At 35.4% G+C, this 144179-nt stretch overlaps 3 protein-coding genes and 2 non-coding genes across 10 annotated transcripts; 3 read left to right on the forward strand and 2 right to left on the reverse strand.

Moving 5' to 3' along the window:
• Positions 1-3153: 3153 nt before the first annotated feature.
• On the forward strand, positions 3154-26022 carry LOC149085597 (regucalcin-like). Of its 3 annotated transcripts, none has more exons than XM_089233734.1 (6): positions 3154-3394; positions 4361-4573; positions 13051-13239; positions 16800-17000; positions 23564-23710; positions 25586-26022. In XM_089233734.1, the coding sequence occupies exons 2-6, from the start codon at positions 4420-4422 to the stop codon at positions 25795-25797; spliced, it is 903 nt and encodes a 300-aa protein (XP_089089860.1). In that variant the 5' UTR covers positions 3154-3394; positions 4361-4419; the 3' UTR covers positions 25798-26022. The 3 variants fall into 3 exon arrangements, with proteins under 3 accessions (XP_089089860.1, XP_089089859.1, XP_089089861.1); XM_089233733.1 differs by having other exon boundaries at positions 3388-3424; XM_089233735.1 differs by having other exon boundaries at positions 3392-3902.
• Positions 26014-65258, reverse strand: LOC149085598 (reticulocalbin-2). Of its 2 annotated transcripts, XR_016192869.1 has the most exons (8): positions 65007-65258; positions 57316-57463; positions 54018-54174; positions 49344-49460; positions 46114-46328; positions 43789-44361; positions 30235-30336; positions 26014-26265 (listed from the first exon to the last, which is right to left on the reverse strand). XR_016192869.1 is itself a non-coding variant. In XM_089233732.1 (6 exons), exons 1-6 carry the CDS (start codon positions 65188-65190, stop codon positions 44190-44192), a joined length of 993 nt encoding a protein of 330 aa, XP_089089858.1. In that variant the 5' UTR covers positions 65191-65258; the 3' UTR covers positions 42541-44189. The 2 variants fall into 2 exon arrangements, 1 of the variants encoding a protein (XP_089089858.1); XM_089233732.1 differs by lacking the exons at positions 26014-26265; positions 30235-30336 and having other exon boundaries at positions 42541-44361.
• A 6525-nt stretch (positions 65259-71783) lies between these two features.
• LOC149085599 (translin-like) lies at positions 71784-101218 on the forward strand. Of its 3 annotated transcripts, none has more exons than XM_089233738.1 (7): positions 71784-72505; positions 76644-76706; positions 87065-87158; positions 88456-88552; positions 90781-90896; positions 91846-91971; positions 100139-101218. In XM_089233738.1, exons 1-6 carry the CDS (start codon positions 72473-72475, stop codon positions 91929-91931), a joined length of 489 nt encoding a protein of 162 aa, XP_089089864.1. In that variant the 5' UTR covers positions 71784-72472; the 3' UTR covers positions 91932-91971; positions 100139-101218. The 3 variants fall into 3 exon arrangements, with proteins under 3 accessions (XP_089089864.1, XP_089089862.1, XP_089089863.1); XM_089233736.1 differs by lacking the exon at positions 91846-91971 and adding an exon at positions 91720-91796 and having other exon boundaries at positions 71908-72505; positions 100139-101212; XM_089233737.1 differs by having other exon boundaries at positions 72208-72505; positions 91720-91971.
• A 19307-nt stretch (positions 101219-120525) lies between these two features.
• Positions 120526-120599, reverse strand: TRNAT-GGU (transfer RNA threonine (anticodon GGU)). Its single transcript has one exon. It is a non-coding gene; the product is annotated as a tRNA-Thr (tRNA).
• A 95-nt stretch (positions 120600-120694) lies between these two features.
• TRNAT-GGU (transfer RNA threonine (anticodon GGU)) lies at positions 120695-120768 on the forward strand. The gene has a single exon. It is a non-coding gene; the product is annotated as a tRNA-Thr (tRNA).
• Positions 120769-144179: the final 23411 nt, after the last annotated feature.

Raw genomic sequence — 144179 nt, forward strand, 5'->3', positions numbered from 1 at the left:
ATGGTATGTATATGAAGGCAAGGTGGTGACATATCAAGCACGAAAATTGAGGCCTTTGTGGCAACCCTATGGGCTGACAAGTAAGCCCAAACAAACCGCTCTTTTCCCTATACTTAACATGTGTTTTGCCGGATCGAATTCTCTTAAAATATTAATTACTAAATAAATTTAATCACCATGACTATTTAATGTGTCTTCAGGTAATCCGATAATGGGGAAAGATAAAACCTTATCCTTATATATAAGGGGTTGTTATATTTTTAATTTATTTTTGAAAGGGGAGAGAGAGAGAGAGAGAGATCATTTTTCCCTCTCAACTCATAAGTTTTTAGTTCAGTGCCTTCAATTTATTTCAAAAATATCCCATTAATGTCTATGGGAATAATGATTAATTAAAATAACATGAAGCTCCAATAAAATTGCAATTTTCATAATTTTTTCTTTTAACTGTTCATTTTGCCTTTTTGTTTCGTTCATTATGACTGATCCGGGGCATTTTGAAAGAGTTTCAGGCCCATGGGCGCTCGTCTTAAGCATAACATGAGGAATTTTGATTTCTGAATCAATTCTGAGGTGCTCGAGCACCTTCTGACTGGACCGTAGCTAGAGTTTTGCCGCCACCGTGCCTCAAAGTACTGGAAGTGCTCGAGCGTCCTTTGTCACTGTGTATTTACGGTTTTGTTGCCTGTAGGCTGTACAAATTTCGGCACTCTTCTTCCATTCCACTCTCATATGGCACCCATTCGAACCTTCCGCTACGTGGATGTATTGAGAAAAAAAAAAATAAATAAATAAACAACTTTTTTTACGAGCCGCAATGAGTCATCTCTTTGGCCTATAGTATTTAGGGAAATAATCACTTGGGCTGTTTTTTTTCCTCTTCATTTTGTGCGTATTATTTTGCTTTTAAAGGGGTATGTATACGAAAATTTGACAAAAAACAGTTTCGAATTGAATTTGAAATTTAAAATTGTCTGTGTTCGAGTTTTTGTTCTAGCTGGACTGGACGTATTTCTACAATATTTTAATATAAACAGCTGAAAGGCATTATATATGCTTATGTTTTCCATTAAAATGCTCTTTTCGCAAAAAAGTCAGATTTTTTAAAACACCGCTTGTTCAAGTGTCGCAAAACATTGTATCTCTCTCAGCACTGAGGTGTTACATGCTTTGGCAGAATTTTTTTAAAAATTAAAATGCTGAAAAGAAATTTTGTGACACAAGATATGGATAAATTTCGGTCATTTTTGCAAAAGGTTCCATGTTGTTGAAGTTTATATTGGAAAACAAACAACTAAAATTATAAAAGCTATCGCTCAATTGTGTAAATATATACACAAAATTTGAGAAAAAAAAAATTTAGTTCCTGAAGTGAACAGAAAATTATTAAATGTTTTTTAAAAACGGGGATGTTTCTCAGGAAAACATGGGAAGCCACGGTTTGTTTGGGCTTACTTGGTCCCTTTAATAGAGCGATCACTGGCTTCATCTAGCAACCCTGTTTCACCATGCTTTCTCAAAGGACGCGCTGGTCCACGACCTCCTATATAACCAGGACCGTCTTAAGAGCATCATGGGCCCCCGGGCCAAGTGCTTTTTTTGAGGCCCTACCTTAAAAATTCTTGAAAAATTCAACTACTTCTCGTTTTTCTGAGGCCCCTCTTCTCTTGGGGGCCCCCGGGCAGGCCCATGCGTTAAGACGGCACTGTATATAACCTAGATATATGGTTATCCAGATGGTCACGCAATCTCCTGTTATTCTTTCCTCCATGATATGAAGGCGTCTCACATCAGGGTGCCACAGCGCAGTCAGGTATGAATAGGCTGACCATATTTCCTCGAGAGAAATACGGGACATTGAGATTCCAAATACGGGAAAATACGGGACATCGCCAATTATCGCCAAAAATGACGCCAAAACCGAGAAAAATTGCCAAATATTGTTAAAATTACGGTAAAATAACAATGGCGGGGAATGAAACGTTACTGCAAATTGCAGTGGATTAAAATGAATTTCACGAAAAAAACGTTCACCAAGACAAATGTGGAAGATAAATATTCTCATTTATAGTTGTAATTATCATAATATAGTTTATTAGTTGAAAAATAATTTCAATCTTTGACTTCAATAAAGAATAAAAATTCAAGTAAGCGTCGTGTAAAATACGGGAAAAACCGGGACACTTTTGCGAAAAAGTCGGGACGACCAAAAATACAGAAAATACCGGGACTGTCCCGGGAAATACGGGACGTATGGTCACCCTAGGTATGAAGCTTTTTTGATCACGTGATATTTCCCTTTTTTTTTAGGGACATACAAGGTAACCAATATGGCGACTTCCTGTGCGATTCATGAAAGAAACATAGAAATGAATCTTTTTTCCCTTTTTAATGGGAGCTAGAAATTTCGGATTTTTTTTTAACTTCAAGTTATCGATCTGCCTGTTTTTCCTTCAAAAAATGCTTGATTAAAGCTGCGGAATTTCTTCGATGTAATTTATATGGACCCATAATTAATTTAAAAACATCCTAAATTATATGGATTGATGCAATTGGATAATATAAAACAATGCGGAGACATTAATTCTCATTTTCGTGCTTAAGATATAAATAAAAAGTTGAAATCAATGTTATTGCATTGATATTCAATTCAAAAGTAGGCCTGGCTCATTATTTTATATTTAATTTTCTAGGCTTCGTATCCCTAAGCGAGTTTAATATTTCAAAAACCAAAGATTCAATACAATTTCTAAAATTATTGATGTGGCGGAAAACCCCACTAAATTTCCGCATTTCTACGCTAAAATCGGCAATTTTAATATTGATCTCTATGGGGATCATCTAGTGCATCGGTTCTCAACTGGGGTTCCTTGTTCACTCTCCAGGGGCTCCGCGGCCGCTTGAGGAATATAAAAAAAACAGTAAAATTAAAAAATATAATCATAAATATTTTCAAATAGTAAAAATAAATCAGTAACTGTGATGAATCATTCAGAAATGGGCCTACGGGGCTCCGCCATATAATTTCTTTACTAAAAAGGGTTCCGCGAGTCAAAAAAAATTAAGAATCGCTGATCTAGTGTATGTCTCTCAAGAGTGATGCTGATGATGATTATGTCTATTCGAAAAGCCTCATTGGGAGTTGGCATCCAGTCAAAAAAGGTTGGTCGCCGTGAACAGAACAAATATCCATTCAGATACAACGGGAAATTTGCCCAACACGGTTTAAGTGCAGATTAGAAATTCAAGAAAGCGTTAAAAGAAAACGGGAAAAGTAGAAAAAAAAAACAAAATATAATGTACAGGTTAAAAAAAAGAAACCTGTAATAAATTCATTGAGCGCCAAACCAGTTTATTCATTGGTTAAAGCCGTCCGTATCAAACCAGTTCAAAGGTCAGTGAGACACCAAAACTTTTTGTCAAGGTTTTTGCTTGTTTCATTTACTGTTCAATAACATTCATGCGTAATTAAAAACGAAAAATGAATTTCTGCTTTTAAAACCCTATCAATTATTGATTCTTTTCATGAATGTACATCCTTTCCTCTGAAAAACAAGAAGTTTTCGTTTGCGTAAACATGTGATTCTACACTGTCTAGTTCTTTGGATTAAATTTTTTCAAAAATATTTTAATTTCACCAATTGTTTAGAGTTTCACAAACTTTTTTGTTTCACCGCCATCTCCCCAACTCATAGAGTCCCATGTTGTTCCCATAGCGCTTCTACCGTCCTCATCTCCGGGCGACATTTCCCACTTTAGGAAACACAGGCTTAGAATATTTTTCTGTTCAAAAAAAGGAAACACAGGGCAAAGAAATATTGCACATTCATGCTTCTAGCATGAGAGGGACGATATGTGTTCATAACATGCACCATCCTGGAATCGTGTTGCTGCAGATGGAGGTTCTAATTGTTTTTTCTTATCCACTCTTGCACTCAAGGAAGCTGTAGTTTTAGTCATTACATCTTTCCAGTTGAACCCCAATTTAACAAATTTCCTAGATTCAAATAAGATATTTAAGTCTCTGTGTGGTAATTTGTGTTCATCACAACTTTGATTTAAGAATGAATATATGTCTCATCTGATTCGTTTTCATTTTTGGAAAGAAGGGTTTCTTTGAGATATTTCCAGAAATACAAGATACGAATGCTATAATGATTTATTTTGAAAGACAACCCTAAAACAATTTTTTTATTTCAGTCTAAATTTTCAGAAAATTTGGAATGTGTAAATTGAAATCTGGAAATGTCGATGTGATTACATTTCCTAAATCTGTTACTTTATTGAAATTTTTTCAAATAATTTAATGATTTTTTCCCTTTGTTTTCATGTATCAATTATCTTGATACCGGATCTGCAGGTGGTAGTAGTCTTCAGTCGGGACTTGCAATAACGCAGAATAATTTGGTTTCTATCGAGATGTCTGTCAATAAAGTATCCAAAAGATTATCAAATCTTGGGGAAGGACCATTCTGGGATGATATCAACCAGAAGCTATACCATGTTGATGCCTTTGTAGGTGATATATGCTGCTTGGATCCTATCACACAGGAAACAGAGACAGTTAATTTCTGTGAGTTCAAAGTAGTTTGAGCATATTAAAAGATACTGAATATTGTAACGTGACTTTTAATGCGACACTTTTCTGGTTTATTCTTTGCTAATGAGTTATTGAATCAGAATGATTAGGGGCCGTTCAAGTATTACGTCATCATCGATGGGGGGGGGGGGTTCAGATTTGCTGACTTTTGATGACACGGGGGGGGGGGGATTTGGATAATGCTTACGTCATCAACTATACCCTTTATGAAAATATGAGTTAGGATTCAGAGGGGTAGAGCTGATGACGAAATTTTGCTGGGGAGGGGGGGGGGGGGGTCAAAAATGGCTAAAAATTTGCTTACGTAATACTTGAACGGCCCCTTATGAAAAATTCAGTGAAAGTAATACAAAAAAGATTTAAAAGGATTTTGTGCTGTAGAAAATTGATTTGAAAAAAAAGTATATAGGTCTGACTTATATACATAAAGAATAAATGGATAGGGACGGGAGTGCCCATGGCCCTCACAAGGCGCCCAAGCAATTACTATCATTTTTTGTTTTTTCATGCTATAAATTCGCTATAGAAGGGCTCATTAAAATTCCTGATTTCGGGCCCTGTTCAAGGATGTGGAGGTCATGGGAGTGCCAAAATATGTGCTCGTATCAGCTAACCAAATAGTTGCTGCCAAACATCTTCAGTGAAGATGGGAGCAGAATTAGTGTGATCTTGGCTGTTCAGGGATGATTGAGACCAAGGTTACACAACACTACATTACACTTATGAAAATACTGTATATGGCCAAAACCTACATTCATTTTTTACATGCAGTGAAATAATAAGTTCACTTACCTGTACATTCTTCCATTGAGAAATTAAGTAAAATTTCACACTGAAATTAAGATAAAAGAATAAGAAAAATTAACCATATGGGAATGAGCGACCCTGTGAGAAAAAGAAAGAAAACAGAACGGTAAGCAGAGATAGACTTTAACCAGTCAAGTGGTTACGATGGCATTTGCCGTCACTGCCATACGTAATGTTGGTGCCTACGACGGCATTTGCAGACTTTTTTCAGTCTTTTTCAATAGTCAAGTGGTTAAGACGGCATTTGCCATCACTGATATACGTAATGGTGTTGCCTACGACGCATTTGCTGACACACAGACTTTTCGGTCTTTTTCACATAGATATGAAGAAATAATTTGTCATACATGTGCTGCCATCTCTGTACAGTCATCCTTCTACTTTATTATCTCATCACTAGATGGAGTTGACAATTATATTTCAAGATCTGAGATTATTATTACTATTATCTTTGTCATGTTTTGCAAAGCTGCATCCCCATCGCTTTTGTTTCAATTTCCAACTCTCTTGCGAAGATGCATCTGTTTTATTACTCACATATCTTTTAGCAAAGGTTCAACTACTATGGTTCGACATAAATCCATCAACAGCATTTCTTTTAGTCAGAGGACATTATGACCGCCCCTCCCCATTTTTGGGGTGTCATATTATGTCTGGACACATTCGAGCTATAAAAAAACATGCTATAAAAAAAATATTTTAATATTTCAAACTTCCAAGAAAAGGAAAAAAAAAGGAAAAGCGCGCGCATCTTCAAAAAAAAGTGGGCACTGCGGGTAGCGCTCTGAAAAACTAATTGGACAGTTCACTGGTTAAAAGCTGGGGACGGCACGATGATGATGTCAATTCATATATAAGTATGCCAGAGGTAAAGAGCACCATGTCCACAAAATGGGAATTTTACAATAGAGCCATTTAAATATTTTTTTTTTTGGTATGTCTTGCTATGGAGCTTGCTTGTTTTATAAAGTGAATGCCTCTGTTATTTATCAAAATAGGACTTAGTGTCATTACCCCTCCCCCCATGTGTAGTGTAATGAAAGTACAGTAGACTCTTGATAATCCAGCCCATACAGTAATCTGCCATTTTTAGACAGGTTTTCTTCAAGCATTTGAGAGAAAAACATGTCATTGTGCAGAAGTTTATATTATTTAAATTCAGTTTTTCAACTGACTTCTAGTAATCCATCATACCCTGGTCTGATATGCGCCAGATTAGAGAGAGTTTACTGTACTGCAAATTAATAATGTAACCCTAATATTGATGAAAATGGACATAGTGCCCTTTGTCTCTGGCACACAAATACATGTATATAAATCTGATCAATCGGCTCTGTCCTTGATGTTGGGAGGGGCATTACCCCCATGTCTCCCATATTCTGTCCATGGAGGTTGGGAAGAAACACTAACACCATTAAGTCGACTCACGTGAGCACCTTGCTATGGTTTGCCCCATTTTCAGCGATGGTACTAGTTGACCACCAGGCTTTCCATAAAACACTACATCTTATCTTTAAACCATCTGTTTCATACCCTTTCTTCTCCAAGTATCAAAGGTCAAACACACTCAATGACGGATTTTGTCCATTTCTTTGAAAAACCAAAAAACGGGGGGGGGGGGATGGAGAGAGCCGAGTTTGGTCCTTGTTATGAACTGAATTATATTTATCAGTCGTTATATTGGATAAAAAATAGCATGGCAGAAATAGAAAAATATTTGGGACCTTTCATACCATCATTATGAGGCTTTTTGGATCATGTGATATCTCCCTCTTTCTTTGAGGGACATACAAATTGTATCCAAGGTAACCAATGCGTCAACTCATGAAAGAAACAAATCTAGATTAAAGAAACGTAGAAATGAATATTTTTTCCCCTTTTATTGATGGACACTAGGTATTTAAAAAATTTTCTTATTGATCTGCCTGCTTTTGCTTCGAAAAATGTTTAATTAAAGCTGCAGAATTTCTTCAATGTACTTTATGGGCCCATAATTAATTTTAAAACATCCTAAACCATATGGATTGATGCAGTTGGATAATTAAAAGACAATATGGAAACATTTTCATTTTCATGCTTGAGAAGATATAAATAAAAAGTTCAAATCAATGCCATTGCATGGATATTCAACTCAAGTAGGTCCAGCTAATTACTTTATATTCAATTTTCTGGGCTTTGTATCTCTAAGGGAACCCAATATTTTGAAACCTGAGAATTCAATTCAATTTTTAAAATTATTGATGTGGCAGAAAACCTCATTAAATTTCCACATTTCTACACTTAAAATCAACAATTTTAACATTGATTTCTATGGCGATCATCCTTGTGCCTGTCCCTCAAAGTGATTATGCTGTCTATTCAAAAAGCCTTATAATGTAACAGTCATTATAACAAGCTTCAACTGTATTAATACCAAATTATCATAAATGTAAACTTGTATCTCTTGTCCATGAGCCAGAGAGTCCCCCCCCCTCAATATTTTTTTTTGCCACCCCATCTCCATAATACCTATAGATATAATGGGTTTGAGCCCTCATCCCCAATATTTTCAATAATTCTATGCCTCTGACTATTATATTTTATATTAGTGAAATCTCACTACAACAATATTCAATATAACAATAAATCAATCCCTCTACAATGAGAATTTTTTTAGTTTTGTTTGGAAAAGGCCTATTGTCTAATGCTAAACTACTGCCTCTTGATATAATGATAATCCTTCTACAATGATGTTTTTCTTGGCCTGCAGAGTATCGTCAAATCAAAATTTCACTGTATTTATGATTTGGTAATGCACTAATCAGTTTCAAATCTTCTGTCAACGAAATTATTCTAATATACATCCCCTCAGATAAACACGAGTAGAGAAAAACAATTTTGTAGGAAAAACATGGTTTTATTCACTCACTTCATAGAGTTACTTAGTTATCTCAAATCGGCACACACTCAGTATAACAACCACAGCGAAGGAATGTTTTAGATTTCTTTCATATAACTTTAACGTAATATTACATCAAAAACATTGAACGGGTTGAAAGTCTCTTATTTTACAAATGAAAAACCAAATATTTTTGTTAATTTGATTTTGCCATAGAAGTTTTTTCTCTATACCCCTTCCTTTGCACCTGCTGAAAATCAGAAGAAAGCTTTCCTCATTAAAAATGATATGACATTTTACAGGAGATTTTTTAATTTCTACTATGCCATTGGAAAGGGTTAAGCAAAAAATAATTTAAAGTATATTTATTGACGAATCATTATCTTAGTTTGAGATGCAGTAAATAATTTTTTCAAGAAGTCATTTAGTTTGTTTTTTGAAACTTTTATTGAGCATTACAATACTGTGTTGATTACTCACAGACGATTGAGCAATTCAACGGTTTAAGAATCTAATACAACAATTGATCACACAGAATCTTAATCTTTGTAGTCATTTTAAATTAACTTTCAGTATTGCAAATATTTGGCAATTTAGCTCGTCCCAGGTTCGAAATATATATATTTAAAAAAACCCATATCACTGACTGTTTTTAGTGAAAAATAATTGAAAAATTATTCACGCTGTAAGGCTATTTTTATTAGCACTACTTACATGTATAGTCAAACTTGGTTAACTCAAAGTCACTGGAGAAAAGTTTGAATTAGCCAATTAATCTATCTGGATCCGTAAAATGACTACAAATTGTAACTTGAGCATCAATATTCACATAGAATAATAATTATCAATTATTAAAATTTGACCATCAGTTATGAAACTGTTTCCCAAATTTTAGTGATTGATAACTCACTTGAACTGTGAAATTTGTACTTTCCAATACTTTCCTTACTCTTAAAATGACGATAAAAGTTTCAGATTTTGAATGGTAAACCTTGATCCATAGGTTGAATAATGTAATTTTCATATAAAGTGGTAAACATTCTCAATGCACTTCAGCTGAACAATGTTGAAATGGGAAATGGACATTAAATTATCAAAGAAAAAACACTTTTTCTAAAATTTACAAATTAGCATTTTGGTATTTTCCTATACTGACAATATTCAAATTAGCTCAATCATCATTCAAGCGCTTTCATTGGATTCACTCAGCACGTAAAAGTTTTTTATGAAATTGGATCACAGAGTTTTGCCAGTTTATGATCAACAACTGTAATTTTTTTGTTGGCCTGAGTTGATGAAAAAATGAATCTAACGTGAAAAGCAAATTAAATTCTGATGTACGTTTTACCATACAAAAAAGGTCATTTTAAAAGAATTACTTGTTTTTTAATCAAAATTCTATCATAAAACTCAGCTATATCTTCAAGACAAGCTCCATGTTCCTTTTCACATTACTCAGCAGATGAAATGTTAGCACAGTAGTTCAAACCAGAAGTTGATTGAAGAAACAACATCCATAGAGTGCTGAAATTAAGTCTGAATTTTCAAATTATGTATTTTTAGTCTATAAAGATTTGTGTAACAACTTGGTAGAAAAAAACAAATTCTGAATGGTTATAGAATTTTAAAATTAAACAAGAAATTTTAACATTAAATTGGATAGAAAACTCAAAGAGCTCGTAAAAGTTTGAGTCATCTAAAATTTGAATTAACCAAGTACCACTGCATTAGTACATAGTTTTCTGCCAATCGTTTATAAACAGGGTTACCAGATGTCCATATTTTCAAGGTTTTGTATATAGGCCTATACTATACTCTTATAAACAAGCAAAATGTCTGTTTTAAATATAATTTATGATGGAAAGTTTATATCAGGGGACGTTCAAGTATTACGTAAATAGATTTTTAGCCATTTTTGACCCCCTCCCCCCTTGTCAGCAAAATTTCGTCATCACTGCCCCCCACCTCCTCAGGCATAATGATAGGATCAAAAACGTACGCGGGAGGGAGGCATAGGGGCTTGTGCGCTTTCCCCCTCCCCCTGCCGAAATTTTTTTTTTTAATGCAAAAAAAATTAAAATTTCGAAAGAAAATATCTTTATATGTTATTATAATTGATTTCTGTTAATTTCATTGCTATTTGAAGGGTAAGAACTCAAAATTTTTCTTTCGAAAATTCATTGGGACCCACGCTTTAAGCCATGTATGGTAAATTATTATCTGATGTGGCTTGCCCCATTCAAATCTAACTTTGCAAAAATGAACTTAGCGGCACATTTAAAAATCGCTTAAATGACCCGTGGCACATTTTCAGATCACTGAAGTAGGCCTCAAAGATCACCTAAGTAACCCGCGACACAGTTACAGAAACTTAAACGATCCATGGCACATTTAGAGATCCCTTCAGTGACATGTGGCACAGTTTTAGAGCACTTATGCGGTCTCCAGTGCGGTTCTACTCGCTCAAGTTACACACGGAACATTCCCAGGTTACTTAAGTGATCCATGGCATAATTACGAATCACTTGAGTGATGTGTGGCACAGTTCTAGAGCACTTAAGCGGCCCAGAAACATTTTCAGAGCACTTGAAGGATCCATGAAATATTTAAAGATCACTAAAGTGGCTCTGTAGGGCACTTATCAATAGGGGGGTGTCACTGTGCCCACAAACTATCGAAAGCTTTTTCTCGTTTTTGGCGCACAGAATAAGATGCCATTAAGAATATTTCATATATTCATAAAGAGTGGTTGATGACGTAAGCATCATTCAAGCTCCCCCCCCCCTGTCATCAAAAGTCAGCAAATCAGAAACCCCCTCCCCCCATCGATGCTGACGTAATACTAGAATGACCCCTTAATAGCTTATAAATACATAAAAATAAGAACAGTAAGTAGCTAAGCAGACCAAATGAAAAGATAAATCTTTTAAATGATTAAATTATTTTACGGTTTGCAGAAAAAACCACATCCCATTTATGAAAATTTTACATGCTGTATACACCAGTGTTGCTCAACTGCTGGGCCGTCACATCAATAATACCATAACAAAGGGGTCTTCAACCTTTCAGAAATTGTGGGCCAAATTAAAACTTTCCATGGAGCCTATGGGTCATCAATTTATACCGTGGTATCCCCCGATGTTAAACAGGGTTCTCCAAAAATTATTGAACACTTATTTACTCTGAAACTATTTCATTAAATTTGAATTTATAATTATTTTGAAATAATTTCTTTCACCAAGATTCCGATATTTTTTATTATTTCTTTCATTAATTCTGAATTTGCCCCCATAAAGATGTCTAATTATATTTTCATTAATTCCAAAATTTGTGCCAATAACTCTGAAATTATTTTTTATTAATTATGAAATTATTTCTTTCACAAATTCTTAATTTTTTTCAGGAACTAGTATTACTCTCAATAATTCTGAAATTATTGCAATCAGTAGTTCTGTAGATACTTTTTCATAAATTTTTATCAATTACGAAATTATTTTTTTTAATAATTTTAAAATTATTTTTCATTAAGGTTTTTTTAGCATTTCTGTAAATTCTATAAAAATGTATACCTTTTGGATGCTAAATTTTGCCTCTCAAAATATATGAAATCATGTCTCAAAAAATTGTTTTGGCTCTGGGTCCCCAAATTCGTTTTGACGGTCCTTTCAATGCACCAAATGCATAGCATCAATATTGAACCTGGAAAGCGTATCACCATTATAAATGCAGCAGTACATATTTCAGTGACCAAAGTTCTTTGACAATTATTTTTTGTAATTTAATCAGTCTTCTATCTTAAATAGCTATTTTTTCAAAATTGTTGGTGGGCCACAGCAAAAAGCTCTGAGAGCCACGGGTTGAAGATACCTGCTATAAGATAATAGTCTACATGATAATAAATCTCACAGACTAAGGTTTTTGTAACAATTAGTCAGCTGTTTTTAATTAGTTAATTTATTCGATGCAACTTAAATAATTATATAAATAGTGTGCAATAAATTTAGAAATTAATTGTCTTTATTTTAATTCACCAGGCCGCAGTCCCAAAAAGGTTGAGAACCACTCTGCTACACACACACCAATATTTATATAATCATACTGCTAGTATACTTGCATACTGAACGCTTTAAAAATTGCAGTTTTCTGCCGGAGGATAGGAAAGCTTTGGCATTCATTAACAATTAGGTAAAATGGTATTGATTTATTTGCATCAGGGCTGGACAAATTGCAAAGAAATCTAAGCGTCAGAAAAATTTTTTAGGGGCCAAAAAAAATTTCACCCGGAAGGCGAAATAATGCAGAAGAAGCAAAATAATGCTTCTTTTGAATTTTTCAGAGCATACTGACCCTCTTTCATGTTGGCAGATATGCTGCTATAAATTACAAACATTTTGTGCTGCTAATCCCAGCCTGCAATTTAGTAACTACACAAAAAAATTTTAATCGCCAATACCTATTTTTTAATTACCATGGCGACCTGATGCACCAGCCCTGCTTTACATTTCGATGGAAAAAGGGGGGACAAAAAGATGAAATTTGAAGAAAAATCTTGTGTGAAAGTAGACCAATCTTATTTTTTTTAAGATTTCAACTGGAATATTGTATGTCCAAACAAATATAATACTTTCATGTTTTTTGTAATTTTTTCAATACAACATTAGAATATTCTTTCATTATGCTTGCTTTAATGAGATAAGTAAATATTTTAATATAGTTATATTGTTTATCATCTTGTTCTTTCATGGTTTTTTTTTGTAATTTTCAGGTGGTACAGTCACAGTTGCCATTCCATTTGTTCAAAATAACAATAATTTGTTAGTTACCTGTAATAAAGATATATTTTCTTTGGAATTTCATTCAAAAAATACTGTTTTACTTGGAACTGTTGATAGAGAAAATCCCAAGTCTAGATTTAATGATGGAAAATGTGATTCTAAAGGACGATTTTGGGGAGGTAAACTTTTAAAGTGAATTTTTTGCCTTGGAAAAATACTGATAATCATATATATATTTTTTTATATCAGAAATTCATAAAAATGTTTTCATTCATTATTGAAAAGTTATACAGTGATATCTCGGCTTACAAATGTTTCATCAACAAAGATTTTTGTTGACATGGACACACGTGTTAACATGACAGAGGAGTGTTGTGAGCTGAATTCGTATGCAATCATCATAAGAATTACTGTCACTTGAGCTCTATTAGTGTCTGCCTCAGAATCACTTTCCAGATACAGTAAAACCTGTCTTCAACGGAATTGCAAGGGACCAAGATTTTTTTCCATTGAACACAGGTTTCCGCTTCATAGAGATTCAATTGATATGTATAAAATATCAATAAATGATAATAAATAAATCTCATGTATGATTGAATTAAAATAAAACTAAATTGAATATAAAGTTAATAATTTAGATAATTTAATAATAGATAAAATAAATAAATGAATAGTCTATAATTATTAAATACTGTATTTAGGTTTTGACAGCATCTGTATAAAATTCCAACCTACACTGTTTTTCTTGTAAAATAACGTTCTTTTTATATAACTTCTTCAAAAATTTTTAATTAGGGTGTCAATATCTGTCGTGTCAGGCTAAGTTTGTACATTGTCTATGTTTATGTAATCCTCAGCATCAGGGACGTAACCAGGAATTTGTGAGGGAAAGAGCAACATGATATTACCGCCCCTAACACTGTAAAATTTGATTACTTTAACATAAGTGTTTTTGTTCCCACTTAATTTGAAAACTCTTAAATTTTTCCACCAGGGTTGTTGCGCCCCCCTTTGCTAGTCTCTAATTAATTCCGGTCCTCCACAGCCTTGCGATTAAGAAATGCACACAGCTTACATACAATTTTGTAAGTCTTCAATATCATTTAGAAATCCAACCCTTTAACTGATTTCTAATGTGGAAAAGCCTGCTTTTAAGAAAAATTGTTAAAATTTCAGAATGCAACTGCTTTACTACGTATGATGTCAAGTACAGAAACGATTTTTGCTAATCTAAGGGTGGATGATGAACTCACATTTGCAAACATAGATTGCGTAAAAAATTTTGGTTGAGCACTCTTAACATTTTGTATGATCCTTCGATCTATTGGTCGGCAAAAACTCAGTATTTTGTTTGTGCAAACACAGTAAGACTGAGCATAAAACTGAACTGTCTGGTTATTCTAGAGCTCATTTTTTCCATCTGCATATATGAGAGAGAAATGAGCTAATCATATCACATAAGGGGACACCCACGAAAAACACTGGGTGGTTTACAGTAGTGTAAAATAAAATATCTTCATCTTTAAATAAGAATCTCATCTCTATTTAAATTCTCCATTCAATTGCTAAGTTGTTTATCTCAGCCTTTGGTCAGTTTAAAATTTTTTTTATAGTGCCTCTTAGATTTATAAAATTAACTTTAAATTCTGGGTTGTGTGTACCTGGAACGAATGAAATTATATTTCATAGAAACCTATGGGAAATTGCATTTCGGCTAGCAAATGTTATTCTGGAACAAATTATCTTCGTTAACCGAGGTATCACAGATGTAGATTTCTAATAATTTTTTTTTTGCTATTAAAGATTCCGTCTGTTCAAAGATGCGAGTATATGTCTGTATATATTAACTTTCTTTTGATGAAAAAAAGCTAAAAAAATTTTTTTTTGTCAGTGAGTAAACCAATATGAAGGTATCATGCATTTGAAAGTCACTTGTAAACTAATAAGAAAAATTTGTCTTTGTTAATAAGAAAACTATCTCAAGCAATAGTCTACTTAACCATTTAAGAAATTTTAAAAATTTCCCTGATCTGCTTTATAACTGCCACAGTGGAAATCACTAAATCCTCCACAAAAAATGCCACCTCTTTTCAAAAAGAATATTTTTTCCAATTTTGTGCTGCTGATAAAAGTGCTTCCCCCCCCCCAACACTGAGAATAATAATAAAAAAGACAAGGAACAGAGAAATACTCTATCTTTTTCTGTTATTTATATTGTACGCATATTCCTATACTACCTCAAAGGGGAAAGGAAAAACACTGTCTCTCTCCATTTACTATCAAACTTTGAACAAAAGCTGACTCAGCACGCTGGCAGTTGATCTGACAGGTCAGGGGATGGAAAACATGTTTGACTTTGAAACAACTACAATGCAGTAGCTGGTCTTGTCATTGCCAAAACAAGAGGGTTTTAAAGAGGTGAGATATTTCATGATTGCTGAAATAAAAGCCATCAAGTAAGGCAAGATATCTTATCGTTGCCACTGTAAGGGTTAATTAAGTATTATGTCATGCATTTCATTTAACCTCCAATTGAAACTTTAAATTGATTCATATTTATGAAAGTAATTTTTCATAATACCTCTCTTTGCCCATTGTCTTTTTCATTAGAAACACCTGAATGTCATTAATGTGAAAATTGTTTTTACTTCCAGAGTATCACACAAATCAATTGACAAGCACAGAAGAATGGTCTCAATCAACTAAATTATCTGTAATTTTGAAAACTGTATTTCAGAGCACCATGCTTATGTCAAGCTAATAAAGCTGTTTCCAGCTAATAAAGGAAAAATCTGAGACTGCTATAAACAATTTAAAAGAGACATTTAATTCCAGCAAATTATATTAATGACGGTATTAAAGATATAAGGGGGGGGGGGGAAGAAAGGAGAAACAGGAAAACACTTAAAATAACAAAATTTTTTTTGTTCTCTTCCCTGGAATTACACAATGGATGGTTCATCCATGAGATACCTACTATTTGTTAAAAACAAATTTGCACTTCATACTATTTGTGTGATCAATCCACAGATTATACTTTAAGCTTATAGATATGGCTTCTGTAGCAAAACCTTTTTTTTCATCAGTAATGTTGTTTTTTTTATCGCAGCTTATACGTTCATACGTCAGGACTGGATTCAGTTTTCAAAGTCTTACATATGTCAATGCAGCTCATTTACTACAAATTTAGTTTTTAAAACCTTTGCTGTTTCATTTTTCTTTCCTTCACTCAACTTCTTTTCAGCTTTCCACTTTTAAGGAAGTCAAGAAAAATAGAATCTTAGCTTGAATTTAACAGGGCAAAGAAATAAAAAACTTGATATACATATTTTTTCATCATTTTCAGATCGGTATATATGGAAGACACCAACATAATTTTATTTACACAGAGAGGTGTGGAAAAAGAGAAGTGGTGGCTTTATGAAAGCAATTTTTTTCCCGCCTATAAAGGTTTGTACAGTTACAGTATCATCACAAAATCAGGCAGCACGAAAGTACTGATAGGGATGTTATTTCCACATAACTGCAGATGTAACATTAAATAGTTAAAGTAGTCAAAAACAGTTGCAAAATTTAACTTGCATGAACTATTTGATAACAGTATTTTGGGAAAACATTATTTAGATAGAAGTGTACATTGTTGGTAAACATGACTTCAATGCTTTGCAAAATAATTCACTCCATTTTTTTTATACTTACATGTATTTTATTTATTTTTTTTTTGTATATTTAATTTTAGGTACATTACTAGAAAAACAAGAAGGTTGTGGAAAACTGTGGATGTTAAAACCTAACTCTTTACAGTTCCAACCATTTGCTGAAAATATAATGTTATCTAATGGACTTGATTGGTCCTCAAATGATAAAAATTTCTACTATGTCGATTCTGGGAAAAAAGTCATCTATAACTTTGATTTCGATTCTGAAGCTCCTAAAACAGGTACTAACATGTACATTTATATTATATAATTTTATAGTTTCTTAGCATTTATATCATAGGATGCTAAATTATATCAGGTTGCAAAGGTCTCTAGCAAAAATTGTCATTGGCATAAACAAATAGGGGAACATTACAGGACTGTGATGACACAAACATCCAATGATGTAGTCCTTCAAAGGTCATAATGAAGGAAAGTAAAGTGTTTTGGTGAAGATCACTTCTACACATTTCCAGCACAATGGCCGTGTCTATGGAAAGTCTGTAATCAATATTGCTTTACAAATATTGGAATAGCATGAAAGTTAGAGATACAGGAAAAACCACCTAATAATAAATTTATACAAGTCCAACAATGATTTTGGTACTCGTGGATGCCATTTTCAAGGCGAAAATTGAAATTGTAATTGAAAAAAAAAGCTCCTGTATACCAGGCAGAAAATGTGGTTATCATTATGTGGTCAAAGTTTTTAAAGAACTTTGTAGAGTATAAAAGTATTTGGTGCTAATATTATTAGATAGAGTACATGGTATAGCTGGTACAAAAAAATTGACATCAGTGTTTGAGATTTATTGTTGCACTAAGAAGTGAAAGGCAGAGTGCTGCCAATGATTCTAATTAAGCATTCCATAATGTTTAAGTGTGACAAAATGTTATGGAAGACGGAAGAGGAACTTAAGACTGCCCATATAATCCTAAAAATGTGACTTTAGAACATGAAAATATTTATCTAAATCGTTGAAATGAGTATCTTATGCTATTCTTACCTACAGCATACTCTACTGCTCTGACTTTGAATAAAAAGGGAAATGTAAAGTATTTTTATATTGTTAGGTCACTGGAGTTAATCTTTTTTTCTTTTTTGCTTCACTCTTTTTATATTCCCAAGATATTTTTCTATCAGACCTTTTTTTTTTTTTTTTTTTCAATTTCATGTCAAATTTCTTACCGAGATAAACTTGACTACTGATTATAAAGTGAAACACTGTCTAGAAGAATTCCCCATGTCCTGTTTTTCAATTCCATCATTATGGAATTTATAAACTCAGAAATTGATAAAAGAGAGTCAAAATCTTCCATGGTAAATGTCTGGAGCATTAACCAGTCATCTGGACAATGAATCTCCCATTTTTCCTTTTTTAAAAGTTTGAAGCTAATGAAATATATTTTCCTGATTAAAATTTTTTATGAATATATTGAAAATGATTTTTTATCATGTTCTGTGTTTCTAAATCATCAACAAAAAATATATTAATTGAAATAACTTAATTGTTTTTCAAAAATTGAAATAATTAAACTGAAAATCATTATGAAGGCATAGCCAGATGAACTGGTTAAGAAAGAAATTTTGTTGACTTCCTGCATGAAGCTCTGGTAATTGAAACTAGTAATACACTGCCAAAAAAAAAAAATCACGCACCAAATTGAATGTTGTTGCTTTGTTGCAAACTCAACATGCAGTTTTGTTCTAAGCAGATATGGTATAATCAGCGATGGGATGAACAAGCTTGCCACCAGATAAAGTAGAAGTGTTTCCTTTGTTGCTTAATTTAACCCTCTCATGGGTTTCTCTCCCTTTCGAATTTCTCAATTTTTTTTTGATTTATTATTGTTTTGAGAATACCATTAAAGAAAATGAGTTTTATTTATTGAATATAATTAGGGGAATGTCTTTACCCCTGAAAATTCGCGATCTTTAGGTGGCAACTAGTGATCCCAATTATATAATGACTATTATCGTCTGATGTGCACTTCTCAAAAAAGTTTTTAAGAAGTAGTAGGTGAGAAGTATAGATCCCATGAAGGGGTTAAAAGCTCTCAGAGGGTACTTGTCTGTAGTTTACTAGTTATGGAGATTTAATCAACAGACGTGCTTTACAACATAGTCAACAAGAATTCATCTAATCAATGAAGTTTAAAAGAGGGTGAATTATTGAAATGAAAAGCTAGATGAACTCCCATTTACCTGCAAATTCTTCTCTGCAGGGGATGCAGTAGTTCGCAAGAGAAAGCGGTTTCTTCTTTTGTCTGTACAAAGTGGTGATAGACACATATCCTACTGCACAACGATACACACATATACAAGTGGCAATATGAAAATACACAAATATCCAAATTGCTTCAGTAAGAGAGAGGAAACCATTAAGCCATGTTGGGTTTGAATCCCTACATTGAGGAGCACAAAAAATTTAACTCTATCAGTTCAAAAGCCAAGAGCAAAATTACAAAATTAGCCAATCAGATAATTCCATCGCAGCTGATCCATGGTAGTGTTCCTGAAGACAGTGAATTCTATCAGCCAGCCACATTCAATGAACAGAGCAGTTCCATCCAAGCCAAGCCAATGCATAATTATGAGCTGAGATCTTAGTTGCCCACGCTAAGATCTAGAAACATCTCCTGATATTGTCAATCACTAGAGTTAGGGAAACTGAGTGTAAACTCTGATCTAGGAAAGCCTAGAAGCCAAAAAAACTTTATTAATTAGAGCTGGCTTCTCCAAGTCAGAATAGAAAAAAATATATATTTTGATCAAACAGGATTGTTCAATGGTTTGATAGAGGGGAGAAAAGAATTATTTTTCACACAAAGGTAACGGTATATCAAGGTAAAATATGAATTTATAGTAATAGTATATTAACCCTTTCAGTACCACATTATGAACAAATGAAATGATTATCATGTCCATTTTTTGTCTAAGAAACTTATAAATTTTGTTCTAACAAAGTCATTTTAGTTCTAATTAAGGCCCAAAAAATAAAAATGTAAAAAATTACTTAGTACACAAGTTTTTTTTCAGCACATGCGATTACATAAAAAGATAAAACATAAATATACTAATTCAAATATGTTGAATAATTATAATAATGAGTATTTATTTTACCACAAAAGAAATCCAGAATTTGTTGTATATGTTACTGCCAAAGCCCGAAATTGGCCAATTCGCAATGGGGCTGGCTGTCCCTAAAGGACAAAAACCAGTGTGCTAGTAGTTACATTACCTCACAGACATTTTCATTTTCTTTCTCATAGAAGTAGCACATAGTTTTGATTCAAAAACTTTACAATAAGTACTGGTCAGAATGACTTGAAAATTTTCATGGATACTCCTGAAGCAATGGAAGTTTCTTTCACAAAAGAAAAAGTGCAAGTAATGCAAAATGTGCAAGTAGATAATGCTGTACTTGGTCAGCAGTATAATCTATTTTGTGCAGCCACATCATTTTGACACTTCCACAGCATGAGTGTGTGGATAGAACAACTTCTATCAAGGTGCACATTGCAATACCAGCAAAGCAGCTGCTGAAGACCCATTTTGACAATAACAGGATGCAACTTAACCTTTGCAACTTCTGGCTGTGGGGGGAGGGGGGGGGGTACCTCAAAATGTTATGAACAGTGGTCGGATTGCAAACTTTGGTGAATTGCAAGCTTCAGCGCATCCCCTATATGTTAGAAGTTCCTCAGAAATATTAACGTGGGGGCGCGTTTGGTTTAATAAAGGTGAATTGCAAGTGCATCCACATTATGACCATGGCATACTCTGATCTGTTGTTAAACAAAAAATTTTGTGCTTTCACCTCATAGCCAGACACGGTGGACAACATATTTAACATTTCTTGAGTAAGTTGTAGTTATTTGTTGAATTACTTCACTCTCTTTTTGTGATGTTTCCATGAATTATGAAATTGTGCAATGCTATAATTAAGTTATCATTTTGCCATGACTGGCAATTGTTTCCAGTCGGCGAGCAAATTTCCCACGTGTTGGATGCCATTAATTTTACATTTTTAAGTATTTTTTTCCCTTTACCAAATAAAATTGCATTTTTTCAAGAATATTCATGTCAATTTTCCAAGTCATTCTGACAATCTTTCTTTTTTTACAGTTTTTTAAAAAAAAATCAGAATCTTAGTTATAATAACCCTGTATATTGTAAATCCTAGCTAATTAATCTGCATTATTTATATACTTCATTATATTCACCTAATTTTTATTATAGTTTTTGCAAAATAACTTGCTAATTAAGCATACTATAAAATATATATAAATTAAAGTATAAGTATTATATATAAATAAGTATTATATTTATATATATATATATATATATATATACATTATATATGTTAATACTTATTTAAAACAAAAAACGGTTTTTTGGTTTTAAAAAAAAACGTTTTTTTACCAACCCTGCTAAATACAGCTCTGCACATGACATGCTTTGAGCCATATCTTGCTGACCAAGATGTTAAAAAAACTTGACGGAGACAGCTTTGGAACAAAGATACAAGAATGTACCCTATCACAAGGGGCAAGTGTGCATTTTGATGCCCTCATCTAGTAATTTTTCTGGAACGGTCAAATAAGGGCAAATTAAGAATTCAGTTTCTTACTTGTCTGATATCTGGTGCACCAGAAACGACTTTAAAAATAATTTTTTTAATAAAAGTCACCTCTATATTTTTTTTACAGGGTAAGTGTCAGTACTTATGACTCATCAACAAGAACTGAAATGTTAATTGAGTTATCTGGTGTAATTAAGAATGGCAAAATGAACCAAAAAAACAAAAACAGAATATCTTTTTAAAAGCGGGATGTATGGTCACGCACACTTTATTTATACAAATACAACGCCACAACAGACAAAATGCCCAACGAGGTGGCTGATAAAAAGATGCCTATAAAAATATGGATGTCATATATTTCAAAAATACATCAACCCAATTAAAAATGCAATTAGAGGTAAAAGTAAGGTATTGTGTGTTTTCTTTTCACTCACTATCTTTACCAGGGTCCCCAATAGTAAAGCACTATCGGCCTCCCATCCCGTAAGAGTCTTCTTCAGGTACGGCACATCAGGCTTTGCACATGGGCGGCAGTTAAGCTTAAGCCATCTCTGTGGCGACCCATCAAACCGCAGTCACGATGCCATAATCATTTTTTCCCTCTAAATTTGGCAGAAAAAATTGTCTATATAATTATTTTTTATAGTTTTTTCTCCCAAATTTCACATTTTTTCTCTTGTCGCATGGAGCTAATCCAATACAGCTGCTGTATATAGACATGTATCACACATTGGGGATTAAAAAAAATGTATTTGGCTTGTACTGGGCCATTTTACATCAGCACATCAAGCTTTGGCCAGGGATTCTGGCCACTTCGTGAAATGGCTAGCCAAGTCTGAATCATTTCTGCAATTCAGATTTTGGCCAAAACTCTTGGCTAATTTATGAAGTTGCTGGCCCTGTCACGAACTGGCCACACTTCGGGTTTTGGCCGTAACATATTTATTTGTTAGGGATCATTTTGTAAAAGCAGTGTTTTACTGGTGTAATGCAGTAAACACTTTTACAGGGGCAAAGCATCCAACTGAATTCCATTAACTAACATATTTAAAAAGCTATTGGTCCCACACTTATTGTGTCATTTGGTAATTGTAAAAAGTAGTTATACAACAATTATACTTCAAAATGCCAACACTCAAAAACGTTTGCAAGGGATGTTAAAAGAGTTAAAAAGTTGGTAGTCAGTAGTGAAAAGGTCGAGGTAAAGCATGAATTTATTAATGGTATATTAAGGTAACACATGAATTTAGTAATTTTATGCAGTGATACTACAGCTAACGAAGATAATTTGTTTCAGAACCACATTTGTTAGCTGAAACATGATTTTCTATAGGTTTCTACTGGAAATCCTTTAATTCGTTCCAGGAACAGTCAAATATTTGAAGATAAGTTAATAAAAAGTACATACTGATTGAAGGCTGAAATAAACAACTTCATGTTTGGATGAAAGAGAATTCAAAGGAAGATGAAAAATCGAACACATCTTTTAATTCACACTATGTACAGCTATATAGTCAGGTTTGTGAGCTATAGTGAAAAAAAAAGTGTGTGAGGTGGTGTGCTATGTGTGATAGTCAGCTTATTTCTCTCTTTTCACACACACATGCAGATGGAAAAGATAAGTTTTTAAAATGTCCAGACTGTACAGTTTGGTATTAAGTGTCTTACTATATCCATTGAAATTATTATGAGTCAAGTCTGAGACTCTTTTTAAAAATACATTCTCTATGAGCTTAATTTTAATTGTTTATTTCACATGAAATGGCTCAAAATCTTTCTGAAAGAGAGGTAAATCTGGAAAGCAACTCCGAGGTGGAAATATTAATCTTGCTCAAGTAACAATTACTCATTGAATTCATTTTGATTAGCATGAAAATTTAGCTGACATCTGTTTTATGTTAGCTTATGTATCAAGGTCTACCAAAACATTCATTAGCCAAGGTAAAAAAGACATCTTAAAAAATCTTTATTAGCCGAAAAATTCTTAAGCCAAAGTATCACTGTATTCAGGTGAAGCATGAATTTAGCGACACCATATCCAGGAGCACACACACACACAGTTAACATTATCCTATTCTTCAGTCAGGACCATCAAAAACTGGTGATAGAAATAAGATGAGAGTTTAAGAGGTTCTAATGGTGTTGCTATATGTATTGATTGATAAATCAACTGAAAAAATTCCTTATAATCAATGAACAATTTTTTATTTCTTCCACAGAAAATCAAAAAGTTCTTGTAGATTTTGAAAAAAGTGAAGATTATTTTGGTTTAGGAGTGCCAGATGGTATGACAGTAGATATGGAAGGAAAATTGTGGGTAGCTTGTTTTGGAGGTGGCTGTGTTGCTCGAATAGATCCTGAAAATGGTAACTGTTGTTCTTCCTGTAAAATTGTGGTACTTATTTATTTCTAACACTGAATGTTTTGCACATAAATAATCAAAATTGAATACCTTTGTTTTAAATACAATGTTTTCTTACACATAAATTTGCATACCTTTTATTTATATGTGCATTGTGAAGTTTGAAAATGTCAGTCTTAGATTTGTCAACACTTCATTTAGCCCAGTTTGATTTTTAAATGGATTACCATTCATTTATTCAAAGCATTTATTGGATCCCAAAGCATTCAATCCTTTTTGTTCTATGAAAAGAATATCTTTGTTCTGCAGCAAAAAGACTCATCAGATTTATGCTGCAGATATATATCAGTGTCATTTTATGTACTTTCAATGACTGATTGGACCACAACCTAATGTTTAAAAGAAAACTTTTAATGGCTAGATGAGAAAATCCATGCCCTCAAATAGGATAGGAATCTGACCTTCACTACTGAAAGTTAGTATGCCAACTATGGCTACTACTATTTAGCCATGTACACATGTTGTGAATCTAATGTAAATCTAAAGTTTGTTTCTGTGTAATGCTTGTTATGTGTAGTGCTGCCATAAATTTTTCTAACTGTGAGTGAAGTGTAATGACTGAATAATTGTGCCGTTGTAGGCCTGTTGCTCTCTGTGGCAAGACTTTCTAACAGGGAGATTGACTCCCATTTGTGCCTCGAAGTTGGGAACCACAGAAAACCAACTTTAGCCGGCCATCACTATGCTCGAGCCCGGGTCCTCACGATGCGAGTCCATCACTGTGACCACTTGACCACCACAGTGGCATCAACTATGACTTTCTTTCAAACTGAGCGCAACTTAGGTCTATCGCCAAGGGCAATTTACTACCTAGTGAGTTGTGCCGGAAGTGTAAGTGTAGTTTCTGATTTTCCCCCAGTGCTGTCATCTATATTTCAAAAGTGAAGTGTAATAATTGAATGTTTGTATATTATATATATCGCAGCATCTAAAGTTTGCCAACTATGACTACTCTACTAAACCACACATTCACCTCATCTATATTCCTCTGCGGAACTTTTAACGAATTGGTATATCTTGGAATGTGCATGTATGTGTTTGAACCTAACTGAATTTGTTTCTGTGTAATGCTTGTTATGTGCAGTGCTGCCATCTGCCACCAATTTTTCTAACTATGGCTGAAGTGTGATGATCGAATAACTGTATCAGTGTAGGCCTGTTGCCCTCTGTGGCGAAACTTTATTAGGGAGATCGGCCCCGCATTTGCGCCTTGAAATTGGGAACCACAGAAAACCACCAACTATGACTGCCAGACAGCATAAAGCTATGTCATGAAATATGTTTCACATTTGGGGGCAATGCTGTAAAGAGAGAGAGAGATTTTTTAAATTTTTTAGCTTCAGTAAAAAATCTTTTAAAGAGCTGAATATTAAATCATGCCTTTTAAAATGAACTTTTCAAGCTTCTATGCTGTGTTCAAGAATCAGAGAATGCTTGCAGGGGTCTGTTCAGAATTTTTTATAGAATCTTGTCATACGCACTGCAACCTAGGGGCTGAGGCCGTTTGAGCCCCTATAATAAATTTTGTGAGGGGGCTGAGCTTCCTCCCAATAATTAATGGATATGCAATGCACCTTCCCTCTGCTGGGTACATACTCAAGCCCCATAATATGGGACGACCAACAACTTTCAGCCCCTTCAATGTTCTTTTCATGTTTGATCGTCTGGGTTGCATTATTGTGAAAATGATCCATAAAATTTTGTGGGGGGGAAAACCCTAAATTTTTCTGTGCGACAGACTTCTGGTTTGAGTGGATTGTATTACAGTACCAATATTTTTGCATTTTGAGATACTTTATTAATTGTAACCATTTTTCAGGAAAACTCTTACAGAAAGTAAAAATACCTGCAAAAGAAACAACTTCGTGCTGCTTTGGAGGACCTAACTTTGATATTTTGTATGTTACTACCTCATACAGGAGTTTGAATGAAGCAGAAAGAAATTTAGAACCCGATTCAGGAGCTATTTTTGCTGTAACAAATCTTGGAGTCAAAGGCAGTCCTGCTCATCGCTTTGACTTGAAAATTTGAAATTGCATGCCACAAAATATTTTTGCATACAATTCTGATAGAAATTTACATTTATATTTTTACATAGAACTGTATACTTCTGAAATAATTTTTGCAATTTTTTAAAATTTTAAAAAGATGTGAATGGTAATATTTGATGCAATTTCAACTTTTAAACTTTTTATACATATTTTATATTTTAAAATATATTAATTGTAATGAAAAAATTAAAAAGTTCTGTTAAGCATTTGGTTTTTTTAATATCATATGACATCAAATTAACAAAACTTCCAAAAATCCTATAAGGTTTTTTGTTACTTCAGTGTTTGATCAAGTATGAATACATTAAAAAAAAAAAAAAAACTTCACAAGAGATTAGCATGAAAATCACCTTTTCTAAGATCATAAACGTTTCCAAATGGTACCAAGCACTAGAGTTTGAGAAACATATGAGTGAAAATTCAAACCTCCATGATGACATTTTTTTACCTGAAAAATAATATTTCACTCATATAATAAGAATTCAGAGATATCAGTAATAAGACAAATAATAAATTCATTTCTCATCAACCCTCTTTACATCTCAAGGAAGTGTCTTGAAAGTGGTATGTTATGATCACCAGAAAATGCACTTGTAACTGTTTTGCTGCAAATAAATTATTGATTAGTCAATAAAATTCAGGTGTTTCACCCTGTAAAGGAGTTTATTACACTTAATATTTCACACAGAAAGTGGCAACACAACAACTTCATTCACACTTTCAGTGATCAAGTTGTGCAAAATAATGATGCTATTACACACTCTCAGAAGAGCAAAAGCAGTTGACAAGTTTAAACATATATTGAAGACAATTTCGAGTGAGATGTGAAAATATCATTTCATAATTATATTATATCGTAGTAAAGGATATTCTTTTATCAAGAGATGTTTAACATTAGACCAGTGTTTCTCAAAGTGGGCATCGCCAGCCTCTTTCCAGGGTATCGTGGCGAGTCATCAATAATCAATGGTGCATATTCAGTGCTTTGAAAGTTCTTATCAGGACTATTCTGGGGAGTAGCGGATAAATGATGACTAGGGAAGGGGTATCGCAGGTGACAAAAATTTAAAAACCACTGCATCAGATCATCAGCAAACAAAATTAAGAAAAAAATTACTGTAGAGGAATGTATGAATTATTTTTTATGCTTGAATTCTAGACTGGTTTTTGTGATGCTATACGTATATTTATTTATTTCATATTGCTTGGCCGAGGCCTATACAAGGGGATGAGGAGGTTAAGTATGACAAAAATGACGATTAATGTTACAAGTAAATTTGGAAATTGTAGTACAATCTCCATATATGCTATAACAAAAAATGATGCAGTACTCGGAAATGCTTACAAGTGAAAATTCATCAGAGTATAAAAGCTTGATGAGCTATCTCCACCAATAGTATAGGGTTTTTTTCCTTTTGGTTATTTGTAATTATATCACCTGCACCCATTCATGTCCATTGTGCATTCCGACGGACTTGGACAATTTCAGCAGGACAATGCGACACCCCACACGTCCAGAATTGCTACAAAGTGGCTCCAGGAACACTCTTCTGACTTTAGACACTTCCGCTGGCCACCTAAATCCTCAGACATGAACATTATTGAACATATCTGGGATGCCTTGCAACGTGCTGTTCAGAAGAGATCTCCATCCCCTCTTACTCCTACAGATTTATGGACAGCCCTGCAGGATTCATGGTGTCAATTACCTCCAGCACTACTTCAGACATAAGTCGAGTCCATGCCACATCGTGTTGCGGCACTTCTGCGGGCTCGCGGGGCCCTACACGATATTAGGCAGGTGTACCAGTTTTTTTGGCTCTTCAGTGTATATGTGTATATAGGTATTGATATCATCATCATACCCCCTTCTATTTCTTCAAGTCAATCTCCACTTATTAGAAGTGCAAATGACATTTTGAGGTCATGCCAATTGGGGAGAGGCAGATTAAAACCAAATTTCAAATAACTGCTGTTGTATTCACGAGTAAACATAAATTTTTTTGCATGCTGTTTTAAGAATGGTCATTCTGCAGGTTTGTGTTGGAGAAATCAATATTTCTGGCTTTAACAACTTTGATTTAGGATTTTTTAATACTTAAATTGAACAAAGTTCCTTGGCTCGCATTCATAATAAAATTAAAATTGACACACATCAATCTAAAAATAAACACACTTACCAAAAATAAGATAAAAATGAAAAGAGAAAAAAAATTGTAATAACAACTTGAACATTGCACCACTTTCTTGGGAAGAAACGGTATTACAAGTTCTGAGATCTCACTACTGAACGTCTTATGCTCAATTTCATTTTATGATCAGAACATAGGGAGCAATTGTCCCCCCCCCCCCCAGTCAGTAAAAAAATAGTATTTTTCACATAGGCAGGAGAGCAGAGGTGGTCTTTCTGCTCCCCGTTCACTGTGTAGACTTTCTGTGATTACTCTGCTTCTATTCGGAGGGCCTGTATCTGCTTATGGTTCAGAGAATATGGTATTTTTTGTATACTTCACTGATTGGTAGCAGACATCTGTAACACAGGCTTTACCCCAGCCATTAATATAATTGAATTGCTAGTATTTTTTAAAAGTGGCCATAAACAGTGGTATTTTTATATTTCATATTTTTTTCCCAACCACTCCCAATGTAATATTAAGTTGAAAATGTTCGAGAGATTAAAGAAAGGCATCTTTGCCAAGGATATATTCAGTAAATTTCTGGAGAGCATCCAGAATGATATAATTTCTAGACTACTATGATAGTTAAATTGAAATTACAGTGGAACCTATATGAAATGAAACGTCAAAAGACCAATATAACTTTCCATTTAAGACAGGTTTTCATTTCATAAAGGTACACATCAAGGCATTAATCACTGACAGGATTATCTTTTAATTCCATTCAAGATGGTTTTCACTGTATCTGTACTATTTTCAATAAAACAGTCGCTGCTAGATTTACAAATCAATAGTTTTTGCTAAGCAATTCTCTCATTCCAAACCAATATACATTTATTTCCCCATTGACACACTTTCAATTTTGCAAACTAATTGTTCAAGTTCGTTTGAGTTCATAAAAATGAGCATCAGCTGCATTTCCTTGCTACTGCAATAGGTTATTTTAAAGAGACAATTTTCACATTTTTTTTTTTAAAGATGCTCTTTTACGAAGATAGAAAGTTAATCATTTTAAGATAAGTCAGTATATTATAGGATGAGTGTGGTGGTACCTCACAAAGCAACTGGTGAATAATTGCTTCAGTTTTGTTGGCCACATGGAATTTACATTTATATACCAGTCAGTGATAAATGGTAATTTCCTTTTACCACTGGATGCACACACACAGGCCATTTTCATAGTTGGTTAAAAGTATGTGAAGGTTCATTATCACAGGACTTTTTGTGGGAGGGGGGGTTTCAAAAAAAGTAACTTTAATTCAGCAATAAAAAAATCAGAATCATTGATTAAAAAGTTATACATTAAAAAAATATATATATATACATATATATTTTTTTTTTCTTAAGGCAAACAAAGATAAAAATACCCTTAACACGGCAAAATAACCGAAGCTTTGTAAATTGTTTTGCAATCAATTTTCATTACTGAACAACATATCAAAAATCAGAAAAAATCGAAAAACGGTAACATTCCTAAACACAGATTTCAAACTACTGTTTACGCGTGTAAGATTGAGGATACCAAGCCAACTTTTTCCCCCTCGTAGGGAAGAAAGATTTGCACCCTATTGGATGAATTTTCACGGTTCCTTGCTCCTTTCCCATAATCCTTTGCAATTTTTCCCTATTTCCAAGTAGAAGAAACCAATTTTTTCATTTCCCATATAAATGGAGCTAAAATTGCAGGCAGTGATGCATCCTGTTAAGCAGGGCCGTCTTAACAGCATCATAGGCCCCCGGGCCAAGTGGTTTTTCTGAGACCCTACCTGGTAAATTCTAGAAAATTTCAAACGGATCTCATTTTTGTGAGGCCTCTTCTTCTCTAGAGGTGCCCGGGTGGGCCCATGCGTTAAGACGGCACTGCTGTTAAGTTGTGTTTTTCAATACTCTTGTGAATATTTCTATTTTCTAATATTATTTCTAATCTAATTCTATTTTGTGAATATTTCTAATTTTTTTTATGCATTTATAGTCTTAAAACTACTAATTTCCGGTATAAAAATGGGCAGTACTGATATTTGTGAACAAAAATTAGACAATGGAACAGACGTAGTTAGTTTCGCAAAATGAAGTGGATGGTATAAATTAAGCCAGCCAAGAGCCGTAAAAGCGATGTAGTTGCAACTGCTGGAATAAGGATTCATGTTTTGTGTCGGAAGACATTTACTGATAAAAAGAGCATTAAATTACGAAATGGAAGGCTAGCCCAGAAAAAATACGAAGGAAAAGTGTTTGCTTACCGTATTTACTCATGCAAGACAAGGTTTTCGTTAAATTTTCACTGCTTCAAAAACCTAGGTTGTGCTATAATGCACGAACGAATGTCTAACCAAAAAATGTCACTAAAGGGTAAAAAAAATGAAAAATGAGAATTAATTCAAGAAATAACTCCAGAACTAATGATAATTTTGACTTATTGAAAATGATAATTTGGGATTTATTAAAAATTCAATATTGTTAAAAAAATTATTAGAAAATGGTAGTAAAATAATCAAAAATTTATGAATACAACGATCAAAAGCTGATGAGAGAAATAGTTCTAGAATTAATCAAAATTCAGAATTTATGAAAGACAATTTTTCAGCGAATGAGACGTAATTTCAGATAATTTGTGAAAGTTTTCAATACTTTCGGGGCCCCCTTTTTGATCAGAGCCCTAAGCCAGACACAGTGACATTAAATCCGGGGGTGTAGTGGGTGCATTAGCACCCACAGCATTTTGTCATACCATTTTCTGAACAAACCCATCCCCAGAATTTATTTAGAAATCCCCTATATAATTAGTCACTCACATCATTCTGTATTTACGTCATCTTGCCCTAAAAATATTATGCTATTATTTGTGAATAAACGAAACAATGAGTTGAATTAATAAATCTACTTTACTTTATTTTGATCTCTAAAATCATACCTCGTCTTATATGCGAGATTGTCCTATATGCAAGTAAATACAGTAATTGAGGGTCCAGTTTCCAGTTCTACTCACTGTTTATTTTGTGAAAAATTTGTTGACCTTTCTTCTAAACATAAACCTAAATCAGAACATGTGAAAGTAAGAACTGCACAGTAATTATTAGTGCAAACATTTGTACAATGAAGAATGTGACCACATGGAAAGCACAGAAAGGTACATTTTTAGATGGAGGATCTCTGTTAAATTGCATTTTGTTATGTAACAGTGACACATGAAAACATTACAATGTCTTACATTGATTTAATTCTTAAAATATATTAAAAACCAATCATTATTTTTGATGGCTAAATTAGGTCCCAGACAATCAAGGATTTGACTCCCAGATTACACTACACAAAGACCAGTAGAGGTATTAATTTTAGCATGAGCTTACAGTTTGCCGGGGAAAAAAAAAAGAAAAAGAGTTCTTGGTCAACAAAAAAAAAAAAAAACAATCAAGTGATGATTTCCCTCGTAGGTGAATTTCTGAAGAAACAAAGATGTATTACTCACAATGCAGCCGGCGATGCCAATGTGGACACTGTTTGTGCAGCAGTCTCATCTTCAGAACATGTGTAATGGAGGAAGACACAGATTTGCTGATTCTGCGTATTTACCATGCAAAGAATAATGCGTTCAAGCTGTACTATCGCAGTGATATAAGACAAGAATCAACTTCCAATCAAGTATATGATATCCTCAATATGCAATCTCTATTAGGTCGTGAAAACTGCAACTTGCTTCTGCATGCTTTCACCAGCTGCAATGCCACATACAGAATTTTTTCGATTTGGAAATCCTTAGTATTTGTCGAACTAATGATGGAGACAGAGCTCTGTTCTGTTGCGAAGAAATTTTGCTCTAATTCATGCCTACATTCTGATATCGCTGTGGCTGGGCGAAAAGCAATGCTTTTGTATTATGACTGCCAGTCACTGAAATGCACAGACAAACTATCTCACCATATGTTGGTAGAGAAAGTAGCCACAGCTAAATCATTTGTTATACCTGCACATCTCTCCTGACAGATTCTTCCACAAAATATCATAGATATCAAACTTACAAATAAATATCTGGAAAGCTACTGAAGAAAGAATCAAGCCAGAAAAATGGGGGTTGGTATATATATACAGGGTGATTATAAAAAAACTATCCCAACATATAGGCCCCTAACTATCATACCATTCACAGAAACTGAATGAAATTTTGGTATAAGGTATTTTGATGTATGCGCTCAAGAATGATATGGAAAACAACAGTGTCACTCTAACAGTTACGGTTACAGTGAGAAAATTTCGAAAATATCAAATGGCACCACCAAGTTTTTTGTATTGGAATGTGATCTCCATTGTGAAAAACCCCAAATAGCGTTCGAACGGCAACTGTAGCATGAAAATCACCGGCGGTAGATAGGCTAAAAGTGAGGACAACCAATAAGGACAGAGAAGCAGCATAAAATAAAGCATTTTATTGTGTTTCACAAATTTTCCACATGACCTTGTGGAGGACTAATCAGGCTGGGATCTCAGCCGAAGAAACAGTGTGACAAATGAAACAAACATTAATGCTCTGGTGCACGGCAAAGTCCTTTTTACTTTTTCCTTGCCTAGCTCCGGGGATTTTCGTGCTACAGGTGCCATTCCAATGCTATTTAGTGTTTTTCAGTATGGAGATCCCATTCCAATACAAAAAACTTGGTGTTGCGATTTGATATTTTCTCACTGTAACCGTAACTGTTAGAGTGACACTGTTGTTTTCCATATCATTCTTGAGCACATACCTCAAAATACCTTATGCCAAAATTTCATTCAGTTTCTGTGAATGGTATGATAGTTAGGGGCACATATATCGGGATAGTTTTTTTGTAATCACCCCGTATATGCTACCCAATACACTGCAACTTACCACCAGTTGGTGCTCACTCAGGCACGGCCTTGGGGCCTCAAGAAAAGTGAGAACTGGCTGAAATTTTCTGGAATTTGCTAGGTTTAGGGCCTCAGAAAATTCACTTGGCCTGGGGTCCATGATTCTCTTAAGACAGCACTGTCACCAGCTTCAGATTATCTACTCAATATGATTCAATATTCCTGCAAGACAAACTGCGCTACTTTACTATGCGGATGCAAGCATAATGGACTGCCCTGTTCAACAGTTTGTGGAATGTGCCAAATCGATGGATGTAAAAACAACTTCACTTCCAAACTACGAATCTAATGAAAGTGATGAAAATGATTAATTGAAGTTGTTTTGCTTCACTGAAACATTTCTGTAACTATCTTTCTTTTGTTCAGTCATCTTTCTCAAGAGACCCCTTGGTAATTTTTCTTCTTTCTTTTCTCATATTCTGTATTTGTACAGTAATCATTTTTTTAAATTTAATTTTTTAAAATTCATACATACATCTCAGAGAACAAATAAAATCATCAAGGGATCATACGATCCATACTGATGACAACCCCTTGCAACATAAATGACATATATGAGTACTACATGTTATTTCGAAACTTTTTCTAATTGGAAGTATACCTCTAGGATCAATGGTATGCCAGTAAATTGCCATACCCCCTCTTTGCTATGCACCCTATATAAATGCAATTAATCATGTATGAATGAAATGGTTTTCATTAATATTGTTAGAATTACTAAATTTATGCTGAAAATTTTTTGAAAAGAAACAAAGCAATTTGGCGTAAAATATTAATATCATTATGTGGCTAACAGGAATGTCAGTTTTATTAAAATATAATATCAGTCATTATAGTGTTACGAAGTTTTTTAACAACTGGCTGTTGCAAAGATGAATTTTTGGAAAGCGAGAAAATTCAACTGCCTTTGCTGGGAATCGAACCCATGTCTTTTCATTTTCCGGGTGAACACCCTAGACCACTAGACTACAAAGGCAACAAATCTCTCAATCTTTCCTTGGAACTCGTGTACACTGAAAGGGACCGCACATGGACGGCCAGAACTGACTCAGGCCAAGCTCACAACTGCTGACGCTGTTACCAGATTTTGACTTATGAAAGGATGACGTCACTCTCCACTATCATACGAAGGTTTTTAACAATTGGCTGTTGCGAAGTAGTCTAGTGGTCTAGGGTGTTCACCCGGAAAGTGAAAAGACGTGGGTTCGATTCCCAGCAAAGGCAGTTGAATTTTCTCGCTTTCCAAAAATTCATCTTTGCAACAGCCAGTTGTTAAAAATCTTTGTATGATAGCAGAGAGTGACATCTTCCTTTCATAAGTCCAAATCTGGTGACAGTGTCAGCAGTTGTGAGCTTGGCCTGAGTCATGTCCGGCCGTCCATGTGCGGTGCCTTTCAGTGTACATGAGTTCCAAAGAAAGATTGAGAGATTCGTTGCCTTTGTAGTCAAGTGGTCTAGGGAGTTCACTCGGAAAGTGAAAAGACATGGGTTCGATTCCCCGCAAAGGCAGTTGAATTTTATCGCTTTCCAAAAATTCATCTTTGCAACAGTCAGTTGTTAAAAACCTTCATATGATAGCGGAGAGTGACGCCATCCTTTCGTTACAATGTTTTTTCAGAATTAGAGTGAAAATACGTTTGATACTATATTTAAAAAATATTGCTCAACTAGCTGATACCCGGTGACGTTGCCCACCCCATAAAAAATTTGTATATGTATAGCTCAATTTGCCATTATTTTCCAGGCTTATCTGAAAGAAAGTAATTCAATAATATTAAAAGTGACAATAAGATTTAATAATTTAAAGTTTAAATAAATAACGTGATCTTCACGTATTCCCAAGGGATCAGTATGATCCATCCAGGAAATTTGTTAGTGTTAGGTTAGTAGACATTCATGCCCGAACCGGGATTCAAACCCAGACCTGGACGGTGAGAAGTTAGTTCCCTAACCACTCGACTGCCAGGTGGCCAAGTGGTTTGTTTTTAGTTCAAAAATTGATTTGTTTTTATTATTTTGTAAATATAACTACATTTGTAAAAAAAATACCCTGATCGCAGCAACACTTGTACAGACACCGGAAAAAAAATACATTGATCAAATTAACATTTGTTTTCATAAATTAAGATCTGGTGTGGAACAAAAACCTATTTGACTCGGTTATTTGTTAAACAATTTTTAAAATTCAAATTGCAATGGAAAACCCATTAAAATGTGTATCTTTTGTGTGGAGAAAATTTGGGAAAAAACTGTTGCATCTGATTGATAACATAAAAAATAAGCGAAAAAAAGGGGTTTTTTTAGAAATTTCTGCAATAAAAAAAATTTGATAAAAATATTTTTTGGCGGGAATATGGTTACGGCTTCTTCCACACATTAGCAAAGAGGCCTAAATAAATTTAAAGTGATATGATCAACAGTGTGGATTTGTATAAAGAACAAACATATGTATATACATACATACTTACACATTTATATATAAGATATTAGTAATGGAAAGTATGAATTCTTTCAACAATTTTTTGAAGTAGTATGCATTTTTTCATTCTGAATATTGATGGGTAGCCTATTGTATTGCTTTGGGGCTAAGTAAATAAAGTATTTACATAAAATATTTTTATTCAGTTTAGGAATAACTAAAATTTGATTTGATCTTAATAACATTGCATCTGGGATTAATAACATTATATTTATACTGCACTGTACTTGAACTGTATTTGGGAAGGGCAATGCAGATTTTATAAAAATACAAATGTCTGATGGATAAGATGTTAAGGTAGTCAAAGTTATACTTCCATTAAAATTAAAAGAAATTTTGATGAATTTATTTTGCATTTGTAAAACTTTGTTAATGTCAGTGATATAGACTCCTCCCTATGCTATGAGACCATAATTTATTTGAGATTGAATCCAGGTATTGTACAGTGTTAGTAAAAAAATTATTGTTTACTTCGAATTTTAGATTTAAAAAATTGCTTAGAGAAAAAACATAATTTATTTGAAACATTTTTTATATGCATTTTTCATTTCAGGTTAGAGTCTATGTAAATTCCAAGATATTTAATAGATGACACTTCTTCTAAGTGTTGGCAGTTACAATTTATTAGTACTTGACAAGAATTATTGTGATATGCTAGAGAGAACTTAGGAGTTACAATATTGTCAGACTCTTTTAATTTGAAATTCATATATTTAGTTTGTTAACATTAATATTCGTATCGTTTACCAGAAACCAGTTACATATTCTTAATAAGTTTTCATTTATATTATTATTTAGAGTATTTAAATTCTTTGATGAATATAGAAGCACTAGTTGATACCCGGTGATGTTGCCCGCCCCGTAAAAAATTTATATATGTATAGCTTAATGAATGAAATTTCCGCATCAAGTAAGAAAAAATTACTTTTATTTTTAAATATTTTAATTAAAAACTTTAGGCAATCGCTTGTGGATACACAATATTTTTTGTTTTTCCATCTGGTGTGTAGATGTACAAATTTTTGGGATTACCAACACGCGAACAGGCGACGTAAGGCTGTCCGTGTGAAAAACAGGGCTCAAGTAATATTGACTTCAGAAATTCTGCAGGATACAGAACTGTCTGCGCTGAGTCTGTGAAAGTGCCAACCGATTTGTAAGATGTGGTCTCCAGGAATAATTTTTATGATTTTTTCGTTGATCTTGTTCACACTGTCATTTTTCGATGCCAGAATCGCTCTCTCACAAAGCCACTCATGGTTTCGGTGATTTTGTTGAATGTTTGGGAAGACTGTCTGAGTAAATTCTTGAACTGAGTTTAACAATTGGCAAAATCCATTTGGGAATGTAATCAGTCCAGTGCTTGGGTCTACGGGAATTCTTCCATTGCCAAGTTTGATCAACTGATGCGAAAATGATAGCAGTGCTGAGTCATTTTGCTCGCATGTTGGTGGATAATGATAATTTTTTAACTTCGTGCCAGAGTGTTGATGATTTGAGGCAAGCATTGAGTTCATCAGCTGGTGTTGAACATTTTTATTCCCAGTTTTGTCGTCGTAGTTGTTGTTCTCTGTTGTTAGCGACATAATACGTCCAGCTTGTGCAGCGAATATTATTCAAACGCCTTTTAAGCATTTTTTAAATTGAAACTATACCTCTACGATGGGCGGTTGATGAGATAAAGGCCCCATTAGCACTTACAGAACACCCTGTATATAGGCTAGCAGAAATACCCGGCGCTTCCCGGGTTTTCTTGAATTACTGGTAGGATTGGAAAAGTGACAAACCGTTATAAAGGAATAAACTGTTATAACAACAGAATTAAAGGTGTGACAAACCATTGTAAAGGCATATATTCACGTCTGAAATGCATTGTTGGAAACCACGGTAACCAAAGTAAACGTTCCGAAAGTAATTGTTGAGGCCCCAAAACTATTGTTGCCCGACAGTTTTTTGCCCATTTCGGGCATTTGCCCAGCTCTGACGAATTTTTAAAGTAGCCTATGGTTCAATCCCGGACCTGTTTGGTATATATGCAAAATCTAGCGACGATCGGTCTAAAACTGTAGATTTGTATAAAGAACATACATACATACATACATACTTTCACATTTATATATAAGATAGTGCCATCCACAAAGCTATATAACTATTTGAATTTCAAGGAAAAAACAGATTTTAAGCAGAAATTTGAAAGGAATAGATGACTTTTGTGTGCTGTTTGAAGATACTTAAATTTTAAGTTGTGAAAATAAAGCAATATATTTGCATTCAAAGTGTACATCAAGTTAAATCGGGAAAACTACTCCGTTATTTTGAAATTTGTTTTTAGGAATGTTCCTGTAATCTAATTTTGGATGTTGTTCAGTAATCATTACTGATTAAAATGCAATTTAAAACGCTTCTGTCACAATTTTGCCAAGGTTCATTCACAAATTGCCTGGACTATCTGTTGCATGTGCCAATGTGTAGGATCTGATGAGAAACATGACTTCAGTGACTGTAGTAAGATGACAGCTCCCATGGGGACACTCATGAGAAAGAAGAAACACAGTTTTTGGTGAATGAAAATGAGAAACAGATATTCACTGAGGGTGAAGAAACATTATGGGGAATACCTATCACACAAAAGGTGCAATGCTAGGTACCTTGGAACTGCTCATCCCTATGTCTAACTTGATCTCAACACAGAATCAACCTGCAGCACACATGCAGCAGTTGTGTGCAAAGACTTTTCAAAAATTAAAGAATCATTCATTTATTTCATTCTTCAATCAAAGAAATGCTCTCAAACTTTTGAACTATACTTTTCTTATGAATATGATAGATGAGAATAAAATATAATATATAGTAGAATATGATGAGAGATAGAATATGCCTTATAGGCTACCAAACTTATATTTAGTATCGTGCTCATTCTGAATTTGTGATGACTTTTTAATTAATTAGTTTGTTTAGTTTAGCATCTATAGTAAGAGGGTTGTTGGACGTCCCATGTGTAAGGGATTCAAAAATATTTGCATTGCATATCCACTAATTCTTGGAGGGCTCAGCCCTCTTACATTTATTGGAGAAGGGGGCCCAAGAAACTTTAACCCCCTTAGGTTCCAGTGCCTAACATGGTGTAGGCAAGATGAACTTCTGTTGAAAAACATACATGCACAATCTGCATTGCAATAATCAAATTTACGGCTCAAAAATAAAAACAATTTCAAACTAAACAAAGTGACAAAATGAACATTTTTACGAAAATAAGAGGACAGCCAAATAATATTTCGTGGAAATGGGAGAAATGGTCTGCATGTTAAAATCTTAATTGTGGCACGACTTGAGAAAAGGTTGACCAGCCCTACTACTTTTACTGCACAACTCTGGTCATATCGCTATACAGCAACTTCCTACTGATAGAGTTGGGTGAGAGATGAAGGCGCCATTTATCATGGTTGCCCCAGGCTTGGTAGGTAAAAACTTGTTTCCTATGTTCTTCCCCCGGATCAGACCCTGATGGAGGTTGATGGGCAGACCATGAATCCAGGGGTTGACCACCCCTGGAATAAACTCATTATAATGGAACCAGTGTTTACCAACTGTGTGCACAATTTTCTGTGAAATTTTCTTGAACACTTAAGCTGCACAAATAGTTGGAAATATACCTCACCTCTCTATCTGCACAATCCAAGAAATATTTACCTTTTCAGTATTGGAAATCATCAGTGAGCTATTGGAGCTACTAAGCGTAGAGCTCCTTGAAACTCTAAGCTAACTAGTATATAAATGAGACAATTTGTATACTACTTTCTTGAATTTCATTTATAGGCACCAGAACCTCCTACCCTTAAAAAAACTGAAGAGCTAAGCACCCCCCCCCCCAATTAAATGATGAATATACTATCTATCACATGTTCTACCAGCCCCTCCTTGGCACATGCATCTGAATCTTGCACCCTGAGGGTTCATTATTTTTCCTTCAAAATTTCTTGATGATTGGCCCTCAGCTTGCAACTGTAGGTAAACTTTAAAATACTCAAATTATCTGATCCATAATTCTTTTCTTAGTTTCTTTTCACTCTATGATGTTTCTCTCAGAGGGGGAAAAAAGAGGTGGATTTAAGGACTTGATGCATAATTGATCATTCACATTACACCACCATCATTTTATGCACACAAGAAGAAATAGACAATTTTACGCCGATTCTAAATGCATTTCCTTTTATGTCTCTGAGAGGTTGGCAAGTTAACCACTATGAATGGGGACTTTTTGTAGTTGCCATATCTTTGTGCAATTTTGGAAGAAATATAGCCTCAGGTCCTCTTGGGATCATATCTTTTCCAAAAGTGGAATTGATATCTTCCTGTCAGGAACGATAAGACAACGACTGAACGTGTTTCAAACTCATGAAACCTTTAAGCGTTTTTTCGTAGATTATGTGTATGTGTCATCAACTTGGGCTACCGCATCCAATGCATAATTGAAACAGTAAATTCAAAATTAATGTGACCACAGAAATAAAAACGTTGTCCTTCTACATACACACATTCCAATTCAGGAAGAAAAAAGTATAAATGATTGCAAACTTTTTTTTTCTCGTGAGATTTGAAATTTAATAGTGTTAATACTCTGATATACAAATGCAAAAAAAAGTAAATGAATGTATCATGTTTTTCATTACAATGCCAAAGCTTGTCACTTAAACCATGATTCTGACATGACTTTCAGAAGAAAAAATTTCGTATGCACTAAAATAGTAATGAATAAAACACTGTATACATAATATTTTGGCACATATAATGGTTCACAAAACACTAGTGGCATCGCAAATTAGTTAAAACTCTCAATTTCATTCGTTCTTCTATTAGTACTAGGTATTGAATCAGTTTTACCACACTAGCTTGAGTTCAATATAATATTATTGTGTTTGGAATTGTGAAAAATCATTACATAAAACTTATACATACATGGAAGCAATCATTGTATCCATGGTTGGTAATTACTAGGGCTAGGATTTTTATGTGTTAAAAATGCAAGATTGTTGCTGTGATTGCTTAAAACTAAAAATACAGGTATTTTTAACCAATCAGCAACATTTCATTTTTAGCGCATAAAAATCCTAGCTCTGGTAATGACCATCTGAAAATTCCCAATTGTAATTGTAAACTAAGCATATAATCATCATTTTTATTCTTTATAAATGCTTGGAAAAAATGTTCTGATAAAACACTGAATTTCTACCATACTACATCTCAAACTCTTTTCAATCACTACTTTTCTTAATTCATCATATTCATTTTTTTTGCTTCCACCATAATTCAAAATATAATATATTCCTGTTGCTGATTTTGTTTTAAAGAGACAAAAAAAAATTGTTTAATTTCCTTTGTCAAAGTGCAAAAAAAAACAACAAAAAAACAATAAATGGCTGCTGCTTTTTTATGAGCTGCAAAACATGGTATATCCTCATACACACATATTTTATCCTTATTATAATCACACAAGAAAATAATTGAAAACTCGAAAAGCAAAGTTAATGTGCCAAAAAACAATAAAACAGCCCACAATTTTTTTTTCACTAAAAATAGTGATAAAAAAGTATAACTAAGCACTGTACAAAATATTTACCAGTTGAAAAATGGCATTACATGAATAATGATAATGAATAATTAAAACAAAAGAGGCTTCCATGGCCATCATGTAAATTAGAATTAAATTTAAAAGTTTTCGGGTTTTTGTCTTCTGACGTTTCGTTCACACAAGTGGTGAACATTTTCAAGAATTGCGTAACGCAGGCAAAAGCTACTACTTACGCTTCCCTCTGATCGAGTCGTATTGCCTCGTCGGGATTGGTCTGTTGAGCCAGTCTGTTTTCCCCATTGGCTGAGGTTGTTCGTAAGGAAATAACTTAGTAATTAATTGAATGCTACAAACCCAGAATAGGTCTATGTATCCAACTGCTTTGTAATGCAAACTGTTGATTCACCTATACACAAAATGTGGACCATAATTTTGAATGATGAATGTTAGTTAGGCTGAATTACACTATAAAAGTTATTTTATAAAACTTGAAATCTACAACCAATAAGATCATCAGTTGCATTTTCTTGAATGTACCCGATATGCTTATTGGATGGATTCCTCAGTTTTATAAAAGAGCTTTTATCAAACTTTTATAGATATATTGGCCGAAGTTGTTCCTAAGGAAACAATGTAGGAACAACTTCGGCCAATAGGGAAAAACAGACTGACTCAACAGACCAATCCCGACGAGGCAGTGCAACTCAATCAGGGAGAAGGCGTACGTAGTAGCCTTTTGCCTGCATTACACAATTCTTGAAAATGTTCACCACTCGTGCGAACGAAACGTCGGAAGACAAAAACTATATTTCACGTCGGCCAAAAAACCCGAAAACTCTTAAATTTAATTCTAATTAATGAATAATTGATTTGCATATATATTGAAACACACTGCTAATAAATTTAGTTTTTTTTACATTTCCCTACAAGACTTTTTATTGATATCTAAAGTACTATCATCCAAATTCATTGCCATAAATCCATCAGTAATGGAGATAACTAAAAAAAGGTTTTTTTTTAAACATTGGAAAAAAAGACTAGTTTTGAGGAGCAGAGATGTTTTATATCAAAGTAAAATAGTGCATTTTCAATGTCAAAATTCAGTTTCCTAACTATTTGCCTACAATAGCTCTCTGTTGTGAACCCTAGTGATTTGGTGTTATTTTAAAAATACATTAAAAAGTTATGTAAATGATGATATACCAATTGTAGAATAAAGACAGTAGAACCCAATTTAACATTAAAAAAATCTGTGCATATTCATGATCATCTGGACTTCGATTTATTGATTTCCCTAATTTAAAAACTTAAATTAGATGAATCAATCCTCATTAAATCAAAGTTCAACTGTATGTGTACCATATTTTCCCACATTATCCGTCATGCTGGGAAATTAGTCACAGATTCTGGAAAATTCTTAAATATCTGAACTCTAAAAACTGACTGAAATGGTTGATTTATATGTTCTAAGCATTTCAGGATACTTTGTGTTTTACGAGCTATGCAATAGAGTTTGAATTTGACGTTTGCTACCATATATAAATCTTAGTTTATTGCAAATGTCGGATACTAAGTATATATATATATATATATATATATATATATATATTTTTTTTTTTTGGATGACGAGGCATTTAGCTACAACATTTATATACTAAGTGTATTGGTCCTCATAGATTACACAAGCTAAATGGAAAAATTAGTAGATTGCAAAGTATTTTTATATTCTTTAATTATGTGTTTAAAGTTTGAATAAGCAGAGCAAAATATTAAGAAGAATTGCACTGCAAAACATGATATTGTGATATAAAAGGGACAGCATACTTTTTCTATTTTTGAACATGCAAAAAAAAAAATAAATAAAAAATAAATAAATAAAACACGTCTGTATTTTGTATTAAGCTAATGATAATTAGGTTACAGTGATAAGTAAATATTTAATTTTCATTATCCTTATGAAATTCCTGGACAAAACACATTTGCTGTAGTGAAATACCATTTTATCAATACCCAATTTATTTCGATTCACATATTTATTCAGTATTTGCTATAGATTTATATCGCTTTTTTGAATGTATTCTGTGATCCTTATTGAACCTCACTTTTCCATGGACCAGACTTCTTAAAAAAAAGCTGGTAAAAAAGCTCCCAGGTCACCATGGCGACTATGACTCACCATGCATTCTGGGGGCATGGTTTCTCTCACGTGATTTTGAGTACTTGCTGTTAAGATTGCTTATCAGGGCTGGACAAATCCCAGGTCACCATGGAGACTAAAAATTGCAATATAGGCCTAATATTTTTTATTCATGATAACTTAATTGAAGTCAAATGGCACCACAAAATTATTGGATATTATGCCAGTGTGTCAACTAGCAATATAAAGAGGTTCCCAAGTCCCGGACAAGCCAAAAACAAATTAATTTGGACCAATTTTGTCAGGAAAAAATTGCTTGGCACCTATGAAATTTTGCTGGTGCCTAAATCCTTTTGATTTGTCAAGCCCTGTATTAAAGTGCTTACTCGCTGAAAGAGTATTTTAGCAAATATGTATTTCTACTGCAGCAATCATCACATCGTGTGCAAAGCAAATCAAGTTTATGTTACATTCAGTGTTGCATCTGATTAGGCAAAGTCACTTCACTATACAGTTGATCTATTTTGCATAGTTGTAGCTCTCTTGATACATAAATTATATCAGGTCAAAGAGTCATTTATATGCACTCTGTATACATGTGATCATAAACTTACAATTAAATTACGCATGCATGTAGAACTCTCACAAAAATATTTGATGTTCTATTGTTTTTTATATTTTTTACTTTTAAATGAAAAAAAAAAATGTCACTATGTAACTATAGCACTTACTGGTTATTTGGGATGAGCTATTGTAATACTTCTTCTTAACCAAGTTTTCCATCTTTATCCACGTCATATATACTTATTCAGTATTTGCTATAGATTTATATCGGTTTTTTGAATGTAGTCTGTGATCCTTATTGAACCTCACTTTTCCCGGCATATCGGGAATGGACCAGACTTCTTAAAAAAAGCTGGTTTCCTTGATTTTTATAGCATTGAGGCTAATGCGAGGAAATATGGTATACATATTAAGGTCTATATATAAAGTTTGGCATTTTTGCAAAATAGCCAGAACTAATCAGTTACTTCCCAAAGTAGGCAGTGTCTGAAGTCTGGGCAATGTGGTAACCCTCTATTTTGCAAAGATGCTAGACGTCAGACTTGGACCCGTAATATATTATTTCAAATCACAGCTCATCACTAAACTTGTGAGCATTTTGCAAATGCTCTCCAAAGTCTGTTGCCTCACTTCCGACAAATACTTCATGATGATTTATAATTTCATTAATTGATAATCTGTCATCTTTGTCTTCATCAGAACTTTCAATAAGGTGGTCTGCTTCTACTTCAGCAGCATCTCTGTGAAATAAAACATACTTCAGCAGGATGATCAAAATCGATTAAATAGTGGAATGAAGTGGTACAATGCTCATGAATATAAAGTGTACAATGCATAAAAGCGTAACATACATTGATATCCTTCTACATAGACTATGTTTATGAGGATAAGATATATGTTTTAGATTATTTCTTGATGAGCAATATATTAGATTAGCAGTACATGACAATTTTTCATTTTTGAAGTTTAGTATAAGATTTCAGACAAGCCGAAACTAAAGGAATGTGCATTTACAGCCCAATTTGCTTCTGGGGGCATGGTTTCTCTCACATGATTTTGAGTACTTGCTGTTAAGATTGCTTATCAGGGCTGGACAAATCTCAGGTCACCATGGTGACTAAAAATTGCAATATAGGCCTAATATATTTTATTCATGATAACTTAATTGAAGTCAAATACAAATACAATGCCACAACAGGCAAAATGCCCAACGAGGTGGCTGATAAAAAGATGCCCATAAAAATATGGATGTCATATGTTTCAAAAATACAGCAACCCAATTAAAAATACAATTAACAAAAATTATAAACAATATATACACATGATAAAATATTATACAATGCCCATAAAGAATACTTATGGTTGTCTTATTCTAAGTATGGATAGCTTCTCGATTTACCCCAACATGTTTATCATATTTATTTTTGAACGTGTCAATTGTATTACAATTTACTACCTCCGGGGGTAAGCTATTCCATTTATTAACAACCCTATTAGAGAAAAATTCCCTGCAACACCATAACCTTGCATTGTCCCTCACCAATCGATACTGGTGTCCCCTTGTAAAAGCAGTCGATTGGCGGTGTACTTAAAGTTCATGGTCCATCCTATCCATCCCATTGAACATTTTGAACACTTCGATCATATCTCCTCGACACTTGCGTTCATCATGTGTCAACATATTCAAAAAATGAAGTCTCTCTTCCATAGGCGGAGATTGACTTGGAAGTCTTGGGGGGGGCAAGGTCATTATTGCTGGGGGGGGGGGGCACAATGATGATGATGTCAATTCATCTATACATATATACATTAGATCAGTCGACTCCACGTTTGACTCTGGGAGGGGGCAATGCTCCCCCCCCCCGTATCTCCGCCCAGGCTCTCTTCATAACTCAAGCCCTGTATGCCAATAAGGACACGCGTAGCTCTTCTCTGAACCCCTTCAACCAAGTCTATGTCCCTCTGTAGGTAAATGGCAGCACAAAATTATTGTATCATACTAGCAATATAAAGAGGTTCCTAAGTCCCGGACAAGCCAAAAATAAATTAATTTGGACCAATTTTGTCAGGAAAAAATTGCTTGGCACCTATGAAATTTTGCTGGTGCCTAAATCTTTTTGATTTGTCAAGCCCTGTATTAGAGTGCTTATTCGCTGAAAGAGTATTTTAGCAAATATGTATTTCTGCTGCAGCAATCATCACATCGTATGCAAAGCAAATAAAGTTTATGTTATATTCAGTGTTGCATCTGATTAGGCAAAGTCACTTCACTATACAGTTGATCTATTTTGCATAGCTGTAGCTCTCTTGATACATAAATTATATCAGGTCAAAGGGTCATTTATATGCACTCTGTATACATGTGATCATAAACTTACAATTAAATTACGCACACATGTAGAACTCTCACAAAAATATTTGATGTTCTATTGTTTTTTATATTTTTTACTTTTAAATGAAAAAAAATGTCACTATGTAACTATAGCACTTACTGGTTATTTGGGATGAGCCATTGTAATACTTCTTCTTGATCAAGTTTTCCATCTTTATCCACGTCATATACATTTTCAAAATTATGTTTCTCAATAGCATATCGTTCACTTGCAGGCGTCAAAGTACCACCATGCCCATCATCAATAAACTCATCAAAGCTAAGAAAGCCATTGTGATTTTTATCCCGTTTTTCCATTGCATGCTTGTATAAAACCTGGAGATAAAACTTGATGATTTACACAGCTGTCAGAAACTCCAAAAAGCAAGTAAAATCGAAAACAAAAAAAATTTCATCATTAGAATAAAATCAACATATGGAACATGTAACATTCTTGGGAAAAATAATGGAAAGGATTTTGAGAAAGAAATTCAAAACTTAACAGAGCCTTGAGTTATACAGGGTGCATAGGAAAACCCGTTTGTCTTGGAATAACTTGCAAATCATTGATCCTAGAAGCATACTTCCAATTGGAAAAAGTATCCAAATAACATATAGACCTCAGATATGTCATCCATATTGCAAGGGGTTGCATCATCATCAACCATTTTCTATCCACTACTGGATGAAGGTCGCCTCTAAATTTTTCCATTTTACTCTGAAGCTTTTGCCACCCAGTTGAAAACCCCTTTGTCCTGGAATAACTTGCAAATCATTGATCCTAGAAGCATACTTCCAATTGGAAAAAGTATCCAAATAACATATAGACCTCAGATATGTCATCCATATTGCACGGGGTTGCATCATCATCAACCATTTTCTATCCACTACTGGATGAAGGTCACCTCTAAATTTTTCCATTTTACTCTGAAGCTTTTGCCACCCAGTTGACTCCAGTCACTTTTCAGATGTTGTCGATTCATCTTGCATTCTGTCGCAAATTTTTTGATTCTGTGTTCCTGGGCGAGATCAATATACAGTCAGATCCAGTTATAATGAACTCCAAGAGACCAGAGAAATCACTTCATTATAACAAAATTTAATTATAATGGAATTCCAGGTTTTCACATTGTTTCTATGTAAACTTATCTGGGGGATTAGAAAAGTGTTCGTTAAAATGAGATTTTTTTTTTTTTGCTATAACGGTATTCATTAAAATGGGATTCAACTGTACTTCAATTTTTTCATAATTTTTTGAGAATGACATCTTTGGACCCTTTCTTTGTAAGGAAGATTGCACTTAAAATCATGGAATTTTTTTGTTGGGTTCAGGAGAGACAGGGTAACAACTTTCTAATTGGGTTTTTTGGGACATGGTGACCAAATAAAAAGCTAATTTATTATTTTATTTTAATAACTATACAATTCTTTGCAATATGAACGACATATCTGAGGTATAGATGTTACTGGATACTTTTTCCAATTAGAAATATGCTTTTAGGATCAACGACTTATAAGTTATTCCAGGATAAAGGGACACCACTGCGCACCATCTATGCACCCTGTATATTTAGAACTTTGACCTTTCAAGACTTTACTATGTATATATATGCATATACACACATATATACAGGGTGCGTACAGTGCGAGACAATTATAAGACACTATGAACGAATACTCACAGAAAAAAAACTAAAAGAATATTTTCACAATAATGAAAGTTAATTACATGTATCAGTCATGTTGTTTACAATTGTGAGTGCAATTACATGGACGTCTGAGAAATAGTTTTTAAATTTTAATATTTTTGTGAATTACAGTAAGAAATTAGGACAAATATAAGACATTTTCATTTTCACCATTTTACAGTAGTGTAGCACAGTGTTACTTTATGCAAATTATTTTTTTACGTCACTGGATAACAAAACCAATAAAAATATATATATTCCCCCTTTATAACTACCTTATAAGTAGAAATAATGCCATGGGGTACATGAAATTTGGTTATTGCATGGCACCGGCATTTCTATAACGTATATAGAAATAAAATTGGACATTATTGATGTGCCGTCACAAATGTTTTAAACCATGAAATACGTGGCTTTGTAAAAAAAATCTGGACACACGCCATGCTTGTCTGCCTGATCAAAGAACAATGTTTGTGCTCTAGCAGTACGAAGCAAAATGTCATCCAGAAATATAAAATCTTCCTTGCAATGCTTACAGCAAACAATTTCAAGAATTTTAAGTTTTACAAGTAACATCAAATTCATGAAAATATGAAGAAAAAAGACCAATGTTAACTTTGAAACACAAACAGGATTGTTTGACCCTCGCAAAATGCACCACGCCCTGGACTTATCAGTGGTATTCTGTTATGTTATCAGATGAAAAGAAATTCAATATTGATGGTCTAGATGGTTTCTATTTATATTGGCATGATTTGAGGTCTGCAACGCAGCAATTAGTGTGCCATCAAATGGGTGGTGGTTCATTGATATAATAAATAAAATAGTAGCTGTGCTATTCTTAGAAACAATAAATCCCGGTAAAATGTATCTGTGAAAGAAAAAATATTTAAACTTTCCCAAAAGAAAAATGTGGATACCATAAAATAACAAAACAAAACTCATGGTACAGACAAGTGGTTCTCAACCTGGGTCCATATGGCTCTGCGATGTTCTAGGGAAAAACAGCTGAAAATCAAATGAAATGGGAGCCATAATGGGTAGTTAAAGTGGAGTCAACAGAGAGCTGCAAAAGAAAAATTTAGGCCTGAAGATATAAAGCAGTGAAGTGAATGTGAAATATGAGAAAAAGTGTAGCTAACAAAATCAGCTACCCATAGGCCCCCATCTCCTTCCCCAGGAAATTTACTCCAGCCTAAAGGATAATTGGTAGCCAAAATAGCTTAGTTGGGAGAGTTTTACACTGAAGCCTAAAGGATAACATTTTTGTGCATAGTAAATTTTCTCAGAGATCAATCTAATAAGTAGAAAGGGTCTCATTCCTGGACATGTGGGGTCCTTGGTTAAGACATTAAGAAACACTGGTATGGACAATGAACTGATGAATTATAACTTTTTACATTCAGAAAACTTATAAAACTCAAACATTACAAAAAAACTTTTGGGTCATTCAATAACTAGTTTTTATTTTAAGAATTAAAGCAATAATGTGATACTTCTTTAAAATTCAGAAACACACTAGAGTATACAGAGGCATGGTTTGTTTTTTGAAAGGAATTCTCAAATTCTGTATTCCCACCTATTCAATCCCAAACCTATAATAATTTATTAGATCTAGAAAGATTTAAATAAAATAAATTAAAATGTAATTAAAAAAATTCACCTTATGCATATGAATAAATTCCTCTGGGTGAGAGAAAGCAGGAAACTCTTTTTTATCCAAGATTCCATCATTATTCAAATCAGCAGCTTGGAAAAGTTCTTTATCATTTTGCATCATCTTCATCAGATAAAATGAGAATAAAATTTCAATCATTTGTAGAATGTATATTACACATGCACATACATACACACACACAATGAGTATTTTACGTACATAGGTATCCCTTGCTTACCTTTACATGATTTTGGAAAATGTTAAGAAATCACAACCTGCAAAATTTGGCCTAGAGTTAAATTCGCAAATCCATTTTCAGAATTAAAATCAAAAATATTAAATAATTAATTGATACAATCTGTTGGATTTGAGGATGTAGATGAGACCAAAGTGGATGATATCCTAAAATCAAACTCAGTAGAGGTAATAGGCATCTTTGGCAATGCAAAAATTGACAATGACAGCAGAATTTCAATTGAAGAAAATTATTCTAATGAGACTAGAATTGTGATATTTAAGAGAAATATATTAAGAATTCTCTGGCTTTGCTACCAATTTTTTTATAAAGAGACAAAGAATACTGCTCATAAGCTGAATCTCAACTGTTTCACTGAAAAAGCTATCAGTTTGTCATCCCAGAACTGTTCAGAACAGCAAAGATTCACTCTCACCAACCAGAAACAGTCATTTTAACTTTTGGTTGAGGACAGTTAAGGGTTTGAAAGTTGAATTTAATTTATTCATACAGCCTGAATCCATGAGATTTATTAATAGGTTTCAATAATTAATTAATTTGCAAAAACTTATTCTGCTTCTTGAAGTTGTTTCATTTTTTCAATTCTTCTGAAAAAAACCCCTATCCTCATGTAACCTATGTTAAACTCAACCCACTTTTTGTGATTATTTTGAGGAACCAATCAACTATGTAAAGTAAGGGACACCTGTATATGTTATTGTAAAAGGTATGGGAGATTAGCTTCTACTACAGCCAGTAGAAAACCGTTTGAAAAATACTTTTAAAAATTTCATTTCAGGATTTACTCCCAAATGTCTGCATCCTGAATCAAACTTTCTCGTATAAAATAATGGAAATAATTTCAGTTTGTTCCACACAGCCAAAATTTTAAGAAGTAATATTAAGTGCACTTGAATTTGAATACTTTGCAGATGTTACATGGGCCGCTGTGGTGGTCGAGTGGTCAGAGTCATGAACTTGTATTGCGAGGACCTGGGTTCAAACCCCACCACTGCCACAGTAGTGGTCAGATGAAGTTATAGTTTCCCAACTTTGAGGAGATAACGTGAGCCCCATCTCCCCGTTAAAAAGTCTCACCACAGAGAGCAACAGGCCTACAACACTACAAATGTTGAAACATCACATTTCACTCAGAACTTGTAATATAGATGGCAGCACTAAAAATTCACATATAACACTATATACACACTCAGACTGTAAAGTACACATGTTCACACTTCCGGCACAACTCAATTGGTAGTAAATTGAACATGGTGATAGACTGGAGTTGTGCACGGTTTGAAAGAAAGTTGTTACATGGAACTATAATTTAAATACTTTACACTTTAAAATGGATTCTTTGTACTTATATTTAAAGTACAAAGTATCCATTTTATAGTGGATATCATCCAAACCAAAGTGCAGTTGATCCCATCAATTTAAAATTAATATATTTAACTACAACCTAATTAAGAGCTATTTGTTTTATATTATTTGATAACTATAATTTAATTAACTAATGAGAATTAATTAATCACTACAATTAATTTACTCTGAACAGTCAAAGCCAGTTTCTAATGAATAAATTAACCAGCATGAACTTATTAAATCCTCACACTAATTAATTATTAACCACAATTCATTAATAACTGACTGATCACATTATAACTATATCATTATTAATTATATATCAAGCCTGTAACTAGGCTGGGGTAACCGGGGCACTGCCCCAGGGCTTCCACAAAAAATGTACTTATTTTGCATAATAACCCTTTCAAGGGAGGCATTCAAGAAAAATTCTGCCCTGAGTAGGCATGCTATGGTCCTGTGATATAGCATATCATGCATGATTTTTTATATAATATATTATCACAATACTATCACAAGGTCTTAATATCAATGTTCTTTTATATCATTCTTTAAGACGTGTACTATTACTATCCCACTACTAGTCAGAAGGGCTTAGAGGGTCGTTCCCCAGCCACAAATGGAACATGGGTATGGGTGCGAAGCCCTGTAGGCAGCAACCACAGCTCTCACTATAGTGATTATCTTTATAACTGATTCACACATGTTCTTGCCATCCCTGCATGACATCATTAGTTAATCATTTATTTTTAATTAATGATTTTGCTTTTATGTCATAATTAATGAATGATTAGAAAAATAATGATTCATCATTATAAAAACTCAGTTGGATTTAGTTTGATTGTTAATTAACCATTTCACTGTCACAACTAATTGACAATAATTAATTGGTACAAAATTTAGTTTGATTTAGTTTTATCCTTAATCATTGTTAATCAATTACTCTGATTAATCAATGATTCTGCTTTTAATATGACATAACTAATTAATGATTGGTTCTGAAAATAATTATTAGGCATAAAAACTCTGTTGGATTCAGTATAATCATTAATTAATTAACAATTTTACTTTTTAACATACCATAATTAATCAACGATTAGTAATAACAACACACACACACAATTAATCGTTACAAAAACTCAGCTGAATTTACTATTAACTGTAAAACTAACACACTTAGAGGAAAGTACCCATTTTAAAGTGCAAAGTACCTATTTTATAATGCAGATCATCGAAACTAAAATGCAATTGATTCCATCCCAAATTTTAATACATGTATAAATAATCATGCTATGCACTAAAAAACTGCATAATCAATGCAGTGCTCTAAATACAGAATGAAAGTTGTTTTGCAGACAAGATAAATACAGTGCACAGTACAGTCTGACAATTGCTGTTGGCTTAAACTTGTTAGAAGTAACAGTGTGTTTATATACATTTTTTTTTCTAAGACACTTCTATCTTGTAAGTTGAATATTTGCTTGCAGGTTGAAGTTTTTTAACCCTTAAATACATGGTTTTTTTTTTCCGAGCTAATAATCTTTTCATAGTTAAATGGCACAAATAGAAAGCTGGAGAAAAATCATTAAAAAAATCTATTTCAAACCGTACTGCTTATACAGGACTTTAAAGAGGACCTACAGAGCCTCAAAAATTGCATATAAAATAAATGTACTGATGTAATATTATGTTCCAAATATATAACCATTTCCTTTGTGATTCAAACTATAGTAAGAAAAAAAAATCTGGATTGCAAACTTTGAGGTAAAAAAAAAACAAAACATTTTAACAAATTAGCAAAATCACAATCACACGTTCTGCAGTAAGCAAAGAGTTGTTAATTTGGGGCATTTACCAGCAAATTCAAAATATGTAATGGGAAGAATGTGAACTCACCTTATGAGCAAAGGTGATTCTGAATTTTTACCTTTAAACTGGCTGCAGTAAAATGTCTAAAGAACCCTTTGCACATATGCATAGCTATGAATTTAAGGATTAAGTGAATAATGATTGCTTTTAACTTGTATAACTTTTAAATTCTTTAACTCAAGGTACGACTGCACATATAGAGAAATTAAACTATATTTTGGAAAGGTGCAGTTATTAGTTACATTAAAATCACAAATATACCTATATACAGAAAATTAAAAAACACCAAAGAAAATACAAAGAAATTAAGGTCTGAAATAAAAAGTCAAAAGTAATACAAAACTGTTCATGCTATCTGATAAATGAAACACAGTGAACTCAAATAAAAATGAAAATTTTTGGAGATAAATTATTTTTTTAAACCAGTGAATCTGAAGAATGTATATTTCTAAAGCCTAAGCTGAAACAAAAAGTTATAGAATAGGTCACTGGTTCTCAAACCTTTGTCAACCACAGCTCCCTTGCCTATTTTATGGTTCATTCGCGACTCCCCAGAATATAGTTTGGTGGATATTTTCCCAAATAAAACCATAGCATCAAAGCATAAATGGGTACACAAATCAATATCCACAGCTCGCCACGACACCCCTGATAAAGGTTGTCAACATCCCCAAGGAGCCCCTAATGACAGGCAGACAACTTTGAGAAACAATGGAATGGTTAATAGTTGTGAATTAAGCTGCAGCAACAAAAAACTTTTTGGACTGTGGCTTTATTACGGGAACTTACTGTATTTCCTATGTTTACACCTAATTGTACTACTACATGCATGATAGAATAATAAACAAAATTATAATTTTGAGCACGTTAAATCATGTCAGCACACATTACAAGGTATACCCTGCTCACATTTAATAGAAAACACATGTAAGCTCACATGTAATAGTATTCTTTATGGGCATTGTATAATATTTTATCATATGTATATATTGTTTACAATTTTTGTTAATTGCATTTTTAATTGGGTAGCTATATTTTTGAAATATATGACATCCATATTTTTATGGGCACCTTTTTCTCAGCCACCTCGTTGGGTATTTTGCCTGTTGTGGCGTTATATTTGTATAAAACATTTCTATAACAATAAAAAAATATTTGTCCTGGTATTATCTTCACACAGTTGTATACTTGATTCTGATAAACTATACCTTCATATCTTCAGACTTTTCTACATCTTCTCTTTCAAATGCAGTGTCATCAAAAATATTGTACGTTTCAGCAACGTGCTCTTGCCAAGAAACTCTGCCATCATTATCATCATCTTCATCTTCCAATTGGTCGAGAGCTTCCTCTTCAATTAACATTCTAAATGATTTTAAAAAATGAACATGTAGCATACAATTTGTTCTTCCTGCTTACAAGATTTGGCACAGCCCCCCCCCCCCAGAATCTGTGCGATTTTTAAAATTTTTCTCAAGCAAAAAAGAAAACACAGTGATTATTTATGTGCTAACGATTAACAACAGTGAGAAAACTAGAGATGGAGATTTCCGTTCATGGTTACTTTAAAGCAAGACGTATTTTTCTGATTACATTTTTTCATGGGTCAGACCAACCTCCTTCTTTAATGGGGTGTTGGTTGGATACAATTTAAACCATTTTTTTCTGGTTCTCTAAAAATGTAGATGACAAGGAAACAGTTATTTTCCTGATATTATGCTGAGGTGAACTCAGAAAGAAAAGTCATCGCATCTCTGCCGGGACTCGAACCCAGGTCCTCTTGCATACCCGGCAAGCATGCTACCATCTAGATGACGTTCACATGTAACAAAGGATTAAACTGCTGTCTTCCTCCTTCACATTTGAATCTACTAATACGAAATCAAGTGTATTTGGCAATTCTTTGCCAAAAGCAGCCAATACAATGCTTTCCATGATGTTTGAAATTATGAAAAATGAGGCAGCAACAGCATGAGATTTTGCTAAGCACAATTCCAACTAAAATGGCGAAGAACAAATCAACCCCTTAACGCCCAGGGCTAAGATATCCTGGCCTCGTGTACATGGACGGAATGCATTAGAAAACTCTTTCTTCTTTTGAGACTCTTCATTGGTAACTCTAAATTTTTCTATCCCATTACCTGAGCATTATCTTTTTTTTTCCTCGCTACAGTTTGACAAGTACAAAAAAAATATTACAAAGGGAAAAAGTGGCTGGGAGAGGGAGAAAAAAATGAAAAACCTGCTCCTCAGAGAGAAATATTTTTTCCTTCATTTCTTATGTATTAACAATAATAAAAATTTTTGAGATTCATCTCTGCTAGTTGAACTGCACATCGTGCAAATTTATTGCCTAAAGTTGTATGCAAAGGGATTAAAAATATAAGCTTCAAGTTATTTAAAAATAAATGAACTGTTAAATTTGCAGATGATTTTGATTTCGAGAGTTACAGCAGCAAGAAGTTCAACTTGCCCCTGAGCTCTTCAAACACCATTTCAAAACGAGATGTAATGTTCAAAGAGATGAAATTGCAGAAAGCATTTTGGTTTTGATCAAGAAATCCAAATTCAAAAATGCAAATACATAAGTGGGTCATTCTCATGAAATTGAACAAAACATAAAAAATAATAATAAAAATAACCAACAAATCTAAAATAATGCTTAGTGACACTTCTTCACCAGCTGATAAATAAAATATAGTCAGCAAGTTTGTTCAAAATCCATAGTGGAAAAAATTGAGTTAGGTTTTGGCATGTTAAAATGTAAATTTGATAGCACTTTTTGCCTATTTCACCACTAACTTAATATTTATGCTTGACGCTTGCAACATGTTTCATCTATTTTGTTAGCTCATTTTCCACTTGAGAAATCCCTGAAACCTGAACATAATTTTTAATCAATCACACTTTTATTTATTTATTCTTTTTTTGTGTTTCTCATGTCTTTTTTTTTTTTTTTTGTCAATTTTATGGAGACACAACAGATTCAATATTTTTGTTTTGTTAGAGCACAGAGAGAGTACTCACAAAGCGAAGTCTTTAGATAAAAAATTAGCACAGTTTGATGTTCCAAACAAGAAATCTGGATTTTAAAATTTTATATCCCCCTAACTTATGATAGAATTTTCCTTCTGGTTACTTAATGCCAGAAAGAGGACATTTTTACATGTGTGTGTGTGTTTTGCTCTACTGGTTTAAAACCATGTGAGAAATGTGTTTTTCCTAAATAATAGAAACCTCTGGACATGTGGTAAAGCAAAAGTAACTTTCAATTATATATTTTTCAGAAAAAAGAGTAACCAAGAAAAAGCCAATAAATAAAAATATTCATATCTTTTTTCTTGATTAAATCCAATTTATTAACATATAATTATTAGGGCTGGTCCGGTTAATCGATCAAATCTTAATCACAGTTAAAAATTTTAGTTGAATTGATTGACTCGATCAATTGATTAAAGTTTGAGTAAAAAGTTAATAACTTTATTTATTTAATGATACCGATTAAATATCATAAATCATTGTACTAATATATAACATTTTCGATAAGTGGTCATATTTAAAAACATTTGAATCAATATTTTGAACAAATTTTTTTGGTATTGCAAAATACAAGTCCATTCAACAAAACATTGTGATCATTTCAGTTTCAAATTGAGTTTGATGGAAGTTTTATAGAAGGCAAGACCAAAATTTATTGTCTCCACTATGCATAATAGTTGTTCATATTTTTGAAAGTATCGGTTCCTTTCCTCACAATCACCGTTTGGGAGGTGTTTGAAGGAAAACAAGTAACAGCATGATCAAAAGTAGTTTTGAAATCAGTGAATAACCTAAAATAACTGATAAAAAAAACAAAAAAAAAAACTCTACAGGATCCAAATGAAGAAATTCCAAGATTTAGCAAATATATTCAGCATACGAGTATTAAATTGCTTCAAGTGGCAGCCTTAATTCCTTAGTCTATTCTTATACTTGTTTACATCCAGCGAATAGGTGAGTGAAATGAATAAATTACATTTTTATAGCATCAGTTAATATTATATAGTTATGAATAATATTTGATTAATCCATTAAAAATTTCTGATTAACCAGTTAAAAATTTTAATCGATTCCCAACCCTAATAATTATCTACTGCAGTTGCTCTTTAAGATAACAATTGATGATCTCTTTCCCTTCAGAAATTTTTTCACATCACAGCCTTCCTGAACAATCTCATAGGATCTTGCATCCATAATTATTATTGCCCCTACCCCTGGTATGTTCCATTGCACCCAAAGGGCAATATTTGTCAACTATAAAAAAACACTGCTCTACAACAATATATTTTCAGATCTTGAGTTTGCCTATAGTCCAATGTTGTACTCCTCTTGAAATAATATCCTTTACAATCATAAATTCCTCTATAACAACAGTTGAGATTGTGAAGAAGAGATTCTCTGAAACCACCACAACAATATTTTCTTGTTTCTCATTACAAATCAACAAAACAAAAAAACTTGTATTACTCAAAAGATTTTAAAACCCATTCTGTTAGTTCTTTTTTATCCACATATCCATCATTGTTTCTATCCATTTTAAGGGCAAGAATCTTTAGTCTTTTTCTAGACTCTTCAGGTGTTAGCTGATCAAATTCTTCAGCTACATTATGGCTGCCTGAAACAAAAAAATACAAATTATGGGAAAAATAAATATATATATTATAGTGAATCCATGTGCCATCATGTACGTTAGGAGACAAAAAGAAAAAGTTACAATTTAAAGGTTCCAATGTAAGTTGAATTTTTAACAACAGTTCTAATAAGACATGAAATATTCGAATGTGCATTATAACAAGGGGCTACTGTACCATAATTCTTTTAAATTATGAAACGACAATTCCTCCATAAAAAGAAGTGTACTTTTGATAAGCAAGATTGATTTGTTCCTGAAAGTTATTTGTATCATGGAAATATTGTATAGAATCAAATTTTTTCAAATAAGAACAAATTAATGAGATCATTGTTTTTTTATCTCAAAAATATCTACAGTAGTGCAAACATGCAAACTTCCCTACTTTGAGAGAAAAGTCCTCCATTAATCGGCAGTAGTGTATAATCTGAACAAATTTTTTATTCAAATTGAGAGAAAAGAGTCCTCTTATACATCACAGTGGTGTATAATGTGTACACAAAATATTTTGCAAAACATATACTCCAGTTTATGAAAATGTGTGAAATATAAAAACACTACCAACCAAACACATTGGAAATATGTACTCAAAACAAGACATAAAATATATTTATGTAAGAATTATTTCAACAAAAGCCTTGTATTCAGATGGCTCAGAGGAAGAGAGTGAACGATATCCAGCACAATTCATCATTTCAGTTATACTCTTCTTTTTCATCATCACTCAATACGAAATACATAAATTGTTTTTTGACTTTTAATTTTCCTAATTTTACTTTCAAACAATTTGTTGATTCTAGCATGAAGGAGCTATAAGACTTCAATTAGATCTTAGAGTTAATAGGTCCAGGGCAGTATTGAGAGCATCATAGGTCCCTGGGTCGTGTGATTTTTCTGAAGCCCCACTTTAGAAATACCTGCCTACCAATTTATATATTCGTTGTCAAAAATTACATGCAAATCTCATTTTCTTGAGGTGCCTGGGTTCGCCCACACGTTAAGACGGCACTGAGTAAGCCTATTAACAATCTGGTAAGAATTTGTATCACCACTAATTAAATCTTGAGGAATAGAAGGGTGGTTTTGGTCATCTTTTATTTCAAATAGTCATCCCTTGGTATTTGTGGGAGTTCTGAGAGTTACCGTAAATACGGAAAATACGCTAATAACCCAAACCATGAACTTTTGTTTTTCAGGCATCTTGTTTATATCTTTTTTGTGTGCCAGAAATAAAAAGGGATGTCCAGTGATTCCCAGCAATGTTGGTGAAATTCATCCATGACTTTAACCAGTTATTTAACTATAATATGATTTTTCAGGGTCTAATTTTAATTTTAGAAAAGTAATTAGTAATTATTGTAACAAATACCTTAATCAATTAATTTTAATAGAAGTCTTTGAGAATATTTTTATCATTTATATTTAGGACACCAGACGGTCTAGGAATCAGGTTGGGCCTCTTATTCAGAAATGAGCAAATCCATATTTACAAATAGGTGAGGCACTTATGCACAGGTGTTGCTTCGAACACACCTTGTGCAGGTTCTCAGAATTGACCCTGCCCTTCGGGTAGTGGTATCTTAAAAAGGCGTGTCATGAAAGATTTGCTCATCAGAATGTAGATATCAGGGCAGCAGTGAGATTCCATTAGGGGATTCTAGAATGGGACCCAAAAGGGGAGGTGTGACATTTTTAGAGATGGGAACCAATGAGGGAAGACAGGAAAAATAGGACAAGGAAGGGTGGTTTTTAAGGAGGAGAAGGAACTGAGATTTTTTGGTTGGGAGTGGTGTTTTTTGTGTGGCAGTTTTTGATAACTGGAGGAAATACTTATGGATCTGCTGGATGAGCTTAATACGACCAAAGCTAGGGGGATAAGTTGCACTGTTGCTTTCTCCATTCCTCTCTCTCACTCAAGGAGTAATAGCATAAAAAGATATATATATTAATTTTTATGTATGTACAGTCAGACCCACTTATAACAAAGTCGGAAAAACCTTAAAACTTTTCGTTATATCTGTACCTACTTGAAAAATGTGGTTTTAAGCAGAATAAAATATTTTATAAGCAGGATATGCATTTTTCAATAATCTGAGCATTCTTGAAATGAATAATAGATTGAAATAATATATCTTAACAAAAATTAAAAATTAAATTAAAAGTTCACACATAATTGAATACATCAACAAAAATATGTGTATTGTACATTGCTTCTTTTTTTTTTCTTGATATTTTTGCGGATTTCGAACATTTTGCATTTAAATCATTTTTGCCAAATAAGCATGGTTTTCTTGTACAGTAGTAACAGCACAGAAACAGGAAAATTTGTCGATATGCATGCACAAACTTTTTCGAACCATTTGAAGAGGGAGTTACGAACTTCAAATAATCCCAAATTTTTTGATTACTCACTTTTTTTCATTTTTTGGCTTTGAAACAACTGTAAAGCTATAATTTTTGAAGCAAGAAGTAGCGTTTTGCACTTGAACATTCTCAAAGTTAATTTGCATACAACAAACCCATCACAACCAACATTCTAATCTAGCTTGAGAATGGCACTAAAGGTGGTTTGGAGGTTGGATTCTCTTGGGAATAAATAATCTCAATCCTTTCTTCCTAATGAGGTTTTTTGCAGACAAAATAAGATTTAACAGAGGAAAGTAGAAAAAAGAAGCAAAATAGGATTTTACAATACCGAAAAAAACCCTACTAGAATGTCTTCCAAGAAAAGAACATTATAAAGAACGAGATATTATTAGTTGCAGAAAGGTAAATTCACAGATAAAAAGATTATTAAGAAATTCGAGACAATTCTGTGTTTCAAAGTCAGTCGAAAATTCTTTAAAGGCGTAGGCCTACTTTGCTGAAATCGGTGTTCATTACAAGCATAGATAATCATTATGAAACTCACGGATAAAGGAAAAAACTTCGTTATATGTGGAAATTTGAAATATATATGTTCACATTATAAGCAAGTCAGACTATATTTAAATATATTACTATATATATACATTTGTTATACCTGTAAATAATCTTTTAATCCGGCTTGAGGAAGTAATAATTAGTTTATTGGTAGTAATTGGTATTATGCGTATACTATCATGAGCCAGTTCCAGATGCTAAGAGTGGCTCTGGAACAATATTTCAATTACAATTTTTTTTGCAGATGATTTAAAAACACAGTTAAGAACATGACAAAGTCAGTTTCAATGTTCATAAAACTTTTCAATAAGGAAAATATATTTTATTAGCTTCAAACTTTTAAAAAAGGGAAAAGGGAGAAATTAATTGGCCAGATGACTAGTTAAGACGTTTCTTGCATTTACATTTTCCTTGATTACCTGCACAATTGAGGAGCTTATTTTCAAAAGGGGACACCCCCCCCCTTTTGCTAAATGCACAGTAGAAGTAAACACCTATTCCAGAGGAATACGTTTGCTTTACAAAAGTAGAAAATAGCTCAACAGGTAGCACATAGAAATGGTAGAATATTTAAATACAGTAGATTCTCAATAATCTATCTGGCCAATCCAGTAGTTTTCCTTGATCATAAAAGAGGAAAACATGTCACTGTATGTCTGTGTGTAGTAGTCTATATTATTTGAATGGGCTTTTTCAAATGATTTCCAGTAATCCGGTGATTTCCATAATCTGGCACACCTTGGGCTGATATGTACCAGATTAGCGAGAGTCTACTGTACTATGATTCTTGATCAACATTTGAGAGTTATCCACATTTGAATTTTGGAAATGTTCTGTTTTGAAAGAAAATTAGTGAAAATGTTACCTTTTCATTATAATTTGAGCTGGTCAGGTCTGAAAAATTAGAAATTTCCACATCACCTGTTGATTCCAGAAGGTTTTAACTAGCCCAGGAAGGTACCCCTTACTGCCTTTCATCATTAACATAAGGAACATGATCATTCTGCAGTGGAACCTCCCATAACGGACACAATTCTGAATTGCATTGACAGGGTTAAATGTATCTTACCATCCATTAATGGACACTCCTCATTCGTGGACAAAATTTTCAGTCCCATGGGTGTCCATTATCAAGATATGAAAAATACAGAAGTGTATTAAAAAAGATGGATATGTTCCCTTTTGTTAGAAATGAGTATTGCATTGTAATTTCTACCAAAAACATATTCTTGTTCGAGTAATACTGGTAGCATAATCTGACAAAGTTTATTCCAAAGATTCAGATATGCTACCGGTATTAATAAATATTCATTAAAAAGTGCATTTTAGAAAAAAAGTGGCAATGTTCCCTTTTTAAAATTCTCTTCAATTAAAAAGAATTTCTCTTCTTTAAAAAGCTCTTCAATTATAATTGAGTAATGTGCAAAGTGAGTTATAAATGTTCACATAACCCCTGATCAAGCAATGGAATGCTAGGTGTTGAGTTAGGAAGTATATAGAGGACTTGAACGTCATGATGTTCAGGAGTATTACGCTACAAAGACATTGCAAGAGCTCACTGATATAAATTTTGTATAATAGAAATTTTTAAATCTGTATATACTTTTTCTTTAATAATGTGTTTATATTCATTTACTGTATTTTATATGCATAATAAAGCACCCAACACCGCTCAGCCCCCTCATCAGGGGAAATAGCTAAAACTGACAATGGTCGATAGAGCCTGGGCGGTGCATGGTATGAAATGAAATGTTTAGGGGGTATTACCCAGTATCCAAAAAACTATGGATAGCATGCCTTTATTGCCAAGGTGCTCTCTGACTTCTGAATGAAACAACACTCGAACTAATAAAGGAAAAGTATTTTCATTGCCCAAGCTTTCTATTACTAACAAAATACTAATAATTATGACTTATTCTTTGCCCTCAAAGCTTGCAAATTCGCATGTTCAATAATGAAAGTTATAGTGAGCAAGTTATGTAGTTATGTGAAAGTTATTATCAACATTACACTATATATAGTCCATTTCATACATTAACTATAGGGTCATTCAAGTATTATGTCAGCATCGAGGGGGGGAGGGGGTTTCGGATTTTTTGACTTTTGATGACAAGGGGGGGAGGGAGGTTTGAAGGTTTCTTACGTCATCAACCACTCTTTTTCAAGATATGAAATATTCTAAGCTGCTGACGAAATTTTTCTCACCAGGGGCCGGTGTTTGCTGACAGGGGGGGGGGGAGGGGGCTAAAAATCTGTTGATGAAATACTTGAATGGCCTCCTATTCGCATCTCCAAATAGTGAGTAAAAAATTAAAAACAGTACTGCATAAATACATTTATTTTTTCCAGTGGTCAATAACAGTTTTCTGTATGCAGTTCACAACCTTCGCGGCCTGACTTTCAGTTAACATTTTTGTTTGAGAAATCATACAAAAAAATGCCTGCAACATTACTATAAAGCAGAATTTCTGCAGTTCTTTCAAGATTTTAACAGCATCTGTATAAAACTTCACCATACACTGTTTTTTTTCTGAAAACGACGACATTTATCTCATCTTCATCCAGGGGCGTCGAAAGTGTTTCGAAACTGTGGGTGCTCGTTTTATATCGGAAATTTTAATTTTTGGATCAATTCTGGGGGTGCTCGGATCCATGTCACAAATTACCGTGGGTGCTCAAGCACCCACAGCACCCCCGGCTCCGACGCCACTGTCTTCATCCTCTTCTTTTTGACTTTCTCTAAAATTTTCAATCAGTGTCTATATTTGTCATCCAGGTTTATGTAATCCTAAGCAGTGCAATCACGGAAAGCAGCTTATATGTAATTTTATACGTCATATCATTTAGAAATCCGACCCTTGCACTGATTTCTCCCATAGAAAATCCTGCTTTGCCGAAAAGTCTTATTACAATTTCAGGAAGCAAATAATTGCCTTACTACATAATGCTTATTAAAATCACAGCATCAAGTACAGAAACAGTTTTTGCAAATGTAGAACTCACATCGGCAAGCAGAAATCTCATTAAAAACATTTCGGTGGAGTACTTTTTTGTGCGATTCCCTGGCCTATTGGTTTGGGAAACATACGTAGTGCTTGTATGAAACTTCCCATTAAGAGCATACAATTTTCTTTTCTGTTTCCGCGTTAGACAAATTCCATTCAATCCAAGTTTTTTTTTTTGTGTGTGTATTTTAACATTAAAATCACAAGACCAAGATTTTTTCCCATTGAAGACAGGTTTCCGCCTAATACAAGTTCTACTGTATATAATTTCTGACCTTATACTTTCAATTTTTTTTCTTCCACTTACACCTTTGATTCTTTGGATTACAATTTTATTCTCTTTGTTTTTATCTATTCAGCTCTGTATTAAAAGCTGATATTAAGCATCCAGTCATCCCCAGAGGGTCGCCTTGGTGTGAGCCTTCATGTCAATTGATTCAATTTTAATTATACTTGGGGGGACGGGTGATGATGCACTTGCTGCGTGGGGTGGTGGATCAGAGAGCAAAGCTTAGCTACGGGCCTCAAGCGAGCTGTCATGACAAAATAAAAGCGAAATCACATCGTGCCAATTATAATATAGATGTAATAATTATTTTATTATTTTCAAAAGATACAGCAAGCTGGTGAGATGACTCAATCAAACCTGCCATACATTGAATAAACGTCAGGTGCCACATGTCTCTAAAAGATTTGGCAAGGCGAGCATGACATCACTGCGAGTCTTCTGCTGTACACCAAATAAATATCCAGTTTCACGCACGTATACGCATTCTCTACTTTTATTGTTTCACTTAGACAGTGTGTTTGCACTGCAGTACAGCCATATGAAGTTTTGTTGTCTTCCCTTGCCCCAGTTACTGTGACCCTCCATGATTGAACCCCTCCCTTTTTAGGTACATTAGGAGTTTGCTTCAAAAAAGGTCTGGTTTTTTTTTCCCAAGGCTCCAGCATAGGTAGAAATGGGGGAGGGCGATGAGTGGAAAAAATTACATTATTGGCATAAATGGTAACTTCCCTTCACTATACACCCAGGGGTGCAACTAAATACTTTAGCACCCGTGCTATTTAGAAGCAACAAGTTAGAGGGTGAGTTCGGTACCCCGTCTGGTCCAGCGCCTGCTCCCCCCTGGTTGCAGCCCTGTACACACCCTCAGTGATTAGCTTCCCCCTTTTCAAGGAGCCTGTATCCACTTACTAGCCAAAGCAGGCTGTCTCAACACATGGGCTTACCCAGGCACGGTCCAGGGGCTAAAATGATTATTAGTTGTTTTGAAAATTTGCCAGGTAGGGCCTCAGAAAAATCACTTTGTCTGGGGTCCATGATGCTCTTCAGACGACCCTGGGCCAAAGAAGGATAGCAACAAAAAAAAATGCCTATCAAATTTGTAATCCGTATATTGAGAAAAAATTTTCTCTCCCCCCTCCTATTATTTTTAGAAATATATGACTTTAAAATATAATCTAAATTTTTTACTTCCAAATTTAAAGATTAATGAAATAGAACACAACGGGCAGAAAGTTGTACAAAAAAAAAATCAAGAATTAATTTCCAAATTTTTGAAGCATTTAAAAAGATAAGTTAACACATGGAGTTTCACCTAAAACAGATTCATGATCAAACTCATAATTATGTTTTCCTTCTTTATAATGCGTGCTATCTCTGCGATTATAACCATCCCCTACGCTTTCTTTCGTTAAAGCAGCTTTGTGAACGTGAGCTTCCAACTGTAAAAATAATGTTAGAGCAAACACAATGAAAACTTCACAATTCTTGACAGCCATAACGCGCTATAACATTCAAAATATTTATATAAAGCTACAGTATACAGAGCTATTACATAAGGAGGAAGAAATAACGCAAGCTTCCTTCATGCACAAGCAAAACAGGCTGCTTGACAGGTGAGTGGTTAGCATGAAATGACCATATTTTCCTGGGAAAAATACGTGTTATTTTAAATACGGAAATTGCCAGTGGTCGCCAAAAATAATGTCAAAACAAAGCAACGTTGCTAATTAAATTATTGCTAAAATCATCGAAAAATGGTTTATGGCGAGGGAATGAAGCACCAAATTAATAGAACAGTAGATTTATACAAAGGTTTTTAACAGCTTTCTGAGATGCGAAGATATATTTAGGAAAGAGAAAATTCAACTGCCCCTGCGGGAAATCGAACCCACGTCCTTTCTCACTTTCCGGGTGAACGCACTAGACTATTCATATTTCCCAAAAAAGACCTACCTTAAATTTTTAGACTTTTCTTTTTCAAAATATCTTTAAAACATTTAAAGGTATTTTCTCCCATCGACTGCTTGTTAGGATTTCCCTACCTAGAGAGAGAGAAAGACTAGGTCAGAGAGGGATTGACCTAGAGAGTTTCCAAGCATTTGAGTAAACATCTACGGGTAATAATAATTAACGATAACACTCCTGAAACCATGCAGTTCATCCGCTAATAACTCAAAGATTTTGCACATTTTCAAGTTCACATCCTTATTCTGTTGAACTTACTCATGTAGTAATTAGCAGTTTCAAGTGATTATTCTACAGTTCCTGTGTAAACTTTTCTGGGGATTGGAAAAGTTGTCGTTTAAACGAGATTTTCGTTATAACGGTGTTCGTTAAAATGGGATTCAACTGTATTTTTTTTTATTTCAGAAATCTTTCTCCCACATTCATCCATATTCCCATTCTCATTAAGATATCCTAAAAATCTGACTGTACTCAGATAACCTGTTTTAAGAAAAACCACTCGAGTGTACGAGAACTTTAATTATAATAACACTGCATTCAATTATTTACACTGTAAACTGTGGTACCACATCTCATCATGCGGGCCTCATGCGAACAAGAGGCCTTGGGCCACACCAATATGGGTTGAGATGGCCTTGGTTTTACGGACGGCTTTGCTAGCTTCTGAAACTAGTCCCTTTTTTCCCAACATAGTGTAATTGAAAGCTTTATTTGTAGAAAAAATATTATTTAAATAGCCAGTCATCAAAATAAAAAAATGTGCTATTTGGTCATGAATTAATTGTAAGAGCGGTCAAAAATGCTAACTCCATACTTATAAAAGGATACCCGAGAGAAACTAACGTCTAGCGCTAGCGATTACTATAGGTGTCCATTCTGATAGAGCATGCGCATTAAAAACAAATAGATGTTCGAGAACTGATATATGTAATTACGATAGGCTAACAGCAACTGTTGTGCAATTGTTATGACGACAACGTAGTATCGAAGGCAACCGAAAGGTTCATGGTTCGAATCCCGTCCACAACGGTTTTTTTCCCCGTTTTACCTTACATCCTCAATTTTTTGAATGATTATATTTATATTTTTATTTTTCACTTGCACTGAAAAAGCTGTTATTAAATGTCCCGATATTTCCGGAGATGTGTGGGTCTCGATGTTCTTGCTGCAGTGATGGTATATCAGCCAGCGCCCCACCACATACACACGTTTTATTACTTTTCGCATAGTAAAATGAAAGTTTGTGATTGTATTGTAAAATTATTTTTCTCGTTTTTCAATGGCTCTCAGAAATATCGAAATCGGTTGATACAGGTTTCGGTTTGGCGGAAATACCTGCTATTGGTGGAGAACTGGTGGGAACATTCTAGAAGGTCCCGCCCCTCCAGACAGTGGTTCAACACCCCCGTACTTTCTCTCGAAGTTTCGACAGACCTTTAAATAGTAGGGAGTTGTTGTGAGAAAAGGTTCGAATATTATAGAGAGAGACTGGATGAAAAGTCAGTTGTGATTTAACTTTGCGAGAAAGTTGTTAGCTCTCTGATTAGGTTGTAAATTGCTGTTCTGTAAATAAATCTGTGTTTGTTCGTCGAACCGCTTCTTGTTTTGCAATCTCGAAGTCTTGTGTAAAATTATCCGAAACAATACCGTAATCCGAATATCACACACACACACACAGTCAGTGGTTCCCTCCATTGCTAAAATAAGAATCGTTTCCCTCCGTGTATTTGGAGGAAAACCCAAAGAATCATCAGAAGAAATAAAGTAAGGAAGGGGAGGAAGATGGCTTCGAACCATCAACCTTCCGTTTAACTTCGATTCTGTATCGTCGTCGTACCAACTGCTCAACTGTTTCGGCTAGCCGGTCATGATTAAATATACCGATTTTCGAACATCTACTTGCCTCTAATACTAATACGCATGCGCTCTCAGAATGGACACCTATAGTAATCGTGAGCGCTAGACGTCAGTTTCGCTCAGATATCCTTTTATAAGCATGGGGGGGGGGGTGGTAGTGCCCGTGGGCTGATGCAGATGACATTTTTCTCCAAATGAATGCGTTAGATGGGAAGTATACTGAGTCCAGGTTGATGAATACCATGCCTAACATTCTCAGATGGTCTGAAGATAGTGGCTTGTGCATTTCTCTATCTAAATCTAAATTTTCTATTTTCTCACGAAAAAACAATTATTATTTCTGCGTTCTAAGAGCACTTTATCTTTAAACATTTGTCGCTCCATCTCTCACGCCTCAAGAAACATTCCTTGTGAATTCCTCAAACCTGTGCTCGTGAGCATTATTGGAGGTACCATCGGCTACGGGGCAGTTGTTTGGTTTAATGCAGCCAAATCTACACACACCAAGATCAAAACCATCTATAACTCCTCGATGAGATCTATTTTCAGGGCTTTCTGCTTCAACTTGCATTGATAAACTCAGAACCATTCTCGCCTTAACCTCTTTTCAGGATTCTATTCTCTTCAGAATTGGTTTATCTTGTATTTCTGCCTTCGCCTCTCCCATGCAGGGGCATTCCAGCCTTATGGATTCGGGCTTCCGTCGTCTCTCTCCATCTTTGGCAAGGAAAGTGGCACAGTTCAATAATACCATTGGTTTTTCCCATATGTCCATATTGGGCCCAATTTATTCCTTCTGGCCGTGGATACCCTTGAATATTTATTTCATATCTGAGGGTCTGAATTTTCAAAGACCTAACTCTATCATCCCTTACCAATCAATGTTTCAAGAGTATATTGATTCACTCAGGGGCGGTCTTATGGCAGTGCGATCGGTGCAGTTGCACCGGGCGCCAAATGGGAAGGGGCGCGTTAAATATACATTACTAGAAAAATATCTTTAAGATACCTATTTAAAGAAAATAACTATAAAGTATACATGAAACATGACCGAGATGAGAAAAAAATTGGAGTTTTGTGTGTATATAATATTACGGTTATTTTTCTCAAAGAAAAGAATCGATGGACAGTGCACCTATATACGTACAGTACATAGCGATTTTGGTGACATAAAAATACACGCTCTCTCTCTCTCTCTCTCGAGCTCTTTTCATTTACCCTTGCAGGAGATTTTGGGGGAGACGCAATTTCTTTCTTTTTTGTTGTGCAGTAAAAAATAATGGAGGGGGATCGCCCTCGGTCACCTAATTTTTCTATTAACGAGAGCAAAGGTATTTTCCTGTGTTGTGAGGAGTATTACAAGAATTGAAGGTATCTTCTGATGTGGGTCCCGTAAAATACGGGACAGTAATGACTAACAAAAATTGCCTTCTCTGACTTGACACTCTGGATTCACGCCTGGGGGGACGCTGACTACTGTTTCCGCACCGGGCGCCACTAGGTCTAAGACCGGCCCTGCATTCACTGTCGATTAATGCTCATGTAATCGCTACAGATGCGTCTAAATCATCCTAAGTGGTTTGTGGTGCTTTCTGCTCTGCCACCAAAGTTATCAGATCATGGTTCATTAATAAAGACTACTCAGTCTTCACTGCGGAGGCTCTAGCTATTACCTTAGGTCTCAGAACCTTCCTTTAATCTTCTAATGCTGCAATATTCATATGTACGGATTCCAAATCAGTCATTATGGCTCTTGATAATTTCTCTATTCATTCGTCAACGGTGACTCATCTCTTTTATGTTCAACTTGTTCATACTAACCATAGGCGGAGGCCAGACTAACTTGGAAGTCTGGAGGCACGCGGCCATTATTGCTGGGGGAAAGGGGGGGGGCACGATGGTGATGATGTGTCAATTCATATATACATTAGTTCAGTCGACTCCACCTTCGACGCTGGGGGGGGGGCAATGCCTCCCTGCGCCCCCCGTATCTCCGCCCATGGTACTAGCTGTATGGTAAATAGCATGTCATTAATTTGGATTCCAGGCCATTCGGGTATTGCCATTAATGAGATAATTGGCAATCATGTTCGAACTGTAGCTTCTTCCACTGTTGATCTACTACCCTCTACCCTTTATGTGGAAGGCATTCGTTCACTTTACTCCCGCCATTTCAAGGAAAATATTCGTAATGCTCTTTTCTTATCTATTCCTGAGTTTAGCTCCTTTTATATAACTGCTGCTAGAACTTCTCCTCTCTCTTTTCGAGTAGAAGGTAGGAATGTATTTTTTACAAACTCATTTGCAGTAGAGCCCCCTTGAATGATTTCCTCCCGTATTAGGAAAGTGGCTAACCCTCTCTGTCTACAATGTAATATACCTCAAACATCCTCTCACTTTTTGTTTTCTTGTATCAGATTCTCTTATGTACGTTTCTCGACCTTTAATTCTCTTTCCCCCACCAGTTAGTTGTTGGTCTGAATTCTGTTCAGGCAAGCCTGAGATTATTATCAGTTGCTTTGAGAATTTTGTTACCCATTGTCAACGTTTCTCGTGAATTTTATATATATATATAAACTGAAGAGCCAAAAAAACTGGTCCAGGCATGCGTATGCAAATAAAGAGATATGGAACCAATCAGAGTACGGCGCTGCTGTCGGCAACGCCTATATAACACAACAAGTGTCTGGCATAGTTGTTAGATCGGTTACTGCTGATACAATGGCAGGTTATCGAGATTTAAGTGAGTTTGAACGTGGTGTTATAGTCGGCACACGAGAGATGGGACATAACATCTCCGAGGTAGCGATGAAATTTGGATTTTCACGTACGACCATTTCACGAGTGTACCGTGAATATCGGGAATCCGGTAAAAAATTAAATCTACGACATCGTTGCGGCCGGAAAAAGATTATGCAAGAACAGGACCAACGACGACTGACGAGAATCATTAAACGTGACAGACGTGCAACCCTTCTGCAAATTGCTGCAGATTTCAATGCTGGGCCATCAACAAGTGTCAGCGTGCGAACCATTCAACGAAACATCATCGATATGGGCTTTCGGAGCCGAAGTGTACCCTTGATGACTGCACGACACAAAGCTTTACGCCTCGCCTGGGCCCGGCAACACCGACATTGGACTGTTGAGGACTGGAAACACGTTGCCTGGTCTGACGAGTCTCGGTTCCAATTTCTTCGAGCTGATGGACGTGTACGGGTATGGAGACAACCTCATGAATCCATGGACCCTACATGTTAACAGGGGACTGTTCAAGCTGGTGGAGGCTCTGTGATGGTATGGAGCGTGTGCAGTTGGCGTGATATGGGACCCCTGATACGTCTAGATACGACTCTGACAGGTGACAGGTACGTAAGCATCCAGTCTGATCACCTGCACCCATTCATGTCCATTGTGCATTCCGCCTGACTTGGACAATTTCAGCAGGACAATGCGACACCCCACACTTCCAGAATTGCTACAAAGTGGCTCCAGGAACACTCTTCTGACTTTAGACACTTCCGCTGGCCACCAAAATCCCCAGACATGAACATTATTGAACATATCTGGGATGTCTTGCAACGTGCTGTTCAGAAGAGATCTCCACCCCCTCTTACTCCTACGGGTTTATGGACAGCCCTGCAGGATTCATGGTGTCAATTACCTCCAGCACTACTGTTATGTATCTGGCAACACCAGAAAATACAGTATTATGATGTACGAAGGTGGCAACACTTCAAGGGAATGACAACATGTCGGGAATCAGTTGTAAATATTGTTCCGTAATAAATTAGTTAATAATTATCGTTCAGCTCATGATTCACTACCGGAAACGGCACATAAAAGACAATAAAACTACTTCAGACATTAGTCGAGTCCATGCCACGTCGTGTTGCGGCACTTCTGCGGGCTCGCGGGGCCCCTACACAATATTAGGCAGGTGTATCAGTTTTTTTGGCTCTTCAGTGTATATATATTGTTTGTGCCTTTGTTTCTTTTTCTGTCTTTAACTGGTTTTTGTTGTGTTTTTTCCTCTCTATCGTTCTCAAGAAGAGAGAAGATGAAAAAATGTTTGAATTCCTACTTTTTCCGTGTTCAAGCCGGGTTTTTCTAGGAGCAGGTTTCCTGTACCGAGCCAACGTGAATCGCAGAGCGAGACACGCCCTCCACTCACCAACAAGAAAAGCAGCACGACTGTTTTCCTACAGAGCGCAATACGGCTCACGACAGCGCTTTACGTCGGGCGCGATTGGCCGACTGCTTCTGGAGGAGTCAAATGCGTCGTGTTGCCGATGTTGTCTTCACTCGTGTGTTTTCTTTCCCTTCCCTTCAAACCAGAGCATGCAGACGACAGAGTAGCTGATGCCAAGGCCATATACTATAATATAGCCGCCCTGATCTGATGCGCCACGCTAGAAAAACACAAACGCGTAGCGTGGTTATGTAACACGTTTCTGCCTTCGCAAAATGGTCTAATTTGGTTCATGCGGCGCAAAAAACATATTCCTAGGAAAACCCGGCTTCACACATACACACACACACGGTTGCTTTCTGCTAGTATATTTTTATATGACATGTCCTATCTTAGAGGAGAAATTTTATATTTCTTCTCGATGTGTCCTATGCTTTTTGGAATATTTTTCTCAAACAGGGGATGGCACAAAGGCATAAAGCTCTGTATAATTAAAGAAGAAGAAGATAGTCTCCCAAACATCGAAGCTCCCAAAGTTTCTGTTCCATCTCTCGCCCCCTTCTTCTCAGAAATTTTTTTCTCTCATCGCCCCTCTACTCAAGTAAACTTATAGGATCCTATGTTAAATCAGTAGGTTCTATTGCTTCCCCTTAGACCATTCCATCGCCCACTTTGGGAAACACTGCCCTAGTTTATACACATGAATCCTGTTTTACACTAGAGTTTACGCGGGAAAAATAGTTTTATTTCCTTTTCTTTTCGAAATGGAGGGAACTGGAGATGTTGAAAAACTAGTGGTAAGTAAAATTTTTTATTTCAAATGAGCGGCGCAGGTATTTGTAAGTAGTGAAGAAAAACATGAGATACTATTCACTTATTTTGCAAAATATTTTTCTTTCACATTTGTGACAATTATATCCTGGAATAAGTTAGTCAGTGGCGTATTTACAGGGGACTTGGCAGGCTTATAGCCCAGGGCGGTAAGTTCGAGGAGTGGGCGAGAAAATTAGTAGAATGGGAGAAGTGTGGCGAAATCATAAATCAATCGCTACTTAGAGAGTGAGGGACCAGGTTAGTGAGTGATCTAGAGCAGAGATTGGCAAATTAAAAACAAAATTTAGGTGCCAAGCATATTTTTTTCCGCTTGTTCAAAACTCAATAATCCTTTCCGTGTTGGTAGGCACTCTGACACAATTTTCAAAAAATTATATTGTCGTAACACTCTAATTTAATAATCAAACATATAAATGCCAATATATAAACACCAATGCCAATTTTTTAGTCGCCATGGTGACCTGGCACGGGGGATTTGTCAAGCCCTGACCTACAGCATGTGCAAGCACATGAATGACCAAAACAAAGCAAGAGAACAGGTCATTGAGTGATCAAAAGTGTGACCTAGAATGGGTGCAAGCATGTGATTGACTAAAAGAGTTGCAAGTGCAAGCATGTTAATGACCAAAAAAAAGACCTACAGAGTGAGGAACCTTGTCAGTTAGCGATGAAAAGCATAAAGTGTGTGCAAGCACATGAATGTACAAAAGAGAAACCTAAAGAGTGAGGGACCACACCACGTCAGTGAGCAATCAAAATCGTAGTCTAGAATGTATGCAAGTGACCAGAACAGTGTACAAGCATGTGAATGACCAAAAGGGGGACACAGAGATTGTGTGAGCATGTGAGTAATCAAAACAGTATGCCAGCATGTGATTGACTCAGAGTGACTTACAGGCATATGTACAGGAGCGGGAGGCCAAGCCAAGTATTGCACAGAATGGTGAATTCAAGAAATAAGTAGTCAAGAATATTTTAATAGAATGGGAGAACAGTAAATACGCCTTTGGTTACAATAACTTTGATTTAGGTATTCACTTACTTTTGCGATTGCCATTTCAGTGCTTTTTCCTGTTTGAAATCTATATTGATTCTCAGCGAAATAGTCTGCGATTTTAAATGATTAATCACTTTTATTTTCATGCTTTTTTCAACTAGTTTTGAAAAAATAGGGAGTACTGAGATTGACCAAAACCTTTTATCTAACTATAGACCACTTTTTTAAAAATTGGGTATACAAAAGATACTTTAAGTTCTGGATAAAAAAATTAATTCAATTAGTTATGTATTAATCAGGTACAATAACAGATTATTGAGATATTTGTCTATAATTTTGATAATTTTTGCTGTAATGCCATATCTTGTCGCCAGCCACTGTGGTGGTCGAGTGGTTATAGTGCCGGACTCGTGATGCGAGGATCCAGGTTCGAACCCCACAGTGGTGGTCGGCTGAAGTTGGTTTTCTGTGGTTCCCAACTTCAAGGCGCAAATGCGAGCCGATCTCCCCGTTAAAAAGTCTCGCCACAGAGAGCAACAGTCCTACAACGGTAAATCATTCAACCATAACACTTCACTCATAGTTAGTAAAACTGGGGGCAGATGACAGCACTACACATAACAAGCATTACACAGAAACAAACTTTACGTCAGGTTGCACTACACGTACACGCACATTCCCGCATGTACAGATTCGTTGGAGGGTTCCGCGGGGGTGGGGGGGGTGCATGTGTGGTGTAGCAGTAGTAGGTAGGGGCTTGGGGATCCATGATGTTCTTAAGTCAGCCACCTCGTTGGGCAATTTGCCTGTTGTGGCGTTGTATTTGTATTTATGTTCATTCAGTTTGGAGATTATTATATACATAGATTGGTGTAGATCATAGCTTTCCAACCTTTTCTGTCCCATCGCCCCCTTCTTCAGAAATTGTTTTCTCCCATCGCCCCCAACACAATCTAACCCATAGGATCCTATGTTATACTCGTAGCTTCTACCGTCCCCCAGGAACGTTTCATCACCCCCCCAGGGGACGTTAACACCACGTATGGGAATCACTGGTCTAGATCATTATTTTCAATGCGGTTATCATCATTGAAGATATCGATGCATTATTTTCAAAGTTTAAAGAAGCTCCTACATTGGACTGCTTATTTAAATTTTGATTTATGAAATCTACATTAAAGTTTTCAGCCATTCGTTTACAATTAGCTATATCTGGCATGGTAATTTTTTTTTAAATATTTTTTACAATTACATTTTGTACTACAAAATGTATGTAGATGTTAAGGCATGGGCAGAGATACGGGGGGGGGGGGAGAGGCATTTCCCCCAGCGTCAAAGGTGGAGTCGCATTATGATCTAATGTATATATGAATTGACATCGTGCCTCCAGCAATAATGAACACTTCCCCCCCAGACTTCCAAGTCTATCTCTGCCTATGTGTTAAGGGTGCCTTTTTTTTTGGGTAGTTCACTTGCTTGGTAAATGATTTAATAATTTACTGGTTTAGTGGAAAATAGAGTCTGATCTATTTTTTTGATTAAAAAGGCATGATGTGCATGTGCCATTGGGAGTAGTCTCATATTATTGAATGAGTATTTATCATTTCATTGCGTACGTTGGGACAAATTTTAGAGCACTTGACAGCTTGAGTGATTTAGTAGTTAAGTAAATTTTAGCGCGGATAAATAGGCCTTTAATGTCACCTTGCTTATAACATCAGTTTTTTAATATCTGAGCAGACAGAATAGGAATTTTTTGCTAAACTTTCCAGTGTTTCACGTCATGTTCAAATTACAAAACCGCTCACAAAGTCACCTTGTGAGCCTTCTTAAAGCATGTGCATTATTAAAGTTCTGTTCTTTCAGAAGCTTGACTTGCATGGAACGAAGCCATTTCATCTTTTCTTGGGTTTTCTTCTATTTCCCATTCATTTCTTTTTAAGTGATTCACCCCAATTTTCCAGAAGGGTGTAGACCAGCATTTGGGAGGGCAGACTATGTTTGGCTTTTTTAATAGAAATATGTAATAATGTAAGTTATAAATGTGTTTATGAATTATGGCTATTTCTTTACTTTTCCATTAAATATCCCAACTATTTCGAGACAAATTGTCTGTTTCTTTGATATTTTAAAAAGTTAAAAAAAAATCAATTTTTTTCTATATAAATTTTAGACTAACCTGCTATTTCTGTGTGCAAAACAAATTTCAATAGTGAATTTTCTTATATGTGCATTACCAGAGCATGTATTTACTTGCGAAATTATACTTGTTATTAAGTCATCCCACTTGCGAAGTCACTTTTGGTCGGTCCTCAGCGGTGATGCTATACCGAGGTATTATTATAATAGGAATCAGGCGTTATAGTGATAGTAGGCAGTGAGTATAATCCATATGCATTGCTATACATAATAGCAGCTGTTGGAATAATAATCATATTTCTAACATTTTTAGCACTGTAGTTGTTTGACAACATTATTGAAAAAAATTGTCTTTTGATGACTAAATAGACTTCTGTTGAATCTTTAGAGTTGTTTTGCCACCAGTAATAGGTTTATACATTGTCGATTGAAGATTTAAATGAGCACTTTTCATTTTTGAAGATTTTAAATATTAATTGTTGGTATTGTTCTAACCCACAGAAGTTAGACAATGGATTGCATCTTGTGTGTGTAAAACTATTTTTGTGTTTGTAATTTTCAATAAAGTTTTTTTTAAAGACAATTAAAAAATTGTGCGTGGATAAATGTATTCATATTTCACTTATTACATAAAAATGGCACAGGAACACGAGATTTTAGTACAGCAGAAACTGCAACAAAATGACTGCTGAACACATTGTTGTTGCAGGAAGTCCCCCACTGAGGGTTTAGCAGTGCATTACCAGATTCGGCGGTATACCGTATGTCCCAGTCTAATTATCTCTTGTATGCAGAAAATAATGATGGTGGTGTGAGAAAAAATTATCAACATAGGATAAATTTTTTTTTTTCATTTCGCAGTGTACTACTAGCAATTCATTATTGAAATAAAACACATGCTTTTCAGCACATAAATTGTTAATTGTTTTCAACATGGTTTCTCTTATATTTTTGTCTGTGCATAGGTTGGACCTGAATATTTTAAGTATTTGAAGTCATTAGGCCAGCAGATTGAATGGAAAAACCCTGTAAGTATTAAACTTGTCATTGCTTTTAGTGAATATAGGAGTTAAGAATGACATCAAACAGAGCATTAGACACATGTTAAAGGTATGGGAAAACACATTTTCAAGGAATGATAAATAATATATCCTAGGTCTGAATCAGAATGCCCATTGTATCACACCAGTTACGATAACAAGTTCAATTAATTTGATACAAGATGCAGACAGAAAACAGACCATTTCCACCATGTTTAAAAGGTGTTATTTCATAAAACAACGAATTAATGTTAAACGAGTCAAGCATCCAATTCCAATTTGATCATAAAGAAAATCATTAAATTAATGCATAAAACAGATCATAATATAATTTTCTTACTGAATCAGGTGTGTTAGGCCAGTCAACAATCAGGCCCTGCACAATTCCAGAAACATAACACCACTCTAACATAATTCAAGAGAGTATAGGTTATGGTAAATGGGATGATTATGCCTAATTGCGAACCATTTTGGTAAGTTTGATAAATATTGTACATTTATAATATTTACTGGTTATATATAAACCCTAGCTTGTATTCGTAAATATGATAAATTATTAGTTCATTGTTAAATTTTTAAGGCAGGTAAAAAAAATTCTATCCAGAGATGGATTAAGGTTAATTGAGGCCCCAGCATAGAAGAAAATATTGGGCCCCCCTTAAACTATAAAAAAGTGTAAAATATGGGTTTTGCAGGGTCCAAGGCACGTGCCCGGTGTCCTCGCCATTAAATCCGCCTCTGTTTCTATCTTTTCTACACTTATTTTGATTTAATTCAATTTTTATGGCAAAATACACTGAAGTGTCAAAAGTCATGGGATACCTCTTAATATTGCTACTTTTCGCCAGGTAAAAGGACGTCCCACACGATATTAAGAGGTATCCCATGACTTTTGGCACTTCAGTGTATATGTGTAGTGTATGCATCACCTATGAGCTAAACTTTCCAAGTGGTATTTCCACGTGATTTCTTCCATTTTTATAAAACTTTCCAATCCCGTTTGAGAATTATGCATAACAACTGGCGATTTATCACGTTTACCATAACATATATACTTATTAAGAAGAGGCTAACACAGCTTACACTTCTTAATTGGCCTACAAAAGTAAACTTAGCTTAGTGTTTTTTTGTTAAGTTAACACAAAATAGTAAACATCTAAATAGTTGGACTTGCATTAATAAATTAAACAATTAATATTGAAGAATTTTAGCATAATTTAGGCTATTTTTTCCTGTGTATTGACTTCTTGAGTGGGTGTGGTACCAGGTTGATAAGATACTAGTCTATGGTATCAAAGGATATTCAGAAGTGTCACCAGTTCAATACCCATTTTTTCCTTGTCAGAAGCTTTCCTGATTCGGAGGTACAACAGAAATAGTGATAAAATGACCACATTTCTATTACAGGAAATCCCCCCCCCCCCAGAAAGTGGTTAGCACACTAACAACTTGACGAGATGTATGGGGGAAAAAAAGTTCAACGCTGCTGTTTAAGTTTGGCAATAAACTGTTGGTTCCGGTCTAATTAGCCTCCCCAGCATGATGCAACCCACATGGGTAAAAGGCTTATATCCCGGGAGGGACACAGCCTGGGTCGTGTCTGGTCTGATGGTCTAATTAGCCATCCTGTGCAGAAAATTACTGTGATGTGATAAAAATTATCAATGACTTCTCAAGTTGACCCGTTATAGAAATTTTTAAAATTCTTAATCCTAGGGTTATATACCCCTTAATGTGTGCAGGGGTGAGATTATTTTGTATCTTTATAAATGTAAGAAATATATTTGCACCACATCTCCCTTTGGAGACCTCATTGGTAACCCTGTAAATGAAAATTGTTTTTTTCTTTTCCTTTACCTCAGCATTATCTTTTTTCTTTTCTGCCTCATTATGGTGTGAGGAGTAAAATATACAGGTATATATAGTATTACATACACAGGGAAAGGTGGCTGTGAGAGGGAGAACAAATGGGAAAACCTGCTCCTCATTTCCTTCATTTCCTGTATGTTAACAATAACACTTTTTGAGATTTATCTTTGCTAGTTCAAATGCACATTGTCTAATTTGTTGCCAAAAGCCCGTATATAAAGGGGTGAAAAGACTAAAGTTTTGTTGGCCAAGATCCACGTCTATCAATCAGAACGACACAAACATCGGAATATGCAAATGAACGAGAAAATGAAAAAATATTTACTAGTTGTATGTATGGTTCAACACAGTAGTGATAAGGTCCTTGAAAAATACTGATAAAGGTACTGTTATATTTTTTGCATTTACTGGGCAATACCAAATATTTTTGGTGTTACGTGTATGTAATAGTGTTTATTTAAAAAAACAAAAGTTCTACATTAGAACATTGATTGCCAATTTCACTATTATTCAGGGGCGGCTCAAGCTCACCTGCTGTCCTGGTGCGAAGCCTCATATGACGCCCCTAATGGCGACCCTGGCTGGAGGCTGACCGAGCTTCATTAAAGGGGAGGTTGAGATAAACCTGGTTTTTTTCAAAGAAAGCTGCACATCATTGTTTACCATGTAAAATGTGACCATATATGTATGGGGCGTGACCATACGTCTCGCTTTTGAAGTAGATTTTTTATTCCAGAATTATTTTACCATTCTTAATGTCAGATAACTTAATCCTTGAAATAGCATTTATTTTTGTGAGCCATCATCACTTATCCTGTAAAGATGATTTATAACGAGGTTATTTTTATTTTTCAAAGTTTCTGGTAACTCCAGGGACCAGACAAATGAAAAGCCGAATTTTTTCTTTGCTTTCATTTGACTATTGTGGAACAAATTCTGGGTGAGGGCGTGCCCCTTTTCCTCGAGCAGGGTCCCTAGGCTGGGATCTTTTGCTGGTCCCTCAGACATGGGCCCTTCTATAGTTAATTTATGGCGTGAAAAAGTCAAAAAATATGAGAATTGTCCCAGGCCCTGTCAGCTCCGCCCTTGTGGGGGCCATGGGTGAGCAAACCAAAATGTACACTTATCGTGATAGAGTACAGGGCGACCCATTGCGGCTGCATGGGGTGCCGTACAAGAGGGGATGCTAATCCGAGTTGAATGGTTAAAAAAAAGTTCCATTAGCCAAAAAAAATCAAAGAAAATTTTTCTGTCTGCTCTATGGAGGGGCGCAAAATCCAAGGTGAAAGGGTGAAATTTTTTGTTGTTAGGAATTGCTTTGATAAGTTGTGAGGGAGGGGCATGACCCTCAAGGGTAGGGCTGACAGATCTCCAGCTTGGGAGCCAGGGACTAAATACTAGTAATTTTTCTTTTTTTTGACACTATAAATTAACTGTAGACGAGGAGCCTCATGGAAAATCTGGCTTGAGTCCTACGAAAGATTCCAGCCCAGGGGCCCTGATGCAGGATGTAGGGCTTTGGGGGAGGGGGGCAATAAGCAGAAGGCGCAAAAAATAAGTCCCGCACCGATACAAATTTTGTCTTGAGCCGCCCTGATAGCTTACATTCTTGTTTCTGGTATTAGTCAGAGGCCCTGTCTATTTTCTCAACGTTGTCAAATATGACTCAAAAGCGTGATGTCATGTACAAACCTGCCAACTCTCCAGATTTAGGCAGGAGACTCTGGATTTTTCGTCCTTCCTCCTGCTCTACAGATTTGTTAAAATTTCTCCAGGTTTTGGCAAAAAATTAAATTTTACGCGAGCTTTCATGTTGTCGTGACGTCAATGGCTGCCGTCGTCGTTAGAAAAAACACCCATAGAGGATAGCAGTGGTCATTTCCATCGAGAAACCGGAAAAAAAGTCTTGGTGACCACATTCAAGCAACTGGCAAAGACATCACTTTGTTTACGTAGCGTTTATCGGCAATCATTTATTGGGGGTAAGACCTTGGTTGCAGAAATTCCTGTAGAATTGTTATTGTATAAGTTTTTTCGTTAGCAGCTTTGTATTTTGAAGTTTTTTAAACTGTTTCCTCCGATTAAATATGTCTTCAGAAAGAAAATATAAAAGTTTAGTCTAGAGCCCCATAGAATATGGATCAAAAGATGTCTTCACTCCAATCCTCACAAGTAGTCGATGGGAGAAAATGTCTTAAAATATTTTCAAATATATTTGAAAAAAAAAACTGTTTTTTCAGAAAATTATGAAAGAAAAATTCAAAAAACATCCAAAACATTCGATGTTCCAAAAAAAAAATAATTCAGGAGATATCAAAGAATTTTCGAGTAGAAAAAAAGGGGAGGGGCAGAGACTTTCAAAATGTCTGTGCTTAGAAATATTCACATCACAATTCTGTCTTAGGCCGGGATTACACTATAAAAGTTTGTTTATAAAACTTGAAAATGCAACCAATAGGCGGATCAGTTAAGTTCGCTCGAATGTAATAGATGTGTTTATTGGTTATATTTTTCAAGTTTTATAAAAGAATTTTTATCAAAGTTTTAAAGTGTAATATCAGCCTTGGGCCAGGATTACACTATAAATGTTTTGTAAAAGCTCTTTGATAAAATGTGAAAAATTCAACCAATAAGATCACTGGTTGCATTTGATTGAATGCAACCTTTGTGCCTATTGGTTGAATTTTTCAACTTTTATAAAATATCTTTTATACAACTTTATAGTATAATCCCGGCCTTAAGTCCGGATTACACTATAAAAATTTTAAAATAATTCTTTTAAAAAAAGCAACTAATAAATTTATCGGTTCCATTTGAGCAAACGCTACCGATAAATTCATTAGTTGCTTTTTTCAAGTTTTATAAAATAACTTTCATATACCTATTATAGTGAAATCCCATCCTTAGATTAGTCACTTCTGAAATATAAAATTTCATTTTTTTAAGTTTATAGACTGAATATCAAGTAAAATATTCGAGTATATAGGTATCGGGGGAAACCACAAAAAATATTCAAGTGCTAGGATCTTCAAATGTCTTTATCCGGCCCTGAGTGAACACCGTACGTGGATAACATTGTTTAATAAAAGTTTTTTTTTTTTAAAGTTTAAAAAAATTAAAAGATTAAGAATTTTGAAAAATAATAAATATTTAAAGCAATATTTCAAATATTTATATTTTTTAAATAATTTTAAAAATTTAAAAAGAAAAAAATTAAAATTTTTAAATTAAATTTGAAAGTTATTAAAGTATGTAGTTAATTAAATATTCGTAATGAACAGATCGGCTTATAATTTTGGTATCTTCAGTGGCCGTTGTTGGCAGGTTTTATTGTATAAAATTGTAAAGTATGGACAAAAGGCAGTTAAAGTTGCTATATCTCAATCTCAGAAGGAAACAAAGGGGTAGACGTATGTGGGTACATCATATTTGATGAACAGGGACCCTCATATGGTGTTTTTAAGGGTATTTATGTCAAAATAATTAAAAAAATTCCGTGCAAAATTCCGTTAAAAAGTAGCCAAAGATGTGGACGAATTCGCTCCGCATCGTGTGAATAGCTCCGAATAAACGTATTGTCAAAACTTCTATGTGCAGATGCGGAGCCAGCACATAGGTTTTGACACATGCGGACGACGTCCGGACTCGCATGAACATTTCCTAGGTGCGGAGATATTTCGGCTCGTCTGAAAGGCTCAGTATATTCCAATTGTTAAAACTTCTTCCGGACCCGCGTCCGCATCTGCTTCGTGTGAAAGGGCTCTTAGGTTGATGAATGGTAATTGATGCTGAAAGAAAGTCCCTGAAAAAAAGGAAAAGAAAACAAGGCGTGTCGGGGACGAAAGATTTCTTTATAGAGTTTTCAAGGCCACCCAGTAGCGGGTGGGAACAGCTCTGCCGACGACCAGCGCAGCTAGAGATAACGGCACCTGATTGGTCGGACTACGGTGGCCACACCCGCTTCTGATTGCAACGTCCCTTATGGGAGTTGCTTGCCCGGTTCGAAATATCCAGTAATGAAGTGGCAAACGACAAGTGGAAAATGACTGCAAATAAACTTTCGCATGAAATATTATTTATTCAATTTAATTATAAAGTTAGTCAATTTTAACAATAGATTATATAACGTGGTAACAATAGATTATATAACGTTTTGACGTTAACAGAAAGATACTGGCTCACCAATTGATGATCATCAACAGTCAAACTTTTATATTGATCGGACATCCGATGTTGTTAGACACTTCGATGTAGCCTTTCCCCGCAAGTATCAGAGAAGGGTTCTCGGTTGAGAGCCGGAACACCTTGATCAGTTCCAGGGGGCCTCTCGGTTAGGGCCGGACCACCTTGATCAGCTCCAGGGGGCGCCTCGGTTGAGGGCCGGACCACCTTGATCAGCAATGAAGAACTTTGACCGTGAAGATTATTTAATATTTTCGATTCCGGACCTGCCGGAAAACGGATTCAAACACTGTAAATTATTGCATTTTAACTAATTATCAGCTTAAGGCCAATGGATACGGTAGCAAGACGGTGAACCGTCCTACTAGAGGGCTTCAGTTGAATAGAACAAACAAAAGATGAACGCGATGTGAGAGACAAAGAGGGAGGAATTTATACTCCTATTTCACAAGAAGTTTGGGACCACATGTCCTCGCAAGCCCTTTTCGCCTCAACAAAAATATCGGATTTACATATTCATGCGTCACTATATTACAAACATTATAATTAAATTATTACATTGGAATCTGGCAACATGACACAATCCGGAGAGCTGATCAGACTCTCCCGACTATGTAAACAATATCAACAAGACAATAAGAAATGAAATGTTCTGACGGAGGTCTGCAGCCCCCCGCTGAAAATAAGTGAGTACAACACTATATTTTCCGTACAACGAGACTTGTAACAACTCCCCCGGGAGGTTCTTTAATGAAAATAAAAATAATTAACCGGCAAACCCTTAAGCCTCGCCCAAACTATACATATTCTGGACCAAACCCCTCCACGAAAATAGCGACATCGTCGTCATGAGGGAAATGAATTTATGTGGGACATCAGTAGCCCGTTCTCGTTCGACAGCCGAAAGACCCCACCCGCCGACTGCCGAACTAAGCAAACATTCTGGCCCTTACCGGTTTGCCAGCGGGTCCTCGGGTGGTTTCCGGTAACTGAGAGGTCCCTGGGGTCTAAAATAAGAAGGAATTTCCCACATAATGACAAGATCACCATTAACGTAGAGGGATCGGATCCCGATACGTTACATGATATGGTGAGAAAAACGGGAAAAGAAGATTGTTATGCTGTCGAAAAATTGACAATGAAATTGAAATAAAGAAGTTAGCCAAGTTCTAACTATCATTCCTGCCAGAAAATGATGCTACTATTAGTGGTGGGAACTCTAGAATTAACATCTTGCTCCTCTAGTGTATTTTCGTATTTTTCTGCGTCAAATACCGCAGTTTTCATTTTCTTTGTGTACTTGGAAACTCCTCGAAATACTTTTATACCTGCCTTGTATGTACCTTAGTTCTCCTCTATGGTATGTACAATATATGACGCGCTCAGCGCATTAAATTCCCAGACTTTCGGAAAATGGCACAAAAAAAAGTTGTTTTTGCGTGCCACGAAACGATTCTTTCCCAGAGAGCGTGTTTTATTCCTTCGTACTTCAGCAACACCCCCTTCCTCCCATCTTCCATAGTCGCACTTAGAATTATCCGAGAAAATAATTTTGAAGAGTAATTTCATTCCTCTCCAAAATTTTAAGGGGTATTTAAAAAAAAATTATTTATATTTTTTATTTGTTTTAGCGGTATTTTATTTCATGTAAAACAAAAAAAAATATATTGCGCAAAATTTGTAAGTATTTTTAGTCCTCTACAAAATTTGGAGGATTGAAATTGAATTTAGATGGGTATTGGATTTTCTCGGCAAGTTCACGCTCTCGATTTTCTCCCCAAAAACAGGATTGTGGTAACCGCAGCTCCTTATTCAAATTATCAGACTCTCATCAGGCTTTTCATTGTGAAACCCCCGATCATATCCTTGATCGTGCAACTGAAGATCATTTACATCTGATTCTAGTCCAGCGTTTCTCCAGTGCCCTCTTAATGCATGGGCGTTGTGAGTAGAGGGCCTCATAAAAATGAGATCTCATTAAAATTTACTAGAATTTACCAGGTAGGGCCTCAGAAAAACCACTTGGCCCGGGGGCCCACGATGCTGTTAAGATGGCCCTATGTTTCTCTATTACCGACCGCGGTTTCCGTTTTCGTAAAAAAAGATAACTGGTCAATGCGTCAAATCTCGATGTTTCGGGGGAAAGAAATATCATTTCATGAATAAAAAAGCTATAGGCCGCTGAATTACGAGTGCTAATTTGTAAATGTCGCCTAATAACGAGTGCTAAATCGCCAAACAGCGTGTTGAATTTCCTGAAATTTGCTCCCATTTTGCAACAATTTCTTTCCGAGTATAACTGAAAAACAAGAAGGCAGCAGGAATCATGCCAAAAAAAAAAAAAAATTGAAAACTTTTAAAGAATTTGTGTATGTGTTGATCCACTTTAAGCGAGAGGTGAATAAAGAGTTGCTGCAATATAAATAATTTTGTAAAATAATCTTTGTCAGCTTTGGTTTTTTTATTTTGAATAATTGAAGGGGAATGAATACCACTTAAAATTTTTATAATTTGTGTGATGCTGTTATGAGTTATATTTTTGACCAAAACTTGAAGGTTTTACAACTTTTTGGTGTGACAACAGAAAAATATTTATTATCTATATGTGGGTTATTTTGTGAATTCTTATGATGCTGGATAACAAATCAAAAGTAATTTTTGAACCACTTCTACGGCTATATTTTTGAGAAGAGTGGAAATTTGTGTGGCAAATTAAAAATAAATTAGCATATGTGCCTCGTCTCTTTTTTTTTTGCCGTAAAACCTGTAAGTTATGAAGTTTGCCACGACTCCTTAAAAACTCCTTAATTTTTATTTAGGAAATTTTGTATGAACCCTGGTGTGTGGAACCATATCACTTTGTATTGAATTTATGTTCCAAAACAATTCTCAAAACAAAATACCTAAAACTAGTTGCTCATTGATAAACTGGTTAGGTACTTAATATCTCTCTTAATATACACTTAATATACAGGATGTATGTACTCTTAATATACAGGATGTCCTGTAAGTTCTAATTCAGCCTTTATCTTATCAACCGTTCGTCATAGGGGTATGGTTCTAGTTTTAAAAAATTCTCAATAAATGTTCAGGAATCACTCTATACCAGTTTTGAGTTGAAATACAGTGTGTCATAAAATAAAAAAAAAATCCAGATTTTTATACCGACACCCTGCTCTCAAAAAGAATGTTGCACTGTCTCTCCTGAAGCCAAAAAAAAAAATCCACATTTCTTACTGGAATATTCGCTGAGATATTTGAATTGAAAAAATCTGATATAGGTTGGGAAAGAACAGCATGAATGAGGCAAAGAAGCATTGTTTATGTTGTTCTTTCCCAACTTTTCTCAAATTTTTGAATTCAAATATGTCAGCGAATATTGCACTTGGAAACATGGATTTTTTTTCTGGGCCAATAAGAGATGGTAACAATTTTCTAAGGCCCACATTACACTATAAAAGTTTTACAATTGTTATTTTATAAAATTTTATAAATGCAACTGATAAACTTATTGGTTGCCTTTTTCAAGTTTTATCAAAGAGCTTTTACAAAACTTTTATAGTGTAATGCAATCCTAACTTGAAGTTAGAGAAGGACAGGACCGTATGAAAACTTGATTTTTTTATTTTATGACACTGTATTTTCACTCTCAAAATTGGTACAGAGTGATTTCTGAACACATTTTGAGTATTTTCTAAATTAGAACTGTACCTCGATGACGAATGATTGAGATGAAGACTGAATTAAGACTTATGGGACACCTTGTATAAAATACTCTTGTTAACCTTTTCCCAGCCGAATTAAGATATGAATTGATTTTCTAAATTTTCTTCTGTGTTACTTCCTCTTCTGATCCTTTAGTTTAGAGATATCAACTATAAAATTCATGAAACAAAATTTTCTTGTATGTTTTCTGGACTTGTTCATGTCCATAGAAACAACATTAAAATCAAAACAAAATAATTTAAATTTTATTCTTGCTTAAAAATAGGCAATTAAAAAAATTTAAATGTATGGCATAAAAGTGCTGAAATTAATGAAATTTTGTTTTGTAAATTAAGTTTGGAATCTCATGCATTCAGGGAAAAAATAGTGATTTCATGTAAGAAATTTTTTTTTCTAATTAATAAAGCTAATGTTCTCTCCCAATTGGGAACATCGGCCGTTAAAAGCATAATTATGAAGTTGTAGATTTTATTTTTGATAACTTCTAAATGAAGATTATTTTACAATCAGGTGCTGAAGTATGCTTTACCATAGAATATGAGGCTATTATTTTGTTTATTTGTTTTCAGGAAGTTAAGTGGTTGATTGAGAAGATGGAATTGAGTGCTGATGGAATAGCTGAAATTCTGCATCAAGTTTCAGGAGTTGAAACAGATGAAGAAGGTAATCAAATTCTACTAGACATACATACACAAACTTGTTTATTGCAAGATAAATGTGGCTGCAAGTTATAAAAATCAGAAAATGTATAAATGGTACTAAGTGGTACGAAAAAGATGAAATGGTACTAAGTGGATCTAGGTTCTGACTTGGGGGGTGGGGGAGGATTCTGCTTGTGCTATCAATACACTTATTCTTATTGATTGGGCCGAGATATGTATCTTTAAATTAATTATTTTTAGAAAATGACAGAACTACCAGTTTTATTCCATGGGACTATGTAATTAACTATTTTTTTTAGACATTGAGTTTCACAAGTGGAGTATTTTTTTTTTTTTCAACTCATGTATGTTTTCCTAACAAACCAAAGATAATGATAGATTTAAATGAGGCTACATCTATCTGAGCAGGTCTGGTTTCAAACTTAAGCTCTGGTCAAATGGCTTTTCAAACATTTGTATTGCTGCTAGTTTTAGTCTTATCAGTTCTCAAGTGCGTAAAATGACTTGTGTGGTAATATAAATCAAAGAAACAGTTATATTAGCAGGTTAGACAAAAAATGAGAAACATTAGTGCCTATTAGACTGATAAAAACCCCACAATTTACCTTCATAGATAATTAGATCATGTTCTAGTGCTTCTTGTTGGTGCTCTATGTTTTTGAAGAGATTTTATTCATTTGATTTTTAAAAGAAGATTTGTGTATTCAATATAATAGTTTGAAACTAAATGTGTATAAAGTACTTTTTATAAAAATTGAAAAAAAAGACGACCTTAAATTAAAACAAATCAAATAATGCCAGTAGCACTAGTTCATTTGCATGCACTGCTGAAACTGACATATATGTAAAACAGATGGGCAATAGTATTTGATATTTAGAAGACACCAACGAATAAGGCAAATACACAAAAAATAATAAAAGTCCTAATGCATTTCAACACCAATGGGTGCCGTCTTCAGAGGAAAAATTTAACCACTAGTTTCGCTGACCGAGTTTCCCATTTGGGTTGAATACCAAATCTTCACGCTCGGTTGCTCAGCGGAAGAAGTACGTCTGTTCACTTCAAACGTCGTGGTCAGAAATGGGAAACTCGGTCAGCGAAACTAGTGGTTAAATTTTTCTTCTGGAGATGGCACCCATTGGTGTTGAAATGCATTAGGACTTTTATTATTTTTTGTGTATTTGCCTTATTCGTTGGTTTCTTCTAAATATTCTTGGCCAAAGTGGATCAACTCTTCTAAGTATTTGATATTTTTACTTATTTTTATAAATAGATATGGTTGTCTTAATTGTTATAGTTTCCATGATCTGTTGGAATGCTCTCACAAGATTTGATGAAGTTCGATTAGATTTGGTGTCCATACAATCTTTGATACCCAAGGGGCTGTATCACAAGTATGTAAATTTGTGTTAAAATTTTATTGGTTCCACTAAAATATGTATACAGTTATATATACACCTCGGCTAATGAATGCCTCGGCTTATAAATTTTGCGGCTAATGGATATTTTTTTGGTGATTTTTCTGCCTTGGCTAACAAATATGGATTCGGTTAATGAAGATTTTCATTGATATGGGTGTACGTGCTGACATGAAAGTCATGTCATGAGCTAAATTTTCATGGCAATCATAAGAAGAATTACTGTCACCTGAGTCAGATTAATTCTTGTTCACCTTGGAATCTTTTTCAATATGTACTTTCACTTCTCTTTCTGCAAGCTTTTGAATCATTTCATGTAAAATGAAAGATCCAGCCAAAATAGAAAATGCATTGACAAGAAGGGAGCCTATGTTTTCGGAGCATATGTTTTTCAGTGCAAGACTCAGAGCATCAAACTGGATAGTCTGGACATTCTAGGAGCTTACCTTTTCTATCTGCATGTATCAGACACAGAAATGAGCTGACTAAATCACAAATGGAGGGGGACATCTATGAACTTGACTAGGTTGTGCATGGTCCCACATCCTGGAACAGAGCCCCTAGGCTGGAACCTTTAGTAGCTGATGTTGGTGTAAAATAAAAATATCTTCAGTATCTGTCATCTTTCTGTAGATTCTCATTTGTTCAATTTTGAAGCTGTTCATTTTAGCTTTTTTGTCTTTTTTACAGTGTTCCTTTGTGTTTCAAAAAACTTTTCTTAAAATTTTAGACCAACATGAAACGGATCAAACGATTTTCCATCAAAACCTATGGGAAAGCCTGTTTCGGCTTACAAATATTTTAGCTGATGAACATGATATTTGATCATTAGCCGAGGTATCACTGTATATATATTTCTCTTATAAATGGTTCTTGTTATTGAAATAGTGTTCTGCTGAAACTTAATACCTTGACATGGGTTTAATCTTCAGCTGAAGAGATCACTGGGTTGCATCTAACTATTATCAAAATTATTTCATTTTTTTCTCAAAAGAATTCTAAGTAATAAGACAGGTGCCATTTCTTGAAATAGCTGTCTTAAACCCCCCCCCCCCTGCATGGATTTCAGTATGTGGTAAATCACAGGCAGACAAAAAATGTTTACCTCCTGATTATTTTTTAAAATAATCGCATTAAATTTTTTATTGCATAAAGGAGGCATTTTACTTTAACATTACTTTTTTCACAATTTTAGAATTAAAATTGAAAAAGATATAAATTATTATGTTAAACTGCACAAAGTTCAATCCTTTTCAAAAATTTAAATACCACGAATAAAGTAAGACCACATACTGTATCTTCTTGTTGAGGTGGAGAAAAACAATTTTATCTGCTTCCCACAGGTGGGGCACGACCTCTGGTTTTGACATCACTGTTATTTCCATTGAACAAAATCCTTTCTTCCTCTATAGGTATGAATCATGGGGGGGGGGGGGGTGATTGTATTTCTGGTGCGTGGGGTGATTTCGGAGGCACTTTAATTTTGGTGGGGGGAAACCAAAGTGATAGAACAGTATATTTCGCCATCTTTTTCTCTTTTTTTGTAATTTTCTCGCATTTTCAGGGGGGGGGGGGTACCAGACCTTCAAGTCCCCCACTATGCCCTTGTTTTGTCCGTAAAATATTTGCATACATTCATTAAACACCCTGTGTTCCGACTAATTCGCCCTCCCCAACATACTGCTCTAGATTTGCACCTGGCCTTCTCTCTCCTTTCTTGGAATATTCATTAACTCGACACAGGGCAAAAACAGGTCTTAATAATTTTCACTGGTGGACATTTTTATAGTGCAATGAATACTTCAGTTGCAGATGCTGCTGTATTTTCCATAAAGTGCAAAATTTAGTTATACAATCAAACTGTATACGTAAGCAGCTGATTCTTGATGCGTATTTCAGCAAAAGTAGTTCAAAATAAAAGAAAAAAAGAATGGTACATTTATCTAAGTTTGTTTTTCCTCTGTTTTTACAGTGCAGAAAACTAAAATTAATTTATAATGAGAAGTCCTTTATAACGATAATTTTTTCCCTTGGATTGTAAACTGCTGTTTTCGTGGACTTATACTGTACTAATGCTTTTCTTCAAAATGGGAGAAAATCAAATTAGTTGTATCTATTATGTGATTTTTTATCCACTGAATATAATTTCTGCTTATAATGTTTGTTTTTGTAATCATGCTATTTTATATGGTACTTATTTCTAGATATCGTTACAAAATAAGATACGTCATGGAACGTCTCATGTGTTTTGTATCGTATATCATGTTTTTGTGTGATGGAAATTTCATGGATGCTGAAGAAATGGCAGAATTTTTTGGAGGTTAGTCATTTGTTGCAAGCGTGTATTTGGAAGTAATACACAGTTGAGATTCAAAGAATTGATGAAAAAGATTAATAAAAAATTAGTATGTAAAGATATGATATACTTATTACTGAAATGGCTTAGAGGCAGCATGGCATTTTTTAACCCTTCAAGTGGTTTTTATAATTTTCCTAGTCCACTTTATAACTGCCACATTGGAAATAAAAGCATGTTAAGAACCCAAGATATTTTGGGGTGACCAAAATAAAGCAGATCAAGTTTGACGAGACATTTCAGGATTGCTGCTGTAAGGGTTAAATTTATTAAATCAGTATCAAAGTTGGTGGCACTTCAAAGTACTGTCAGTACTGAAAGGGTTAACTTAGTTAATTTTAGTTATTTTTAAATTCAAACTAAATTTTCTCATTTTTTCCAGTAAGTGAATTTTCACACAGATTTTGTAATTTTCTTGATATCGTTTAAGGGAAAAAGGCATTTATTGATATATGAAGTGCTAAGGAAGAACGCAGGGTTGAAAAATCATCTCTATAGTTGCTTATTGATAACATTTTTAAATTTTGTGATAAGAGGTAGGTAAGTTAGCCTACGCTATCTTGCTCATTGGCAAGGTAAAGGACCGGCTTTGTAATTCCATTATCTTGCTGATTTCCTGTATGTCACAAACTGGCAAGATGATGCATTCTCATCAACCTACTTAATGGTTGTAATCAAACTTTATAATAGGAATAACAATGAATAATAGACTATATTATTTCTTGTTTTTTTTCTAAAGGTCTTGTGATTTGTTTCACTATACAAGGCATTTTTTTCTTTTACATAGTTGAGTATAGTGAAGAGGATACCTTGTTTGATTTAGAAACATATTTAGTTGGTCTCTTGCATATGGCAGATGAATTGGTGAGTTTTCCAATATTTATATCTTTTCTTTTGATCCTGAACCATTCAGGCCTCAGATTACAATGGGCTCAAGAACACACACTGATGAGCAAACTAGCATTGGGACATGTTTTCGATGCGTTTCAGTTTAACTGAAACTACAACTATGTCTTCTTACATATCTGACTATATTGAGGTAAGTGCCTTATTCTAGAATATATTGCCCAGCATCATATTGCATGAATGATGTGTGCAGCGGTATTGGGGGGGGGGGGGGGTAAACTCTACACAAAGGAAGTTTACATCAGGAAAGTTGGACGTTGAGGATCTATTCTTTTTTTAGCTCTCTCTTGGAATAATATTTCAAAAAGACAATCAAGTCCATAGTCACATGTTCCCATTAATGCTCAGAACTTTTCTGAAGCATAACACCCTATACCGCTTCTTTCCTGCCCTGCATGTTAGTCAGATACATGGTCTGCTAAATAAGTTCAAGGATTGATTTTTTTTTCTGACATACTACTGTTTGCTGGTAAATTATCGTATTTGAATCTCATGCCAATGGATGCCAATGATAGCATGTCATTGGCATCTCTGATGCGCTATATCGCGCTATAGTGCATCAAATACCCAGAATTACAGAAAAGAATGCATAAAAATTTCGTTCACGTGTCCCAGGGACACGTTCTTTCCTAGTTCCAAGAAGAAAAAAATTGAGAGAAAAACCCACCCCAACTTTTCCTCCTCCTTTTTTTTCTTTCTACCATCTATCATAATTGCACAACCTTGAAAACTTGTTTTACAACTTTGAAGTACAAATGAAGCATTTTACTGTACTGTATTGTATTGATATACACGCAGGTTACTGAAGAATAAGATGACGGATATTGGTTGCATCCCCAAATGAGGGGCCGTATTCTGAATTTTAAAATTTTGGAGTTTCTATTCACCTTTGTGTTTTCTCCCCTCCGGTTACATACCGGAAATTATGGTGTTTTCCGCAGCTATCTACCAGCATTCAAAGACAGCATCTATACTGCATAAATTTGCCTTGTTCCTACAAGATTGCAAATGTGCATTTTTAAAAAAATTGTAAAGGATTTTGATCGCTCGTTCAAATTGTAAAAAATTTTCAGAGATTGTTGAGAAAAAACCAAATCTGTAAAACTCTACCTCGAATATCCACAGTTTTGTCATCTAGCTGCTATGGGGTCGTCACTGTTTTGTAATGTAAAAGTCACTGGGGAGAAAATCACTCACCTCTCTCAAGATTTTGCCTTTGGTGAAAATCTGGGTTTGGAACCTATTGTGCAGTGATAATCTGCTAAAAATATGATTTTCTAAGGTTTTTCAACTTTGAGTTGGCTATTCCTTTGAAAAAAAGCTCTAGAGTTGCCATTCACAAAGATCTACAACACAAATATGTATATATTAAATTTCAAATCTGTGTATTACCAATTTGGCGCAGGGCCGTCATTTCAACTTTTTCCGAGGGGGGGGGGGTGTGAGGCAAAGCAAATGTACTCAATATATATATACATATATATACCATTTTTAGTGTATTTTCAAAAGCCGGAGTATAGATGCAAATTTACGAAGTATTGATGCTGTCTTTGAATGCCGGTAGATAGCTGCGGAAGGCACCATAATTTCCGGTATGTAACCGGAGGGGAGAAAACCCAAAAGAATAGAAACTCTGAAATTTTTTAAAATTCAGAATACCACTGATGCAACCAATATCCGTCATCTTATTCTTCAGCAATGCCCCCCCCCCTGCCTCCCCCATAAATGACGGCCTGCAATTCGGAGGATAGATGTAGGGTTGTAACTGGGGGGGGGGGGCTCTGGACTAGAGGGAGTTCCAAATCCACCCTTTATTACTGCTTCTGCTATAGTACACTTGGGCACCAAAATGCATGTTTGCCCCGTTTGAGAAAGTATCAAGTTGTGGCGCTGGATAGATGGCACCACCTACTGAACATAAAACACTCCAAATACTGAGCACACACACAAGCACACTGTTAAGTTTCTTACATAATTAGATTGTATTGTTGAAAATACTGTAGAATATATATCTCTCACACACACAGATCTTTTTATAAACTGGCCTTTAAAAAAACTTGTTCTTCATTTGATTTAAATTGAGGGTGAACAGCACAACCTCCAGCCCTATTAGTACTAATTTTTCACCTTGAAATTTCTGAATATCAAATCTTTAACTTGAAGGCAGAGACTCTGCACTATTGTTTCTTCTCCCTTTATGATAAGCTATTGTGTTTGTGGCATTAACAGGTTTTTTTCACAGGTGCAAATTTCATCTCTAGATGCAACTTGCCTGTTAGAGATTTTTTGTGTTCACACAAATAATGTTTAAATAAATGAACTTTAAAATAAAATAAAGCGAAGATCTTTGTGATGCTTCAGTAAACTTTACAAATTTTCTATGCTTAAAACATCTACAATAATTCAAAAGTTTTAATAAGTGCTTTAACTGAAAACTTGATAGCATTGAAGCTGATGTAGAGCAATCCAATTAGTTTTTTTAGACAAATTTTAACTTTTGATTTTTGCTAATTTTTTATACATTTTTTTATTAATAGATAAATATTTCTGAAGCAATAATGAATGTTTTTACATAGTTTCCTATCAAAATCAAAGGTTTTCATGCACGAACCTGTTTCTGTAAATGTTTATTAGCTTCTGATGATAAGTATTATGCATGATACCTAACAGACTCAATATATGAAATACATACATACATAATTTTTCAATCTTCCTCGATAAATATGATTTTCTCCTAAAAGGTCCGAACTTCAGTTAGTTAGGCTGGATAAGAAAAGTTATGTTGCACATATTTTATATGCCTCTTCTTTTCCCATGTTCAATTCCTATGAAGAATCCCTTATCTATTGTCTGTTAGTGAAATAGAATTAAAATAATAAAAGCATGATGCCAAAAGGTAATCAAAGCAAAACTCCCTAAGAGACTTATAACCTGTTTAGCAAAACCAAAATTCTGCTGATGAGTTTCTTCCACGATAAAAAGGGCATTATATCAATCAATTGCAGTGATGCATTTTATCAATCAATTGCAGTGATGCATTTTATCAATCAATTGCAGTGATGCATTTTATCAAGGTATTTCCAGATAAGAAAACTTATGGATAATATTTTAGGACAAACTCAATGGAAAAGTAACAATGTTGTTTAGGAACCACTTGTAACTTTGTTATATTCATACTTCTTTATATTGGTTATTTCTTATAATAATCTATCAAATTAATACAGACGAACAATGCAAAATCCAAGGGACATGGAAAACATTATACGCTGAAGTTCATAATATCTCTGTGCGTTACAAATGAGTCTTTCACACACACTCACCGTTACCGTGGACATTACTATGGAGTACGGGGCTTAGCCCCTATCTCCTCCGTCATTGGTTGGGAATTATCCAATAAAAACATTGCAATAGTGCCTATGTTTTTCTTAATAGACAATAGATTAAAAAAAATTTTTAAGACAAGAAGAGAAGTTTTCTAAAAATTATTTACATTAATTTATATATATATATACACACACACACACACACACACACACACACACACTGAAGAGCCAAAAAAACTGGTACACCTGCCTAATATTCTGTAGGGGCGCCGCGAGCCGGCAGAAGTGCCGCAACACGACGTGGCATGGACTCGACTAATGTCTGAAGTAGTAGTGCTGGAGGTAATTGACACCATGAATTCTGCAGGGCTGTCCATAAATCTGTAGGACTAAGAGGGGATGGAGATCTCTTCTGAACAGTACGTTGCAAGGCATCCCAGATATGTTCAATAATGTTCATGTCTGAGGATTTAGGTGGCCAGCGGAAGTGTCTAAAGTCAGAAGAGTGTTTCTGGAGCCACTTTGTAGCAATTCTGGACATGTGGGGTGTCGCATTGTCCTGCTGAAATTGTCCAAGTCCGTCGGAATGCACAATGGACATGAATGGGTGCAGGTGATCAGACAGGATGCTTACGTACCTGTCACCTGTCAGAGTCTTATCTAGACGTATCAGGGGTCCCATATCACGTCAACTGCACACGCCCCATACCATCACAGAGCCTCCACCAGCTTGAACAGTCCCTTGTTGACATGTAGGGTCCATGGATTCATGAGGTTGTCTCCATACCCGTACACGTCCATCAGCTTGAAGCAATTGGAACCGAGACTCATCAGACCAGGCAACTTGTTTCCAGTCCTCAACAGTCCAATGTCGGTGTTGTCGGGCCCAGGCGAGGCGTAAAGCTTTGTGTCGTGCAGTCATCAAGGGTACACGAGTGGGCCTTCCGCTCCGAAAGCCCATATCGATGATGTTTCGTTGAATGGTTCGCACGCTGACACTTGTTGATGGCCCAGCATTGAAATCTGCAGCAATTTGCAGAAGGGTTGCACGTCTGTCACGTTTAATGATTCTCGTCAGTCGTCGTTGGTCCTGTTCTTGCATAATTTTTTTCCGGCCGCAGCGATGTCGTAGATTTAATTTTTTACCGGATTCCCGATATTCACGGTACACTCGTGAAATGGTCGTACGTGAAAATCCAAATTTCATCGCTACCTCGGAGATGCTATGTCCCATCTCTCGTGCGCCGACTATAACACCGCGTTCAAACTCACTTAAATCTCGATAACCTGCCATTGTAGCAGCAGTAACCGATCTAACAACTATGTCAGACACTTGTTGTGTTATGTAGGCGTTGCCGACCGCAGCGCCGTACTCTGATTGGTTCCATATCTCTTTATTTGCATACGCATGCCTGGACCAGTTTTTTTGGCTCTTCAGTTTATATATAGAATATCATTGAATTAGGAAAAATTTGGAATAATTTTGTAACGGTTGGAATTAATTGATCTTATATTTTTAAACTGAACATGTCTTCAGACGAACTTGTTAGTATTGTTACCTGTTGGTAAATTGTTGGAAAAGTAAAGGAAAGAGCTTGGATGTCGGTGATTGTCCCATTTTGTATTCCAGTCACAGTATTGGCTGGTTCGGCTCTTTTCATCTTGGCTACTACCTGTAAAGAAAATATTAGAAGAAAAGAAAGAAGTTTTTAGGAAATTAGTTAAAAGTAGAGAAATGTTAGTTAAAAGTAGAAAAATGTTAGTTAAAATAAAAAATGTTAGTATTATCTTTTTTTTTGAATTTTCATTATAAATTTTTTTTTTTTTGGTTTTTCATTTTTTTTAAAGGAAAGTGGGAAAACAGAAGAACGCAAGTTTTAGTAACTTGGGTTTTAGCAGAAGAGTTAAATATGATTGTTGGACCATATTTCAGTGATTCTCTTAGCCGCCTGAGAAAATAAAAGATAGCTTCTTAATTTACTGGCATCGTCATTTGTTATGCGTTGAATTACGTCTTGGACAGAAGTCAGATTTTTTTTGGCTTTTTTCATTAGTTCCGTCAAAAGTTTGCTTTTCGGTGCCACCTTTGTGGTTTGGTTTGAAGTAGGAACTTCTGGTGAACTTGTTATTTTTCTGTTGGGAAAAGTTCTATTTTTTTCTTTGCGAAGTTTATTTAGCTAAACTAAATACTACGTGGGCAAAAGTTCAATGAATTTTGAGTTTTTTTGTTGCTGTTGTTGAATTTCGTTAATTTAGAAGTTTGCTTGACTGTTGATTTTTTTTTCTTCTTTGGCTTGGTGGGGCATGTAGCGTGGTTCACCGGCTTGAATTCACGACAATTTACGCATTGCGGTAAGTCTTTGCCTGGGATCTTGCCGCATTGGCCCGGCTCGTGTTGATTGGTGCATTTGATGCATCGATATTAATTTTTACATCGATAGTTGATGTTGCCATATCTTAGACATTGATGACACATTATCGATTGATTTGTTGGAGAAGAATTTCTCAATCGTAATTGGTAAGTGTGCAAGTTGCATCATTTTGAGAATTTTAAAATTCTCAGGTGATTTTTTTTTAGATCGATTTTCCAAGCTGCCTTTCGTTGGTCTGCTTTTCTCTGCTTACTTGACCTCAGTGGGGCTATCTTAATTGCTTGGAATCCTTTAGTTCGGAGGGCTTCGGTGATGTCGGCTACCGGCGTCGTTGATTCGAGGCCTCTGAGAATTACCGACATCTTTCTGGCTTGCTCTTTTCATGTCAGGACTATTTCACCCTTCAGCATCTTCTCTGCTGTCTTTAAGTCAGCTGCAGTGTTGAAGGTGATCTTTATTCATTGCCCTTCGAGCGTTGCCTGGAACCCATCAAAACATCTTTCTGTCAGTAGCGGCTCGAGCTGTAGCCATTTCCTGTGAGCATCAGCGCATTATTACGTTGTTGGCCAACAGGTGCTGCCATCTCTGGGATTTCCTGGGTACCTGAAAGTAGAAGAGAGTTGGACTCCGCTGGCTGGACGTCCATCGGTGTTTCCACCGTCACTTCGTTGTGGTGTGCGGCTCTCCCTGAATTATGCAACAAGGTAACATTAATATCTCCCGTCGGTTTCATCATCCATGGTCCTGGTGGCGTTTTTCTCCAAAATTCCAGGATCGTTTCAAGTCTGGTTTTTCCTTTCTTTTCTTGGTGTTGATGGTGGCTTCGGTGTGCTCTGGCTTCCATCAGTTCCCTTGCCTGCTGCCCTTCATGGTTCGGCTTTCCTGCTATCTGAAAAGAGAGTTGATTTTCTCCAACAGTATGTGGAGCAGAGAGCTCACGTCTGTCCCCTACAGTGGCCGGGGCGCGAGTGTAGAATTCGCGTTGCAGAATGCGAGGAATATTTTACTGAGACCTGCCCTCAGGGCAATTTCAACGGCTTACAGAAGGCCTGGCAGGTTAATGAAAAACCGTGAGGAGATAACCTCACGGGCCGACAAAGTTGGGAATTTCCACTGCGAGTTTAACATATTTTTGCAGGTAAAATGACTTCACAACCTCAATTTGTTAGTCATTTTAGTAGATTATTTGTGTTGCTGTGAGAAGGACAGGATGATTGCAGGAAAAAAGTGACAATGCGACAGGTATCAGGAGCAAGTGAGGATGCGACTGTTTCGAGGTAACCTGAAAAGAAAAAAAATGACACGCACTCACTCTCTTTCTTGTCTTAGAAGTATAATGAATCTGTGTAAAGATAGATACTGTTGCATTTAAAAAAATAATTCACAAAAAAAGAAAGGAAGTCACGAGTTCTGAAAATTTTACTAATGGGGGGGGCGCTAACTTTTTCTTTATCTGTTCCAGTATCAAGTCTACAGAAAAAAAACAGACTCTGGAGGGGCTAAAAGCAGTTATGAACAGTCTACTGCCTCCACCAACTGTTGATGGCACATCAGGTACCTGGTCCCATGGCCCAATGATGGACTCCCAACCAATTAATTTTCTTGGGTGATAGGGATCCAAACATGTTCTCTTAAACTACTGTGTGCAACAAAGTTCTATCTATGTGCTGTCATCTCGGTTTACAGGGGTAATACCCTAGTGGTCATGGTGGAGCAGGAGATGGTTGACTGGCTGGCCTCCAGATCATTTATAGCTTATTGTGGCATGAGCACTTGCACCTTCAGGAAACCATCTTAACAGAAGCTAGCCACAATGACAACTCAACAACCTGGAGATCCAATTGGATCTGAGACACAGGTATAGGCAGGACCTGTCACTGAGGCTGGTGATGTCTCTGGATCTTCAAAAATGAATTATAATGATCCACAATTGAGATACTGGATCCAGTAATGGAGTTGGATTCGCTCCTGGAGTTTTTAAGACCCCGAACCTGACTCTGATCATGGCTTACCATTCGCCTAACCTCTCTGGAATCAGTTTTACACATAGCGTTATCTAAATACCTATAAGTCAGTGTAATGTATGTATATACTGCCCAAAATGTTATTTAGGCAGATAAATTTACAAAATAGCAAAGCTACATCAATATAAATCATCATATGATTTACTTGGTCTATGGCCTATGACCCAAAAATCCCATATGAGTTCTGTAAACGTCATAATATAAGTATGATAATTTGATGTGATGACAATGCTCATCATACAGCACAGGATGATTTACTTGGTCTATGGCCTATGACCCAAAAATCCCATATGAGTTCTGTAAACGTCATAATATAAGTATGATAATTTGATGTGATGACAATGCTCATCATACAGCACAGGATCCTATGGGTTCACTTGAGTTGGGGGACGATGAAAGAAAAAAATTTCAGATTAATTGGGTGATGGAACAAAAAGTTTGGGGAACTATGAACTTGTGCCTATGCTATTGGAACTAGGTGTTTAACTTTGATATAGCTTTTATATACAATTAATTTAACAGTCAGTTAGTAATTATTTCATTTATTTTTTGAAGCCTGAATTCTAACAAAACATTTTTAGTCGCAGCTTTGTGTGATGAATGTGACCAATGGACATTATGACAGGCTTATGAAGATTGCAAAGTTTCTTAAGGAAATCAATGAAGGATTCTCCCTTTTGAATTTCAAGAATGATTTCCTTCGACGTAAATATGACTCTTTGAAATATTGTATTAGAGAAGTTGAAACAGCAAATGATGATGTATTAATGCATGGATTAAAAATAAATGAAGTGGTAGAAACTGAAGCAAAAGTTTAGATCTTAAGTACATGCATTTATAAGCAATAAGTTGTATTCAAATATATTTATATTCAATTTATAGTTTGCATTTGAGGAGCATTGAAGTGTTTCTTGTGAAATTGATTTCCAGGTAGAAAATGATAAAACCATATTCATTTTTGTAAAAATATTGACCTTAGAATATCATGAATTACAGTTGTATAGGAAGAAAATTTCAAGCTGTAATGTTAAGTCAATGTATTTGAAAAACAATTTTTTCTTCCTTGTGATAGTGAAAGTTGTAGACTCGGTATGTCTATTCCATTGAAATGGTGTGTCTACTTTAAATTTGTGAAACAAAATAATAAGTGAAAAAAACAGTTTCAAACTTTTTATTTTCTTAAAACTATTTTCAACGTTTGGCCACCAGCATAATAATAATTATAATTTATTAGTGAAAGTTTCTGCAATATTTCTTTAAATACTGATTCTCTATTGCCTTGTAGAAAAAATATTTTTCTAATGAAATTTCAATTTCTGAGGAATGATTTTTTCAAAAATAAATTGCAAAGTATTCGATTTTGAGTATGTTATGTAAATTATGTGTATCTTATGTTCCGCTATCACATTTGAGTAATTTTTTACTTTTTCTGGTCAAAGCAATATGTAAAGCAAAACTAATGATTGCAATTTATTTTTCTTTTTTTAAAAAATTAACATTAACTTTGGAAGAACCAGGTATAAAATTTACTTTATAAAAAAATGAATTTTTTAATTATTGGCTATGAAAAAATATATTTTGTATCTTTGAATTCTTATTTTTTTGTAATGAATTTTTTAATTATTGGCTATGAAAAAATATATTTTTCATCTTTGAATTTCTGCAGTCTGTCTTATTTTTTTGTAGACCATGGAAAGTGTTAAAAATATTTTTTAAAGTAATTATCAAAACTATTCTTGGAAATGATCAAAGAAGTGAGTATTGCTGGATCAAATATCTTTCAAAATGATATTTTCAAGAACTCTGCTTCACATTTTATTTCAATTGATATTTTTTTTAATGTGTAAAAGGTTATTCAAAAATTTCAGTAAATAATGAAACAACATACAGTAGACTCTCGATAATCAGATAGTGTTAATCCAGCCCATCTGGTAATCCACATTTTTTTGGCAGATTTTCTTCTAGCCTCCCTCCTTCATAGAATAGGAAAACATGTCACTGCATGTCTTTCCACAGAAGTTTATATTATTTAAATGGGCTTTTTCAATTGACTTCTAGTAATCTGGTCTGATATGTGCCAGATTAGCAAGAGTATATTGTAAAGCCAGTGTGGCGCATGAGTCACACAGCCCTAGAGCTGCCCCTGATCCCAAAGCATGTGAATGTGTGTAGCATTCACATGATAAATTAACTCCAATTATTATATGTACCAATTGAAACTAATTATTATACTTATGATGTTCACAATACTCCACAAATACACAGAACTCTTGTAGGATTTAAAAAAAAATTTCATACTGAGGTCATTCTCATTAAATTGAACAAAAAATGATAAAAAATAAATGTCAACCAAAAACTCCCAAAACATTCTTAGGGATTCATCTTTACCTGCTGATAAATGAAATATAATCAACAGTGAAGTTTGTTCAAAATTCATGGTGAAATGTTTTTATTTAAGTTCAACCCAAAACCATGTTAGGAGATAGGCAAATCCAATGTGGCATTTTGTCTTTTTCAGCACTTGATATTTATGCTTTACTCTCTTAACATGTTTCATCTATTTGGTTGCTCATTTTCAACTTGGACAGGCACTGATATTCTGAACTATTTTTTTTTGTCACTTGAATTGTATTTGTGTTTCTCACTTCTTTTTTCATCAGTTTAATTGGGAACAACATTTCTATTTTTTGTTTTTGTTTTACTAGAGCATAAGAGGTACATTCAAAGCTAAGTCTTCTAAGTCAAGAAAGTTTGATTTTTAGATTTTTAACCTCATATATATTTTTTAATTTTTTTTAAGTACTCTAACTTATTATTAGACTACATTTCTGGTTACCTAATGCCAGGAGAAGGCATTTTTATGTTTTGCAACACCGATCAAAAACTATGCATGTTGAAAACATGTACTTTTTAGAAATAATAGAAGCCTCTGGATTAAAGCATATGATAAAGTGAAAATAATTTTCAATTATATATTTTCTCAAAGAGAGTAGCTAGGAAAAGGACATTTGATAAAAACACCTATTTTTTTCCTGAATAAATCTAATTTGTGAAGTAATTTCCCTAATTGATTTGAAAGAAAGTTCAAGTGATGGCTCTACATTCTTTTCAACACAAAATTTGATTGGTTTAAGTTCTACAAAACTTCTTGTCATCTGTTTCCCAAATGTCAGAAAAGATAAAAAAATCTGGGAAAATTTTCATTTGGCTAATAAACCATTGATAAAAAATATTTAAAATCATGAAAAACATGAAAATATACTGGTCCCAAAAATACATATTGAAAATAAGAATATATTTTTATATTTTAAGATAATAAGCTATCATTGTAAAATGGGAATATTATTGAAAAATGGTCTGGATACAGCCAGGAGGAGGACATTTTTTTAAGAAATAAATTGTTCAAGTGAATTCTAAAAATCTGTTGATGAAAAAACTATAGACAGGAGCAGGGCCGTCTTAAGAATATCATGGGTCCCTGGGCAAATTGTTTTTTCTGAGGCCCCTCCTATCTGGCTGAAAACGACAAAAAACAAAATTTTTTATCAATCTCATTTTGATGCCTCCAGGCCGTGCCTGGTTGGGCCCATATGTTAAGACCATCAAGCTTATATTACTAACTGAAACAGCGATCCAGTCCATATTCCAAAGAATTTCTAACCGATGCAAGGATATCATGTGCCATGTTTAGTAACACAGTTCATGCCTGGCAATTTCCCCATTGAAATATATGATTCAATTTCTAAGGATCCCAATTGATTATCTACTGAAAATTAAAAGAAGAAACATTTGTCACGTTATCATTAAAATCAATAAACTTTATATGTTTCTTTTTTCTCCAAACATGCCGAAGGGCTGCTGTGCATACGGCTGCACAGAAATTTATGTGAAGAACTCTGTCATATCTTTTCATTGGTAAGTATTATTATTACACATAACATGTTGAACATATAAATAGCTTACATTTTGATAGTGCAATGTTCTTTTAAAAAATATGTTTTTCTCATTTATTTCAATTTTATTTACATGAAAATTGCTTATATAATATAAAGCTTAAACTACCTACAGTTGTAAGTATTTAATAAATTACAGAAGAATTCGATTTTTTGTAGACCTGCTTACTTTTGTTCTTGATTATACACTCATGTCCATAAATTAAGGATAATGCCAGCTCCGGCAAATAAAGGTTCAGAAACAAAACAAACGTTACTTATTCATAAAGCCCATTTATTAAACAAAAGATAAAGAACAAAAACGATGGTGTATGTATGATACCATTCATAAAAACTACGATTTTTGCTCCCTGGAGCAATTGTAAAAAATATCTCCTTTACAAAAACTTACTATTACATGGTTGGTATGATGGTTAATACATTGTATGTCTCCCATGCGATGAAATACAGTCCGTGCAATGCCTAGGCAGGCTGAGTATCAAATTATTGATCTGATCTTGTGGAAGATCACTCCACTCAGCAAGCAATGCTCTGCGAAGTTCCGGTACACATGTAGGAGGTGGTTGACGGGCTGCAACTCGTCGGCCAAGCATGTCCCACACATGCTCTATCGGATTCAAGTCAGGTGAGAATGCTGGCCATTCCATACGGGTTATATCCTCAGATTCAAGGCATTCGCTTACGATGTTTGCTCGGTGAGGACGGGCGTTGTCATCCATAAACACAAATTCTGCGCCCATGGCACCCCTAAACAAACGTACATGTTGTTCCAGAATGATGTCCCGATAAATTTGGGCTTTCATGGTTCCGGTTTGAACATGCAGATCTGTTCTGGAACCCGGTATAATTCCAACCCAAACGAGCAATGCTGCACCACCGTGACGGTGTCGTTCAATGATGTTGTCTTGGTGGTAACGGGTACCTGGCGTTCTCCAGACGAAAGTCCGACGTGAATCAGACTGCAAGCTAAACCTTTATATACCCCCCCCCCTACACTCTCGTCATTGTGACGTACTATCGGCATCATCTGGTGGCTTCCTGAAATTTGCATATCATTCTTGCAGATGTGTGTGATAATTCTACAGGTGAAATTTTTTCTTTAGATTTCGATTTCCGTGCGATTCTGAATTATCCTTAATTTATGGACATGAGTGTATTTTTACAGGGTGACTTACGTGATTCACCCGATTTCAAAATTATATATTTCGTAAAAATTAAAAACACAGAATAGAATGATAAGTAATATGTGAATATACTGGGTTAATAAGTTAATAGTTAATAATAATTCTCCATGTAAATTATCAGTATTATTAATAGAGCAAATGTTCAGGTACCTTTCACTTTTGAAAATTTTAGCCCTGAACTTACTGTTTTTGATTAGTTATTTACTCTCTACCCTAGAACAGTTAGAAATTGAGAAAAGAAGTAATTTAACTGGAGAAATTGAATTACTTATTTTGTGTTTTTTTTGTTTTTTTCAAATATAGATTCCAATATCTGGACTTTTGGGAGAAATACTGAAGAAAGGAACCAATTACAGAGAAGTGCTCTGCTGAATTGCGCTGCTTTGCCTTGATATTACATTTTTATTCCTCAAAAGGATATAACTATGTGTGGAAAACATTTAACACCTGCTGACCTCATCCAGCAACTTTACGTAAATGTTATGGTGCAATAGAGGGAAAACCTGGTTTCACCATCGAAACTCAAAATGCACTGAAGATAATAGTTTTACAAGCAGCTAAAATAAAGTTTACTGTGTCTTGATGGTCAATGAAATGCTTATAAGAAAACACATAGCCTTGCTTGACCAGAAAATTATGATGTCACAATTCAGTCACCCAGAAACTGGAAATTAACATGCATATATTCTTCACCCAAGTCGAATGTTGAAACTGTTGTACAACACTCGTGCAAGCAAAGGCTACTTTTTTCATGAGAGTAATATACAGTAAAACCTTATTAAGTCGTCACCCTGATAAGTCGTCACTCGTTAAGTCGTCATTTTTCTTCAGACCCTTCCAGCTCTCATAGACCACAATGTTATTAAACCCTCATTTACTCGCCACTAATTTCAGTTAAGTTGTCGCTATGAAAAAGTTTGAGAAAGAGGAACAGACTATTTTTATGGCTCCCATTAAAAAAACTAGCTTGTTAACAGCATTGCCACATGCTTAAAAGTCACCATAAAATCCTATATACCCAAACGGAACAGTTTAAGTAATGAAAGTTATGCTGGGGAAGTTCATTTACCGACTAAGGTTTTTGGAAAGTTGGGAACTGTTCAAGCTAGATCTCATTTCTGCCTGGGCTCCATTGGAGAAACTGGACAAACCGCAAGACACCCAAGCTCTGTCGCAAGAAGCAACATAAGCACTTCGCCCACCCTCCGGGCGGGGGGGGGGGCATCTCCAGCAAAACCAAAATTTATTGATATGTCAAAGATTACACATAGTGCAAGGAAATCAAAAATTATGTAAATCGAAGAATCAAATTAATCAAGCTAAAGTCAAAGTGCAACGCGGGCACGGATAATAAATAATCATAGAAAGCATGGACTACTAATTTAGGGCTTGAAATTTAAGCAAAATATCTTTGTTGAAAAAAATTATACATTCTTTCCCAAGTTGAGGTCTTCTTTTTACTTTTCCCTGCCCAGGGTCCCTCGACCAAGTCAAAAGTGTTCGGGATTACTTTGTAGTTGCGTCATGAGCTACTGATGAAGAATTAAAATACTAAAATATTAAATTTGATGTATATTTAAAATTTATGTGCAATAGAGAGTTCTGTTATGAAGAAAAGTTACTTATTCAAACAGTTGCTCTGTTAGTCTAAATTAAAAATTACTAGTATAAATCAAAGTGTACAGTACATTTGACCACAATAATTTAAGTAGTAAGAGGTAAAAAAGGTAAGAAATTGGTATTATTTTTTCTTTCGCAGTCTATAAATTTTATTAATATTGTAATTTTGATTTATACTTTAATAAATGTCATATTACTTTAAATTTATACGATTTTCATAACATTGCACATTAAAACTGACGGAACTCCGCTTAAGTCGTCACTCCGCTTAAGCCATCATAATTTTTCGATAACTTGAGGTGACCACTTATCGAGGTTTTATTGTAATTGGGGGAAGATGACATTGTGAACTTGTACAAATTTTAAACAGCGAGAATTGTGTGCTGTAAAAACAAATACCAAGCAGCACATAGACTGGAATGCAAACAAAATGGAGGTAAAGTATGCATCTGAGACTTTCAGTGATAGTGTTGCCAGTGAGCGCCCGAGTGGCGCAGTGGTAAAGATGCTTGTCTTCCACTATGAAGGTTACCATCAAGGTCCATGGGTTCGAATCCGGGCATAGAACATCAGAAGCAAGTTCTTTACCTACCGAACCTAGGGCGACGACCGATGGATGGAGCCTTCATTTCCCACCCAACTCCACTGGTTGGAAATTGCTGTATGGCAATATATGACCGGAGTTGGTGTGCGGTGAAGTAGTAGTAGTGTTGCCAGTGCTCTTGATTTTTTTGAATTTTGATCTTCAGAAGGAACTGCAGAGTTCCTTCACCTAATTAATAATCTGTTAGATATCCTAAATCGTAAGAGTTATTTAGGTAAAAAAGGATTCAAAGGCCCTATGAGAAAGGAGAACGAGAAAGATTTTCTTGAATTATTTGTGAGTCATGCAGAAAATTATATTTTGGACATCACAACTACAAGAAATGGACAGAAAATTATTGAAACCAATGTTAAAACTAGGTTTTTAGGAATGGTCATGTGCATTAACCCCTTTACGATCAAAGGCCATAATATTGCATCCAAACACCAGTGGAATGAGTTCACTTTTTTCAAACAAAAGAGTTCACTGTTTTCTTTCCTCTCTCCCCTGATAATCCCGAAGCTTTGTTGCAACCTTACAATATTTTTTCCTTTTGGTTTTTGTATACCCTGATAGTGTTTTCCTCACATATGTATCTTTCTTATAAGAGTGAAAGAGAACAGGTAGGGTGAGGGTGAAAAAAAAATTGATTTTATATCTACATTCTTATCACCTTATTTTTTATACTGTCTTACTCTTTTATTTGTGTTTTTTTCCTTCCCTTTTTCTAATGTGTGGTTAGGTTAAGGCAAGGTTACTGTACTGCAGATTTGTCAAATAAGAGAGCATCCAAATTTCTTGCCAATTCGCTTGTAAGCAAAGGGGGTTAATAGTTTGTGCAATATCGACAGAGAATTAGTGGGAGATTCAAATTATTTCTCTTATATGGTGAGCCAAGATCACTTGGAAACTTTTTTAAAATCCGAAGCAAGGAGGGCATAACAATAATCCCACATCTCCCCAATTTGAAGCAGCATATAAAGAAGTGTAAGTGTCTTGACCGACAATGAGTCTAGTTCCAAACTACCATACAGAAAAAAGGAGGAGGTTTGTCAAAAGCTTCACAAGACATTTATGCTTGTCAGAGATAAAAAGCTGTCAGAATGGTTAAACATTTGGAAATTTAAAGAAAAACAATTTACTTTTCAGCTTATTCAATGAAACAAGACAAAATTTGAAAAACGTTTGAATTGCTGTAAGAACATAAGAATCCACTATCTAATCATAGAAATTTTTTGATTATGAGCAGGGCCGCTAGACTAAAGATTGGCACCAGAATCACCCTTTAACTGCTCTTTCTACATTACACGGGGCCCTTAAAATGAGTGCTTGCTCCTGCTGACAAATTATCTAGTTGCAGTCCTGATTATGAGTATCATCAACAAATACTACTTCAAAATTCATTTGCCTCATGTTGGTTAGACAGAGTAATTGAATACCTCAAGAATAAGGAACAAAAGAACGAAACTTGTTCTCTTCAAATGACAGTAATCCAGCAAGGCATGCACAAAATATTAGAAAAATGTAAATAAAAATGTTTTTTAATTCATTGATTCTTGAGAATGTGTGTGTTTCAATTAATGCATGCTTGTGTATATTTTTTGAGGGTTTTTGTTTTAACTTGGGGGTTGTTTTTTAATCCTGGAAAATCTAAGTAAAAAAGCAAGTCAAATGTCTTCCATAAAATGTGATGAAAAAATTATTCTATAAAATTATTCAATATTATGAAGCATAAATTATCAGACTGGTGAACTTAACATTTTATTCAATTAGATAGAAGGGAAAGAAAAAAAAATTGAAGCCTATATTTTACTTCTGATAGTTGTGTACTCTCTGAATTATGCACTACATTTTTTTCGCCATATAATTTCTAAAAGTCCTAAAAAAACAAGCCATAATATTTGACAAGCCATATTTGGATACCATTAAGGCGCGTATACATTAGCGCGCGGATCTTGCAATGTAAGCATTCGCAATTGGTTCAGTAATTTGTACGGTTTTGTGAATGCTTCTTGAGCTGTTTGAACTGGACCCACCCGGAATCGGTTTTTTCAACGAATACGAAGGAAGTTCATGTACTCACGGATGGGTTAAAACCGCCGCAGGGGGTCGGACGTTATAAGATCGGCGATCTGATGTATATGCTCCTTTAGCTTGATCTTGATCAATAATTTAAATATTAGGTAATATATAATTTTCTTCATGAATTTATAAATTTTTAAGGGCCAAATTGAAAAATTTTATGGCTTTTATTGATGGATTAAGCTGTAATTGTATAAGATCTATTATATCAATAATAAATATGAAATTCATAGCTTTCTCACACAAATGGATCAGAACTCCGTTTTTCGAATAGAGCGCAGTGGTGACGTCACGACCGGCATCGCTGATTCCAAACAAACATGAGTTGCGCGAAATTGTAAAAGAAAACGCCATAGGTCAGCGTTTCTCAACCTATGGTCCGCGGACTGACTAGATAATTCAATTGTAACTGGATGGAAAATTATTCAATTGTTGCAATTGATATTATAGTAATATCCATATGGATTCACAAATAAAAATTGTATTTTCATGCTTAGGTTCATTTATACCTCATCAAAGAAAATGCTGAAAATTGTGATCCTAAATATGGGACATCACTAATTTGCAGCCCAAAAATGCAATTTACGATAAAGTCGATTATTATTGCAAAAAGGGGTGAAGGATACGGAAATAAAAAGTTGCTGCAAATCGCAGTAAACAAAAATTTGACGGATAAAAACATTCAAATGACGCGATTACTGCAAAGTACGTCGCCAATGGTCTTGAAAACTGTCAAGTCAGCAATATCCCGAATTGTAGTTAAAATTGCTGAAAAATTGAGGGGAAAAAGTTTAACTTGACAATGTGAAGATGTGAATACTTGTATTTATACCCAAAATTATCGTAAGTTATAAAAACGTTAATGATTTTAGTGAACATTATAAATTTAAACATTTTAACAAAACGGGACAAATGTATAAAAAGAAATTTAGAACCACAAAAAATCCAAATTTCCCGTAATACGGGATGCAAGTGTTCCGTGTGTTCAGAAAGGTTGAGAAACGCTGCTAGGCTAGGATATAGCCTAGTCTCTGTTTAAATTATTTTATTAAAAAATATTGACTTGCGAGCTCTTGAAATGAAAACTTCAAACTCTTGTAAACATGCAATGTTAAAAACGTAATAGTTCGTCTCTAATTAGCTACGAGTGATTTTTATTTCTCGCATGCTATCCGTTCACGTGCTTTTGGCCTAATTGCTCCGAGTATACAGTAGAACCTCTCGATAACGGACACCCATGGGACCAAAAATTTTGTCCGCTGATGGGGAGTAACGATATACAACAGAACCTCATTTATATGACTTTTTCATTTGCACGCCGTTTTGGCTTTTCTATTGGTTCCTATGCCTATGCATTTTAATTCTAAGTGATAGACCGGTGGTTATGCATAATCACCAATCGTCTCTGTAAAGCAAGTTTGATTAAATTTCACTATTTTTATCACTTTTACCGGCGATGTAATGAATGTAATTCCCAAATGATATGTATGATGAATAATATGCAATTCCCAAATAAAGTTAAAAAGTCTGATAAATATGAGAAATTTATAACCTTTGTATGCTATTACAGGGCCGTAATTAGGCTGGAGCAACCGGGGCACCACACAAAAAAAGGAACACTTATTTTGCATAATAACCTTTTAATGGGTGCCTCCAAGAAAAAGTTTGTCCCAGGGCCCCGAGAAGGCACGTTACGATTTTGTGCCATTATAAACTTTCATCTCTTCACTAAACCAATTAATTATTTTAACCCGTACGTGCACCAAACATATTTTGTAATGAAAATTAAATTAAAATAAGTTTGAAGAGAAAAAAAAGAGATAAAACATTGATAACATTATCAGTCTGTTACATTGTCTTATAATGCCACAAGGTAACAACAAAATCAACATTACCATTCGCATCCACCAATCTGGAGCATTCAGTTAAGTAATTAATTGATGATTTGTGATATTTACCAACACAAGCTTGGGGACAATCTTGTTGAATGTGATAAATTCACGATTTATGACCAAAAGTTAATAAATTGGAGTTTTCCAGATTTTACTGTCCGCTATCGAGAGCATATTATACCACTGTACATCTTTCAATATATAAATTTGAATTTTTATTTATTTTCAAATAACTTCCTTTTCATTAATTCTTTTTTGATCAGTTATTTATTTTATTAAATGAAAATCTGAAATTTTCCCAATAATTCGAAAATTATTTCCATTAATTTTAAATTTTAATCAATTATGAAATTATTTCTTTCAAAAACTTAATTTTTTTTCATAAATTATTACTTTTAGCAATTGAAATTACTCTGAAATTCCCAAGTTATTCTCAATAATTCTGATTTCTATCGGTAGTTCTTCAATTATTGCTCTCAGTAATTCTCTCTGTGACTATTTTTTCATTAATTGTAAATTTTCCTTTATCCTAAAATTACCTTTTTTCAATTCAATCATTGATTCCATGGAACGAAACGATGAATTTCTCCGTTAATTGTATAGATGACTGGATACCAAGCGTAATTGGAAAGAAAAGTCGCAATCCTCCTCGGTGGGGAATTGAACCACCAACCTTGCACTTTCCGAGCGCGTGTTCTACCATTAAACTACAGAGGGTAGACATTTTCACTCCAAAGAACACTGTGTTCCTCTAGGCTGAACGGGACTCCGCAATAGACAGCCTCCTAACTCAGCAGCAGCTCGTATCAGCCCAAAGGAACACAAGTGTTCTTAGAAAAGTTATCTGTCCTCTGTAGTTTAATGGTAGGACACGCGCTCGGAAAGTGCAAGGTTGGTGGTTCAATTCCCCACGAAGGCGATTCATGTGTACGCTGCCAATGACCACATGATTACTGGCAATTCTGTCGGAAAATTTCTGTGGTGAGCAAATGTCAAGAACTCTGTGGAAATGTTATGGTTACTGCCAGGGAAGAAATTCAACTAGAGAAAGAACTGAGTATGCCAGCATCTGTCATCGAGCTTGAAGATGGTCGAGGGGACGTATGGTTACCAAACATTTCATCCCAGTCTCAACTCATACTCCAGGGAAGATCTTTAGTTAAACTCACAGAGTTACTAGAAGACTGTCAATCGTGTTCTCTATCTTGCGATACTGGATCAGCAGAAGATGAAGAAAAGCATAAAGTGTCGTAACAGACGTGCAAGAAAAATTAGAGAAACTAGAGCAATTCTTGGATCCTCATCTTAATGACAGAGAACGAGCAAAAATTTTAGAATTATTGAAAAACCTCATTGACATTTTTGATTTTGAAGCCCAATCGGTGAAGATTTCCAAAAGTATAAAGCACAAGATAGACACTGGTGATGCTCTTTCTCTTCCCGTAAAACAGAAGCCTTATAGAGTTCCGTTAGTAGAAAGGCGTATAATACAAAACGAAGTCGATAAAATGCTAAAACTGGACATAATTGAACCATCTGAGAGTCCTTGGTCTTCCCCAGTTGTATTAGTGAAGGAAAAAGATGGAACATGGCACTTTGATTACTGTCTCCTGAACAAGATTACCAAAAAGGATGTATATTCTCTTCCGCGAATTGATGATGCATTAGACAGTTTCACCGAGGCAGACATCTATTCTATGGATCTCAAATCTGGCTACTGGCAAATACAAGTAGATGAGCAAGATAAGGAAAAACCGCATTTATTACTCCCGATGGTCTTTACCAGTTTAAAGTCATGTCTTTTGGGCTCTGCAACGCACCCGCTACATTCGAGAGAATGATGGACAGTTTACTCAAAGGACTGAAATAGCATATTTGCCTATGTTATCTGGATGACGTAATAGTTTATGGATCAACTTTTGAAGAACATCTTTCACGTTTGAGACTGGTAATGCAATGTATAAAGAGAGAGAGCTGGATTAACTTTAAACCATAAGAAATGCTGTTTCGGACAGAAGAAACTCAAGATTCTGGGTCACCTAGTGGATAAAGATGGAATTCATCCAGATCCAGTAAAGATAGAAGCCATCGAAAGATTTCCAATCCCGATAAACATTTTTGACGTGAGGGGATTTTTAAGAATTTATTCCTACTACGGGCGCTTTATTAAGGATTTCTGTGTCATAGCTACACCATTGCATCAGTTGTTGAAGAAAAATGCAAAATTCACTTGGAAAGAGGAGTAATAATCATCATTCGATCAATTGAAATCATGTCTCACGAAACATTCAGTCCTTGGCAACTTCAAGCCCGAAGCAGAAACCCATATACATACGGACGCCAGTGGATATGGCGTAGGTGAAGTTCTTTTATAGATTCAAGATAGAAATGAAAAGCTGATCGCATACGCTTCTTGGTCACTTTCAACAGCAGAAAAGAATTGTTCAACAACCGGAAGGAATGCTTGGCCGTAGTATGGACCATAAGCAAGTTTCGGCCATATCTGTTCGGACGCCCTTTCACAGTCGTAACCGATCACCACTCTTTATGCTGGCTCGCCAATCTAAAGGATCCTTCTGGACGACTGGCGAGATGGGCATTACGTTTGCAAGAGTATGACGTAAAGGTAGTTTCAAAAGTGGGAAGAAACATAGTGATGCTGACGGTCTTTCTAGGCACCCAGTACTTGAAGCTAAAGAAGAAGAAGAAATAGGTGAAGACATATCCCATTTCTCAATGCCATTTCGAATTTTAAAGACTTTCGAATTAAAGGACTATCAGTTACAAGTTATCCGAAAAAAGCTTGAAGAACAAAAAGTTTGGAATTGTATACTACCAAACGTCACATTTGTTTATAACTCGGCAAAACAGGAAACGACGGTCCATTCTTCCTCGTTCATGAACGTGATGATCCCGATCATACTTCCAGTGACTGTGTAGCCAAATTAATAAAGAATGCAGGGGAAGCTCAAGAACTTGCAAAATTACATATTTCGAGGGCTCAGGCGGAAGATAAAAGCCGTTGCGACGAAGCTCATCGCGATGTACAGTACAAAAAAGGTGATCTCGTGTGAATTTTTGCACCGGCCCGAAAATTCGGTTTGTCAGAAAAGCTTCTGAAACGTTACTTTGGGCCCTATCGTGTTGTGAAGAAACTATAAGAAGTCACATATGAAGTGGAACCTTGTGAGGAAAAGTCCTGAAAGCGGCAACTAAAGAAGATTGTTCATGTTTTACGGATGAAGCCGTATTATGACCCAAAAGAGCAACAAGAAGATCCGCGTCCAGAGAAGCAGACTTACACAAGCGAATGCAAGCCGACTTTCAGATATCCATAATCTTCCTGGACTTGTGACGGGAGTCCTTCTAAACAGTTACAGCGAGCCGCTGAAAATTTTAAGGGGGAGATATGTGACAAGACTAAAAACTAGGACAGATATTTAAGTATCATTATTAACTCCAGACTCAAAGACCAGCGATTAACAAGGCATATTCTTGTCTTTTTTTATTGTTTATTTTTACTCGTTCGGAGGGGGACCACTTTCATTTCGGGAAGAAACCAAAGTGATAGAACAATAGATTTGGCCATCTTTTTCTTTTTTTTCGGTCATTTTCTCACATTTCGGGGGGATTGGGGTATGGTTCCCCCCGTTACGGCCTTGATCTAGATCATAGTTCCCAATCTTTTTTGTCCCATCGCCCCTTTCTTCAGAATTTTTTTCTCCCATCGCCCCCCAACGCAATCCAACCCATAGCATCCTATGTTATACGCGTAGCTTCTACCGCCCTCCTGGATTATTCCATCTCCCCCCAGGGGCGTTAACGCCCACGTTGGTAATCACTGATCTAGATCATTGTTTTTTCACTTGGTCTTTATCCGAGGGCTTACGATACTTACTGATATGGAGTTTGCCATCGTACGGTTTGCCAGCACTTATCCGAAGGCCCTCTGGTCAAGCAACGAGGGAAAAACCGCAAACTACCTAGTCCATTAGTTCCAAAACTGTGCGAAGGCGACCTTTGTCAGAGGCGCTGCGCAGCAGTGGCCCGACGTGATTAAACGTGAATAAACGTGATTGTTCCTCGTTTGGATCAACGTATTGGTTACAGTGGGGCTCTGTTACTTCAAAATAATATTAATTTAGGGAAGTTTCATTCAAATGCTGTTTCGAGAAACGACGAAAATTAGAAAAATATTTTAAAGGTTGACTTTTTTTTCAAAGCAAAAAATGCATTGAAAAAATGAGCTTATTGTTATATTCGATATTAAAGGAGCTTTTAACAACCTGACCTATTCCTCAATAAACCAAGAACTGTCCAAAGCTCCCCTCCCTAACAACATTAAATCAATGTTTTCGGACCTAGCAAATAGACGTCTTAATCACAACACCGGAAGGCCTGGCGGTTAGAAAACAGGATATTGGCTGTCCACAGGATTCGTGTAGCGGGCCGGCTTTGTGGAATCTTGTGGCCAATCAAGCCCTAAAAATGCCCCTCCCGGAAGATGCCCATATCCAGGCCTTTGCTGATGACTGCCTTTGTGATAGGGTCAATTAATGTAGCACAGCTAGCGACACAGGCAACTAAAATTCTTAACGTTTTTTCGAATTGGCTTAATGAACATAACCTCAAAATCTCAACAGAAAAAACACAATTTCTGTTTCACAAAAAATAAATATCCCCCTAGGATCAAAATCAATAGTAAAAATATTAAATGTGTAAACAATCTCAAATATTTAGGCGTAACCATCCAAAAAGACCTCGGCTGGGAATCACACAACAATGAACACTAACTAAAAGCGACTCTCTCTCTCTCGCTAACTAAAATAGCAGACAAATCCTGGGGCATGTCACAAAGCATTAGGAACACCATCTACAAGACGGTAGTCTAGAGATTCTTAGCCCATGGCCTCAGCTTGGCATAAGCACCCAACCAAAAAAACACAACACAGGCCCTAGATAGCGCACAAAGGAAATTTCTTTTAACAATAACCGGAGCCTATGACACAACAGCTACGCTCGGACTCCAGGTGATCACAGATATCCACACAGATGCCCACTACACCTAAAGCTCCAAATGGAAGCAGTCTACAAACGCAGTTAGGTTTAGGAAAAACATTCAACCAGAAATTCTAGACTGACTCCAATAACTTTGAAGCACGGGAGCATGGCTGGCACCACCACCCCTCCTGCTCAACTATCCCCAATCAAATTTCGATTGACGGCCACGATATAAAACTAGCAAACACCCACATATACACAGATGGCTCCGAAACCGATGAAGGCGTCGGGGCAGCTTATTGTGTAAACACAAAGAATACAGAAAAGCAAACGTGGCAAGCGGAGCTAGATAAAAACAATAGTAACTTTCAAGCAGAATTGTTAGCCATAGAAGCAGCTGCACAATACGCAACGGGAGCAGTAAAACGAGTTTTAATAATAACTGATAGCCGCTCCTCCCTTCAAGCACTTCTAGATCAAACAAATAGAAACACAATAGTACGTGTATTGAGGTGGCGTTTATTAGATAACACAAAAATTTTCCTAGGCTGGACCAAGGCCCATGTAGGTAATCCTGAAAACGAGAGAGCAGACTCTCTAGATAAAGCTGCAATCAACTGTGACAATAAACTCGATAACCCTTTCCCACTAACGCTCCTAAAGTGACAACTTAAACAAGCAACCCTCCAGAAATGGCAGCAAATTTGGGACCAAGGAACACAACAGCTAGGAAAGTGCACGAAATTGTCCCTCGAGTCACATACAACACACTAAACTGGAATAGGAAGGTGACTACCTTCATAACGGGACACGGCCCATTCCCTATGTATCTACACGAACGGAAACGCCGCCGAACAGACAAATGTGCCTGTGGTATGGTGGGTACTCCTGTTCACTATGCCACAGAGTGCAAATTTACAAAACATCTACACATGTACAAATATTCCGAAAACAATGGTTCACTCAAATAATCAAAAAAAAAAAAAACACAACAGCAAGGATTACAAGCCTTGTCAGATATATACGCGTCAACGAAAAACAAAAAATCTGTCCACCAGATTTATAAAATAATGTTGTAAATGCCACGAAAATAAGGGGAAGAAAAACAGAAATGGATAAAAACGACAACAAAAATCATATCCACATGACTGCCACTACTAATACATAACCATTACATGTACAAGATATAGCATGTACTAACGGGACCCGAACAAGAATTTTTATGACATTCTCGTTACAATGATGTAAATGTGATAACCACAAGTGTCTTTCATTCCACTATTCAACTAGGGCGCTAGGCGGGAGGACACGAATGGCATAATAATCCCCCCCCCATTACATGTAGTTTATATTTTATATATTCATTTTTTTTTAAATATAAATATAACCAGCCAGAGCGAGTCAACCAAAACACCAAGACCGAAGCTTCCCCAATTGTGCGGGGAAAATATGTTGTAAACATTTTGTATGGTTTTTTTTTTGACATAAAATAGTGTTCCAGACTCTGCCACGAAGCTGAGCTGGAAGAGATCTCGCCAACGGGATAAGTCCAGTGGCAAAGTTCTGGCGTTCATTCATTCATGTTAGACATGAATGTTCTCCGTGTTCTTTCAATTCAGAGAGGCCCTCGCACATGTACGAGGTGTTACTTTCAGGCCGATTTGAGAGTTGAAGTTAGACACAGCAAATCCCCAGCGAAAATTCAATTGAGATAGATTCTTCCTTAATGATATTTAAGAGAAATACGAAAATTAAATAATTTTTACACACATAAATTGCAAAATAAACTAGTAGAAATTTGCTTTCTTGACGTGAAAACGTCTGTTCGCTCGTGGTTGGTCGAACTTTCTTGTGTGACAAAATACCATCAGATTTGAATCGCTAATACCTACGAGACTAATAATGAGTGAGCGGTGGTTTAAGCCTACAACGGATAGATCACGTTTGCACGTGTTTGTAGAGCAGGGTGTGGTTTGCATGTGACGTCATCGCGAGGGTGAGAAGCATACGCGTGATAAGGAAGTTGATTCTGGTGTTGTAAAGAGCTCGCGGAGCAAGGCACTACTAGGACCTGAAGTGAGACAATAAAAGTTATTCGGAATATAAGTGAAAATTGATATTAAGTTAAAAATTACAAAAAGATATCCGCTAATACGACTCGTAAATATGCTCGGAATTATAAAAAAACGCCAGTCAGAGGCGAAAGGAAAGCAATAAGCCTAATAGTACAGTGCTGAGCGAGTGCGAGAGCGACGGCAGCGTCGAAAAGAAAACGAGAAAACGGCGCAAGGCGAGCACGTAGCTTCTCCATCGTTCGTACAGCGGCCGGTGACAGCCCAATCGTCTACGGAACACATACAGACGTCGTTGGAAGGCGATACAGGAGACAGTGTATAATATGAAGATGAACGACAGCGTGGCAGCATCGCCAGACGAGTATGTATCGCGACTACCGAATATCGTCTTGTTGTCAACCGGCACCGACACATCAGGCAACAATGCGAGGGTATCGATGGAGGGTGCTACGATAGACTGCGCGGATGTTGTTGCCGAGGTTAATTAGCCACGAGAGATCCACCGATGGATAATCGTTGGAGAGCGGCGCGTGCCCACTTCGCCAATGCTATTTAGAGCGAACGAGTTCCGCTTTGCGTGTAGTGTGTGCGACCGCTTATGGTTTAAGCACGATTTGAAGAATGTTAAGACTAGACACATCGTACTGTACGGCAGAGGCATTCCCCGATGATACGGTCTCGGAGTTCGTCGCATGCAGCAACTGTGCTAGGAGTCGTATGTCTACAGCTCGTATGTATCGAGTTTAGATCCTTGGATTTGATACAGTGTGAGGTGTACGCGTGCTACTTCAGCTACCACAGGCTCTTGCTGCATGCGATAAACGGCATGTTGTATAGACCCTGTAACCATTATACTCCTCTGTGTAACAATTTTATTAAAGAGATTGATAATTAAATTACATATTAAAATACCAAACATTTGTTATCATGATTTCATCACTACGTTTTCACGAAAAATTTAAGGCGCGGACCAGAACTGCGCCTACCCCATTTCTTCCTTTCAACCGAAATTTTTGTCCGAATGTCAGCAGTGCGAACTTTCGTTTTTTGTCGCTTTTCATTTGAAAATTGTGACGAGTATTGAGTGGTAAGTCTGGAGTTTTTACATAACTGGTCATTTTATTACGTGAAAAGTGGTGAAAATCAAAAATTTCAATCATCGATATCTGAATTAAATTTTCTTCAAATGTTTTGTCATAAATTTCTTTCTCAATATTGCAAATTTAACTGTTTTGCGTTTTTTGACTAGGAGCCGAGTAAAAACTTTTAGTTTATATTTCCCCCAGTCACATAATTATTTAAAAAACAAATATCACATCTGAATTCAAGCTGGTAATTTCCAGCATGGAACTTTTTTCAACTATTAAACGGACCACAAAATTTTTTCACTTTCCGACGCTTTTCGAGGAATACTTTGTATATGTTACGGTAAATGTGATAAATCGGTGATTATGCATAATCACCGGATTTATATCGGTTATTATGCAATTTGGCCGACCAAAACAGTAGGTGATTATGCATTTTAACGGCGGTTTGCAACAATTACCAGATACATCACATTTACCGTAACATATATACACGGCACCAACGTATCAGTGTTATCAAAATTAGTGCTCCGTGATAGAGTTTTCTTCTGGAAAGTGAATTCTGGTCTGGTCTGGCTCCATGACGTAAAAAGTTTGGGAACCACTAATCTAGATGCATTTCATGTACTTTATTAACGTGGCACTACCTATCGGTGAGAATTCAGACTATTTCTGTTGTGTCAAAAAAATCTGACTGATAAGTCTAAGGGCGCAAACCGTACTCCGTCGATTTGGTGATTCGGTTATGATTTTTTAAAATGCGTCCAAATTTATGGGACAGCCGGTTTTCTGTCCGTTTCAAGAAGTATCACTGAAATCGAGAGTTTTCTTTCACAATTTAGTTTGGGCCAAATTATTATCGAAAACAACAACTGACTAACCGATTATCGAAATTGATTCAGTAATACTATGTACATGAATGAATGAACGCCAGAACTTTGACACTGGACTTATCCCGTTGCCGAAATCTCTTCCAGCCCAGCTTCATGGTGGAGTCTGGAATATAATACTGTGTACAGCAGCCTATATTTAATCACACCTTTAACCCTTTCCAGCTCAGTGTCCAGTCTGGGCACACCTAAAAATTCCCTTTTCAAATACTGAAAATAAACGATAAATAAAATGAAAATTAGTTTTTTTAGGGATTACTTTGAACCTTATTTATCAACACCAGATAACAGCACCACACCAGCCGATCCATACTTTTGGCCCGTGTTTATTTTTTGAAAACCCTTATATTGGATTCAAATTTCAAAGAAAAAAATTTTTTTGGATATAAAAAGGATTTCTGGGGGAAAAAAAAATTCTATGTTATTTTGTTGGCTGTACACCAGTTCTAACTTTTTACATTGAAAGCTTGCCCAAAAACGAGTCCCGAATCCAAGGTGAGCCCTCTTTGGGCACACCCACAAAATTAAAACGATAAGTGCAATCAAGGAAACAGTTATTTTCCGGATGTTATGCTGAGGTGAGCTCGGAAAGAAAAGTCATCACGTCTCCGCCGGGACTCGAACCCAGGCCCTCTTGCATACCGGGCAAGCATGCTACCATCTACACCACTGGAGACACATGAATCTGCCTTCCAAATTTCACGCACTGTGTCGTGAGGCGCTGAAGTAGCCTCACGACACAGTGCGTGAAATTTGGAAGGCAGATTCATGTGTCTCCAGTGGTGTAGATGGTAGCATGCTTGCCCGGTATGCAAGAGGGCCTGGGTTCGAGTCCCGGCGGAGACGTGATGACTTTTCTTTCCGAGCTCACCTCAGCATAACATCCGGAAAATAACTGTTTCCTTGATATCTCTGGCTGAGAAAAAAGCCATCTAGATAAGTGCAATCTTTACAATCGTACTCCTCTAGGCGTGAATAGACTGAGAAAGGTCTTGTTTCTTTAGTTTGGCACGTTTTTGAGTCGCTTTTAATTAGTCATTTGATTAGTCCCCTATTTTTAGTTTTATAGTCAAAGAAACCTCTCTCAACACCGCCACATTATCATTTGCGCATAAAAAGAAACGATTGACAGCTAGGGTTCACAAATATTGTACTTGGACGATTTCTCTCCCTTCGTATTAGTGATTTACATCCTTTCAATTTTTTTTTCTCTATCGTCCGTTGTCGGCTACGTGAAGAAAATTTACTTCTTTTTTTTGGCAATCACTGTACAATGAACCCGCTTCACTGCCATTTTTCTTCCATCCGCCGTTTTTCATGTCTCTTTGAATGGAAAATTTCTTGGCTTTGACGCAAGCGAAAAAGTTGATTTGATTGAGTCAATATTGCCTTTTATTTTCTTACTATTATTATCCGTTTTCGGGTTGTTCCTGACGCATCTCTAACAGGCATAAACAGCTGAGAAGCTTGCGTTTTTCATACCATAGCAAAACCGTGGAGAAGAAAGAAAAGAACTTTTGAAAAAGGTCAATTTTTTCATACCTGCAAAATTACCATAGTTATCAATGTTAACAGTGACTTTATACACACTGTTTGAAAATCAGAGCTCTATATCGCTATATTTTCAATATAAATTTATCTCCAAGATATCTCTCGTGGCACTCCTTTTGGGAACGCCCTTCTAGAAACACCTTTTAACCAAAAGACCCCTTTTGTCAGTTTAACAAAAGAAAGAAGTCCAGTTACTGAACAGCAACTTTTTCATACGCAATAATACCCCGAAGTTACGCGATAGGTGGAACCGACATCAATCGCGTAAGTCGGGGTATAGTTTTCTACAGAAACATGTATATTAGGTAGTTTTTTATTTTTTTTTATTTGGGTCCTACACAGAAACAACTCCTCGTGTTCCACAGAGTATGCCACGAGGCTTACAAACGTAAGTAACAACAACAAACATATACGATTCAAGAAACTCAAAAAAGTGCAATACAGCATAATACAAAAAGAAAGGATAAATCAGATCAGCATGTACAATAACAACATACGAATGCAATTCACAAGCGCAATATAGCACCAGTGGATGCCATATGGTATCAATGCAAAAGTTAAAAAAAAATTACAATACATACATGAATAGAAAAATATCGACCACATATAAATATATATATATGAAAATAGTGAGAAAAGATAAAATTCAAAAATAAAAAGTAAAAGAAAAAGGAATTAGTAATTAAAATGAAAATTTGATTAATTATTCAAAAATCAAAAACAGCACTTGCAAAGAAAATGAGAATGTACACTTGCACACACTGTATATACAAGTAATAAAATAGAAACCGATTATTTTTTCGCAAAGATATTTTGTACATATATTTTTAGAATGTGAAGGACTTTTATCTGACCAAATCAGACAATACAGGCGGCCTAGAAATAGACAGTTTCTTAAGTTCTCTTCTGAAATGAACCCTCTCCTTCGCCAGATTTTTGCATGACAGAAGATACGTAGGATCTTCATCGCTTCCACATGTACACGGCGAACTACTGGCAAGTTTCATTCTGGCCAGATAACTTTGAAAGTTCCCATGCCCAGTAATAAATTGAGTCAAGTGGAAATTGGTGGAGAAATGGTGACATTTCATTCTCGCTGGAATCGAAGGGAAGAATTTCTTTACCGGCCTGGCATTAGCACTTACAGGATACCCTGTATATAGGCTGGCAGAAATAAACAGCGCTCTTCCCGAGTTTTCTTCAATTACTGGGAGGATTGGAAAAGTTACAAACCGTTATAAAGGAATAAACTGTTATAATAACAGAATTAAAGGTGTGACAAACCATTGTAAAGGCATATATACACGTCTGAAACGCATTGTTGGGAACCACGGTAACCTGTTAACGGTAATATGTTGTAAACATTTTGTATGGTTTTTTTTTGACATAAAATAGTGTTCCAGACTCTGCCACGAAGCTGAGCTGGAAGAGATCTCGCCAACGGGACAAGTCCAGTGGCAAAGTTCTGGCGTTCATTCATTCATGTTAGACATGAATGTTCTCCGTGTTCTTTCAATTCAGAGAGGCCCTCGCACATGTACGAGGTGTTACTTTCAGGCCGATTTGAGAGTTGAAGTTAGACACAGCAAATCCCCAGCGAAAATTCAATTGAGATAGATTCTTCCTTAATGATATTTAAGAGAAATACGAAAATTAAATAATTTTTACACACATAAATTGCAAAATAAACTAGTAGAAATTTGCTTTTTTGACGTGAAAACGCCTGTTCGCTCGTGGTCGGTCGAACTTTCTTGTGTGACAAAATACCATCAGATTTGAATCACTAATACCTACGAGACTAATAATGAGTGAGCGGTGGTTTAAGCCTTTTTTGGCCCCTTTCAGAATTTTTTCTTTGATCAACGTGTTATCTATTGTTAAGGAAAAATTAGTTTAAAACATATTTATATTCTATGGAATCATTATCTCTCTGCAAATCGCAGTATACAGGGTGTCCTGCAAGTCCTACTTCACCTTTTATCTCATCACCCGTTCGTTTTAGAGAATTACGGTTCCGGTTTACAAAATGCTCAAAATATGTTCAGAAATCACCCTGTACCTGTTTTGAGAGTGAAAATACAGTGTATCACAAAATTAAAAAAAATGCATATACTTATACGGTTCCCCTTTTCCTCTGACTTAAAATTAGAAAGTTGACGCCCAGTCTCTTCTGGGCACAAAAAAGTACGTTAAGTTAAATATTCGCTGAGATATTTGAATTGAAAAATCGGAGAAAAATTGGGAAAGACCAACATAAATGAGTTTCCCGTTAGTGTTTATGCTGTTCTTTCTCAATTTTTAGTTCGAATATCTCTGCGAATATTGCAGTTAAAAACATAGGATTTCTTTTGTTGGACTCAGAGAAGACAGGACAACAACTTTCTAATTGGAAGTTAGAGGACGGGGCACCATATAATAATTTCGATTTTTTTTTAATTCTGTGCTACACTGTATTTTTTCACTCTCATAACAGGTACAGGGTGATTTCCGAACATATTTTTGCATTTTTTAAATTAGAATTATACCTTTACGGCGAACGGTTGATGAGATAAAGGCCGAATTAGGACTTACAGGGCACCTTGTATAATTTTTTAAGAAGTCACATCATCAGCCGCTGTGGTGGTCGAGTGGTTATAGTGACGGACTCGCGATGCGAGGATCCGGGTTCGAACCCCACAGTGGTGGTCGGCTGAAGTTGGTTTTCTGTGGTTCCCAACTTCAAGGCGCAAATGCGAGCCGATCTCCCCGTTAAAAAGTCTCGCCACAGAGAGCAACAGTCCTACAACGATAAATCATTCAATCATAACACTTCACTCATAGTTAGAAAAACTAGTGTCAGATGACAGCACTACACATACCAAGCATTACAGAGAAACAACAAAATTTCACGTCAGGTTTCACTACACGTACACGCACATTCCCGCATGTACCGATTCTTTGGGGGATCCGCGGGGGAGGGGGGGGGGGAGTGTGGTGCAGTAGAAGTAGGTAGGGCCTCCAAAAAATGGCTCGGGGATCCATGATGTTCTTAAGTCAGCCACCTCGTTGGGCAATTTGCCTGTTGTGGCGTTGTATTTGTATCACTGGTGACTAGAATATCAAAAAATGAACATTAGGTTATCGAACATTTTATACTGTTATTCCCCCAAATATATTTTGCTTCTTTTTCGAATATTTTCAGGTATAAAGATGGAGGATGTGTGTGAAAGAATATAATTGAAAGATATTTTCCCCAGATGCGGCAGAACGATCAATACCTATATTACAGTGATTGCCAGTCAGTTATTGTCATTCAACGTCATTTTCACGAGATGGTTTAGTAGAATTTTCTGTGAATTTGAATGAATCGAGAAAAGTGTAGCGATGATGATGGTAGCGAGGTGTTGCCATTAATCTTCTGAACAAGCAGCATTCACACACTCTTTTCAGTCGAGTTTCATTTGGATTTGCATATTTTTCTCGTTCATATACCGATCACTCCCTGCCATGCTCATCATTGACTGGCGGAGCGTATCACGAAAATATCGCTCGTCATTGCGCCCATAACATCCTAATTGGAGCGTCAACGCGTGCCTTTTTCTGTTTTAATAGCGTGAATATATAGCTACTTCCCTCTCAAAAAGTCTATCCCAATTGTATTTATAACCCGTGGATCAACCGCGATGTAATCCACTTGGCGAGGGAAATTCTCCGCATCGCTTCTAAACTAAAATATACCAATTCAGATCTTCTTAACCCATTCGCATCCACAAGCGGAATGTATCCCAAATGATGATTGTCACTTGCACTAAATGTGAAACATTCTGCGATTTTTTTTTCAGAAGGTGAAGAAAAATACTTGGAGAGAGGTAATAATTCGTCTGGGTTTGGAAAAAGTTGAATAGCGTAGTTTCACTTTTTTCTTCGCCAAATGCTGCTAAGGTCGGCAGGCCTACTTCACCAAACACCAACTCTGGCCATATCTCTACATTGCAATTTACTGCCATTATTGAGTTGGGTTGGAAATGAAGGCGCCATCTATCGGTGGCCACCTCAAGCTCGTTAGGGATAATATCCCGTCTATATTGTTCCCCGGGTGTGGACCTAGAACCTTCACGGTGGTAGACGAGCATCTTACCACTAAACCACTCTCGGGCGCAGGTCATCATACCTGGTACGTAATAATCTGTTTCGTTATCAGTGAATGTTGATGATAGAGTGTGTGTGTATGTGCCTGTGTGTGTGCGCGCGCGAGAGAGAGAGAATTATATATAGTTATTCGAGTCCATTGGGTTTACGAAGTGAGTAGCTTATTTAGAGCCACGTACTCAAATGGATGAAAGCTAAAATCTCCACATCTGCCCAGCTTTTCAACAATCTCATTCTCCAGCAAAAAACCAAATACTTTTCTCATCCTTCACAAAAATATCTCAAAACTGATCCTGTAAAATTTTGAAACATTCTCCAACTCTTAAATCTGTTGCTCCTTTCCCCCCTCAAAATTTCCTTAGTCAAATTTGTTTTCGAGTTCAATTCACAGCCTTTAGTACAGTTTTCTATACAGACTTCCCTCTCCCCCGATACGCATTCACTCCGAGTCAATCACTCCCCACAATTTTTTTTTTTTTTTCACAACTTTATAACCCTATATATTTTTTCAAAAGAAGGTATCTTTAAATAGTTGAAGAAATAGAAATCTCTTGATCCACTGGTCGTGACAGTATTCCGAATAACATTCCCAAGTCATGCTCAGCAGCAGAATTATCTGTGATTACCTCTTATTATTTCCAAAATACCATAATTCCCATACTCTTCTCAACTTCCCTTGAGTAGGAAAATCAATAAAATTATTTTCGTTCATTAATCCATTTCGCTTTGAAACCCTCTTAATTTTACATCAATTTCCATCACCTTCTCTTGTTATAAAAACATCGGGCGTATGTTAGCGAAGTAAATTCGTGCCCATCTCGATCAGTTTTTTACCTCAAATTTAAATTGCTTTACACCAAGGGTACTCAACCTTTAGGAGAGGGCGAGTCATTTTATTGGTTTGAAAACATGTCGCGGGAAACTTAATTGCGTGATCTGTAACAGTGGCCGCAGGCAACTTTAGTGATCTTTCAATGTGCCGTGGGTCACTTAACTGATCCGTAAATGTGCTGGGGAGTGCTCTGGATGTTGTGTCGAGGATCACTTAAGTGATCTGGAACAGCTATACAGGCTACTTAAGTGATCTGTAATTGTGCCATGGCCCATGGGTCACTTGAATGATCTGTAAATATGTGTGTCGTGGGTCTCTCAGTGATCTGGAAATGTGCTGCGGGTTGCTTAAATGATCTGCAAATGTGCCACGAGCCGCGCAAGTAGGAACATGTGTTGGTGTCCGTGGATCTGCACCGCTGGTCACTTACGTGATCTGAAAATATGCGCTTAGTTCATTTTTTCAAAATTAGGTTTGAGATCGCTGGCCACATCAGATGACTCCGAGGGCTGCATTTAGCCATCGGACAATGGGTTGATCATGCGCGCTTTAGACGGCTCTAAGTGTCGTTTCGTTTTTGCGATTCATCCATAAATCAAAATAGTCCCGTTTCATCGTCGATCTCTTCTTCCCCTCTCCTATATCGATAGAGTATCAACCAAGATAAAACACCTCGCGGTTGAACAGTGAAAGAAGTACGAGTGATTGATATAACAAGAGAGGGAGAGTATATTCCCCTCGTTTTTTTATCTCTAATCGAACTTCTATTGTAATGGAAAAAAACACCAACGCCACACCATTGGAAAGAAACCAAAAATTGGTAATTTTTAAAAATTACGAGCATCTCTTATGAATAAAAACTGATTCAAACAAAATTTGTAGGATGGAAAGAGTTTGTCGCAGTTTTTAAAAAAAATAAAACTTGCTTTTATTTATTTATTTTTGTTGGTGAAAAATGATTAGAAATTAACTCTTTTTCGATATGCACAATTAAACATTAAGCACAAAATAATTACATCAGATAAATAACTTCCCATTGAAAAAAATTCTATTCTAATTCATTGGAAAAAAGTTACAGCAGTTTTAAAATTATTCTTTGATTCAAAGTTAAATTTTTCTAGCTCAAAAAAATCTATCATTTTATACCTAATACCTCCTCTTTCACATATACAGCATATAGGCTATATGGTAATTTATCACATTCTCTGGTGTTTATGCATAATCGTCTGTTCGTATTCCTAGTAAATTTGATGTCGTAATCTAATAAATCAGATTTGCCGGGCATTATACATAATTCTGAATTCTTCTGAATTCGGAAGAATTCAGAATTATTTCATTTCAGAATTTTATTAGAATTAGAATAAAACTATTTGAACCATGGCCAATGACTTATTAATACATCGCCAATCAACTGATTCGACAAATGGACACAAATATCGACTGGTAAGGGACAGTTCAAGATTGTGATGTCGCAGGTAGTTTTTCTCTAATAAGGTTGTGAATAAATGGAATGGCTTACCTCCGGGGGTCGTGAATCCTTACAAAATTGACACGTTTAGAAAGCGATACAATAACATATTGGGATGAATCTCGAGAAGCCATCCATACTTAGATGAGACAACCATAATTTTTTTTATGGGTAGTATATTCCATATACTATACAATATTTTATAATTATTGATTCTTTTTGCTTTTATTGGGCTGCAGTATTTTTGATATAGTTTAGATATGTACTCGACATCCATGTTTTTTATGGGCATCTTTTTCGGCCACCTCGTTGGGAATTTTGTTTGTTGTGATAACGTGCTCACGTATTCCCAAGGGATCAGCATGATCCGCCCAGGGAATTTGTTAGTGTTAATACACATCCATCCCCGAGCCGGGATTTGAACCTAGACCCGCACAGTGAGAGACTAGCTACCTAACCACCGTGGCCTTTGTTTTTGCATATTTGTATAATTATAACTCTATATATAAATTCTTTCCGATAAACTTTGTGTCATTCATTTTTACTTTGAGAAAAAAACCCAATAAAAAACAACTTATTTCCGAGTTATGCAAGATTTGCGCTTCTCGCTTTTGAAAAGTCACTTAGCCTGGGTAATTTTTCTCTTCATTTTTTTGTTAGGTAGCCAACAATACGCATAAAGAATACAATAGGTACAATGAACAATGGGTATTTGGCATGTAATCCGAAGCGGAGACACCCCATCCCACCCCCCGTTAAGGTTTTATCCTCTGAAGATGAAATGGTACAACAGTAAATGTCTGTTATCACGAGTATGGCTTATGACGACAACCTCGATATAACGAGTGATTTGCAGGTGATTGTTAAAGAGCAAATGTTACAAAAACATCCGCTTATAACGAGAAGTCTTATAATGACAATTTTTCCCGTGATTGTGAGCTGTCGTTATAAGGGACTTCTACTGCATTTTGCTAAAAGGATGAAACGGGACATAACCCTTTAGAGCAGTGTTTCCTAATGTAAAGTGGGCAATATTGCCCCTTGGTGGGCGATGGAATGGTCCAGGGGGGGGGGCGATAGAAACTACAAATATAACATAGGATCCTATGGGTTCGCCCAAGTCGGGAGGCGATGAGAGAAAAAAATTCCTGAAGAAGGGGGCGATGTGGAACAAAAAGTTTGGGAACTATGCTTTAGAGTTAGACCATAGTTTTCTAAACTTTTTGTTCCATCGCCCTCTTGTTTAAATTTTTTTTTGTTCTCATCGCCCAACGACTCCAGCTCCAGCCAACCCATAGGATCCTATACAAAACCCCATAGCTTCTACCGCCCCCTTCGACCATTCCATATTGCCTTTTGGGAAACACTGCTTTAGACCATGCTAAGTTTATTAAGGACTTATCTTCTATTGATAAAAATTTGCAAACTAATGTTTTTTTCCTTGAGTTTGACAGGGTGTCCAATAATGAACTAGGAATCAAACTACCCAACATTGAAGTTAATGTTCAGTTACTCAAAGGGTTAGAAGACTTTCTCTTGAACTGCGAGCAATTTGTTTATTTCAGAGACTCTTCTCGATGTTGGCAACACCCAGAGAGCGGTCGTCTCTCTCCGTTACTTTTCTTGATTTACTGTACATCAAAGATCTTTCAGAATGATTCAATTGCGGTATTAGATTTTTTACTGATGATCGCGTTATTCACTGTATTATCAACGATTACTCCCATTAAGAAAGTCTTCAATTCCATATATCTAACTAGTGTACATCTTGGATTTTTCCACTGAATAATATGAAAAAAAAAAAAAAAAAACGGATCTTCAATAAATCAACTCTAAAGCCAGGTTTTCCTAGAAGCAGGTTTCTCCAGCGCGTGCAGCGTGAAAACTCTGATTGGTCAAAATAACCTGAATTTCCAGTTTTTAACCAATCAGCGTTTTTACGCTGCACACTGCGCAGATATTCTACTCATAGGAAAACCCAGCTTTAAGGTCTATTCACACATGGTGACGGCTAGTATCTATTCCGAGAGATCCGTCTCGCCTCAGTTAAAAAAAAAAAACTGTTTTTTTTTCTCGACTAGCCTATTTACTCACACTCGCAGCCACAATTCAGAATCCGATCCCAAAATGTTGCGGATGCATCAGAGACTGAATCGAGACTATTCTGATGTGTGTGTGTAAATAGACGTTTAAAAATTAACTTTCGATATACAGGTGTCCTGTAAGTCCTGATGCGGCTTTCATCTCTTCAACCATTCGTCGTAGAGGTAGGATTCTAATTTAAAAAAATGCTGGACAATATGAGTTCAAGAATCACTCTGTACCAGTTTTATTTGATCAGTCTTATCGCACCTCGGTCATTTTCTAGGCAACGATCTCACGACACCTCTAAACATCTTTTGGTACTTTAGGCGAATATCTTATCGACCTGGGCTACCGCACCCGTAACAGCTTCGAGAGTAAAAATATAGTGTCATAAAATAGAAAATATAAATTTTTGAATGGTCCTCGTGCCATTTAACTTCCAATTAGAAAGTTGTTGCCCTGTTTCTTCCGAGGCCAACAAAAAAAATTTCATGTCTCGAAGTGCAATATTCGCTGAGATATTTAAATTCAAAAATAGGTCAAAAGTGAGGAAAGAACAGCGTAAATGGGGAAAAAAGAGTTAACCATTTGTTTATGCTGTTTTTTCCAAACTTTTCTCAGATTTATGATTTCAAATATCTCAGCAAATATTGTACTTAAAAATACTTAAAAACATGGATTTTTTTTTGTTGTTCTCAGGAGAAACAGACCAACTTTCTAATTGGAAATTAGAGAATATGGGGACCGTATAAAAATTAAAATTTTTTATTTCATCACACACTGTATTTTCACTCTCGAAACTGGTACAGAGTGATTTCTAAACAGATTTTGAGCATTTTTTAAATTACACTCATACAACATACCCCTACGACGAACGGTTGATGAGATAAGGGCCGAATCGGGACTTACAGGACGTCTTTTATATTCCATTCTTGAATCAATAACTCCATGATCACCAAAATTATGCTCTCAACTTCTACGAATTATATACATTCATGAATATTCAGCGGTTAGAATCTTCCTGTTAATATAAAGTAAATTTAAGAAACATTTTTTTCTCAAACGCCCGATGAGGGATTTACTAAAAAATGTGCAAGTAGGCATATACAGTAAAAAAAAAAATTGTTGTTTAGAGCTCATATTTTCATTTATATTCACGGAAAGGTCAAGAAAAATCAAATGTATATCATATAAATGATAGAAGAGCTTTTTCTGAGTTGGTGGCTTTCGTGTGGTCATCGATCTGCCGCCGTCACTATTATAGTCATAAACGTTTTTTTTTTCTTTGGCCACCATTATCACCATAGGAACCGAAAGTCTCGAAACGTTGACATTATTTCCGTGCTTCTCAGTCATTCTTCCAATACCTGCAAAGCAATATTATTATGCGGATGGAATTTCCCCCTTCTTCACATTTTTACTAAATCTCGCGGCAAATTGATCGTTTTATTTAAAAGAAAAGATGGATGAGAAAAAAAAAATTTTTTTTGTGCTTTTGTGTGAAAAATCGATGGATATATTATTATAAAATCTCTCCACCTTTTTTTGAGTATCTAGAGCAGAATACAATGAGAGGCCTCATGCATAGAAATCTATATGTTTCATTAATCCTCACTCTCTAGTGATAAAGTCGATGAAATTGACAGATAGTGAGACGGAATTAGTTTAATTTAAGGGCTTGATGTTTGAAGAAATTGGTTTGATAATTGTTGATCTTTAGGAAACAGTGGTCTGAACTGAAGTCAAGTGACGTGAGAATGACTTTTTTTCTCTCGATCGGACGGGTTTTTTTAGGTAATATCGTCATAAAGATTCACAACGTTACTTTTTGTTTTTTCGTGATATCTAGGGGGACAATAATTGAGGTGTCTCGAGCAGAATCACAAGAAATCTATAGGACCGAACTCATTGTAAATACTAATCAAACTAGGAAAGTTTGATTTTTTTAAAGAAAAGTAATATTTCAATTCTTCACCACCGGAGAACGAAATGTCAGCGTAAGCTCATTTTTGAAGTGAAATAGGTATAGGAAATATATATATATATATACGGGAATGCAGAAAATTTACCTTATGAAATTTTTATCGGCGTACAAATTTTTTAAATTTGCATTTACATGTTATATTTTATCAAGGGAAATGTAGATATCATATAGAAAATTTAAATTATTAACGTTGCACATTGAACAAATCCATCGTGACTTATCGCATCATTACAATAAAGTTTTGACGGCCTTAAAATCGATGCCGGGTGTGGAGAGGCAATCGCGCCCAAATGAGCGACAGTTTTTGTCGAAGTAATTTCAAACTTCAATAACTCCATCAAAATCAAACAGCGCTGCTATCTTGGTCTTATTTCAAAGAAGAAAGATGAACATTTGTGCTAGTATCAGTTTTATATTTATAAAAGCCTGACGTCAGGATCTGCGTACGCGAAAATGAACCAATGATTTTCAAGTTTTCGGATTTGACACGTGTCTATAAACTAACTTAAATTTAAGCGAACGTTCTCCAATTTACAAATTCTTTATTTTTTCATTGGTTCTCATGGGGCTCGGTTTCTTCTGAAATTTATGCCAACGTTCTCCAACTTTTTTAAAGTAGTTGTTGGCTCCGGTGCAAGTTCAATTTTGGGCTCCCGAATCACAATTGCGAATGCCAAGGGGTTCCAATGGGTTTGGGTCGACCTCCAATGCATTGTCCATTTCATCAGCAACGAATTTTACAGTCATACATGACCCAGCCCCATCAGATGCCGCCCGAGCGTGTATGCGTTGCCTATATTAGAGACATTACTGGGCGTTGGTTTTGGGAAATTAGTGAACGTTCACATAAGTTTAACAAGGAACCGAGCCCCACGGAAACCAATGAAAAAATAATTTTCAAATTGGAGAACGCTCGCATAAATTTCACAAGAAACCGAGACCCATGAAAACCAATGAAAAATATTTTGGAAATTGGAGAAAGCACAAATTTCACAAGAAACCGAGCCCCACCATAAAAATTGAAAAAATTTGAAAATTGGAAAACGTTCTCATAAATTGCACGAGAAACCAAGCCCCACGTGTAGCAATGCAAAAGGTTTTGAAATTGGAGAACGTTGGCATAAATTTTACAAGGGATCAAGCCCCATGTGAATCAATGAAAAAAATTTTGAAATTGGAGAACGTTCGCATAAATTTCACAAGAAACCGAGCCCCACGGGAACCAATGAAAAAATAATTTGCAATTTGGAGAATGATTCCATAAATTTCGCAAAAAACGAGGTTCACGAGAACCAATGAAAGAATTTTGAAATTAGAGAATGTTCGCATAAATTTCACAAGAAACCGAGCCCCACGATTACCAATGAAAATGATTTTGAAATTGGAGAACGTTTCCATAAATTTTACAAGGAATCAAGCCCCACGGGAACCAATGAAAAAATTTGCAAATTGGAAAATATTTTCATATATTTCACGAGAAATCGAGCCCCACGAAAACCAATGAATAATAATTTGGAAATCGGAGAAAGCACAAATTTCACAAGAAACCGAGCCCCACCAGAAAAAATGAAAAAATAATTTGCAAATTGGAAAACGTTTCCATAAATTTCATTCGTTCGCAAACGTTCGCATAAATTTTACATGGAATCAAGCTCCACGAGAACAAATGAAAAATAAATTTTTTCATTGGAGAACACATAAATTTCACAAGAAACTGAGCCCCACGAGAACCAATAAAAAAATTTTGAAATTAGAGAACGTTCGCATAAATTTCATAAGGAACCGAGCCTCACGAAAACAAATGAAAAATTTGCAATTTGGAGAACGTTTCCATAAATTTTGCAAAAAAACGAGCTTCACGAAAACCAATGAAAAAATTTTTTGAAGTTAGCGAACGTTCACATAAGTTTAACAAGGAACCGAGCCCCATGAAAACCAATGAAAAATAATTTGGAAATTGGAGAAAGCACAAATTTCACACGAAACCGAGCCCCACCAGAGTAAATGAAAAAATAATTTGCAAATTGGAAAAGGTTTCCATAAATTTTTTAAAGAATCAAGAGCCCCATGAGAACCAATGAAAAATAATTTGTAAATATGAGAACGCATAAATTTCACAAGAAACCGAGCCCCACGCAAACCAATGAAAGCATTTGCAAATTGGAGAACGTTCTCGCAAATTTCACGAGAAACCGAGCCCCACGTGTACCAATGAAAACGGTTTTGAAATTGGAGAATGTTGGCATACATTTCACAAGAAACCGAGCCCCACGAGAACCAATGGAAACAAATTTGGACGTTGAAGAACGTTTTCAATTTTACAAGAAATCAAGCCCCACGGGAACCAATGAAAAAAATTTGCAAATTGGAAAATGGTTTCATATATTTCACGAGAAACCGAGCCCCACGAGAACCAATGAAAAAATTTGCAAATTGAATGCAATCCCAATTTGCAAATTGAATGCAATCCCAATTTGCAAATTGAATTTGCAAATCCCATAAATTTTACATGGAATCAAGCCCCACGAGAACAAATGAAAAATAATTTTTTTAATTGGAGAACGCATAAATTTTACAAAAAACCGAGCCCCACGAGAACCAATAAAAAAAAATTTTGAAATCAGAGAACGTTCGCATAAGTTTGGCAAGGAACCGAGCCCCACGAAAACAAATTTGGACATAGAAGAACGTTTCCATAAATTTCACAAGAAACCAAGCCCCACGAGAAACAATGAAAAAATTTTGAAATTAGAGAATGTTCGCACATAAATTTTACAAGGGATCAAGCCCCACAAGAACCATTGAAAAATATGGAAATTCGAGAAAGCACAAATTTCACAAAAAACCGAGCCCCACGGAAACCAATAAAAGGGGGTCCCAACTCCGAAATTAGGAGAGAAGACTAGCTCCATTAAAATTTGATTTCGCATCTTTCTTATTAATTGCATTTTTAATTGGGTTGCTGTATTTTTGAATTACATGACATCCATATTTTTATAGACATCTTTCCCTCAGCCACCTCGCTGGGCATTTTGCCTGTTGTGGCGTTGTATTTTACTTTGCACAATCGTGCTTTCTCAGGCACTATTCTCGTTTGCCTATGTGGATGGCCACTTTCATTCTCAAGCCTCCATTACCACTTGCCGGCGTAGTCGACCACTTTCGTGCGCCTGTGATAAAATTCTCCTCCGCTACTTGGAAGTGATGGGCTCGCACTTCAGTATGCACTTTGTTAGCGCATGTCTAACAACAGCTACTGGCTTACTGTCGCAACACCGACAATTTCAAATCGCCTAGCGCTATTTCACGCGCTCTCTTAACATCATCCTTTTCAAACACATTCCACCCCATTACTAGTTTCAAAGTTCGTATCCTCATCCATTTCTATTCTCTGTGATCTCCACCATTCTCTTAGTCGAGACTGCAACTTTATTTTAATATGGATGAAATTTTTTTCATATGTAAAATTTTGTTCCCATCATCATCACATTTTATGCTACGAAAAATTTAATTTCAATTTATCATACAAGATTAACGTTTCCACGAAAATAACCGTGGCAGTGTCCGACAATGCCTATTCTTTTTTTTCCTCGGAGCATAGACGTTTTGGAACACGTGTATGAAAGAAATATTGAAAATTCTTTACAATCCCTCGCTTTACGCGATTTCGGTGCATTGGCTTACGCATTAGGTGTGGGGGGGGGGATGGTTCAAACTCCCCCTTCACTCGAGACGATTATAGTGTTATTTTGCAGGAAGACACAACCCTTTGCGATCGGCAAATTTCTCTGATGGGAGTACCAGCTAGCCCGAGCAAATTTCGCTTTTCGAAGTTATTTCTCCCTAAGTGATTTAAAGCAAATATGTAGATATCACAAAAAAATTGTTGAAACTAATTTGTTGTGTTTAATAGTACTTATAATACATAACAAATTTTTAATTTCTGTAGTTTTCCAAAGCATATTTTGCAAAATGATCACCGATATCAACTCCTGGCTTCCGAGTACAGGCATCACAGTACGTGCGTGTTTCTCGTCTTTTTCCTGGAGTTTTCCTGTCGGAACAGACTGCAAGTCTCTTTTGGTTCCTTTATTTTTTTTCAAAAAATTCTTTTGCTTGAACTCTCAAAATTTTTCACAAATGCTACGAAATTTCCCACTAGGAAAAATTTTGGCCAATTTTTCCCGGGAATATGGGAAATTTCCCACGAGTTACCATCGCTGCTAGCCTCGTTCGCCGTGCCGCTTGTCAGGCGATCACGAATGACATTATGCTGCCACCAGGCTGGCGGCACCGACCGCAAAGGGCTAAACCCCCTCCTTTAGAAGAAAAAAAAAACTATCCCCCATTTTGAGAAAATCCTGCGTACGCCTATGTTTCGGCATAACGCAATTTCGAAATTTTATTTTAGAAATCGTAACCTGTGAACTTTGGCCCAGTGTTTTGATGTTAATCCGGAAAATGGGCTTCAAATTGAAGATATGACATAGTTAAAATGACAAAATCCGTTAGATTTTTTATAATTAAGATAAAATGTGTGGGACAAATGCTCAAACCCATTTCACCAGATCTCAACGACTTCTGATAACATTGATAATACTATCAGAATTTTTAATCAAAGAAAAGATCCTGAACTAGAATTGTATTTGCGAGGAATATTCAGAGAATAGTAATATAAGAGAATGCATCTTGTCACCTGTGAATCTCGACTGTATTATTGAAAAAAAGTTACCAGTTCATTATACATGTATCAGGCTCTCTTCAGAGAAAACATCCAAACTCACTAGAATTAATTAGAAGTACTGTACCTATTTAAGACAGAAGTAAAAAGTATTAATAAAATTCAGTTATATAGCTTAAATTTACGAGTTTATTTCAAAGTTTGAATTCAGTTCATTCAAAAAAAAATTATTTTGCTGCTGAAAGTTGGGTCATATTTTTATCTTTCTGACGAAAACGCCAAAATCCCTATATCTTACCCATAATAAATTCAACTCACTGCGATGATTTTGCGGAATCAATTAATCACGAAGAATGTCTGTTTAAGATCCATAATGTTAATTTTCCATGTTTGTTTCACTCCAGACATGGAGTTTAGAGTGCTGTTTTGGCCCCTGATAGGGATGTAAGGATAAATAATTTTTTTTATAAATTTCAAAAATCAAATTCCTATAGCTTAAATAGTATTTATACCACGTTTGGTTGAATTTAGTCTTATAGAATTTTTTATACTCTTGCTATAAACACCCCTATTTTAATTATGACCACCTTGCACATCAGTCTCTCTCAAACAAACAATCCATTCACCAATTCGAAGACTTTTAACAATAGTTAAAAATTACATCTGATATCGAGTTTTCTCTCTGCTATCAAGTGGTTGTTGCGATTTAGTAATATGTCATGGCAATATAAATTTCCTTGAAAAATATTTAATTGTAGAAGGGATAGTTAAAAATCGTACTTAGATTCATTAATTAAAAAAATTAACATCTCAAATAATAAATATCTTCACAACATCCAGTCTTCCGTATATCTTGTAAAAACATTTTTAGTGTTTTGATTATCGGCGGCGATACAAGATCAGTCAATTTCGACTCAATATAATAATTGTGGGTGACTAATAAGGCGAATATATAGGGTTTTTATGTGACACAAATACAGCGTGTTCAGATAGCCTACTGGGGGGGGGGGGAGTAGTAATATATGACGTATGTGTAAAAGGAGCACGTTATTTGAATCCTTTTCAATTGAAGGTATGTTTCCATATACGGTTGAGAAAAAAAAAGGCTTGAATAAGGACTTTTTGGACATGCTGTATAATAGGGTTTCTTGATTAAGGTTTGTTTCTTGATTAAGTTTAAGGTTCTTGAAGGCTACTTCCTAAATAAATTGTTATTTATGAGAGCTACTAAACATTCTTATTTAAATTCCAGCTAGGACTTTGTTAGACAGTTGCGATGGATTATGTAGTCAATGCATTTTAATCTATTTCATTTTTACGGCCCTCAATATTTCGCGACCTGGTGCTGCTCTCGTCCCTCGTATCTACAGTATATAATACAAATACAACGCCACAACAGGCAAAATGCCCAACGAGGTTTGGCTAAAAAAAGATGTCCATAACAAATATGGATGTCACATGTTTCAAAAATACAGCAACCCAATTAAAAATGCAATTACAAACAATATGATATATACATGATAAAATATTAAACAATGCCCATAAAGAATACTTATGGTTGTCTAAGTCCTGTCTATGGTTGTCTGTCTGTCCAAGTCCTGTCCTAGAATGTATATCAACTATGATTCCATGAGCAAAATGAACAGAAACCGACTTATTTTCAGATGCCAACAGAGCGGAAAATTATAATTTACTGATTTTAGATTTTCAATTGGTGACCGCACTAATTTTTATGAGGATCAGGATCCGATAGTCCAAAAATTGGAAAAATTTGACCCTAAATCAAAAAACAATTTCTGACAAAAGAGGCAGTAAGACAAATAAGATTGGGACACTCACTGCTGGTTTTCACAGTCACATAGTGGGGCCTCCGCGCCCCCGGTGCGGTAACGCAACCGAACTCGCTGATGTCGTCGGGAACTCCGGATAAGCCATATTTCAGATGGTGATTTATATTAAAAATTTTATGTGTTCATTATGATTTTTTTTTTAAATTATGCGAATAACACTATTATATGAAGCTATTATGTGCGTTCTTTTTAACAATGAGAAATGATTTTTACAATTAGATAAGTAAATCCGGTAATATTTAGGAGCATTTTTCGAGCATTTATTTAGTCACATGCCCGACCGGACATGTAAAGTTTTGGAGATTTGCCCATGCCTGGTAGGTGGATGGTGCAGTGGCAAAATGCTCGTCTTCCTCCACGAAGGCTAACGTCAAGGTCCACGGGTTCGAATCCGGAGGGAGAACATCGAAAACATGTTCTTTACCAATCGAGCCTGGGGCGACCACCGGTAGATGGCCCCTACATTTCCCACCCAACTCCACTGGTTGGAAATTGCCGTATGGTGATATGAGAGACCGTAGTTGATGTGCGGTAAAGTAGGCCTATATACGTTATTTAGACCATGGGGGGGGGGGAAATAACTGCGATAAAAAAACTGAACTTTTCACCTGGTGGTCAAAAGTTGAATTTTTTTTTTATTGAATCTTTCTTTTCTCCATACACCAAGTTTCATCAAAATACCTCCATCAGCATAGGCGCTACATACGCCTGAGTAGTGTCAGTTTATTTATAACCACCCTGTACTGCAGTCGTTAAGAAGATCCCCATTTCGAAATTCAAAAGTATAAACGAATAAGCATATCTTCAGTTTAGCTGAGATCATAGGCGCCAAAACCTAGGGGGGCTGAGCTCTCCCCAGTCGTCATGAATATACAATGCAATGTACCATTCCGCCTCCTGCGTACTGGCTTTAGTCCCATATATTCTGGGACGAATAGCGATTTTCCACCCCCTCCAATGTTTCCTTCATGTCGGTGCCTCTGTCTGAGATTATTACTTAATTTGCTACAACTGACAAAATTTAAACGAGTTTGAAAGTAGATCCGATATATCGGCATCTTGAGCGTCTACGTATAAAGGACAATGTTTTTTTATACATAAATATAAGCCCTTAAGTTTTTCTACCGTGAACAATACCACGTCTGACCTTATAAGTTATGTTCGTGATCATCGCATTGAGGCTAAGGAAGTGGAAACTGTTTGCCTCCGTTGTATCATTAATCGAAAAGTAGTGTTTTGCGCTTGCGAATCAATCAGAGAGGCGATGATCTTAATTATTGCTATAACGGGCGTTATTATGTTCCGCGATCGCCTCTATCACCAAAGAAGCTTCGAAATCGTTTTTAATCCTTCCTTTTAGGTAGACTGTCGTTATACCTTGTAACGTTTTTGGCTGCAGCTGCGGTTGCTTTGCTATTCTGGTCACGTCTAACAGGTAGAATACGTTCGCCACAAAGGAAATGGCCAGTCGCACTTCCGTGGGAAAAAAAGGGAATTATACCGAAGATTGGAGGCCGGGAATCCCGTCGTCTGCGACAAGAAAGTCATTTTTAGTCTGACGCTGTTTTTTTTTTTTTCGGTGCCCAATGTCAAACTTATTGTAATAGAAAACAAAAACAAAAAAAAACCTACATTACAGAAATATGTGATTCATTTTTACAAAGTCTGGACATTAAAGATCATAAGGCAATTTTTACTGTCTTTTAGCAATTAGGCAACTATTTCAATGGGGTTGACTATCGATTTATTGGATAAGATTCGATGTTCAAGAGGTTTTTGTTTTTCAGCTAAAATATCACATGGAGTGTGGTGATATTTTAGTACTGAGGCAATTTATTGCCTCAGTAAAAAAAAAAAAAAAAAAGATAAAGACCGCATCGCCGTGTGCAGTCAACTTTACCGATTTGAAGGAGCAATGCGACTTCTCCCAAAGTCACCTAGATAGGTCCTAATAGTATCTAGGAGGTTTCTTTGGAGGCTATTCTTGTGTTTGAATTCTCCAAACGTGTTTTTTTGAATGATGATATCAAAAATATTTTTTTTTTTATGTTGTCGTCACAGCGAAATATTATTATAATATTACACATATGTCAGCAGATGAAAATTATACGGTATATTGGAACGATGACTATTTTCAATACCACAATCTGAGAATATACGCTTATCTAATATTACAGGATCGAAAGAAATCAACGATTTTCATCACAAAAACCTACAGTATCTAACACAAGTAACAACTCATAAGTATATATATATATCTCAGATAAAACATTGCTTTTTATCAATTTTTCCCTTGAATTTACGAATAAATACCACAGATAAAGCGATCGCGGGTCCCCTTTTTGACGTTTATTTTTACCACAATTGTATCAACTGTAAGATAACACTCGAGATCTTCAAAGGGCGTCAACCTTCTACTTTTTTCGGGCGAAACTCTTGCTCGGTGTTCTATGTCTTCACACAGTTATTAGAGAAAATATGTGAGAACAAAACTTTCGAACGTCATCGCGGAGGGTGAAATTTTTCTTATTTTTAAACACTACGGAGAAAATTTGTATTTGTTTTCATAAAAGCAAATACAGTATATTGTTACAATTTTTTTCTGTAAATTCGGTTATGTCAGAAAGGGAGAGGGAAAAATTGCCCACGATGACATTCCGCACACACACACACACACACACATGGTCTGTAGAGCGATAACAATCACCATTACATGCGATGCATTCATGCAAGTGTGTGGGAAATTCACTGTTGCTGTTGTTGCTTTCGGCGCAGAAAGACATCTATCACACACAGGTATACGTGAGATGCGAGAGGGTGGCTTGTAGTTTTTTTAAAAAATATCTTTTGCCACCACAAGAGCCGGTCGTTCACTTTATTTGAAGGAGGAGGATGATGCGTGTGACGCAATTGCAACTTCATAAAAGTTTACTTTCGCCTTCCATTTCTTTTCATCGTTTCTTGTTTTTTTTATTTCAACCCCTCGCTCTGCAACGTTAACGATTCAGCAACAGCGTCGTCGTCATCATCATCGTGGTCGTTCCTGTTGAGAGAATCTCGGCAGGAAACAACCCTTCGCTCTTTTTCAACTGGATTCGAACTAGCTCTTGTTGTAGAAACTAACTGAATGTACTGTGAATATAAGATAAAAGTTTTAAAAAAAGGTTTTCAAGTTTCACTGGTGCTTTATCGGATCTTATTTTTTTTATATACCTTCGCTTTTAGCCTTAACCTCTTGAATTAATAACTCTATAGGTACTATACATTCTTAGACGTCATTTTATGATGACATAACATTCTGATGCCATCGCAAGCCACCCAATAACACATTCTGACCTGATAATATTTCACTGTTTTCTTCAAAGACAGGAATTATTTAAATTCTAATCGTATTATAAATAGAGACACAGAGAGTTTAGGATTTAAACCAAAAATCAAAATAACTAAAGATAGATTAAATAGGCGTCTTTTGACAGTTGCCGATCCCGATGACACTATTTGCTATCGTTGACAGTGGCGTTAGAGCTGAAGGCTCGAGCAGCCACAGTATTTTGTAGGACAATTTCGAGCACCCAAAGAAATAATTCACTAATGAGAATTTCTCGCATAAAGTTCAAGCTGAGCACCTTCCAAAACACTTCCGACGCTCCTGACTGCTGCGATACATCATCTTTTTAACTCTCTATAGTCCTGTATGTATTTGAATATACATGGCAAACACATTGTCAAAAAAAAAAAAAAACTGTTATACCTATTTTCTTTTCTCAAGAGTTGATTCCTTGTTAATGTTTTTTTTTTTCTGAGAGCTGCTGAAATTTTACGTACTTAGAGATTTATAAAATCACAAAATTGAGGGATCGAAAATAAAATTAAAAGTATAAAAACTATTCAACGTCTTAAAATTCCCAGATAGTGCCGCTTCAAACATGAACTACATGTTTTTAAACTTGACTGTCGAAGTGAGTATCATTTAAAAAGTAATCAGACATAATAAATACCGAAATATCTTTCAGCGAAACTTGAAGCTATGGGAAAAAAATGTATTGATATTTTACACACATTTCCACTTTCATACGTTAAGAGACAAGTTCTCGCGATTACATATATTTTTTATTTACTCGTAATGTGACCCTCATTTTTTGACAAAAAAGACATTTACATTCCAACATTCAATTATATAAAAAATATAATTTTTTCCCTTATACTCTTTTCCAAAGCAGACGTCGATTGAATCCAAAGCAAAAAAGTCCATACTCCATTTCGTAACTGTGTTATAATGGCTAAGTACTAAAGACAAAAAAAACTTCACGTTTATTATCATTTTTTCGAAAAAACAAAACAAAAAAAAAAAACGGAAATGTGATGAATTGTGAAAGCGAATGATAAGGCAAAGATCCACAACAGTGGCCCGTACTGATAGCCGATTCGTTCGGTAAAACGAACAACACAAAAGCAGCCGCCACATAGTATACAGTATATGCTTACTTGCTATAGGGGTCTCTTTCTTTTGACTCTTCTATCGATATGTGCTTTTACTATTATTATTTCAAGAGGATATCAGTATGAATCACGGCACTTTCGTTGATTATTACTTTTTTCCTTATATTATTATTTTCGTTGCAGTTGTTCCATTGAAGAACATTGCGCACCGTAATTGCCAGAGCGTGTCGGAATTCATTAGATTTGATAGTTTGAAAAGCACAAACAACCAAAAAAAATAAATAAATAAAACTAGACCAATTTCAAGTAAAGAAAAATAAACACGGATAACAAATAAACAAAGAAAATACGATTGAATCATGACTACTTTCACGTTCGTTTGAAAAAAAAAAAAAACATGAAATTTTTCAAACCTGTTACGAGACTCGATCAAGTCCATCACACTTCAACATTCCATACAAATAAACCTTAGAAAGACGAATAAATAGAAAAATATAACTCATTCTCTTGTGCCGTTGTGTTCACTATGTCATTATTGCCATGAATTGATGATAATAATGCTTGTATATATATTTTAAAATCTTCGATTATGGAATAGCAATTTGTAATTACATTTGTGAATAAATGGAATGAGGCTTACCCCCGGGGGTAGTAAATTCTAACACAGTTGACCCGTTTAAAAAGAGATATGATAAACATATTCTGGGGGTAAATAGAGAAGCTATCCATATTAAGAATATAAGACAACCATAAATTTTTTTTATGTGGGCTATGTATTACATTTTATCATGTATGCACAGTTTTTATAATTGCATTTTTAATTGGTTTGCTGTATTTTAGAAATATATGACATCCATATTTGTTATAAGAATTTTTTTCTCAGCCGCCTCGTTGGGTATTTTTCCTGTTGTGGCGTTGTATTTGTATTTTAAAGTGAATTAGAAGAAAATTATGGTTATAGCAAAGTATAGTGACGATCATTATTGTAATTTTTTGTTTCTTCTCTTCCGAATAATAACAATAATAATTATTATTATTGATAGTCTAGTCTCGAAGGATTGATTATGAAAATTTCACGCGCGCTCGTTTTAAGTATGTATAGCAGGGCGCGGTAGCCCGGTCGATAAGATGCTCGCCTAAAGTACCAAAGGATGTTTAGAGGTGTCGCGAGTTCAATACCCAGTTCGTCCTTGTCAGAAAACTTTCCTGACACAGGGGTACAACAAAAAACGGCGACT

The sequence above is a fragment of the Pholcus phalangioides genome, unplaced genomic scaffold (assembly GCF_987345545.1).
Source record: "Pholcus phalangioides strain wild (caught in Gottingen) unplaced genomic scaffold, Ppha-v1.0 ptg000007l_1, whole genome shotgun sequence".
In the NCBI taxonomy this organism is placed as follows: Eukaryota; Metazoa; Arthropoda; class Arachnida; order Araneae; family Pholcidae; genus Pholcus; species Pholcus phalangioides.

Excerpts from the sequence above, each read along its gene's own strand:
- LOC149085597 (XM_089233734.1), top strand. The coding sequence starts at position 4,420 with ATGTCTGTCAATAAAGTATCCAAAAGATTATCAAATCTTGGGGAAGGA. Across the intron at positions 13,240-16,799 it reads TAAAGGACGATTTTGGGGAG|GTACATTACTAGAAAAACAA; the intron begins GTAAACTTTTAA and ends ATTTAATTTTAG. Across the intron at positions 17,001-23,563 it reads TTCTGAAGCTCCTAAAACAG|AAAATCAAAAAGTTCTTGTA; the intron begins GTACTAACATGT and ends TTTCTTCCACAG.
- LOC149085598 (XM_089233732.1), bottom strand. The coding sequence starts at position 65,190 with ATGGCTGTCAAGAATTGTGAAGTTTTCATTGTGTTTGCTCTAACATTA. Across the intron at positions 54,175-57,315 it reads TGGGTTTTAAAATCTTTTGA|AATGTTAATTGAAGAGGAAG; the intron begins GTAATACAAGTT and ends AAAATCATTTAG. Across the intron at positions 44,362-46,113 it reads TGGCTCATCCCAAATAACCA|AGATGCTGCTGAAGTAGAAG; the intron begins GTAAGTGCTATA and ends TTTATTTCACAG.
- LOC149085599 (XM_089233736.1), top strand. The coding sequence starts at position 72,473 with ATGGAGGGAACTGGAGATGTTGAAAAACTAGTG. Across the intron at positions 76,707-87,064 it reads AGATTGAATGGAAAAACCCT|GAAGTTAAGTGGTTGATTGA; the intron begins GTAAGTATTAAA and ends ATTTGTTTTCAG. Across the intron at positions 87,159-88,455 it reads AGTTGAAACAGATGAAGAAG|TTTCCATGATCTGTTGGAAT; the intron begins GTAATCAAATTC and ends TAATTGTTATAG.